Source organism: Falco cherrug, chromosome 6, assembly GCF_023634085.1.
Source record: "Falco cherrug isolate bFalChe1 chromosome 6, bFalChe1.pri, whole genome shotgun sequence".
Classification (NCBI taxonomy): domain Eukaryota; kingdom Metazoa; phylum Chordata; class Aves; order Falconiformes; family Falconidae; genus Falco; species Falco cherrug.
In genome coordinates this window covers 9,599,708-9,722,413 of record NC_073702.1, presented here as the reverse complement: position 1 = coordinate 9,722,413, position 122,706 = coordinate 9,599,708, and the positions used below count along the sequence as shown (strand labels likewise).

General features: G+C 37.9%; 1 protein-coding gene across 1 annotated transcript; it reads left to right on the top strand.

Annotated features, from left to right (window-relative positions):
- Positions 1–18,579: 18,579 nt before the first annotated feature.
- On the top strand, positions 18,580–101,335 carry MEI4 (meiotic double-stranded break formation protein 4). Its single transcript, XM_055714989.1, has 5 exons — positions 18,580–18,740; positions 28,520–28,768; positions 41,679–42,238; positions 54,819–54,950; positions 97,689–101,335. Exons 1-5 carry the CDS (start codon positions 18,698–18,700, stop codon positions 97,938–97,940), a joined length of 1,236 nt encoding a protein of 411 aa, XP_055570964.1. The 5' UTR covers positions 18,580–18,697; the 3' UTR covers positions 97,941–101,335.
- Positions 101,336–122,706: the final 21,371 nt, after the last annotated feature.

Below are 122,706 nucleotides of genomic sequence, written 5' to 3'. Positions count from 1 at the left end.
GCAAAGTCAAATTCATATCTTGCATTTGCAAATAAGAAATAATTTGAAATTTGATTAAATACATATCATCAAATGACATGCCTGGCACCAGGTTGTGATTGTGAAACCCTTCCAGTAGAGTGAATGATTTTTAAGCTCTCTCTTTTTTTTTTTTTTAAGAAAAAAATTACTGGCTTGCTTTCTAGCACTAGCATTTACTTTTAACAATACACTTTCTGAACCTTAATTTTTTTGTGATGGAGCTGTTTTGACTGATCTCACAGTTCTAAAAGTCAGTGAAAATCCTCTGTAACACTGAAGTGAAAGCCTTGATCAGGCATTGCTTTTTCTTTTTAAAGCTGAAACAAATATAGAAGCATGTCTCTTAGTACTTTTACATCAATCTTCTGCTCATGAACAATGAACTCAGGAGTGGAGGGAGAAGATGAGGGCTTTCTCTGGGACAGGAGAGAAAGGCAGGGGAAAAAAAGAATAAAACCTCCTATAGTTTCTACTTAAAAACCTTATAAGAACAGCTCTGCCTCCCCCTTTGTGTTTTGTGGATGGAGGGTTTTGAGCTGATTAGTGACAGAGGTGGGTTAGCATAAGGACCATTTATTAAAATGAGGAAAAATAGCTTTTCAGGTCAAATGCTTCCACATCCTTTGCCTTTTCCAGTGGTTAATCAGTACTGTCTTCTGAGACATGACTATTCTGATTCCTGTTGGAAAGAAGATTATTGCTGCAAAAATGTTCAAAAGACAAAGATTTCAGAGTATATATTATCAATTTGTATGAGTCAAATATTTGTTGGCAAAATCTCACTGGGATTTGCTTGATCCTGCAAAATGTAGTTTCCAGCTCTAGCTCAGCATACTCAGACCAGACATATACAACTCAGTCCCATGTATCAAAGTAAAGGTTTTTAGCGTGTTGCAAAACTCATCCCTAGTTGTTTCTGTTCCAGTAACTTTTCTGTATTTTTATTGTAGAAAGTTCCTGTTAGTTGATACAAAATTCCTTTCTCACACTGCACCCATCCCAGGAGATGTGAAATGTATTGTCTGAGTGTGAATCTGTATAGGCACACACACATAAATCCACACACATGCTCTAAGATGTAGACAGCATCAGTCGGCCTCCTAATGTCTACACCCAAACTTAAAAAGAGGGACTGTTCAACACAAGAACATGTAAGTGCCCATACTGAACTGAAAAGGTGAGGATATTTTTTTACAAAACATTCCTCTTATTGCGACCACCAACATAACTGACATAGCTCTCCTATCTATCATCAATTAATTTTATAATTGCTGTAGGTGAAAACTAGATTTAAGCCAAAGTCTTGGAGTCATGAAAATCCTGTTACCTACCACTTCAGTAAATGGCCAGCTTCATCAGTTCAGGCTTCAATTACACATGAGGAAAATATCAAAGAATCTAAAGATTTTCTTTGATCTGCTTATAAACATCTGGAGATCAGTGGCAAGAATCAAGGTACAGTAATATCACCGGTTGATTCAAACAAATTAAGCATCAGTGAAGAAAGTCATTGAAATGCCTGAAATTCCCAAAGTTCTTAGAAGACTGGATTTCTTCTAAGATATATTTTTATCAACTAACTAACTTGGCAGTGCTCAATAATGCTGAGAAGCTATTAAGCTAAGCGAATAATAAGCTAAGTGAATAAAGTTAGTAACTATCAGAAACTATCTGGTTTTTGTTAGTCAGCTTCTTGACAAGCAGTTGTAACCAGCAGCCCTGGTGTCCAACTGGGAAAACTCTTGGCTCGAGATAGATTCTTAGAGGAGAAATTTCAACATCAAAATAAAAAATGGTTTCCATGTAGCTTTAGAGTTTCATTTTGTTTCCTTAAATTATATAAGGGGGTGGAATTTTATTCTTTCATATACCAACCAGAAGGTAGGAAAATTTAGCAACAGCAGCCTGGATAGATGGTTACACATAACATACAGAGTATTGCAATAGGATGTGACATGCTGTGCGTTGCAAATGACATAAATCATTAAACACTCTAATGTTAAAGGCCCTTAAGTAATTTATGCAATTTACTGGCTAGTCCACAAGTCAGTATTTCAAGATTAATATTACACTATTCTGGGTTGTTGAACAAGGTTGGTGGTTGGCTCCCTTCTTTTTCCACCACCTTATTTTGTGTTTTTCGTTAGCAATATTACTTAATGCTTTATTGAACCTCCATTTGCCTGTTTTCTCACTATGTAGATATATTTCTGTTCCCTGTAGCCATGTACCTGCGGAATAACATGCATAGTATTCTCTTTAAAATGTAGTGTCATTATGAATACTTGTTTAAGCACACAAAAATTGCTTGCATTCAGAGGCCAGTAAATATGGAGTTAAGCCAATCTCAGGTGCTATTGTCAAAGTCTCATTTTTCTACACAGGTTTGTACATTCATCGAGTTATATGATTGCAGCGTTCATAATGTCATTTCTGCTGGTTTTGTAACAGCATACACTCTACGTATCTTAGGAAAAAAAAAAAGGGAAAATAAAGAGAGTTGCATTTTCTACTCATCCTTGTTCAGCACACAAAATGCTACTCTGAGCCACTTGAAGTTCAACCTGAAAATTTTAGCACTAAATGGTTGTTAAAATACACACAGAACACAAAGGAGAATTCTATTAACTCAATTAAAATGGAAAGACAGATGTTAAGCACAAAAATTCCCACAAATTACTGAAAATTCCTTTAACATCCTCCTGTCCTATAAGGTAGCTATGAAAATAGATTGCCTCTTTGTTGGAGGAAATACCAAGCCAAATGCTATTACTGCACCCTCTCATTTTAAAAGAAGTTGCACAATGTCAAAATGTTTTATTCCTATAATTTATCTGACATTTTATTTTCAGCATGCCTCTTTCTGTGTAAAGAGATTTGTTTTCATGAAATGAATGGAAAGAAAGAGGACAGTAAGATTAAAAAATGGAAGTCAGGGCAAAAATAAACCATCTGTAGTCATGCATCTCCCTGTAAAAATGCCAGATATCCTTGACACTGGGATAACTGGCTGCTTTGCGTGACAAAGGGCATAGAGGAGGCATTAGCTCACTCAGAAAAGGCTTTCATTGGTGATACCCAGACTTATGGGGTCCTTGCAGCAGGAAGCCCACCTGGAGACATCTCTGCATCCCCTGACCTGGTCACTCTTGTCGCATCAAATCTCTGAGGATGTGACCAGCATGATGTGCCTTGTCCTGCTTGTTTAGACAGGTAGGACAGGAACAGCATGTCTCACCTGAAGCTGGTGCAAGCAGTGTTTGTCTCTTTTATATCATAATTCCCTTGCATCACCCACTGATTCAAAGAATGCAATTAGACTCACCCTAAATGCGAGATCGCTTTGTATTACCTCCATGAGCGATGCTATTGTAGTGTAAATTACTGTCAGTGAATAGAGCATGGATAAAGAGAGGCATTTTTCTGGTGTGCATTCCTCTTTTAATAGTAATAAGCAAAATCACTTCTCTTCTTAGACAGGCTGGGGAATACAAGCAACTGCAACTGTTCATTAGCTCATTTACACAAGTACGTTTTGCTAAATAGTCACATATTCTTGTATCCTCACTGCAGGAACAAGACAAGATTGCTGAAGCTCAAAAGAAACAAAGACAAGCCCAGGGGGACTGCAGATATTTATTTAATCACAGGACCATTTACCTGATTTTCTTAAGGTATTTGCTTCTTGAATTCAAACCCATCCATAATAAGGACTGAGCAATTCACCAAACTTTGAGAATTAGACATCAAAAGAAGCCCGTTTTATCTGATTAAAATGAAAGAAAAATTTTGCAGTCTCTGGCACATTAAAAGATAAAAATCCTCCCCTCCTTTGCCCTCCTTCACACGCTTACACCTTGTCTCCAGGATCACATCACATGAGAAAGAAACTTGTCAATTATCAAAACTTTTAACACCAAGACCGGGATTAGACAGAACACAGAAACATGTTTCAAAATTAATGCAGTAAAGAAATATGGCAGTAAGAAAGGCAGTCTTATGCTTCATTTTAGTATTTCCTCATTTTCGTTATTGGTTTGCAATATCAGCATCTCATTAGAGTCTAAGCTACAAAGAAAGCTTCAGGATAATAAATCTTGCCTTAGGCACCAACGTTTGACGGGAAAGGGACAATAATATTTTAAAGTCAGTGGAACTGTGTGTGGGCAGTAAGGAAGAGGGGCTTATCTGTAGATTTACTGTGAAACAAGTACGCTCCTTCAAGCTCTAAATCCCTCTCCTACTCACAATTAAAGGCATAGATAACTTCTTAATGTACAGCAGCTGACAGTTCAGATGATGGAAAGCCAATATCTTTCAGTCTCTGTTTACTTCTTACTCTGTACACAAAATTCAGCCGTATGCAGAATCCATTTGGGACAAAAAGAGCTTGACTAGCAGTGTAGAGATCATTTCCAGTATAAAACTGTTTCATCCATCAACTCTCTCCAGCAAGACGCGACTGGCTATTTCACTTGCAGGGCAGAGGAGGAGATACCGAAGGCGGAAGCAATCAGTTCAGTGAAAAAGGGAACACTCCTTTCAGGCAGAATTTCAGGCTTCTAAATGACTTCCTGAAAGCCTCTGCATGGCTTGTTGATGGTTATTTTGTTTGCTTATTTGTCCTCAGAAAGGTAATTGCCAGAAAACATGATTTCAACTTACGAGATTTTGTTCATAGGGAAAGCAGTGCAAAAGATGTGGGATATTAACAGGTACAATGAATGAAGTCTTGAAGACTTTTTTCAGTTTATACAAAACTCTAACCAAACCTGGCAGAAGTTTTAGCACTTCAGAAACCCCGGAATTTGGCCTGCTGTGTTTAGCTGTGAAGCTCTTACCTCCACTTATTAAACAAAGGTACAGTATTTATTTGTACATTTAAATTGAGTTTATTTCACAAGTAAAATTTATCCAACCCACCAACAAAGGTTGCCTTTAATGCTCATTACTGCTTGCTTCTAGCAGAGAAAGCTACGAAACAGATCCTGCTTGATCAAAAGCATCTTATGGCTCTCCTCAGCCTCTCTGGAGGCAGGGAGGCTTGCCCACCACAGGAGCAAGGAGCTACTGCCTGGGGGACTTGCCTGGTATGACACTTGGATTATCAGTTTATGCACTTTTATAACTCTGCTGAACTTTTTTAACTCTGTGTCCTTGTTCTTTCTATTAATCTGTTGTTTTACAGGATGTAACAGGAAGACTGACAAACTAAATTGTGCAAAAAGGAATACAAATGAGAAGTTTGGTGTGCCTCCAAAATATCTATAAAAACATCCCTATTTTTATATTATTTTTCATATTTCTGTATCCTGCCTTCTCCCCTTCTCTATTAATTTTCCAAGAGATTCCTGACTGATCCTTACTTGTCATAAATATTTTGCAAGGAATTTATTTAATTATTTAAAGAAGATGGCTAGTCATATCTCACTCGTGCTAGCTATACAGTGACTAACTGAGGAGACGTACATCTGCCAACATTTGTGGGTCCAAACCCAGGTGCCTGATGCTTGTTACTGGCTCTGCATTCAAAATGGCATGAATCAGTTTGCACTTGCAATGCCCATTTGCCTAGGTTATCTGCTTGCCTGGCCCAGCAACTGCATGGAAGACAGGTAGGTAGATTCCTGCTAAAACCTGAAAAGCAGCAGGTCCTTCTGTTGACCCCAGAAGGAAACGTACCAGTTTCCCAGGCCCTGACCCAACGGCGCACCACTCTAAAGGATATGTGGAAAGACCTGAATGAAACCAATGAGCAATCTTTCTTGAGGAGTCTATTCTGTGCCTATATTGATATTGCAAGCAATTTACCTGAAGAGACACATAATCTACAATCTTCAGAAGATCTGGGTATCTTATATAGTGTTATATCTCAGTGACAGAAATGAAGTCAAAATCACTGTGTTGCTTGTGCTCCTCCAGGATTACATTTCAGTCTCAGTGAGACTGGCAGCTGACTAGGGTAAACAAGAAAAGATGGCAGATACTGATTAACAGTGAAATTGCTTACTTTTTATTCACTGACCCATGATCGAAGTGATTGAAGATCATCCTCCTAGAAAATGGTATCAAAAAAGCAGGTTCAGCTGTTTTTCACCTCACTGATTACTTAGGTGCAGCAGCATTTTTATTTTTGGAAAGAAAGGAGCACTTCTTTGATCTTAAAAATTTATATCAGTACTTTTTTTATCAGTTCAATCATTCCTGTGTAGCATATTTTTGTGCTTAAACATACTGCGCAGAGACTTGCATCAATAAAAGGAATTGTAATAATTCTTAGTTCTTTTTTTTTCCAATTTCTATGCAGAAAGTTTCTACAGTTCCTTCTATCCAGTTTCTGAGTCTTCATGTTAATTTCAACTGCTATTATTATTAGTGACTACTTAAACAAGGAGACACTTCTTTATAAAGCTTTGGGTTTTTTTTCATGGTAGACATCAGAAGATAACCTGTTTGAAATGATTTAAAAACAAACTTTAAAATAAGATGCTACTGTATTGGGTCTGGCTGAGATGGAGTTAACTTTCCCCACATCAGACCTGATAGTGCTGTGGTTTGTACTGGTAGCTAGAAAGCTTTGATAAGTCACCAGTGGTTTGGCTAGTGCTGAGCAGCACTGGCCCAGCATCAAGGCTGTCTCTCCAACATTCCCCCACCTCACCCAGTAGGCTAGAGATGGGCAAGATCTTGGGAGGGGACATAGCCAGGACAGCTGACCCAAACTGACCAAAGGGATATTCCATACTATATGACGTCTGCTCAGCAGTAAAAAAGCTAAGAGAAAGGAGGCAGGGGAGGGGTATTCATCTTCTGGAGCAACCAGAAAGGCAGGTCCTGCTTGAAAAACTTGATCTCCCTCTATGACAAGATGACCCACCTACTAGATGAGGGAAAAGCTGTCATGTTGTCTACCTAGTATTTAGTAAAGCCTTTGACACTGTCTCCCACAGCATTCTCCTGCAGAAACTGGCTGCACATGGCTTGCACAGGTGTGTCCTTCACTGGGTAAAAAGTGGCTGGATGGCCGAGCCCAAAGAGTGGTGGTGAACGGAGTTACCTCCAGCTGGCGGCCAGTCACAAGCGGTGTTCCCCAGGACTCAGCACTGGGGCCAGTCCTGTTCAATGTCCTTATCGATGATCTGGACGAGGGGATCGAGTGCACCCTCAGTGAGTTTGCAGACGACAGCAAGTTGGGGGGGAATGTTGATCTGCTTGAGGGCAGGAAGGCTCTGCAGGGGGGTCTGGACAAGCTGGATTGATGGGCCGAGGCCAGTTCTATGAGGTTCAACAAGGAGAAGAGCCGGGTCCTGCACCTGGGTGACCACAACCCCACACAGCGCTACAGGCTTGGGGAAGGGCGGCTGGAAAGCTGCCTGGTGGGAAAGGACCTGGGGGTGCTGGTCAACAGCCGGCTGAACATGAGCCATCGGTGTGTCCAGGTGGCCAGGAGGGCAACAGCATCCTGGCTTGTATCAGCAACAGTGTGGCCAGCAGGACCAGGGCAGTGACTGTCCCCCTGTACTGGGCACTGGTGGGGCCCCACCTCGAATCCTGGGTTCAGGTTTGGGCCCCTCACTGCAAGACAGACACTGAGGTGCTGGAGCGTGTCCAGAGCAGGGCAACGGAGCTGGGGAAGGGTCTGGAGCACAAGTTCTATGGGGAGCAGCTGAGGGAACTGGGGGTGATTAGCCTGGAGAGGAGGAGCCTCAGGGGGGACCTTATCGCTCTCTACAACTGCCTGAAAGGAGGTTGTAGGCAGGTGGGTGTTGGTCTCCTCCCAGGTAACAAGCGATGGGATGAGAGAAAAGGCTTCAATTTGAGCCAGGGGAGGTTTAGATTGGATATTAGGAAAATTTTCTTCATGGAAAGGGTGGTCAAGCACACGAAGGGGTGGAATCACGGTCTCTGAAGGTGTTTAAAATCAAGACAATGCTGTGCTTAGGGACATGGTTTGGTGATGGACTTGGCAGTTGGACTTGATGATCTCAGAGGTCTTTTCCAACCTAAATGATTCTATGATTCTATCAACCGCTACCTGTACTGGAGCCCTACTTCCCAGGAAGTGGTGGTACATTGCCTGCTGATGGGAAGTAGAGAATAAATCTTTTGGTTTTCCTTTGCTTCCACATGTGGTCTTTGGTTTTGCTTTATTACACTGTCTTTATCTTGACTCACAAGATTATTTTCTCTGTGTCTTCCCCCACTCGAGGAGGGGAGTGATAGAGTAGCTTGGTGAGGACCTGGCCTGCAGCCAAGGTTAACCTACCACAGCTACCAAAAATTTTTAACATCTTCAGACTCAAAGGTGCATTTACCTTCATAATTTTTGTAACAACATAGTTTTTGTAGAGTTTACAACCAGTGTATTGGAGAGTCAGCTACTAAGCAGAAGACTGCTTACTTTTTTTTTCTCTCTCTCTTTGAAACTGTTAAGAGGTCATTCAATATACTGTCACCAAAAAGCAACATCTGATCACTGTGTAAGACACTTCAGTGTCAAGTGGTTCTAGAAATTGAAAATCGATGCTACGTTTATCAGACGTGGAAAAACAATGAAAAAGATAGAAAAATTTCCAATGCACAGGTTTTCCCTTTGTGGAGGCTCAAAATTCTTTTAAGATCTTCTTATTTCATTGTTTTAAATTGAAAATGAAAATCCATGTGCTTATCATTTTTTTTCTTTTTAGGTTGAACTGTTTTAGTCACCTAACAGTCCATTGTTCGTGATTTTGTGATATTAATAACTCAACATTACCTTTCAAGGATTTTCTTTGAAAACTCACTGTCTAAGCCCTTGTAAAAGTCTGATTTGAGTTGCATTTATGATTTTATAGTGATGGACCTGTCAGTTTTTCAATTATAAAGTTTTCTTTTCAAGGACATTACATCATCTTTGAATTCCTTCAGGGACAACTGCATGATCCTTTTAGAGTTTCCTGTATTTGGCAAGATTTTGAAAGCTACTTAGATATTTCACAGGAGCTTTCTTAGCTCTGCATTGGAAGCTTACTACATATAACTCATGAAACTGTAATTTAAACATAGAAAATCAGTATGGAATGACATTTGACACAGTACTCGATAGCAATTTTTTTTCAGTTATGAATTGTGTAGTATCTTTATTTGGGAGTTTTCTTAGAAAAATGTAAATACTCTGTCCTGCAAATGTGCAGAGAATTTAGGACTGTGGAACAGAGGTTTGGACACATGTTCAAACCTACCCTATTTAATTTATAATCAATTTTGTCTAAGCACCCAGTTTTTGACAACTGAATTAACATCTCTGTTGCATCAGTGTCTTTGAAAAATATAAATAGTGATGTTGCATATGGCCACAGGCTGACTTACAGCTGTCATGTCACCAAAGAAGGAGAAAAGAACACCATGTAATTTTAACCCATTGAAAGAAGTCCTCCAGGAAAAGAGAGAAGTAAGGCCCTGTAAAATTTAGACTACAGCTAATAAGCTTTGAAGCCAATATAAATGGAAAGCAGTCACTTTTGAGAGAGAAAGGCACATCAGCGGAAACTGACTTCCCCTTGACGCCTCCAATTTCTCTGCTGCTTCAGGTTCTGTCAGCTTTGCTAAACTCCTCTCCTATGCTTTACTGAAGACAGTTTCTTCATCTTACTACCTAAATCTAAAGGGGTTTGCTATCTTCTCCTATTGACCTATTTCAACTGCTAATGGAATGTCTAATGGCCAACAGGTGACCTATTTCCTATGGAAGATGAGCTTAAGTCACCCTGAATATGATCACTAACACTTGAAACGAACTCTGGCTAAAAGCCATTACCTAGAATAGCAAACACTGTATAATCTGGTTTTTTTGCTTTGAACATAACAGGTAAGAAAACCTAATGGAAGATCTTGGAAACAAATATGCACTGAAAAAGGCTAAACAACACCTATGAAAGCAGCTAGGTTGAACAGGATTGGCAAGAATTCTGTCCAAGTTAGTTGCTAATTAATATCTTTGTTAATCACTTGGGTCAAATGGGATAACTGACTTTATTAGATAGGGTGCTAGTAAAGAAGCTGGAGACAAAAGTATTTTTTCTCACTCTGTGGTTGATTTCCTGTGTCAATCTGTTCAAAAGAAATAGCACTTTCTTACCACGAAGATGCCAAGGAAAATAGAAGGATGCTCAGCCATGGCAGTAATGAAGAGCTCAACAGTGCCTACAACCTGAAACAAGACACAATGGAGAAAACAGATGCCAGCAAGCAATCTCTAAATAATATTCTAACAGCCTTTCCCACTGCTGCTGTAGGAGAGACCAAACTGAACTAGATGGACCATTGGTCTCACTCACTGTGGCATTTCTTATGTTTTCAACTGATACGTGCTTCCATGCTTGGTGTTACTTGCTGCTGGACTTAACAGATAGGGAGACCCAGGTGAAATCATATTGATTGACAGCCTGAGGAATAATCTGTGGGACACTGGGATCATCTCTCTGGCTTGGTATCAACTTTAAACTGAACTAAATTCCCAGAGCATTCAGACAGCCTATCTAACACGTTTTCTAGAAATAAAATAAGTGAGGACAAGCTGGACTTCATGATTATTGGCAGAACAATTTCCAGCCCTGGAAACAGGTTTAGAAGTAATTATTTCTGCGTAAGAGAGGGTTTCTTAGTATATGAAGAAACACCAGTGACAACATAGGTTTCTTTGAACTCTCACAGTACTTCAAAAGCTCTGAGCAGTCATGAGCATTTGAAGTATTATTCCTTGAAGACATTTAATAGCGAGCAACAGTGTTCTGAGGGCTACCTAAATAAACATTTCAACTAGAAAACAAAGAAGAAAACATCTTTTTTTGCTTTTTATAGCATCTCACTTGCAAGTGCCATAGTTATGGTTGAGAAGGTATTTCCATTATGACATTTAGCGGTTAAAGAACATGATCTGTTGTGCTAATATTGTTCATATTTGTTCACTACCCAACTATGAATTATTATGAAAGTATAGTAAAAATCCAGTCGGGCTGGTTCTGAGTTATGGAATATAAGCAAACAGATTTTTGTATCATTTGAAAAATACTTAGGTTGCCCTTTTACACTCCAATTCAGGTAACTTTTAGCTTGACATATACCTGCCTTTGGCATGTTTGAAGAAATCTGTTTTTGAAATAATGAAGTTATGCATCTTAAAACTGCCTACCTCAATCACAACTGTGCCACATTGCATATTTATTAAAGGCCACATTTTCCCTTGAGAGAAATATGTGCATATTCTCCCAATGAAGTCATGCACATATCTGCGTGTAGAATGTGGCGATAAAGCATAAATGAAATAGTAGAGTTGAAGAAGGATTGAAAATTATAAAAGCTATTGGAATATAGCTCCCCTCCAAAGGGAAGGTGCATGGGAATACAAGAGGATTATCTCCATAAATACATTTCTTGGTCCAGTTTCACCTTAGGTTGTCAGATCCATGCAGAGCAAAACTTATGATTAAACTTCGGTTATTTTCTTGACCTTAGGGAAACGGTATGTAAAGCACACACATCAAGTATCACATGCATTCCACAGAACTCAGATTTCTTTATTCTCAGATATGAATTATCCAAGTAACTTACATAAGAATTTCACTCTCCTGGCTTGCTGCCTTTTCTTTCATTGTTTCTCAAATCCTTGAGACCACAAGCTATGCAACCAATCAAGGTTATAGTAAAGAGCAACTGAATATTACAGTTGAAATGAAAAACTGCATTGATTTTATATAACTGAAAAATAAAATAGTGAATTATTTCAACAAAAAGTCTAGAACTTACTTAGAACTAAACCAAACAGAATTTAGTTAGAACTTAATCCAGTTCATTTTATGAACCATACTTATACAGTGGTTTTCATGGATTTAAATGAAGTACATTTCCTTCTAACAAGGGTTTTAGTGATATTTTAAGTCATGACAACTCAGTCTACTTTCAAAGTTACACATATAAAATTTAGGTTCACCATTGCAGCCAATTCCTTCTAAACATTTGTTTTCTTAATAATTACACAGTTGGCAATCTTGTTCATTTTTGTATTATTATTATTTTTTTCTGATGTCTTCTGCTAATTCAGCAGAAACATGATTAAAGACAGGACGCATATTCTAGCAGATGGGCGATTGCCTCTTAAATCCTCCCATGGAATGGATAATTGCAGGCATGGGCACCTGCACTTTTCCTCCCTTAAAATATGGACAGCCCAGCCTTTGTGGTTCTAATCTGTGGCCTGAGGCCCACATACAGGCCTTCAGATTTCTGGATAGCTGCATCAGGATATAGCTTATAGTGATTTGATTTGAATTTAAAATTGTGTCACTTGAGCCATGCTGTGCCAGATTTTAAATGGCATCTTCATTTGTATCTACTGAGGCTCACATTCGTGTATCACCACCATTTTATTTCAGGCATGGGAACCATGGTAATGTGACCCTCTCATGCTGTAAGCAGATGCTCTTCTCCTCTGCAGCCCAGCTGCTGGAAGAAAGGATTTATGTCAGGTCCACTGTTCTTCCCTGATGGGCGCCAGGAGCCCCAGGAAGCACAGGATAAGAGTTTCAAAGCAGATACAGTATTGATTGCAGCTCCCTTGATCTGTTAAAATTATGTTCAACCCTTCAGCTGCAAAGCTCAGTAACCACTGAACTAGGACATGTGGTGGAATTTTTCTGAGGGAGGGGAAGTTACGTGTGGAGGAGACAAAGTGTTTTATCTTTGGAGGCCAGTTGCTATAGTTGAAACATATTAATCAGATGATAACAAAAAATTACTTTCTCTTCCTCTTCACAACAACCTGTTTTACTTTGTCATTGGTATCTAGCTGTATGTCTATCTATCCAGCTGTCTAAATGTGTATATATATATATATGTATTTATGTGTGTATACCTCTATATATGACCTATTCTATTTATACTACATATTGCATTAAAAATTCATTTTACTAATCTAAAATATTCAAGATTTTCTGAGCAGTGTTTTTTATTCTCCAATCTGTTTTCCAGTTTCTACATACAAGGAATTCTGGGTTCCAATAATCTACATTTTTTAATAATTTAACCTGAAGCCTACATTTCACACAGGAAAAAATGAATGACTCAATGGTTTAAGCTTGTTAAACTCAGTGGGCCACATTTACAATTAGAACAAACTGAAAAAACTCCTTTTAAGTTAATGAAAGGGTGACAATTTACATGGCTGAGCAGATGGCCCTCCCTCTCCTCACCTCACCTGTGAGAGCTGTACACTACAGTTCTTTTAAGGGGAGAAGTTACCCTAATTTTGAAGACTAAACCAGACTGCTTAGTCTATAAGAATAGGTCTCTTAATCAATAGTTGCATGCGTGCCTGCATGCAAGTGAGTGTGTGTAAGCACATCAGCTTCCACAAACAATATAAGCTTCCATAAAATGAGGAAATGTCTACGTTGTCCTTTGTGGACTGAAGGAGGAAGGGTACTTTGGTGCCTGGTCAGTCATGGATTTCCTAACACACAGGGCTTCCTTGTGCTTGACACCAGCTGTGTGGCACAGCCAGATTGATACTGCACAATGCATGACCTGGACAGTGCCACAGTATCACACAGATACGCTGTCTGGTCCAGAAAACAACTTCTTTGTTGCTATGTGGTGCAAAAAGATTGTGGATGTTTTTTAGCAGGAGACTTCTCAGCACTACTACTAAGAGACTGGGAAGAATGAGACTGACAAAGGCAGATGCCAAGCAAGGAGCTTCTTGAGGGAATCAAAATTCTTACCCGTGTGTAAGACTGACAGACCACATTCAATTCCCTCCAGTGCAGATCACAACATGTATGTCCACATACATGTCACAGCCTCCAAAACCTCTCCTTATTTTAGGTCTGGAATAGTCAAGTTTTTACAAAATACCATAGTAGCTACTTCAACCAGTTTCTGCCCGATAATTCAGTGGCCAGAGTGTTCAGCTGCAAGGTGGCACACACATACTCCATTCCTGAGTCAGTGTTCAAGCCCACCTCTCCCATCCTGCAGCCCAATTCACCGACTATAGGCTACCTTCAGGTGGTCAGGGTGAAGGTATGGGCAGAGCACTGTTTTGCTTCAGGTTTGGTTTGGTTTGGTTTGAAGGGACTTCTGGAGGTTGTCTAGTCAGCCCTATGCCCCACTTCAAGTAGGACTGTCACCATGACCAACATTGCAATTGCAGCTCTTCCATCAGAGGATGAGACAGCATATTACATAGTATCACATATGACCCCTCACATAAAGGTAGCTTGGTTTCTTACCTGAAAGTAAGGCAAATTCCAGTTCTCACTGCAGAAAAATACACATTACCTGGAGCAGATATCAAAACTGGAGCCTCCCCTTTCTGCCAGGTAATTGCTTTTTCACCTTATTAAAGCTCCCTGTAGCCTGAAGAGTATTTAATTCTACCCAAAGCAGAGCATTTTTGGCAAAAAGAACTGAGACAACCCTCTTTCAGAACACCTCTGTTATTGCTGAGTGCAATGCTCCTGTGGGAGACAAGGTGCAAATTCCCCCCAGAAAAAAGAATTTACTCTGTACCCTTCAAGCTCTGAATAATAAGCTACTGGTTAGACAGGCGAGGCACTAGAAGCACTAGCACAAACCACTGTGTCTTACACCAGCCAGCATCTGGCATTTTTTGTCTGTGAAGTGTGATTGAGTATGTTCCAAGAGGTGGAACTAATTTCATCAAAACTTATGCCAGACCCATTTGAGTCAATAGAAAGAAATGAACATTGAAACCCGTGATTCAGCTGACAACCAACATTTGCACAGAGGAATGTCAATCAGAATGTCAGGATTAAATCAGAAAAATGTAGATATTTTAATGCACTCTATTTTCTATATGATGAGGCATTTAGGGAGGACTTATCAGACAGTCTTTAATTCTAGCCCCGCGTGCAGAAATGTATTCTGAAATTTTTATATTCTAGGATAGCTACTTCATAAAAATTACCTCTTCCTCTCTCTGCTTCTTTATAAACTTCATAAAGAAATCCTTGTGGAATCATAATAAACCCCACTAAATTAAATGAAAACTCTTTTTATATGCCCCTACTTTAATTTTTCTTTGCTCCCAGATGTCTGTTGTCCTATACAGGGAAAAAAGAAAAAAAAAAGATCTCACAATAGTGCTGCGTTAGTCTTAGATCAATGATGAAATGCAAATATAGAAAATTGTCTGCTATATTGTCACATTCATTTTTAAACCTCTCTACACTAAAGTATGACCATCAGTCCGATTACTTGCTAACACGCTTTTACCCTTTTTCTTACCTGGTGGTATAGGAATCTTTTAGTATTGATTTCCAGATGGTGAGATTCTTTGAAGGAAAGTTTTTCTCTTTCTTTAGTATATACTGTATAGAATAGAATGGATTCTGTTGTCATTACTTTGATGTAAGCGGTAACATTTAAATAAAACACTGTAAAGTATCTAATAACAGAGCATACTGTCATAACTGATGGTATGTTGCTCGTAATGGTAGCAAGTTTTGTTTGTTTCCCTTTCCTCCTCATATTATGTCTAGCTTTTTATGTTACTTTTGTAGAATGAGGTTTTCATTGCCTCAGATGAAGTGTTATCTTTTTTATTTTTTTTCCCTGATGGTAAAGCTTAATTTCTGAACAGTAACAAAGAAGTCATTGCATAACTCCCTGAACATCCTAAATCATGATTTGTTTAGAATTGCAGATTGTGATGACTACTTGAGCCATATTTCTGTCATCAGAATTACATACCAGAGCCATCACAAACACATTATAATCTATTTTGAAAAGAGCATGATGCCGAGTAATGAAGAATCATGATGCTAAAATTTTTATTTTTAATTAAATACAGCACTGTAACATAGAAGAATGAAGGCTCAAATGAGAAGACACTGATGTTTCTGCTTATGATTTTCACACACTCCTCTCAAGATGGTTTATCTCTTGCCCAACATCAGCAAAACACAATTGCAAACTACAACAGTTGAGACAGCATAATTCATACGTGTTTTCAGACACTTCCAGCTCTCGGGTAAATGAGATCCATTAAAATATAAAGATGTCTGATGAATTCTGACAGATTGTAGCCCTCCAAACAAAAAGGTTTCTTTCACGTTTGCCCAGATTGTTGATGCTGTAGGCATCCAGTAAGAGCAGGGCCTGCATGTCTGGCAGCAATGTAATCCATTTACCTTTAACAACCAATTGAAGCCTGTGTTTTTGGAGTTTGTTTTCAGCTGACCACTGACTTGTCTGCAATTATTCAGCATGTGGATTGGTTAAATACTGAGAATTCATGACCTCCAATGTGATTAAACACCTGCACTGCTCTTATATTTAATTATTAATAAAAGCAGCTAATTATTTTGTATGACCTTTTGCCACAAATATGTCCTTTGACTTTTCTTGAGATCAAAAGGCATCTTTAGAAAGAGATCAAAAGGATCTGCAACTACTAGAATCAGCTTCCTTTACGATCTACAAACTGCTTATTTCAAATCAAAGCTTGATTTTACAATTGGTTCACTTGAGGTGACATACAGTGCTAATCATCTCACATTTGGTTGTAAAAATAGAAAGCGTATATCTTATTTTTTATTTATTTGACATAACATTAATTTGTGCATGTGCATGAATGCATGTGCACAAAACCACACACAATTCATTTATAAAAATGTCAGATTATGTAATAAGAAGGGAATATTCAGTTATAAAGTTAATACAAATTCTATACGTTATTTTTGAAAACTGTTTTTCAATACAACAGGATCATACATCTCAGTGAATCCGCAGTTGATTATGTCCAAATGTTGCTGCTTTTGGATAAATAAAAAAGTCCTTAGAGATGCTCTGTTAATGGGGACTGGGGGAATCAGGGTTTTTTTTTTCACCTTGAAAATATTGGGATGCTTCAATTTATTTTAAAGGCAAACCTAAAAACTTTAAGAAGGTGTACATTGATTGGTATTCTTAAGGTTGCATACAACGAGTTCTTAAGTTTAAGACGCATTCCTCTTAACCAATGCTAGGTCCAAATCAAAAAAGGGGCTGTGCATCTAAAACTAAATTTATGCAGCTCTTAGATGTTCAAGTACAAAATAATCAAGCTAAAAACATCCCTCCAGGCAGCTGTTTAACAGTCTCAGGGTTGTTAGGTGCCTCTCAGTGAGCCTACAATTGCAGCAGGACTGGTACTCTCACAAATAGTAGAGCCACTTTCTTTTTCAGAACAGTAATAATGCTGCCTCTGCCTAATTCTGCTTTTTAGATTCAGCTCCCTGTATATAAATCCCAGCTTTGCAGGTAAAAGCACTGTTGTCGCTGAATCTTTTATTTCAGATGAAAACATGGGAAAACATGAAAGTTTCGATCTACATAATGACTGTCAACTTTGCAAAGCATCTGCATCGCTTACTTGCACAGAAGACGCACAGAAAATGATAAACAAAATGTAGCTGCTGCTATGTCACTGTCATAAAAGGCTGGAGAATGTTTTGGTTTGTTTGGTTTTTTCGCCCCTGGGCTTCACTGAGAAATAAGTAGCGCTGTCAGAATGAAAATAAACTCTAAATTATTCAATCTAATTTATTTTTATCATTTTAAGTCTAAAACGAAAGTTCCAAGGTGTTAACAGTTTTCTGTAGTTGGGACGGTAAATTTATTTTTCAAATTAAAAGAAAGCCCAAGTACATTAGCTCAGAAGTCTATGTGCACTGGGTTCAAAAGTTAATTTTTTGAACAAAATTTAGCACCTTAAAAATAAAGCTGTTTAGATTATCCAAGAACAAAAAACAGGGACAAGAATTCTTAAAGTATATATTATTTGTCACCTCTGCATACACCTGTACTTAGTAGGATCAGTCCCCCTCTACTCGGGGGCCTGACGCACCGCGGCAGCCTGGCTGCAGCTGACGCGCCTGGCCTCATTACCCATTCCTTATCTCTCCTCCTGCCCTTCCTCTGCTCCTTCCTCAGCTGACCAGGCTCTGTTTCTGGCCAAGAAGTCTTAAAACGGCCTTTTCAGCACAATTTGCGTAAAGAATATGATTTTACATCCAAAAATAATGTCTCAATATAACCGGTGAGCTTTGGTCACAGCGTTTCAGCCGGAAGGCCGCTATGTCCAAAGTATGGTCAGAGAAACACTGTTCCCACGTTTTGAGATCTCACTTGCTCTCAGGATATCCGAACATAAGAAACGTTTAGGGAAACCTGAATGCATCAACAAAATGGTTCGAAAGGCCTCCACGCAATTTATAGCCCCTAAAAATGCTGCGGATTTGAGAGCGTCAGAGCACGTGTGGGGGTCCTCCCGGTGTCTGAGGCGACGGGGGCTCCGCCACCCCCGCGGGGCCACGCCGGCCCACGGCGACGCTCCCCGCCCGCTCCGGCGGCCGCCCCGGGGCCTTCCGAGGCGCCCTGCAGCGGCCACCCCGCTGCCCCCTTCCCCCACCCGCCGGCGGCAGCCCTCGCCCCTTCAGCACGGGGGCGCCCGCCCTCGTCCCAGCCTCTGCTCGTCCCAGCCCTGCAGGCGGGCGCAGGCAGCCCCCGCAGGAAACACCGGCGTTTGGCCGGGACAAGCACGAGTGGGAGCGCAGGGCCTCTGCCCGAGGGCTCCCGCCGAACCGCCGCGCCGCAGGCCCCCTCTGAAGGCGGCTGCCGGCCGCCGCCCCTCGCCATGGAGCCGGGGAGCGGCCCCAGCGGAGGGGCTGCCGCTGCAGGTGGGTTGGGGCCCGAGGCAGCCCCGCGGCCGGGCGGGTGGTAAGGGCGGCGGGCCGCGGCCTGAGGGGAGGTCGGTGGGCTGTCTCCTCCGCCGCGGCGGCGGCCGCCTTCGAGGACACCCTTCGCCTTCGTAAAGCCCGCGCCGCCGGCTGGGCTTCGGGGGTCGCCTGGGGGTGCGGAAGAGGGTCCCGGGGCGGGGCGGGCGGCGGGGCCAGGCGCACCGTGGGGCGGCGTGGGGCAGGCCCCGCCGGGGCGGGCTCGCGTGTGTCGGGACGGGTGTCCTGAAGGGAAGGTCAGTTTCTTTGGAAGGAAATGGCAACCTTCACACGGATGTTGCACCACTCTTCTATTATTAATGAAGAAGATAAGCTGCGAATTACTTCTGTCTGTATTCATCCAGTTCTTAGTTTTCTTTTCTGCTGTTTTACAAACCTGAAGTTGGTTTCCTGCTTATTTCACCCAAGTCACGAGTAAGAGCGCTGGGTTGTTGTTCAGTGGTACTGGACAGGTGCTGGAATTCAGTTGATGTTGTTAGTGCTCTGCTTCTGAAAATAAGGTCGCATTAAACATGCAGATACAACAGAAGAGAGCTATCAAAAAGTTACCAAAGAGCAGTTATCAATATTTTTACCTGAAGCTATTTCCAATGCCAGTGAATTGAAATGGTTGTTTCTGATCACCTTGTCCTTAGGAATTTAGAAATTGGTGACTGATGGAAAAAAGCAATGATTAATTTTCTCTTATTCCCCAGTTGTTCTCTTAATTTGAATAAACTAGTAATTAAGCAGAATTAAAGCGTAAAAAATATTTCTCTATGGACTTGGGTGCAAATGCTCGGCAAGGCGCTTCCACGGTTAACTGCCTTTTACAACTTCCAGTGCTTCACAAACTAATATCCAGGCACTACATATTTAAATGTGATTATAGTTATGTTAGTATCTATAGTATATGTAAGACTTTGTTCTTCATTGCATACTGTATGCCTTTTATAGCACTAGATTCCTAGTGTTCCTACCAGTTTCTCTATTCTTTGTCTTGTGTTTCAAACATTTACTTTCTTTTGAACAACCTCATCTTTCGTTCTGCCAATAGAAAATTTATGTAAGAAACCTAAGAACAAGGTTTTTAAAATACAACTGATGCTTTTTGGTAACTTATGTGAAGGAAACTTGTTCACTGAAAGATACTGATCTTGCAGTTTTAAAAACCTGTGGAAATTGAACTGTTCAGATGCTGAAAGTGTGAAATTGAAAAGGAAATTATAGTGGTATTTTAGTCAATGGATTTTAACACAGGAAGAGGAGAGACGCAAAATAATCCCTGTATAATCCTCCAGACTCTTCATGATTGCCTTTTTTTTGAATTCTGCTTTGAAATTCTACATTCAAGAGCTAATTCAGTCATTGCAATAGTAAAATGTGGGAGATATGGCTGCTTTCTTGTTGTAACTTGGCAGTATATGAAGACTGGGATTATTTTCCACAGTCCAAAATGTGAACTGTAAATTTAGACTTTATGTAATTATTATTAACACATATGAAACTCTGTAAATAAGGGTCTGAACTTCATGCTCTATCTCATAAAGCTGTAATGAAAAGTATATCCTCAATTTCCAAACCAAATGGATTTACAGCCAACGGATTGAGTGATCACAGTGTTGTTTGGTAGGGGAAGAAATCTCTTCCAACATAAGAACAGGTAAATTTGCACCATTGCAAGTGCAGTGACAGCAGGCTTTATAGAATACGTTCCCTTTGGTGCAAATGTATGCATGTCTTTAGTAGTGAGAATAGCAGAGAAACATAGTAATGTGTACCAGATTCATTAGATCTCATTGTAAGTGGCACAGCAAAAAAAGCCAGTTGGAGAAGAGAAACAGAGTGCAAAAGGAAGAACTCTCAGCTTGTAGAGAGAACATATACATAATTTAAAATGACCAGAATTCTCAGGCTTACATTAGTGTTTTTTATTTGGGCTGTACTAACGGGAATAGAGCAGAAGTGAATCCTTTTATCTTTTTGAGGCTCCTATGGTGCATAAGCTGTCCTTGCTGTCAATACTTTGTAATGTTTCTTTAAGAAGACTGACAGAGTTGAACCCTTGAGTGACTTGGGATTCTTGTATGTTAAATCTGATATGGTATGTCTTTTCTAGATGTGTCACTACAATAGCATGATAGAAAAAAGACCGTTAAAAAACCCTGTTAAATAATTCTGTTCAGAAAGCAAAATGCCAGAATAGTCTAAACCTAGAAAGAGTTTATCTAAGCATATAGTATTGGGATTATTGATACACTCGTGGTATCTTTAATTGGGACTTTACACATTTTAAAACGGGTGGAAATAATTGCCTTGTGATCTCACTTTGTTGAGGGCCAAACTGATTGTTTTACACTCATTTAATTCTGGACATACTTACTTCCCGTGTGTTTTACTTTGCACTTGTATGCTGTTTTGTTTCCATGCATGGACAATGTTTAAATGCTTGCAAGGTTATTCTCACAAAAATTTTCCATGATTTTTGGGGGTTTCTTCTAGAAAGCTTCCCCCCTTCCCCCCCCCCCCCCCCGCCCCGAGATATTCAAAAGATCTATGATTACAAACTTTTTTAAAAAGTGCTGATTTTAGCCTTGCAACATTTCTCTTGTTAGTTAGGCATTTAAATGGTTTTTTGAAGGTCTAAGCTTTAGCCGCCTGTGATGCACCACAATACACATATGTAACTCTGATCTAATCATCTTAACCCTCTTTGTAGTGCTGGGAGGAAACAAGTGTTTCTGGGTTGTGACTTAACTTCATCACAAAGTAGATGTACACATCACTTGGCTTATTTTTAACGTTAGAAATCTGTGTTTCTGTCCATTGATAGTGAAGGAAATCTAGACGGTTAGCTCAGCTGTAGTCTTCTAAACTGTAGATTTCTGTAGTTAAGAGAAGATAAATCCTACCTCTAAAATGTTACTGAAATCTTGAGGGATTATGCTTGCTTTTGTTCTTAAGTGCTACAAAATGGTTATAGTTGGGGAATGTTAAAAAGTTCTAAAATATTTTTTCAATTATGTTGCTTGGGTTTGGAGAATTTATATGACTTGATTTTAGAAGCTAAAGTTATGTAAAAGTTAAATTGTTTGAAGAAATAAATCATGGTACATTTTAATCAGGTTTCCTTGTGCTTCTGACATAACATATTTTAAATATTATTTTCAGTATCATTTTAGCATCTTGAGTCCATTTAAAAAAGATGTGCTGGAGGTATTTTTTAGGTTTGTGGTAGTAAAAGCAAGTTCTTCCCTCAGTAAGCATGTCCACGTTACAAATCTTTGTGTATTATGAGTATAGGTTGTTTTAAAATGACACTGTGGAGTAGCCTTGGTTTAATATACATCTTTACAATAAAAGCTCCTTAACTGGAACACAAGGCATACTTTAGTTCATCTTGAATATGCAGCTGTCTCATTATCATTATTTATTATATACACGAAAGCGTTATGTTAGGCACACCAATTAAATGAAGTTTATTTTATTGTTGCTTAATATTATGGCGATATGTGTCTGCAGCTCAGCCCAGTTCCACTAGAGCACTTGCAGCATTTTGTGGTCCATTATACCGAGTCAATATCTTAGTTGCTATTGTATAGTGCAGAATGAGGTCACAAAGATAGGGGTATTTTTTTCACCTTTATCTGCAGTGTAGTTCCAGTAAAAATCATAGCAACAAAACATTTTTCCTGTTGTGTTTGTGCCTTTGAAGACAGGCCATGCACTTCAATTTAGAAGGAAAACCATTTTTTGTATATTTGTTACATACTGTTATTTAGGACTGTGTGAAGAGTTTTAGCTGCATAGTAGTGGTGAATAGCAATTTGTTTCTGTCCCAACAAATCCTTTCTGTATGTCCCATCTATTTCAATCGTGAAGAAAACTGAGCCCTTTAATGGCCTAGAAGTTAAAGTCTATTTGGTGACTTACTCCATTGAAATGTTCAGTCTTAGATGATAATGATCTAAGTAACAAATGAATGTCCTGTTGTAAGCAATAAGGTTTTGTCTGTGGCATTTGCAGAAGTTTCTTCTGTTGTTAGCCATGAATTTCATGGGCAAACATAGAGATCTTGCCTAAGATCATGCCTAATTCAGTGACCTAAATGAGTATTTCTCAAATGTTGAATTACTTCAAACAAGTTTAGGTTTTGCTTTTATTTTGAGGTACCTTATACTTTTAAATCACACTAGAACTTAGCCCCATTTCCCTCATCAGTCTGTGACATCTCTGTTTCCAAGGTCAGTCAGAAATCTGTACGTAGCACTCAGAAAGGTAAATTATCTGCAATTATTCACCTCCCTTTACCCATAAACACCCCCAGAAGACTTCTTAAAGGCTCTAGAGCTGAGGGTTCACCTGTGCAAACTGAGTAGCTCATCCCTTGATGGCTGGGTGTGGCACGCTGCTGGTCCTCGGGGTGGAGGAGCCCAGAGCTGGCTGGGAGAGACCAATGGATGTGGGCCCAGGAGCTGGCGGAGGCTCATCCCACGATCACTGGGTTTTTTCCTCAGGGAGCGATCCATTTTGATCTGACTGCATACCTAACTGTACCCCTTTCTAGGCTAATCCTGTTTGGGAGGCCAATTCCTCTAGCTCACGTGGACTAATGTGCAAAGAATAATGAAGAGATCACCTCGGTGCTTCTGTTAAAGACAGAAAATTGTTAGCCCTGTCAGCCTGTTTTTGACACTAGTGTAATTCTGGCATGAGGTAGAAAAATCCAAATAGCGTTCAGGAGAATTTTGTTTCCTCTTGAGACTTAATTTGGTGTTGCGTGCAGCAGTGAAAGCAACTGCTGCGTGTTCAGGGGCTGGGCTGCTCAGTTGTGTGTAGTTAACTGTGAAGAAAGAAACAATGAAGAAGTAAGAGGCATAAAAGCATCTTCTGACAGCTAAGAGAGTGCTAGGGGAGGAAGGGATGCTTTTGAGCCAGTAGTGGGCTCGGGGAATTGTCTTTGTTTCTTGAAGATGTGATGTGTGTGTTCTCAACTTTCAGACTTTGACAACATGTTATCGGTATGAAAGTGGGGACCACTAACTAGCAAGGTGCAACCTGGTGTTGCGGGTTTTGGAAACAGGAAATTTTATAGCTTATTAAAATTACTTTAGTGTAAATGATTTAAGTTTAGATGTAAGTTTCATGGCCTTAATGGATGTTTTAAGTTTTTTAATAACAATGACTGATTGGAATTGTTTAGGCTTTTAAACCAATAATATGAAACCTTTGACCTTTGGAATGGAGTTAAATATATGAAGTTTCTGACTGAGAAGAAAATGAACTAAAAAGGTGATCATCTGAAGCTAGTGGGGGTTTTTTGGTTGTTTTTTTTCTGATTAGCGGGAATTATTTCCTCTTCACACGTTGCAGGCAGTGTCAAAACCAAGATGAGACTTACCACAAAGATATGTTGCTGTAGTTAATGATCTAATATAAGCTGCTGCATCAAATGCAGTTGCAGAACAGGGGGACTAGCAGGTTAAGTGGAGTAAGGTAGTGCTTACGGATCAGATTTACCCTGTTTCTTTGTTACCCTGGTTTTACTTATATCTAAGGTCCTCAAAGGATTTTACACCACCTTTTAGTTCCCCTTGGTAATCTAACACAGATTTGTACAGGAAAGTTCACAACTTCTTTTGTAGTTATTTCAGCAGCTGCGTATTACTCAGCAGCCTTCCACAGCTAGGACCTCAGTAGGGCTGTGGATCCTCAGTACCCTGTCCCTGCCCGAGAGTCAAAAGGCTAGAGAGAGAGGGAGGTCTCTTTTTTTCTTGTCGGAACTCTGGAGATTCAGTCCTCTTTGACGATGATGTTACCCGATCCTGTCCTCTGAGTATGCTTCCAGTATTTGTTTGTGGATTGAGGGGTTTGCACAGGAAACATGTCATTGGATGGTATCTGTTTTTAGGATGCTGTGCCCTGCTTCAAGCAGAGTTGACAAGGGGTTACTGGTTCCCTCCTTAGCACTGAGTAAGCACACAAATGGAGCTTTGTTAGTAAGTTCTTACTCTCACTGAGTAATTTGGGTACCAGCTGTATTTTGGTAGATGATTCTTGATCCTTTCAGTTCCTGTCAGATGTATTTTGGCATTAGCAACTAGGACTGGTGACTTCCTTCTGCTCTTGGCCTGGTACTGTTTCCAATCAAGGAAAATTTCAAGTTTGGTTCTGACCCTCTTTTCTGTCTAACAGTTGGTGTCGTTTCTGTGCTGATGTGAGTAAAAATATTATTGATAAAACTCTGTAGCTGACAATATGCTTTTAGTGGAATGTATTTTTGGTGGTCTTTGGTGCAGCACTTCCTGAGGGCAAGGGATTGCTGTGCAATTTTTGCTAATGCACAGCTGGCCAGCATCCCTGTATTTCTAACAGCATCATCTGGTGTTAGTTTTCTGGAAGATTTTTACAGTGGTTTCTGAGGGAGCAGCTGTCCCTTTAGGGAGCCGTGGAAAAACTTGAATCAACTTTTACAACTCCTGCTTTTAATTCCACAAACTTATCTTTTCATGCTCGCAAAAGAAGAAAAGAGAAGAGCAATGGTGATGGTGACAGTAATAGAAAGGAGTTGAATTTCTCTATAAAATCTTTATGAAATCCACTGTTTCTGGAAATACATGCAGGTACACTATTTGTCATTAATTTCCTGGTCTTAAGCAAGAGATTTTGAGATTCCCACAGACTTACTTCTCCAAAAACTGCTTTGATTGTATCTTGTTCCTAAGGAGAACCAACTTTGTCATCTGGGCTGCTTTTCTTTTTCTTTTTAACATCTTTACAAGTAATTATCCCAGAAAAGGAGTGATTCTTTTTCTCTAGGGTAAGAGTACCTCATTAAACTCATTTAGTGTAAGGCACTCCTATTGCACAAGTGTGTATAAGATGTTAAAGAGGAAAAGGCCTCCCTCAAAATTCAAATTTCAGTAGTTAATTGTATGTCCTAAGTATTAAGGTGGAATTCTATTTAAGAATTTGATGATTGTGATTTAAAGCAAAATTAGGCAAGATACCATGGCTTATGTGATTTATTAGGGGTACATCTCTTTTGGAAAATAGCATTTTTGCATGTTGAGGGTGAAAGAACCTTTTGCTTGTCTATGTTTTATTATTAGCATGTGCACTAAGATTTTTGCTTTGCTTAAAATTTAGTAGTCTCCTTTAAAACAAAGTAGAAAAGTGACTCTCTTTAGTATGGTAATAAGTGGTGGAAAAGAAGTGAGGTAGCATTTCTGTATTTCCTTGAGATGTAGAAATTCAGTGTCAACTATTGCCATTCCAGTTCCTTGTAATACTTGTCTACTTACTGGACTATTTTTATTGGGGATTTTTTTGAGACTAAATCCAGTGATTTAGAGTTATGGTCTGAGGTGTTGCAAAATGCATAGTGGCAAAGTATCCATGGTCAAACAGCTAACTTTGGATTTTCTTTGTAATAGTATGTCATGTGAGTAGAAATAAACAAAGCATGACAGTAAAGAAGGTATTGATGGTGACTCTAATGATAAAAGTCACCTGAACATTCATGAAGTGCTGAAATTAAATACCATCCCCTGACCCACATTGGAATGTTGGTCCTTCTGCAACTTCCTTGAATGTAGTTAAAGGAAAATGCTAGTACCGACAAAGCATGTTATAAAGCACAAAGCAACTCTTTTATTTGTCCTTTTTTTTGAAAGGAAGGTGAATCGGAAAGCTTTTGCAAAGTAGTCTCTGGAGATATCAAAATGATAAACCAGCAGTGAAAGCCATTTTTTAAGACATCTTTCTGCCTGCCTGATTTTGTGTCTCTGCAAAGGAACTCTTAAGAATGGAGCTTGGCAGACACTGAGTAATATCTGGGTGAAACTTCTGTTAAGAAGATGAGATTATCTGGGGAGTACCTTTCAGGTTCAAAGCTAAAGTTTTTGGATACCTTACTGTCACTACTTACTCTTCTTTCAGTGTGGTTCCACGTATTTCATTTTATTCACAGCTTTGAAGGCAGTTCAATTACTTGCATGGTTCTGTATTTGTAAAACATTTCCTTTGATGTATAACCAAACAAGAGTCTTACATCAGTTTGTTGTTCCACAGAGGTGCTGATCCTTTGAGGCTGAGAGAATTAACTTCAGCTTTTCACTGGAATTTTTAGATATGAATGGAAAAGTTGTGCAAAATAGATTTTTTTTTTTTCTAAGTAAGAAGTTTTGCAAAAAGTCCCATTTATTTAATGCATAACTGCTTTAAGCAATGGGTATAGATAGTATAGTTCCGTTTTGAAGGGCTTAGTCTTTCATTAGCATTAAGAGCGCACTGGTGGCTTAGACTAGGTGGTTTTGCCCTGACACAGGGCAGGAATGCAGGGTTTCAGGTGGAGAACAGTAGCTTAAAGCATAGCTGTAGGTAGATAGATGCCAGGGAATTTTTGCAGTATTATCACTTGTGCTCTGTATATTTCAAAGTGTAACTGACCGGTGTGTCTGAATGGACAGTGTGCAAGGAAGGTACAGGAATTGTTTGTGCGTTTCAGAAGTATTTGAAAGGTGAAAGAAGTATTTAAAAGGCAGCTCTTCCCTGAAGTGTTTCTGATGGATAAATAAATACGTCATGATTTATGACTTACTGTCCAAAGTTGAGGAGAACCAAAGGAAGGAATCAGCTGAGTGATAGGCGATCTGGTGAAAGTATGACATAAAATAGCTTATTCAGATCTGTGGTGTGACTGTTTCAGAGATACTCAACACACCTTATTATAGTTTTCTTGGATAACAAGAAAAAAATAGTATTATGAGCAATATTTAGATGTCAAGGCCAGGATGAAAGCATAGGAAGTATTATTATTATTTTTTTTTAATTATTGTGGAAGTAATATTTTTTTCAGATAAAAAATACAGCAAACTACTGAATGAAAATGGTATGGAATTAAAAAAACCCAACAGTTTAGCTAATTAGGTAGGCTGGATATTATTAGTTATTTTTATTTTAATTTAATTTTTTTCCTAGGTCCTGTGCTGTTCCCCATGACATAATCATCTGGATAAATATTGTCTTTTTCTGACTCCTATTATGCCTTTTGCCCCATCCTCACTGCTTGGAACAAAGCTGATAAAACTCTTCTGCATTTACCTTACTAGCCTTGTGCATCGTTTTCAAGCTGTCTGCATAGACCTTTCTGCAGGCTTGAGGCTTAATGCAGACTTAGAACTGCAAGGGTGGCAATACCAGGTGTCCAAACCCGGAAACTAATAACAACCTCAGAAGTTTTATCTTTTGAGCATTGGGACTTTTTGGCATACTTTCAAGAAATTGCATGTATTGTGTTTAAGCTAAGGTTAAAGAACCCCATATACATTCTTCAGTCATGGGCTTAGTTTTTTTCTTTTTTTTTTTTTAAGGTTAGGTGAGGGGTGGTTTTTTTAGTGTTTTCATCTTTGTTTTAGTGGAGATAACATTTGCATTTAAAATTTGCAAGGATAAGCCTATTTGAAGTGCTTGCTGTTTCCACAGTTATTCTCAAACACTGCCTGAATTTTGCTGTTATAGCTGGAGTGCAGCTCATGTATGTTTTATTCTCACATTGTGCACAGGTGCTTATATTTCTACATGTTTTCTTTTTTTCCTTGATGATTTAGAAGTGCACTAGAAATAAAATAATTGGTCTCACTGTTGAACACTTTTCAAAGCCAAGAAAATACTGTGCATAATTTCCTTAACAAAGTCATAGTGAAGTTACTTTTTTGTTTTCTGTTTTTCTGATGTAATAGAAATAAAAGGCGGAAGAAAAAATCAAGATTGGTATTTGAAAATTTCAAAACTAGCATTGGCTTTTGCAATTATCCACTCAAAACCACCAGGGAAGAGTTGCAAAGAATACACTGAGCACCTTGCCAAAACTCTATCCAAACAAGACTTTGGATGGAAGTCAAAAGTTGAAGTGCTGGAAGCTGAAGTTCTTCGATTACGTCAGGAACTTCTTTTGAACAAGATCTGTCCGAGATTCTGCTTGGAAAATGGTAAGTTTCTCAAATAATTTCTGACTATGATGCAGTAGCAAGGAAACAAACAGGTACCTTTTCTTGTACCTAGATATGAGAGTCTTCAGTGTACAGCTTTCTATTTTTTCCAGAGCTCTGAAGTAGTAGAACACTTAATTCTTGTAATGGAATTGAGCTGAGAATTTGATGCTTACTCAGAACTTACATTTTAAACCTTCAGAATCGATTTCTCATATGGAATAATTCCACACAAAATTGTCAATACAAAATGTTACTTTATAACCTCAGAGATACTGGTTTTATGTAAGAGTATTGATGTACCCTATTTACATTTGGAACATGTCTTAAAGAAACACTGCATATTTTTTTTACCACTTTAAAGATTCCTAGAATTGCAATTTTAAGTCTAATGCACTGAAAGCAGGAATCCCTAATATTTATAATGGGAAGTTTGGGCAGGCGAAGAACAATATATCTGCTATTTCTGTTAATGTACTTAGACTATGGATACTGTGAATGTTTATTCTGACATATGATAAATTATTTTAAGTCTGGTATTGTAGGATTCAGGAAAGCTGTTAATTAAGTAATATGTGAAGAAAAAGAAAAAAGGAGCTCAAAGAGCACTTTCTGTGATGTGTACATGTGGAGTGAGTCATTCTCACTCGGAGATCAATGGCACAGGATGAGCTTGGAAATCAGGCAGTGGAGGATGTCTCCACGCTCTGGGGAGGTATTTCCCCTGGGAAGTGAAGATCAAAACGCTCTGGGATGAAGGAGAGAGACAGTTCATTGTTGATGTGATCTCTAAAATAAAAATGTATAGCTACTTTCTTCATGAACTGAGATTTGTAGATGGTTCCCTGATACAAAATTTGGTGAGGCTTTACTGGAATGCTTTTGTACTGAAACTTTATTGCCTTGTGAAAAGATTTCTAGATTCTAACTTTGATTGAGAAGGGTGATGTATTGGATTTTACCTAGGAGCTCTGATGTTTGGTTTGGTTTTTTGGTTTTTGTTTTTTTTTTTAGTAACAGACCTTTTTCTCTAGAGAAGTGATTTAATGACTATTCATACTTAATTATTTGTACTTCTGTTCTCTGCAACCTGTTCCAAACATTAAATTTATTTGAAAGTAACTTTCAAGCTGCTTTTTGCAGCACATGTCTTAATGTTGTAAAGAACTGATTGCATATGATGCATATGATCAGGAGAGATTTATTGACATCTAATGTCTGGAGAGGATATTCTAATTGTGGATTAAGTAGAATATACTGAACACCAGAAATTAAGTCAATTCATCTGCAGCAACTTCTGTATTACAAGTCCAGCTTTTTAAAGATTCTTTGCCCCCAAGCTATTGAACTAAGCAATACTGATATCTCACTTGCTAAAGGTCTTTTAATTGCAAGGTAGGCAGAGAAGAGCAGGTGTCCCTGGCAAATAACACCTTTTCCAAAGGATGTTGATTTTCATTGCCCTAGTCAGAATAAAGTTTGCTCACAGACCTAAAATATGATAATCTTGTCTAATTTTAGATGTCTACAGTTGCACTAAATTTTCTGTGCTTCATTATCTGTACAGGGAAATAGCACACTTAATCTACAATTTGTGGTTCACCTGACCCATTGCAATATCAACTAATATGGATATGGTGAATTATCCAAAAAAGACATCCCTCTCCATTCTATTAGAAGTAGACAGACTGGCTTAGAGAAAGTCCCATTATTCCCAAATCACTTCAGGAAGCTGCTCTTCATAGATCACTCTCTTTGTTTTCTATGATCTTAGCAGCCTGTTCAAACATACCTTGGGTAGCTGAACTAAGTCTCATTTTCAGTGTATCCAAACTTTAATTTCAATCTGTGTTTAGCTAATGGAATCATAAATAGTAGTGATAAGTACATGGTATCTGTAATCCTTCTATATTTCTTCAGTTTCTCCAGGGTACAAAACCAACACCCTTCTAATTTGAAGGATTAGTGTGTGGCTGCTTTTCTCTTCAAATGTTTGTGATTTATAAATATTTATGATTACAGTGTTGATAAATCTGTTACAGAAATCCTTTTGACATTTGAAATATTTATGGGAGTTCACATCAGCTTCACCTGCGTCACATGCTGTCCAAGAGGAGTAGGGCGTAATTTCTTTCGTCCCATTCAGTTTCTTGTAATCACTTGGGTGTATGAGAGCAAAAATATGTGGAAAATCTGAACTATTATCATAATTTCTATTTCTTCATACAGATTTTCCTTAACATTGAAAGGACACTTTCAAGCTCTTGGAGTCTAACTTTGAGACAGCTATTTTTTTGTGATATTTCTTTCTTTCAACTGTGAGGTGGGTTTTTTTTGTTTGTTTTTTCTTTTGTTTTTTCTCTCTGCTTAAACCTTGGTATGCAGTGTAACTCTTCTGATAATGGGTTTGCAACGTATGTTGTTTTGGAAATATTCTTCATCAGACAGAAGTAACTGCTGAATGAGCATTCGTAGTTACAGTTACATGGGAGACAAATGGTCAGTCTCTTGTTTTTGAGTAAAGAAAGATTGTTACTGATACCTGACAGGATATCTGTTGGTATGATGTGCACTCTTCTGGTGATTGAGTTGATGTGTGTGAATTGCAGAACACCTGTGGCTGACATTTAAAGGGAGATGGTGTTAGAAGCAAACCCTATCTGAAATAGGGGCCTCTCCACCGCTGGCAACATCTGCTCTGGGAAAAAAAAATTCCTCTCTTGTGTGTTGTGCCAGTTTTGAGATTTTTCAAGCCCATGGAGATTAGAAGCTAAAGGGTGGCTACTGCTGAGATAGGAAGGCACAAAGAGTTTGAATCTTAAATTGAGAGGAAAAGCGGTGTAAGTGGTCTTCCATCCTGTTCACCTGAAAGCTACTGTAGATCCATCAAGCCATTGTTAAGGTTTGTTGTTGATGATATATTGCCCAGGTTTACTACCTAATATCACACCAGAGAAATTCTCTTTAGGGCCAAGGCTTGTTCTTAGGACCAGGTAATCTACAGATATCATGGATCCTTTTCTTCCTCCACTCATTTCTCCAGTCTTGTTTTTGGAGTTGATGTTCTGCTTAAAACAATGTAACCTTGTAAAAGAATTCAGATCCTCAGCTTTTCTATGGCCTTCTTGTGTTCTGCTTAACAACTCAACAGATGCAAGAATACCAGGGTTTCACAAAATCCACCACTGGAAAATCTTGTGCAGTAGGGATCAGATATTGCATTTGTGTCTGCTGCTGCCTGTTGAGAGCTGAAGAGTTTTAAGTCCTTCAGGCAAGTTTCATTTTGCAGCTGTATCTTCCCTGCTCTGCTTTCTCACTCCCTGTTTGTAATAATAATAGTAGGTCTCTCAGAGGCTTCAGGAATGATTAGAGACTGCCCATGAAGTTATATTTCCCTGATGTGAGAAATTTGTGAGCTCTTTGAAGCTATGATGCTTGTTTTCCTTCTATATATAAAGTTGCACACAGTATTGGTGCAAGCACATGGAGGAGAAAGACCAAAGTATCCATTTTTAAAGATAATGTTGTCTAAATTATTTTTGTCCCACCTGACTAGTTTTTTGTCCTCAGAGACCCTAAAAAATTTTGGGGTTCCTTGCTTAGTGGGAGGAGCATGCTTTGCTACAGGTAAACTGTTTGATAATATGGGTTGTTACAGTTTAATGTGTTGTTCATAAAACTGCAGTGGTACATACTCACTGACTGTGCTGTGCCTGGAAGTTCCTTTTTTGACTTAATGTGCAGCTGTCTGTCTGAATACAAGGACACTGATATTCCTTTTACATGGTGGTGCTTTTGTCCGTACATTAGCCATCCAAAGAGGAGGAGAAGCAAATCTTTCTGTAATTGTCTGTTCATTATTTTTCACCTTGCCACTATTGTCCTGACAATTATGCCCATGGGTAGAAAAAAAAAAAAAAAAAATTCATACTCATCAAAGTTTCTTGCCTTTCGTTGATTTGGATTAAAATTTCACAGAAAGGAGGAGAGAAGCTCGTTGGTGTTATTCCAAGAATAAGAAAATATTTGAACAGTCTGTTGTCACTTGTCAGTTTGCTTTAGAGCTACATGAAAAGACAAAGGATCTTACAAAGCATTGATGAATTGATAGATTCATGGATTGAAGCACCTGTCCTCTGAGACAAATTCCTGAGCTGTTATCAGCTCATCAAGTCAACAATCGTATTGTTTCTTGGCAACCTTGTTTAAAGAGATCTGAAAAGCCTGCAGCTGTTACTCCATCCTAAGAAGGCATAAATGCAGTACTCTACCCTTTTTTGCCAAGCATGTATTTTAGGAATGACAGTTTAGAGGATAGATATTTATTGCCTTGGTTGCTTTAGGCTGATACTCTTGAAGGGTTCCAAATCAGTTATCCCAGGTATATGTTTAGCAAAACTTGTATCGAGTGTGTATTCTTTCTTCCTTAGCTTCACCTTCAATCTTGGTTCATATTATTCCCTTCTTACGCAGTGGATAGGAATTTACTGAACTGCTTGCTCCTTTAATTTTATTTTTTTTTTAAATCAGATTATTTTCCCTCTTGCTTTTTTAGAATTAGTTTATTCTTCCCTTTATAGGTGATTTACAGCAGAACTTCATCTGTCATGGCCTGAAGTCCCCTCCTGTGTTCTCAGCCTTCACAGTAGCATATGGCTGCCAGCCCACCCTACCATAGTGTGTCTGTGTGTTTTAGAGAAATGCTGAACTCTGAGTCGGAATGTCATTAGTGTGAATGTCTGATTTTTAACTTTGTCCTGAGGCTGTGTTTAACTTTTTGGGATACTGTCCCCTAAATTGCGCTTCCTATGTGAAGACATTTGAAGCAACTTGTATCTCTTTAGGGAATATGAGCCAGAGGCAAAAAGAATTTTGTATCTCCTGCTTCACTCCTTGTGAACTTGGTGGGTTTCTTGAGGCATTTAGTTCTAAATGTGGAAAAAGGGAGAAGTTTCTTTTGTAGATTAGTATGAATAAAGACACTTTAGTCTCTGTCATGGTTTACCCTCAGCCAGTAACTAAGTACCATGCAGCTGCTTGCCCCCCATCCCCCCTGGGTTGAATAAATAAAATAAAGTAACAATAATAATAACAACAATTACAGTAATAACAAGTATAATAATAAAAATCATAATGAAAAGGAGGGAGAAGAGAAGAGGAATAAAATCAAAGGGAGGGGAGAAAAGAAAACAAGTGATGCACAATACCACTGCTTGCCACTCACTGACTGATGCCTGGCCAGCCCCAGCCAACTCCCCCCAGTTTATATGCTTAGCATATTGTTCTACAGTATGGAATATCCCTTTGGTTAGTTCAGGTCAGCTGTCCTGGCTTTATCCCCTCCCAGTTTCTTGTGTCCCTCCAGCCTTCTTGTTGGCAAGGCCTGAGAAACTGAAAAGTCCCTGGCTTAGTATAAACGTTACCTAGAAAGAACTAAAAACATCAGTGTGCTATCAACAGTGTTCTCACACCGAATCCAAACTACAGCACTGCACCAGCTACTAAGAAAATTAACTCTGTCCCAGCTGAAACCAGGACACCCTCCTTTCTTCTTGCTGGAAGCTCCGACTTGCTGCAAAAGCAGAAGCATACAGAATTGGAACCAACTAGCTCATCAGCTGAAGTAAAAATGATTGTAAATGGTACACAACTCCAGTTTACTGGCAGCCTTGTTTTGGGCCGCACAATTCAGCTACCTCTTACCTTTGTACTTCACTGTAAGTCATGGCTTGGGTGTTTCTTGCTCAACAGGGAGAGGTACAAACTCTAGGTTAACTGCCCCAAAACTGGGCAGAAACTGAGCTTAAAGCCCCAGCATTTCCTTGGTAGGCAGAGAAGGGATCAGATAAGTCCTGGTGATGAAAGCAGGAAGAGTAATAGCCAGTCAAAGTCTTTTCGGAATAATTTGATTTCAGACCTCTGAAAGGGCAAAACTCTCCTCCATGATTTCAATAACCTAACTTGTGATGTTTCCTCGGCTGGCTTACATTAAAAGGAGCAGTGGCAGAACATAATTGTAAGCTCATTTTCAAAGAGCAATCTATCAGATGAATTCAGAAAGATCAGACCGAAACATAAACAGATTTCTCAGTGAATGTTTTGTGCAGCCTCATAAAGGATTCTTCCTCGTTAGTGGAGGGAGCAGCAGTCCAAATCAGACTGAATAATTATGATAAAAACATATTAGTCTATTAGGAGAAATTACTTCCCTCCCCAGAAAGAACATGAAATGATGTGAAATGTTTACAGCTCCCCTGAATAGCACTTAGCAAAGATTTTAGTTCCTATGGCACAGTAGCAAGGTAGAAGAATATAGGCTAGAACTTCCAAGTTATCATGGTGTATTTATCTGGAAGCTATTTATTCAGCTCAATGTGTTTGAATGAGCTGCTGTTACAGATTGCTGTGTACAGATTTCCCCCCCCCCCCCCCCCCATCCCTGGTATTTGTCAGGAAGCAAGGAATGCAAAAGAATGACAGTTGCAGTGCAATTGTCAGCCTCTGAGGGGTAGGTATCTTTTTGGCTTCTTTCTTTTTCTAGTTTCCTTTTTCCAAGGTGAGAAGATTCTCCACTGGGCAGCAGTCAACAGTTAGTTTGATGTTGCTGGGAAACAGATCTGATTATTTTTGTCTGGTGCTTAGGGATGTGATGTTTCTGCATAAAGAGATTCTTTTTCCTTCCCTCTGCCCACCTCATCTCCAATTGCGCACACGCACACGCACACACGCACACGCACACACGCACACGCGCGCTTTCTGTCCATACAGATCCATAAGGACAGCCCCATCTAAGTATCATCTCAGCATTTTCTCTAAGGCGTGATGGTGTCAGACAGTACTTCAAAAATGTACTGTCCTTTGACATCTTGAGTATGCTAGTATACTCCATGCTTCTGCCAGTGGTACTAGTGCAGGTAGACAGCATTGCAAGTAACGTCTCACAACCTAAAAAGTATTTTATTTTTCTAGGAGGGAAGTGAGGAATTGAGAACAGATACATGAGATGACAAAAATGGAGTTAAAATGTGTTTAGCACAGATTTATGGGAATATGGCTCTTGGAATATGATGATGAGATAAATCTGTTCTCCGTAATCGTAGCGACACAATGGGGAACTTTATGAAAGCTGAGGCCTTTTCAAGATAATTAAATAAGTTAATTTGCAATCTGGAAAAAGCACCAGCTGGAGTGTAATGATTCACTGAAATCTCACAGTACTGCTCCTTCCATGGATAACAGGTCTGTTTTGGTTGTGGAGACCTTCTCCCTTTGAAAGCAGATGCTGTCTCTCTTATCAGATGGCATTGCTACAGCTGTTCTAAGCACATACTTGGGGCAAAGGGACTTCAGAAGCCTCCTTTTCTTTCCAGGTTTCTGTATAAGGAGCCCATTCAGAGGCAAAACCAACCCAATTGTCCCAGTAAGGGAAAGGTTTTGTTGTTATTTTCTAAATTCCCTGTATAGGTTAAGTTCCTGATAAGACGCATACTGATTTTTAAGAATAAGTTTCATAAAAGCAAGTAGGATTCATGATTTAGTGTAGATTAATTTCCTTTCTTCTGGGTAACAGAACGATAATGTTGGGGAAAACTGAATGTGTATGGGAAAAACAGGTTAAGTGTGGCCATGGCAATTAGTATCCTCTTGCCTATAAGTCTACAGTGGGGAGCTAAGCATCAGTCAAATTTTTCTCTGGAAATACAGAATCACAGAATGGTTAAACTTGGAAGGGACCACTGGATGGCATCTTTTCCAACCCCCTTGTCAAGCAGGGCCACCTAGAGCCAGTTGTGCAGGACCATGTCCAGGCAACTTCTGAGTATCTCTAAGAATGGAGATTCCACCACCTTTTTGGGCAACCTTAACCTAACTCAAACTTATTGAGTTCCTCAAGCAGATTTCTGTTTGTGGGCTTCTGGATATATAAACAAAAAAGCCAAATATTTTTACCATGTTATATTCAAAAAAATAGATGTTTTTAGGAATGCACACCCTAGCTGATTTCTTAGGGAGTCTTCCTCATTTCAACCTTCAGCTCATAACAGTTGCACCCGGATCATTGCTGTCTGCATTGGCTGATACTTGTCTCTTAGCAAAGCTCAGTTTGTTGGACAATGTAAAGTGTTTTTAATAAAAATAGTACTTCTAGTTCAGTACTACCACTTTGGACAGGTAGTCTTCATAGGTAACATTAATTCACTTAATATTGTGAAATATGCCGTATCTAGCTTAGGACTCAAGTTTCAGTCATCTCATTGAGGTGGTCAATACTGTAAAGCATGTGTTAGGTCTTTGGTCGTGAAAGCTGTTTGATGAGCATTAACTGATCCAAATCTGTGTGTTTGTCACCTGATAATTCATCCTTCCATATCTGTACTGCAAGTATTCTTTAGTTGACTGGAACAACAAAAGAATTGTCCTGTCTACAGAAATCCCCTAAAAATGAATGTGTATATCTCCCAAATCTTTCTCAGTTTTTACTGATTTCTAAACATTTAGATGCTTTATGTAAGCAAATTCCCTAATAAATTGAAGTATATGCTTCTAAGCCTTCCGAGAAGCATTTAAATCCTGGCATTGAACAATTAATTTGATAATTTTAGATACTCAGTCCTGTGTTCATTTCTGTGAAGTTATTCCTAAATGTGACAAAATATGTCAGCATGAAATACCTTAGCTTTAAACAGAAGAGCTTTCTCTTCCAAGCTGGTTATAAAAAAAACATGGAAATGCAGAAGCAAAGAGTGGGATATGCAGCTTCTAAAATTTCTCCATTTTGAGAATCCTGGAAGCTTTTTATTTTCTTTTCATTATTTCAAAACGTTCAAATTTATGAACATTGTGCTTTGACATATAGAGAAGTTTGGCTTCGTTCCAGATCAGGACAACAATGGTGTGCTAAACACGTAGGAGTTCATGAGGGAGGAGAGCGCTGTTTTTTCTCAACCAGCCAGCTTGGTTAGTAGTGAAAACAGTAGAACAGAGATATGCTTGATGCAGAAAGGGTAAAGAAAACAGTTAGTGTGTGTAAGGAGGTTTTTTTAAAGAAGGAATAAACTTAATTCATCATTCATGGAAAGTGCACTTGCAACAAACTAATCAATGAAGATTAAATGAAGAATAACTGAGTCCTAAAAAATTCAGAAGTGGAGAAGTGAACACAACAGGAAAAATATGAATTATTTCACATATGTTTTTATTTCCTTTTAGAATTTATTGACTGAACACCTACTTGGAAAGCAGAATGCAGTATTAGTGAAGAGGTTTCTAATGTTGTCTCCTTTGTAATTGTCTTTCTTTTAGAAGTGGAACTGAGCCTATCCATTGTAACTGAGTTTTAAGAGAACTTTAAATGTCTGTCATCGTTGGTGTTGATTTTCAAGTGATAATCCATGCATGTGGTCACAAAATGAGAAAATATAAACAATACCTAATGCTTGAAATGGAAATAATATTTTCTTTGCAGAATTCAAATCTTCATTTTGTTTCTTATATCTGCCACCTTCAAGCCCATTTTCTGTTCTGCAATCCCTGTTGATGGTGTAACTGCAGCTATATTAAGTTTTTCAAAAGTCATGAAGGCCATCTTATGATTCCACAGCAATTTCATCATTGAACTGGGACCCCTTCCTCAGGTTTGAACTACATAGAACATATGGGCCTCCTCGTTCAAACATTGTCCGATCTGTGGCAGCCAGTAGTGCAGGTGTCTGAGAAAGTATCTTCCACCACCCCTGGATGCTGCCACATGGGTATTGCAGATGCTGCCTCTCTTACTCTGCATTGGGTAGAGAACCCCTGTCTCTTCACAGCCCCAGGAATCCTTGTGACCATACTGCTGGCAGCAGGCACTTGGGAGGCAAAACGTGTTTTCCTGTCCTGATGAAGCAACCGGCTCTTCCTCCTCCCTTTGTTGTCCCTGAACTGAGTCTTGGTGTATTAAGGTGACTATTCAGAAGTGACAGAATTCATTTGGGACACGGGGTGGACTTTGGTGTTTGTGAGACCTCTGCTTCCTTAGGACTAGCTGAGAACTCCACACTCTAATCATAAGACTGATTGGCATCTTGCTCCGCCGATAAAAGCCTCTGTGTTCTGTGGTCCCACAGTTATATGTGCATTTGAGTTCTTACGCTTCATGGAAGTGCCTACAAACTTTGCTCACATACTGTCACCGTGTGCAAATCACTCCTCCCTTGAACCACTGCTGGTTTTCAGGCCAGACGCTTTCTGCAGTGGTGGGTATGTGTAGGGGGATGTCGGTTCTCAGCCTTTGCACTCCAAGGCTCTTCTTGTGACCATATCTTGCTTTGTCTGGGGACCATTCAGTTCTGATTTTCAGCTTAGTATCTTAATGTAGTAAGGAGCTACAGTCCTAAATAGGAATTAAGAGTTTAAATATTTTCTAAATCTGATGTGACATATTTAAGGAGGCTTTAAAATTGCTTATAACCAAATATTTCATTACCTACATAAAGGCATTGTAAAATTTTGTGGTTAATGTATCATGCACACTAAATTTTCCTATTTCTTGTTCCAGTGTATTTGTAGTCAAATGTTCTTGAAATTACTGTTTGAAAATTATTGTTAGTGTGAGGCAGGCATAATGCTGTTCCCTTTCTTTTTTTTTTTGTACTTGATAACCACATGGTGTGAACATCAAGACTGCTTTCTCATTTAAATAGTAGGTAAGTACAAAGTGATTAGTTTACCTTCTTTAAAAAAATAAATGATAAGCACTTTCTAGACATTTTGAGGGAAATAATGAGTATTTCCTGGTGGGTCATTTATTTCTTCTTTTAAAAAGACAACTTCCACCTCCCCCCAGATAACTAGAACATACAATTGAGTGAACATTTTTAAAGCATCTTGTATTATTCATTGAACTGGAAATGTGCTGCTAGTAGAGACTTACAGGGTTTTCTGGAAGCTCATCATGGGACAGGAGGTGGGGTCTCAATGAGTAGGAACCTAAGCATAAATGAAACATTGTCTCCTGCTGGTAGGAGTGTTTCATTGAATATGCTACTTGTATTTGGGGATGGTTAAGTTTGGCTCCTACAGATGTTTCTGTATTATTCTTCCCTTCCCTTCCCTTTTTCTTGTCTTTCCTTCTCCTTTCTTCCAGCTCTGCTTTTTTTTATTTTTTTTATTTTTTTATTCTCCCCTTCAACAAGATGATTGGAAAACATACATGTTTTCTGGCATTCGTTCTTGCTTTGCTTCTTTGACTCCTGGCATTAGACCCTCATGAGCAATTCTCATGTTGCCCCATGGATTTAAGAACAGGAACAAAATACCCACATAGTGAAACTCACAGTAGATGGATTCCCTAGAAGGGCTTATCTTCCTTAAACAGCACCAACACCAGCATTCAGGTTATTTTTTCTTTTGGAATTTCTTGCTCAAAAGCCTAGGGAGAGAAGACATGAAAGATTGATGCCTTTTTTTGTTAGTCAGACCACGGGAAGTGCATTTTGCCTCTTTGCTTGCTTTCCAAGTTTAGGTATGCAGGGCATTTGGGTACAGTGTTAATATAAAAAAAATCCTAGGCTGGCCTTAAAAGCTCTGCTTTCCGTACCTCCTGGAAATGTCGGTTGATTTCCCTACAGTTAGCCTTTCATTTTGAGTCAGCTGTTACCAGTCCTGTTCAATTTTGAGTATGTCTGAATGTTAAAGGTACAGAACTCAACAATAACAAACATGTTACTAGTTTTAATGTCAGTAGTAGTACCTTCATTGGATGATCTTGTATGTTCTCAGAGACTGAAGTAACAGGATTCAGTTTGAAACTATATTTAATGACATCTGTATAAACTTTTTTGAGTAATGTTTTGTTAGTGTACAGAATACTGTAGATTGCTGCCTAGTGATGTTTTCTGTGTTAAAAAGGCCTTTTTTTTAAAAAAAAAAAACAACTTGCCGTGAAATATAACATTTATTTCCATCAGGCCAAATCATCTATAAAAACTTCCAAAACATTAATTTAAGAATACAGACACAGAGGGCTATGGTATTGCTTTGGATCCTTGTGGAAAATATGAACAGTATGTGCAAATCTCTTAAGAGTGAGAGGAGAGGCAGTTTGTGGCGGTGCCCCAGTAAGCAGGGCACAGCCAGGAGTTGGTCAGATGGGGTTCTAGCCTTGCCTCATGGCACCAAGATGTTTACATGTGTTGATCTTGCATTTCACTGCTCTAATGTCTCTTGCTTAATTGTAATCTTTTGGCATAAGTAGCATGTAGCACAGAGGGAGTCTGTCACCTAGGACTGAATTTATGCTCAGAGGCACTGGTTTAAATGTATCTAATCTGTAAGATAGGATGAAGGAGATTCTACAATGGTGTATGACAATAATCTAATACTGTGAATGCAGTGCATACTTTGTATAATGTAGTTTGTGTGTCATTGAAGAAGATGGTGTGAGCTAAGTGGTGGCTGGAGACGTTTTTTATTCTGAATGTTATTCTTTGTTAAATAATAAAAAGCTTAAGTGTAATGTTCTGTTCAACTTTGACTCTGTTAGGATTCCTTACCTGACCTGTGAAGAAAGTGTAAGGAGTAAAGATGAGCTTAATAGATACAATTATAGTAGCAGAGCTTCACTGTCAAATCAGTCTGAGTTCTTGAGAATAAAAGTAGTGAAAACGTTTGGGGGACTAGAAATTTACATTCATTTCCATGCATGAAACACCTTGTTCACAAATATACCTCCTGAAAGTTTTTACTTTAATTTAAAAATGTCATTTTCTACAGCTAAATTCTAGTCATGGGAAGTTCTTGGGGAGCAAATATATGTATGTATTACATACATTTTCCATGGAAGCAAAAGGAGAAAGGATATATGATGCTTTGCATAAGAATGTCTTTAAATATTAGACAAATATTAACTTTCACATTTGTGTTTCAGGAAAACCAAACACCTCTGCTGAAACTCTTCTGGATCAGGAATATATAAACTCTATGAGTTACCCAAGCCAGCTAGAAGACTCTGGATGTGATGTCTGTAATGACTATGCATTTGATTCTTTAGGTATAGCTTCTGATTTTCACCAATCTGAGCATAATGTCAACACTTCTAAACATTGGTTGGAAGGAGTTCCCCCCGTGGGTCTTTGCTGTATTAGCACGGAGGAATCTCTGACTGCTCCAGTGCAGTTTTTGCAACATCTGCTTGAAATAAGAAAGCTGTCAGAAGGAAGAATTCTTCAAGCAGACTTCAAAGAGCTTGAGAATGATTCTTTCACCGTATGTGATTCAGTGTCTCGGTTGCTTGATGGACTGATTGTTTTTTATAACAGTCCTAAACTTCCAGTTTCAAATTTTATTACTGAAGCAGTTAGTGTTTTGATCAGTTTAATAACTGATACTAAATTATCTAATCATGTTTTGAAGAAGTGTTTCAAGAAGCTGGAAGAATTTAAGAAAAATCTAATTCAGATTATTTTAAGAAACAGCAGTGTCAATAGGGTAAGTTTAAAATATCTTCCATCTTTGTCACCCTATTTCAGTGTACTGTAATATTCTTCTGGTTTTATGCACTTTTAAATATTAGTTTGTCTTACTATATTTTGAGGAGTACTTCTCAGAGGTCTTTGTGATTGTTCCTTTTTGTGATATGAACAATAAATGCTCTAAAGCATTTGAAAAAGTTATTGCTTATGCATGCAAAATCTTCTAGTCTGTTCCTGAGTATTTAACAGTAAACAGTTAAAAAGGCAGATATGCCTCTGTTTTGGTTAGAGAGCATTCAGAAGGAAGTCTTCATACACTGAAGCTTTTCCAGGACTAAAGCTTTGTGTCCTTAATACCAGGGTGCTTTGTAGTTGTGTCACCATGGTGTGATACTTAGCTTTTAATTAGAGGTGTCCCTGGCCAGTGTTTTGAAAGAATGTGAACATCCATACCATTTGTGTGGTGTCAGGAATAGTCATGCAGGTGTGACTCCTTTTATTTTTTTGTGTGATTACAGGATACAGAACAAAGAAAACTTGAGCAGGCATTCATTAAGTATTTCTTCATAGTTGATGATGTTCAGTGTTTCCACCTATACCCCTCCTCTACCCGAATGGGAAATTAATAAATAATTAAAATAATGATAATTGAAGGAGAGCAACCAAGAGGTTATCCACAGAGGGATTACTTGTTGATTGGAAGAATCTGGTGAAGCTTAAGTGAGAGGTGTCACATATTTTTAAATGAGAAGTAATATCCTCATAGATCAAGGGTGTTTCAGTCTGCAAAGTGTTTTTATAAATCATTCAGGAAGGGTGGAGTATGTCCACATAATTTGTAAGTAGCATCTTTTCTCTGAATAACTTCTCTGGAACAGATGGCTTTTTATAAGATGTTTTATATCTTGTTCCACCAAAATATTGCCTTAACAGTCGTTCCTACCAGCAGCCATTACTTCAATCAAACAGATTCAAAGAGTTTAAAAATTGTATAAACCAATTATTAAGGGATAATCGTGGTAATTTCCAGATTTCTAGGGGAAAAAGGGAACATGTGTGTAGTTGCAATGTTTATAAAGATTTATTGAAAAATCCTTTTTAGAGGTTTGGTTTTCTTTAAACTGAATTGAATATGGAAATAAATATATAGTATTAATAATTGGTAGTGGAAATTGTGTAATGAATTCTTCATGTGCTGCATACCAGATATCTCCCGGGGACACTTTATGCTTCAGTTTTAATCATCACTGTTTAGTCAAGTGGTGATTGAAATATCAAGGTTATAGGTTTAAAATAAAATTGCCATTAATTACAAGGCTGTCATGTGGAAAGAGTGGCAAACTGTATGAATTTTGGTTCGAGGAGGATGCTTAAATGCCTCCAGTATAAAAACATTCAGAATGTTGTTGTATCTAACCTAACTAACCATCAAAAAGCACATGTACAGACAGCCACCAATGCGGCTGTATAATTTGACACAACTTTTCCTTTTGCCGTCCTCACTATAAAACTGTCAGGAGCTGTCCAGGAGGACAAAGTGCTGAGAGAAACACCTTCAAAAAGTGAACAAAGAGAGAAATGGCTGTGGATTACACTTAATGCCTCATCTTCAAAACCAATTCCAGCATTTTGCAGAGCAAATTAAATAACTTAAAAATCCTTTGAGAACTGGAAAAGAGGTAATTATCTCTATGTTAGACTTAAAGGAAGAAAAACAGCAACAGAATTTCTTGCTGTAACTGTTGAGTCCTATTGTTTCAGATGTTTATAATTATGAAGCCCTGGAAGCTGTAAGAACCAGCAGGCACTTCTCAGAGCTTTTCTGCCTGGATTCTGTTGCCTGAAGCTGTGCATTTTGGATAGAATGTTTGGCCTGAAACTCCAAATTGACATTAGTATTGAAAGGGGGAAAAAATAACTATCATTTAAGATATGAGAGGTAAAATAAAAGGAAATATTACTTAAAATGTAAAAACTTTTAAATTGAAGAACTACAAATAAAAGTAGCCTCTTGAATTTCCTTTTTTAATTCTTCTCCTGTCCTTCCATATTTGGAGAACAGCTCAGAAGTCTGCACAGCTGTCAGACTTCTGGAAGTATCTAGAAGGATCCTCAAGTCATGGCTGCTAAGGGTGAAGCATGAATGCTCTGAAGATAAATCATCTGATCAAAGGCCTACTTCTGCACCTTCTACTGGCATGGTCATGCATCCCTGTATGGCCGCCACAGAAAAGCTTGTGAAGATCCTGTGTCTAATGCCAGTACAGATGAGTTGTTGCTCTTGTGCTGCAAAATCTTTGATAGTAACTGCTATCATGGAGCAAGCACTTTGTTACCAGTTTTTGAGCCCTCAGCACTGAGACTCTTGGAGGTTTGTATGGGGGTGTTGCTGTTGGTGCACTGCCTTTCAACGTGCAAATTGTTCATTCACGTTGAGTCACTCCACTGTCAGCAGAACCACTGTCCTATTTATGCAGGTTCTTTGCAAATCCTGCTTTCAAGCAGACAGAAGCATATAATGAGAAAACTCAGTGAGCATTTGTGTATTCAGTTTGTGGAGCAACTGGCCCTATTTTTCAAATGGACGGTTCTCTGCTACCTCACAAAATGTGGGAAAACATTTCCCATAGAAAACTTCTGTACGAGCTATGGTATGCAATTACAACTCCAGTGGAGTAGAAACTTTGTCTCTTCTTTAGAAAGGAAGCACAGGACCATTTTTTTCCCCTTAATCTACCCATTTGGGATTTGACAACAGCTATCTCCATCCACATCCACAGGGACATAATGAACGTGCATCTGTCCTGCTCCTAGATGATTCACTTACTCACTGGCATGGAGACGTGCCTGTTCTGTTGAGGTTTGTTTCTGTTGTCCAGAGTGTGTTGGAACAAGGGTTCATTTATCCTGTATCAGAAAAATGTAACAGTCAAGAGGCACTGGGGATTCCCAGCTCCCAGTATTGTTCAGAATAGCATGTGTGTTTTATGTTTCGGGTGAAGGTTTTGCACAGCTCATTGCAGTATGTCTAATTCGTCAATGATGTGCCAGAAGATTGTGGCCTTCACCCTGGGTTCTGTGCAAAGATCTGTGTCTGTTTCTTGGGCATCTTGTTTTAAGGAGTTAAAACACTAAAATAGAAGACAATGGTACATTGCCTTCAAGGTTCTGGAGTAAAGTTGAGCGGTCTAAGGCTCTCAGAAGAGGCTGCTTTCTGGTGCCTTGTTGCTGTTCAGCAAATACCTCATCCATCTGCCTCACCTGATGACAGTCTCTTTCAAAAAAGACCCAGAAGGAAATGGGATGTGTTTCATTGAACTGTAGTGGCTTGGTTCTTCTCATGTTATGTTTAAAGCATACAGTTTAAAACTGACTTCTGTCAGGAGTCATGAATTACCCGCTCCATTCAAACAAAGCAAAAAAAAAATTATAAAAATTTTGTGCTATTTCCTTCCTTTTTTTTGACCCTTGTCCCCTTTGGAAATTGGCTACCCTACCTTTAAGAGTATTTGATTTGAAGTTATTTTGCATTAGCTGTATCTGAATTGATACTGAGACATGAACATATTCTCTAGGAACTTTTCTTATCCTGTTCAGGACTTACTGCCTATTCTCATTTTTCTCTCTCTTATCTTCCATCTAAAAGTTTTTATGTAGAATTTTGCAGATGCTCATATATTGGTGTGTTTAGCAGAAAAGCAAATGCAAGAATTCTGGGTAGTGGTTTAATGCCTTTACTGGATGTTTGCCTGAGAAAGGTTTCACAATTTTTCATGAAAATAACAAGTTGAAATGTAGGGTAGTGAAAAGCAGAAAGATAGAAGTGTTTTAATCCCATTGGCAGTTACATAATGAAATGTATGGAAGTGTGCTTGTGCAGTTGAAAAAAGTACACATCAATCAGAACCACGGTTTTGAATCTTTTCTTATCTAGAATACAATTTGTATGATTCATTAATGACTGAAATTGCCTTGAAGAGAGTAATCATAAATTTACTCTGATGGTTTTAATACATGCAACAGTATGTATTTAATACATGCTCTAACTAGTTGTGAGCAACAATAGATTCCCCTGGCTGTGTATATTTTGCAGTATCTTTTGTCAGCAACTGCCAGAACAGCACTTAACTCATCAGTTTACAAGAATCTTTTCTGCTCAGGCACAAATGAGATTTAAAAATAGTTATTCATGTCTCCAGTGGTGGGCTTCAGTTTTCCTAAATTAATTGAGTCCCAAGGGCAATATCATGGCTCCTGAGACATGGTACATTTTCATTGGCCAAAGAATTTTGCTTATGTAGTGGAAGAGCAGTTTGTTAGTATGAATGTTAAAATGTGTTACCAGGGTTTTATGGTCTAGTAAGAGTCAATGTTTGAATCTTCTGATTGTTGAATTAAATTTTCTCAGCAATCTGTTGTCCTATCTAGAGAGCTGTTTAATTCAAATGGTAATCAAAATCCATTGTCCTGTAGAACATTACAGTCTAAAGCGATCACCAAACTGAGTGACTCTCATTTACTTCTGTAAAGTGTATCATAGGAGTAACTAGACAGGAATGAATGAAAGAAAATTTTGTCTGCTTCAGACTTTTGTCCACCTTCCCTCCTCAGCTGATATACATCATGCACTAAAATGACAATTATTGAAGAGTTACAGGATTGTTAGTGGGATATTTTTTTTACCATTATGGCAAAAAAGTTTTATTCATGGTTTTCAACCTGCCTGTATTGCTGTTGTCAGGGCCTTTTCTTTTCCTAAGATGAAATACTGTCATTGCCTGTTTTTATCCAATTAACTAGTATTCCAGGTATTACAGATTTTTTCCACTAGGAGGAGAAAAAAAATGGATGGAATAGGCCGTTGCTCTTCTCTTGATTTACAAATTAAATATATGGGGGCCCTTAATGCAAGAATATAGGAAGTTCTCGTTTTTGATGAATATGGTAGGAAATATATATCAAAAGCTGTTCCTCTGCCCCCAGTCTATCTCCAGTGAATGCCTTCTGTCAAAGGTCTCTTGACTTTCTGTAGCACTGCATTAGTGATGTTGTTTTGCTGCTTTGGCATCTCTGTGATATTTGCAGCTGAGACCATGTGAAGCAGCAACATCAGAGCCCATCTCTCAGTCCTTCACTTATGCCTGTGTAAAAACGTTTTAGTTCTATCTAGGCCTTGTTTTCTGTTGTTCCAGATCTGTTATTGAACCAGAGGACCTAGAATTGTTCTGCTTCTTTGGTGTCTGGGTACCATAGTAGCTGGTTATTCAAAAGGATGATGCGACCACCTTCGTTCTATCACATTGTTACTTATCCCAGCATTTTAATACCATACTTATCCCAGCGTTTTAATACCATTCTGGTCACTTCCAGGTGGGTCTAGGTCTAGGGCCATTCCTGCTGGAAGGATTGTCTTTTACTTCATGGAAGAGTTCAGTTTGTTGCTTTTAACTGAATGGTGCTTTTTAATATATATTTTTTATTTATTTTTTTGTCCTTGGGGGAAAATTATCTCCTACATCCTCTAGTTTGCCTAAATAGGATGTGTTTGTGTTACGGTGGTAGGATAGCAACGATAAGTAAGCTCTGTAGAGCCAGTTAGCTACAGCTGGTTGCAAAGACAGCTGAGTATTCCTTGCCTAACTTTTTAGTGCTCAGCTGCTGCAGTGAAATCTCTACAACCCCAAACAAGGTACCTCTGTTCTTCCCAAGTATGTATTCCAGTTATATGGCACCTTTAAGTGGCATTCCAAGTAGCTCATACATTGTGGGTAGAGGGAAGAAGAGTGAAGGACTGGGAAATAATTGAAATCCATTTTCATTTACAGGTACTGTAAGTCTTAAAGCCTTACATAAGACATTGATTTACATTGCTGAATTTCTTTAAGGATGACCAGCTTATTCTTTAATTTAAAAACTTAAAAGCTAAAGAATACCTGTTTTCTGTAATTTATCCAGTGACTTTTTCTAAGCAGTCTTCAGATTAAAAATTTGAATCCATAACTCTTCTGCTCTGAGTGAGCTCACACTTGTTGCTTAGTGTCTTCTGCATCCATTAACATGGATTGCAACTCAGCATCAGCAGGCAGATAGGCATTTCTTCACTCCTCTGGGCTTCTGATGAGGACTATTTGAGAAGGAGAAATCAAGAGTAATATAAATTTTAATCTCTCCAGCAGGGGAGACTTTCTATCTAGAGCTGCTTCTTCATAATCAATGGAATATTTACAGTAGGTATTAAAAAGGGCAGCAGTAATATCTGAGTTGTCTTCAGTGGCAGCTGTTGTGAATGCTGTTTGTTTGACTTGGATTGATACTGTCTTCCTGTTGGCAAAATTTACTGGATCCAGCCTCTTGGGTGAATTAGGTATTTAAATGCCTAATTCATGAATCTCAAGAAGATGCAGACATTCTTGATCTCTGCCATGGTAGCATTCTTTAAAGTAGAGTTACTGGTGAAAACTCTGATGCCAGCAGGATCCCAAGTGTCTTCAGTAGTTAGATGAATTTCTTTATACGTTAGTTTCTTGTGCTTAGTCTTCAAATGAACTGATGACTTGGGTGTTTGCATGCCCTCATGAAAGTGTTGCCTTTTCTGTAAAGGTGATTGGGGTGAGGTGACACGAGCAAAGTATTGGGTTTTAGTGTATGGAAATGGATATTACCATTAGAGGTAACTTAAACATGACAGTGATTTGCAGCCCTGAATTCCTCTAAGGGCATCCAGGTTGTGTTTTAGCTTTGGATTGGGGGTTTTTGGTTGGTGGGTTTGCCTATTGTTGTTGTTTTTTTAAAAAAACACTGAAACTCACAACGGGGTCTGTTATATGTATTTTGTCCCATCAATTAGATGTCACTGTTTGAATGAAAGGTGCTCAAAAAGGGAAAGACAAGTCTTTACCCTATGAAACTGAAAGAAAAAAGTGAAATAAGTTTAGAATCAAAGACTTAGAGATTATATTATTGTAACCATGGAATTTCTAATATAGCATGCTCTATGTTTGAAAGTGAAGGTTAAGAGGAAGTTACCTTAGTAGCAGTTTATCTCACTAATGTACAAAGCTTTATAACAATGTATAAAGAAAGGAAAAATGAAAGATTTAGAGATAAATTATATGAAGTTCATCATGACTTTACCAGAGGTAAATCATGGCAGAGCAACATAAGATCATTCTTTGTAAAATAAACCATATTTGCGGATGGGAGATTTGGTAGCTTTTATCTATCTGGTGTTCAATAAAGCATTAGTTATGGAACTTATACTAGAAAAATATTAATGAAACAGAAAAATATGTTCTTTAATGCTTTAATGTTTTGTAATTGCATAGGAAAACAGGTGGAGAAGCAGCAGCAAGTTGTGCTTTGTGCTTAGTGTTTATACTTCACAAGAAAAGGAGGTGAAAGGTTTGCATATGTCAGTCAATCAGAGGATGTACTACTTAAGGGTAGTCCAGTCTCTGCTGGTGTGCTGGATCTGATCTGAGTCTGTTCTCCTTACTTCAGCAGTAACAGCCTTCCCTTGTGCAGAGAAGGAGAGAGTAAACACCTAGGAAATAGTCCTGGAAATTTGCTTCTGCCAGAGGGCTTAGTGGTGTGGAGAAGCAGTAAGGGACAGGGGGAGTAGGAAGGTGGCTGTAAGTGCATATCTCTTTCACAGCAGTTTCTGTGGTATCTCATCTCTCCTCCTTGTTGCTGTGGCAGCAGCAGCTGATTTGGCTTGGTTTAGCCTGTGGACAGGAGCAAGCAGATTCACTGATCATTGCATGTGTCACTAGGGAGCTGGTATTGAGTTGGATAAAAGCATATATGGAGCCAGAGGGACCCCGCTGATCAGTGAATGAAGGAGTGACTTTTAGGCAGCCATGAAGAAATAAACCTAAGAAAGATATTTTCAATCCATTAGCAGAAAAAAATTGCACCTTCACACTCCCTGACGCTCTGACATACAAGTTTCATGGTTAGCAAATATGACTGAGAAGACTTCATGTAGTACACTTCCTTGGAGGTCTTCCCTCCTCACTCAACAAATTCAACAAAGCTGTACTTAAGCCAGTACAGGTTGCATGTTTCTTTCAGTAAGTACTATAATATCTACTGCTAGCATTTCCGGCTTTTACAGCATCATTCACCAAAGTGTTCTGGTTTTCAGAATATTTAGTAGGCTGACTGCGTGTGATTTCTTTCTCCATCTCCATTCTCTGCATGGCTTGCAGGTGTCATATTACAATAATTCTTTCCCAGATACTACAATATCTTCATTTAATTTTCATTGGTTTTTTGGCTTTTGTCTTTTCTTAAAGAAACCAACCCAAAATTAAAAAAATGTTCATCTCTTTTGCATTTTAGCTTGTTTTTTGTAAACACTTTTGGTGCATGCAGTCAAGCATGTTGCAAACAGACCTGCCTCTATTGTATGTCACACAGTTTGTCAGAATGTTTTTCAGTTAAAGCTCTACAAAAAGTTCTGAAAAGGCAGCCTGCAGCAGTGAAGCTAACTGATGGTCCTAGCAGAGACCATCAGGTTTAGAAGAGTGGAGAGAAGCATGAACAAGGTTATGAAGGCATAATGGCAGAATAAGGGCTTGAGATGAGGCTTGCAGAGCAAAGATTTGGGATACTATGTATGAAATTCCAAGATTTGAAGACAGGCGAAATAGTGCAGCGTAAACAGGAGGAGAGATAAATGACAGCCATCAAATTAACAAAGGAAGCAACATGAGCGAACAGGGGTATTAATGCTCTCTGTATAAAACTGAAACTTTTCAAGTGACATTGATTGGAAGTCAGGTTGGACTAAATGGGCAAAGGGCAAGGGTGATGTGAATTCAAAGGCAAAAATACTGTTTTGTTTTTAACACCTCATGATTTGAGGGTGCCTGTAATAATTTTTTGCTTTAGTCCTGTATTCCCAAATATGCCAGTCACTTGGGGAGGAGAGCTGTTGCTTGGCATGAAGCTGTAAACTAGTGAAACAGAAACTAAAGTGCAGTTTTCATAGTTGCAGGGTGTAGTGAATTGTGCAACTCCTGAAGGAGTTAATCTCACAAGTTTTGGATAACTGTTATTAAGGAAAAGTCTAACATATTCTGATAAATGAATTCAAAACAAATAATTTGTGAGTAAGGATTTTTATCCTAGTTTCCTGGGAAAATAAGAGTCACAGGAATGTGCTGGTTATTTTGCTTGTCAGTCTTTTCCTCTACTAGTAACTTTTGAAATGGATAGCCAGTTTGAAATCATTTGCAAAGAAGTGGAAAGTCAAAAATACCTTCCAATAGGCTTCAAAATCAGTGGCTGGATGGAGGAAAGGCCATATTAGTATGTGTGAGGCAATAGAACATTTCAACAATCCACGCATCCTTCCCAGCTACTGGCACAGCATTGCTCTGTCTTATGCTGCATCCCAAGGAACATGGGATGAGAGCAAGAAACTGGGCTGTGGGAGGAGGGTTAGGGACAGATGATGCAGCTCCTGAACAGTGAACCAGTGAACCAGGCTGCATTATTTTCTTGTTTCTGACTGTCTGATTTTTGCAATCTAATTTTCTGACTGCTTTTACCTGAGAATCCCTGAGGAGTATAGATTTTATTTCATCTGTACCCTTAAGGTAGCCCAAGGGATTAAAAGATTTCTGTTCCTTTTTTAATGCTTGATAGATCTGTGAGATGAACATATGCTTTTATCTTTAGGGAAACTGCACACTATTTGACCTATTATCAGTTTGAATGTTTCCAGAGTTTAATTAGCAATACATGAGCATTGCTCTGAAACAATTCTGTGTGCAATTTATGGATTTATTGCTTATATGCTAGAAATTTGTTCTGTACACATTTAATGCGTACAGTCTGTGAGTGTTATTTTAACCGTAGTTCTTCGTTGTCTCCTTGTTTTCTTAAAATATACTGAGGTCCACCAAAATACAATATTAAATCCATACTCTTTAATAAACCAGTTAACAGATGGGATTTTTCAGTGGCATCCACACCCATATCTCAAGTAACCTAAGTACCGTCATTAAAAAATCCCTATTTACTTTCCTTAGTAGAGGGAATTTAAAGATCAGGCTTTAAATTTGAAAATCCATGTTATCTAGTCCTATGAAATTCCAGCTAGAAAATGGTAACTCATGCCAAACCAGGAAGGATTCAGAAATTTTGTGACAGATCCTATTTTGATTAAATCTCAGCTGCTAGCATTAATAATACTAATAAAAAAATTCATTGTTTCGCTATCTAAGAATCTTGTAAGCAAATTGAACAGACTTTAAAAAAGAACAACCATAATTATGTTTGTGTATAAATATACACATTTAGTGTGTTCTTTGGAAGAGATAGCATTGAAAAACTACTCAGGGTTGTCTCGTTTGCTTGCTTGCCAAGGGCAAATTAGCAAGTATACTCAATGTCGCTTTCTGAAAATATAGAACTATAAAATATGTATCTATCCTTAATTTATAAAAAGAAGTAAAAATGAATGGGGACTTCAATGAAAAATGTGCTATTTTTTAGCATTGATTAAAACCTGAGTAATGATTTGAAGCAGTTGTACCCTTTTGGAACATGGGTGCTGTCAAGGAAGCACTATCCAGGTGTTGCAAACTTTGTTTCTGTCATAGTTTTAATAGATACTGTGGAAGATCTTTCAAAACTGTAAATGTCTAGATTATTTTTAGGAAGAGGAGTCATTATTTTCTTTGGAAGGGTGTACATTTCTATTTTATGGAAGTCTGATTTTAATTCATAGACCCTCAAAGCACATATAGTTTCATTCATTGCATTATCCTTTCCTGTGATTTTAAAGGTTCAGAAACCTATTTTTATCTCATCTTCATTCGTGTTTTATCTTCATAGACTCTTTAGTATATACATTTATGAATTATTTCAATCTCACAGATTTTCAAAGCTAAATATGTACAATTTTTGAGTTCTTTCTAAATGAGGAGTTTACTTTTTATCTCTTCAGGTTTGATTCTGAACATAAGACTTTTTTTGTCTTTTATAGTTTTCTTTTTATATTAATTTTGGGATTATGTGCTGAAATGAGATGACGAACGGCAAAGGTTTATTAAAGTTTGATTATTATGACTGTGAGTAAGAGATTGTCTCATACTGGCCAGATGATAACCAGCCTGATCAAACTCCTGAGTGTAAGAGGCTGGTAAATAGGCGTTACATCAACTGGCAAAGCAGTTTGACCATCTGATCAGGCAGAGAAGCAGTAACTGTAAATAGGAAGCTATGTAATTAATGGTTTTTACAGCAAAAGTTTTCAGTCCACCTCATTGTCTGTTTACCAAGCCCAAAATTTTGTCAGTAACAATTTTACAGGAGACAGTGTTGAAAACCATGGTAAAGTCAAGGTAAATGACACTCTCTGCTTTCCCCTCATCCACTCAGATGGTCATTTCACTGTAGAAGGCCATCACATTGGTTAGGTATGGTTTACCCTAAATAAATCCATGCTGACCACTACTGGATCGCCTTCCTGCTTTTTGTGTGTTCAGAAATGATTTCCAGGAGGATTCGTCCAAACTTGTAAATTTTTTTTTTATTCATATACGTGTATGTGTGTGTGTGTGTATGCATGTGAGCTGGCTAGAGGAATAAACTAGTTTGTTCTTAGGCTGTGGTGGTCTGGTTTTGAGTGGTTAAGGCACCTTAGTTATTCTTAGATATACAAATTTGGGTCAGGAGTATTATTCTGTCAGTGAAAAATACTCATTTTCAAAGAGTTACTGAATATTAATGTTGTAGACATAAATTTATATAAAATCATAAATTATAGTCGTATTTAATGTGTATTTTTCTATTGAAATAACTTCAATATATTTATATATAGAAATGAAAATTTCTTCAGGTAGTATTTAATGAAATAATGTCTTTAATTTGTAGAGGAGTATGTTTCATTACATAATAGTTATACATTTCCATTTCAGGGAACAAAGAAAACAGGTGGGTTTTTTTTAATAGGAAAGACTGTGGAAAAAAATTACTAATATAATTCTCATGTAAGTTTACATGACTTCTCCCATGGTTCAAGAGAAATTCCTTGGTTACAGCTTGTTAAACAATGATATGGAAGTGAATCGTTTGAATTTGAAAGTATAGCATATCTTCTATCAGTTAGCATTTAATCAAGTTTATTCCAGATAACTCTATTGACAGAAAACTCCAGTATAGCTCTTAGCTTGCTCGTGTTTGTGTTTCAAAGAATTTATTTGTTCATTTGTCTACCCGTGACAAACAATTACTGTATGTACAGGGCAGTCACCACTTTCTGTGACAGCAGGTGGGCATGATGACAGCTAACACTGACAAGCTGCCTCCAGGGGAATTCACACTTTTGAAGGAGTTTGTTCATGTCAGTTTCCTGTAGTGTTAATCTTTTGAGAAAGGAATGTTCCTAGGTAATGGACATGGGTTTCTCATAGATCTGTAATGTATGTAATTAAAAGAGTTTTAAACTCCAGAATTTAGAATTTTACTTTTTTCTTGAAGATTTTAATATGTCTATCCCGTTTCTATTTAAGGTAATTGTTTGGAGTAAAAAAGATGGAGACTTATTTTGAGAGATTGAATTTACTGTTATTTCTCTTTAGTTTCAGGCACTGCATGCTGTATCACACACACTGGTTTTGCTAGGAAGGAACAACATACTAAGAAGTGCTTTAATATCCCTTCTACTAGCAGAAGTACATCAGTTTGCTGAGCAGCTGTTGCAAGCTCACCAGGTACTGTCATCTTCTCTTTTGGAGAAGGGCCGAAGAGTGGTGCTGGGGAGTGTTTTGTTTGTATCTGTTTCATAAAAGGTAGTAAATGGATCTTATTGCTTATTTTTAGCATTATTAAATCTCATCTGTTTAACAGAATTAGTCATGCCTCCTTTCAGCAGAGTTTTTGCCAGTGGCAACGCAGAACTCTACAGTGCTCAACACTGATGAAAAGCTTACATTGAGTATTGCACTTTGCCGAGTTACTGCAGGACTACTTAACCTTGCCATACTGTAATTATTTTAAGTATTGCTTTTGTATTCAGTGCATAAAATTTATTTCTAAAAATTTCTAGTTTGAACTCCTCTTTGGCTTTACTGTATGTTGGAAAGAATCATGTATTTGATTTTACGGTCATAATAAGTGTGATTACAAAGCTGTATAACTTGCAGTTGAGAAAATGGAACTAAATTAGTATCCTGTGATTTTTAACCATAAAAGAATCTCTTTAAATACAGAATTGATTTTGATTTTTTTCTAATGGCAAATAATTTAATACTGGCAGTATAGTTTATTTATAGAAAGATAGTAGAGGATTTGATTCATATATAAATATAGAGAAGTTAGTAATTTAATCCCTGAACAATTCTTATACCATGGATAGTATAATAAATTGCTTAAATGGCAGTCTCACTAGCTTGGCTTGATACACCTAGTTGATGGTACAGCAGTTTTTCTTCTTTTTTTTCCTCTGGGAGCTATCACTCTACTTGATTTCCCCCGCCCCTTAAAGAAATTGAAACCTTCAATTATACTTCCTTGAGCAATTGAAGAAATTTGTACCTAGCACTGAAGGGAAGGCCCCTGAGTGGGACACAATTTCTGGGGGGACAGAAATTTGTACTCATTTATTGAAAAGAAAAAAAAAAAAAAGAGAGATGTTTTCGATCTTGTACATCTATTCTGTTTCTTCATACTTGGTATATATGGACTGACATTTGGGACAGTAAAATGCATTTGTTACTTGAGCTTTTCAGCTTCAGGACCAAATCCCTTTTCAGGTTAAGTCTTTGCTCCCTGCAGCCCTCCAACTCATTTTAATCACCTTGCATTTGTGCTTACTGCAAATCTTAGCCATTATCAGTCCACAGTACTGATTTTCAGATTTTCTACTACCAAGAGACACTTAATAAGGTTCCCTTTCACCTTTTTTTTTTTTTTTGAAACAGCCCCTTTTCTTCACTCAGAGAAATAATTTAATTCTCTTATATTCAATAATTTAGACCTATCTTTATGGAACAAGAGTTCCCTGCTCTGTTTCTGCTTTCTCCAGCTAAGTTATCCACGTGCCTTCTGCTACTGAGATGTAGTAGATCTTCCCTTTTTCTTTTTTGTAACTGATACAGTTATTTATTAATTTATATCTTCCTCATCCAACCTTATAAGCGTTTGTTGGAAGATTAATGCATCTTGAGCAACCAACCACAAACTGTGGTCTGGAATAAGACTTTGATACAATCTTACTAAAGCTTATGGGGCTTTCTTCTGAGTCCTTTTAAAACACTTTGCATTTAAGTGACCACCAGAAGAATAAATGAGCTTCAGACACTTAGGAGGATACTCCAGTGATTAATTTTACAGTAACAAAGTAGTCCTGAAAGGTTCACCACCCAAGACAGTGTTGGACTTTTTCTGGTTATAGCGGACAGTTCAAGTGGCTGAATTTGAAGCTGCAGGATCTGTGGGTCTATCGTGTAGCTGACACTTTGTAGAACTATAAGATTTTGAAAAGCTGTAGTTCATGTGGGAAAAGTAACTGAATTTCTGTTTTGCTTAGCTTGCTGTGAAGTCAGTGTTTTTAAAGTTTGTGCATTCTTCCATTTGGTCCAAATAGGTGTCTTGCGTTCATTCACAAACCCTTATACATTCTGTATGTGATAATTATTTCTGGAAATACTGCTTATCAAAAACCTTATTGCAACAGGACACTAAACAATACAATATCAGTTTGAAATATACCAAATGACAGCTTTAAAAATAATTCTTCATAAATACTTAAATTAGAATTTGCAGAACGATAATACTTTATATAATCAAACTTCATTAGCTGACAAGTATCCTAATTGTGTTTTGTTACTTAAGCAAAACTGCTGTTAATTATAAAGTGTTTCATGCCTTCTGCCTAAGACAATCAAATTAGGGACTCTGGAATGTAGTTATGATGAGAGGTGTGCAAATACCTATTTTCATTCTGTTTTGTTGTTTGTTTCTTGTTGTGGGCAGATAGGAGAAATAAAGATCATCTAGGCATGTATTCAGGTTAGCTTGCAATTAACTTTTGAGCATTTGGTGAAAAATAGAAATTGAAAATTTAGCTTATTCATCCAAGCAAATTTCTATGTTTTATTTTTGTATAATATTTTTTTTTACATTGAAGGTGTTTTCCCACATTGACTTGACTGAAAACAAAACTGTGTTGAATTTTTCTAAATTAATTATCTAGATATCCCAACATTTTTAATTTCCTCATTAAGACTTGAGCTAAGCTACAGATAGTTTATAAAATGTTTTCATTCTAGATTATGCAATTTTATATTCAGTCTTTTCTTCAACAGGAAGTATGCTCAGGTAAGGTTACATATTGTGGATATGTCCTTTGATAAATATTGAACTTTTTTTACTTTAAAATTCTGACTTATTTTAGTGAGTTTGTATCTGTGTCCTCTTGAAACAAGCTTATCTCTTTAAGACCCACAGGTTTGAAGAGCTATATATGCCCCTAGCTTTACAAATTAAGAAAATAGGTTGATTGTAGGAGAGTGTATCTCATGAACTACACCAGAAAAGTACAGATTACTTTGCATATTTTGATATCGTTCCCCAGTTGGCTAAATACCTTTACTATTGGAATATGATAAATTATTGTGAAATATATGAATAATAGATTTTTTTCAATATTTTGGACTAATATTCCCACATGTTAATACAGAAAATAAAAGTAACTAAGGTGCCTGTAAAATAGTATAGTTATCCTGATTTTTTCACCCAGTTAAGATTAATTTTATGGTAGTAAACTCTCAAGCACGTTATTAGTTTGCTTTAATTCATTTAAGTACTTCATCATGTGCTTAAGGTGAAGCTCATACTTCAGCGCGTTGCTGACACCAGGACACTGACTTCCAGGGAAAAGTATAATAATGTAAACTCAGTTGGATCCCTTAATTTTTACTGATGTTGGATGTGTACTTTTAATTTTTATGAGGAACCTTTCATGCTTCATAAATACATTTTATAAGAATACAGTAACTGAAACTTATCTTACTATGGAGTAGAAATCTTCTGATCCCCAATCGGATTCCTATTGCAAAGGAGATACAATTTTAAATACTAAGATTTCAGAATGGTACTGGGGTTGTTGGATTATTTTTCAAATATTGAGCCCCTTACCATGATAGCAGATCTTCCTTTATGATAATTGTTTCAAAGACAGATGACCAGAAATGGAAAGCGCATATTGGTTCAGTGCCCATTTCTAACCCCCAGGTGTTAATTCCAAGAACTCTGAAAGATTAAAAACCAGAAAATAGATTTGAAAAAAGAAGAGGGAAGACAGACCGCGAAGTTTTGGAAAGCACTATTATTCAGTAATTGCTGATACATAGCTTGTCTAGCATTGTATTTTTATAACACACTATTTTCTGCACACTATTTTTCCGTTTTTAAAACTTTAAAACATTTCTGTGACAAAAGCTGTACACTGGATAATTGGTGGGTTTTTTTTTAAATCAAAACGCCAAGTTATATGTAATTCTTAATGTTATATGTAAGCATTAAGTCCAAATCCACATGTGTGTCCTAACTCTTCTCCTGAAATGAATGGTGCAGTTAGACTTAGACACAGGATAAGGTGGGATTCATCCTATTTAATTTAGATGTATATAGTAGACACTGCTGTCTGCTTCTCATAGAAGTCCACCAAGCAGCTAAGGTTAACTAAAAAATTCGCCAATGTGAAGACAGTCACACGAGGCTCTGTTGAATGTTACATAGGTTCTGGAGATTTGGGCTCATTACAACAGAATAGCTTTGATTCAAACAAGCCAAAGGAGTTAGACATATGGTGGGATTTGTCTCACTTCAGATTTCTGTGGTGTTTCCATCAGATTTGCTTATTTTAATTTTTCTTTATAGCCAAGGGAGGAAAAGAGGCATTTCTTTTCTAGCCTATTTTGAATGTACATAATTATAGTAATTGGCCGTTGTTTGCTTCTCTCTTCTGACTATGAGGAAGGAAACTTAGGTTGATCAGTTGAAATGTAAATATTTATGTTGTAGACATCTAAAGTTAAGGGAGGAAAGTTCTATCATATCTCTCTGAAGATCTCTTTTGGATGATCTGGACGAGAGCTGTTAAGCCAGGAAAGGCCTGATCCTACAGAACGGTTGTAACAGTTGTGCAAAGCTTACTTCTGTCTGAACACAGACAGACTTATGTAAGTAACCTTATTAGATGTTTGTAATAAGTTATATTTGTTAAGATAATTAATAAGTTAACTTAATTCCCAGGTATTCAAATTTAAGCGTACACGTTACTGGAAGAGTTTGGTGGTGAACTAGGATGCAGGATACGTGTGTTGGAGCTTCTTGTGACATGCTTTCAGCTATGGTGTGTCTGACGCATATGCCTTTAAACAGGCAGCTCTGTTAAACTAACAGTCTATGCAGGCAATGTAATTAGGAAGAAGAAGATCAAGGAGGAGCATGGATGTGGTATGATTTTGACCATTTTCTGAGATTTTTGTTGCCATTCAGCACTGTGTAGCGAACAGTCATGTCACTGAAATGTCAAACTACATGGCAACACTTCTATGTGGAAGCAAATGAAGGGCTGAAATATTCCTGGGGCTGGAGAGCTGTTTTTTTTCTAGCAGGCCTGCAAGTTAGAGACATTGCAAATTTCAAGATGGACTAGCTTAGCTGGTAATCAGTCCATCAGGGAAAACGGAGTTTGCCTGGAGCTGTGTTCAGATAGATAACAGAAAGATTTAAAGTGCTAAGAACTGAGCTATTGATGTCAAGGCTTGTCTTCATGAGTCTTCCTCCATGCAGCCATTCTGTATCCAGTGGATGCTCTGGGCAGGTATGGCAGCCACAACATACTTTATTCCAAATGCAAGTGTGTCCAATGTGATGTAGAGAATTCTTCAGATAAGCTGCTTTCCAAGAAGTCTACTTCATTTATGCAGTATGTCTAATCTCCTCAGCCATAAGTTTGAATATGTTGTAATAGAGCTTTTTCATGCATTAGAAAGAAAAAAAGCTACAGTATTTTTCCCAAATGTGGTAGGAAATGGATAAAATCATTAATTAGAAAAAAATAGCTGAAAATATTATGCAACTAGGTAAGATAAATGCACAACAGTCCATTGTTGTTCAAAGTACTAAAATGGCTATCCGGCATATTTGGGTTTTTGTAGTTTCTACTGCTGACTTTTACAAACGCATCAGATTACTAATACTTCACCCAGGTAAAAGAAAAGAGATTGATGCTATGTAGACCTTGTGAAAATAATTAAATGTGCATTTGGACATGCATTCATCATTTTAAAGATGTAATTTCTTTCCTTATTATACTGATAAGCAGAGATTGTAACATATTTCAAATTGTGAATGGGTAGAGATGCTGCAAAATAGTGCTCTGGGTAAACGTAGGATTTTTTTTTATTCCATGTGACTGCTGATGCTACTGGTAGCAAACGAAGTAATGGCTGGATAGAATAATCAGTGGATCTGCATTTTGTCTCATAGATAATGTACTTGGTTTGGAGATGCAGACTTGTGAAAACATAAATCTCTGCCCTGAAAGACAGGAGTGAAAGAATCAGTTGAGACTCGGTATATGTTGGAAGGATGCTGTGCACCTTTGAAGTGTATACCTGCTTTTGCTGCATGTGTCATCCCCTATTACAGATTAGAATTAAAAAAGCGTATGTGTCAGTCAGAACTGGAAAATGACAAACGGTTCATGCAGTTTCTCCCTTCCCTCTCATACTGTCATAAAATGGTAGCGCTAAAGGTGAAAGGAGTTTAGAAGTGTTCTTACAGAGCTAAATGGTAGCAGGGCTTTGATGTACTTAGGTGCTTGGCAAAATTGAGAATGACATGTAATCAGAAAACCTCAGGTGTGTTTGGGAACAGAAGCAGCAAATATTGATTGCACGAGGAGAACCCTGTATTACTGTCAGCTAGAGAATTATTACTCTTAATATTGATGAATCATCTTGTTCATGGAAACGTAATACTGGAAAAGGAAAAATGCTTAATTAAAGAAATCAGAATATATCACACCTCAACAAACAAATAAGTAATATTCCTGGAAATCTTCTTGTTTCAAACTGTGCACAAAATCCAGGCTTTAAGAAAGCTCCCAAAATAACACAATTAATAATTAAAATTACCTATGTGAATTCTTGATACACTAAAAAAGAAAGGGCAACGAAAGCTTCTCTCGGTTGATGCTGTTCTTACTTCCTTATTCTCAGTGTCAGTTCTGAGAATTGGAAAGAAAGAATTGCTTTCTTTACACCTTGGTTAATCCTTTTGCATGCATGAAGGCAGAATGTGTATAAGGAAGAAGCATCTGATTTTTGTGGCATATGTGGTATACCAGCTAATCTGGAAGACCATTTGATTATTACTTAATCTGTGTCTCCAGATAGGTAGTTTTAATGTGCCTGTTAACCTTTCTTCAGGGAGTTTTCTGGCTTACTGACAGTGATTTGCAAAATGGAATGATGTTACAGAAAATTAAGCACAGCTTCCTTAATGCTTTTGGATATTGGAGTTGTCTATGTGAATTAGCCTATATCCTGTATGTGCTCTTAAAAGTTCAATTTACAGGCAAGGTAACATTTTGTTAGATTTGCCTTTTGATTTTCTTTTTTTCTTTTTGAAGAATTGCTTAAAGTCTTCATTACAATGTACTTTTAACACAGCTTCACTAAATGCTTTCTGGGTTACAGTTTAAACACACAGTTCCCGTGTCAATGGCATTGCAATTTATTTGCTGCTTTAGTATTTCATATCTTAGTAAAAATGAAAAGGGAAGAGTTGTAGCCATAGAATTTCTAACTAGAAATTACTGATATAATGGATTTTTGTTTGCAAGAGTATTTACAGGTGATAATTAAAACCGTCTTTAAATAAAAGCCTGGTTAAATATAGTAAAATATAAATGGCAACTGTGACATGGTAATGCATACTAGTGAAATCATCACTTCATCTTTCTTTCAAAACATTGTTTTCATTTTGGAGGACACATCAATATCTTTGGATTTCCTAGCTTCACACACACTTGCCTCTCTCTAAACATGTGGGACAGTCCTGTACCTAATGACTTAGAATATCGGCTTGCCCCATTGGGACCTCATTTATTGCTTGGGGGTTTTCTGGTAAAAATACCAGTGAAGCTGTATTTGTCTACTTACAGAGCTTATGCACAGCCGTCGCTACTTTATATCACAGAACCAGAAAGATCAACTGGTGTTTGTTCAGTGCTTTCTAAAATGTTAAACTGCTTTTCCAAAACTCATTATATAGCTCACTGTGAAACATTAGAACCACTAAGCACATGCACAGTGGCATTTCTGCATCATGCTGTGGTATGCCATCAGATACGGAAAAACTGCTTCTGTTCTTTTTTTGGTAAGCAATGGTTTTGTTTTGCATTCTGTGCTGGGGCTGAACTCTGGATTTTCAAGGGAGCATGTGGCTTAGCTTAGGTTTTAAGCTGGGGAGGATGGCTATAGTGTGTTTAGTGTTAGGTTTAAGATTAGACAAGGATTTAGATTTAGGATGGCAAAATAAGATACTCACCACAGAGGGAAATGCTTGAAAGGCTGTGCTTAGGAGTGTTTGTCATGACAAACCAGACTACACTTGCTCTGCTAGCTGACTATTAATTACTTTAGAGTTGGTGTTAGATCAAACTCCCTGGTTAAGTCCTCAACTGAAACTATCACAGGCTATAGTTAATGGTGGTAGTTTGGATTTGAGTGAACATGCATATGAGCTGCATTGAATGCCACCACATCCAGAAGGAGCTGCTGTCCCACATTTGGCTCTGAACCAAGCAGGATTTGTCTTGCTAGGATTTAGCTGATGTACAAGTCATTAATAAAGTAGGTTTATGTCTGGGATGAAAGAGACTGGCTATGGAGTTCATTTTGTAGCTGAGGTTGGAATTATGGTTTGCATGGCTGAGGCATGCAGGAGCTTATCTTAAACTTAGTCTAGGTTTTGGGTGACGGCACTTGACGTGACTGGTTAAGGCTTGATCTGCCAGGGCAGGAAACTACTATTAACGTTGCTCCCAGAGGTCGAAGTTGGTTTCAGTATGTGTCAGCAGCAACTCCTATTTATTGTTAGATTGACAGGACTTCTGCTATAGATTTAATGTAGGTAGACAGGATGTGATGAGCTAAAGCTGAACACGTTTACGAAAGGTATCACAGAACTAGATATAGGGTTGGTGTGGTGAAGGCTCAGGAGTCTGGGGTTTCAGTTTTAGGTAGGCACTGATGATGTAGCCTTCTCAATTCACAACTAATCTGGTGGAAGTAATGTATTGGTGGGCTTGGGTGAGTGTAAGAATGAGAAATGAGCTTATTCATTCCTTTGGGATTCATAGGGGATTTAGAGATACAGGAATGGGATGCTGGGATAGGTTTGTGGTGAGGAAGAAAGGCAGCAGTGGCGGAGCGTGTTTAGATCTGAATGTTTGTGACGTGAGTTGCTGGATTGGTGTTAAGGCAGTAAGCAAGGCTTGGATGTCTAGGATTTGTGCAGCAGAAAATGCTTTGCTGAAGTTGGAGGTATTCCAGAAAGACAAGCTGAAGTATGCTTGGACAGGATATGTTTTATATGGCTTGATTAGAATTAGGATTAAGGCATTGCTGGTTGCAGTCATGGACTTGAATGAAATACAGGCAACCAGGTACCTGTGCTAGGCTGAACCACATCTGTAGTACTGATGCACACACACAGAGTCACAGAATATTTTATGGCAGCACAATCTGTATTGCATATCTTCTAGAATTATTTCTTTCGTGCAGAAGTATACACTTGAAATGCACGTAGCACTAACATTACAGAATTAAAACTAGTTTTAGGAAATAACATTCTTGAATGCACTGCAGTTTGAATTCCTGTTATGTAAGAATGGATTATTTTCACTTGATTCCAATAACAGTTCACATAGGGAGAAATGAATTGAGACAAATGCATAGAGAAAGAAAACATGGAAAATAGAAGAAAAAATGTGTTTGTATTTCTCCTTCAGTGTAAATGATGGCATCCCAGGTTGCATGATTACAGTGCAGCCTTTGAAGACTTGCACGTTTTGCATTTCCTGGCATCTGTCAATCCTTGAATTGAGCTGGCAAAGCGCAATTAAACCTCTGCATGTATTGTCTTGAAACAAGATAGTTTCGCATCTTATGTAATCCTTATAATTAATTCTTTCATAAAAGTGGCTCCTAGTCTCTCTGACTTTTCAGAATATTAAACTTCTAGCTGAAGTTGTTTTAAAGAACTTTTGTATAACCTTATTTTTTAATCAAAGCTTTTTTACTAACCCTGGCTACTGTATTTAATATGGAATACTATAGGGAATTGTGTATGATAAATATGAGAGTGTGGTAATAGAGGTAAAAATCTGAGTAGTAGTTCTGCCTATAGGAATAAATTATAAGCAGAACTTAGTTTAGGTTAGCTTATTCAGTTACTCATTGTGGGTTCTTCCTACACAATTTGATTATGTGAACTAGAATTCAGTCCTGTTGATTAATTTAGGGTGAATTCATCGAATGATCATAGAATTACAGAATGGAGAAGGTTGGAAACAACCTCTGGAGATGATCTATTACAACCTTCCTGCTCAAAGTAGGCTCAGCTAGAGCAGGTTGCTCAAGGCTCTGTCTAACCAAGTTTCAAAATTTTCCAAAGATGGAGACTGCACAGACCCTCTGAGCAGCCTATTCCAGTGCTGATAACCTTTTTCATGGAAAAAATATTTCTTATGTTTAAATGGAATTTCCTGCATTTCAGTTTTTACCCATTGACTTCTGTCCTGTCACTGGATACCACTGTGAAGAGTCTGGCTTTGTCTTCCATACCCCTGCCCCATCAGGTATTTATATACGTTGATGAGATCCCCCCACAAGCCACCTTCTCTCCAGATGGAACAGTACCAGCTCTCTCAGCCTCTCCTTGTACATTCTTGTCCCTTCATCACTTTTGTGCCTTTTCACTGGTCCCATTCCAGTATATCCAGGTCTTCTTTGTGCTAAGGAGCCCAGAACTGCACCCAGCACTCCAGGTGTGTCTCACCAGTACTGAGCAGATGGGAGGGATCACTTCCCTCAACTTGCTGGCAATACTTCCTCTCGTGCAGTGCTGGCCACAGCTGGCCACAAGGACTCAGCACCGGGTCATGTTCAGCTTGTCTGCTGGGGCCTTCAGGTTCTTCTCTGCCAAGCTGCTTGCAGCTGTCAACCACCAAACTATATGGTGCGTGGGGGTTATTCCTCCCCAGGGATAAGATTTTGCACTTACCATTGTGACAAATCAAGATTTCTCTTGGCCAGTTTCTCCAGCCTGTCAAGGTCCCTCTGAATGGTAGCATAACCCTCTGGCATGACCGTCACTTGTCCTGCTTTTGTATTACTCTCAACTTGAAACTTTCTGAGTTTGGAGATGATACAGAAGTCCCATTGTCCAGGTCATACATGAAGATGTTGAACACTACTGGTGCCAGTGTCAGCCCCTGGGGTGCACCACTAGTGAGTGGCCACCAGCTGGATTTTATGCCTCTGATCACAGCCCTCTGAGAATGGCAGTTTGGGCAGATTTCAGTCCCCCTCACTGTCTACTTACCAAGCCTGTAAATCTATGTTGACTACTCTCAATAATCATTTTGTCCATCATATGCCTGGAAATGGTTTCAAGGATTATTTGCTCCATCACCTGGCCAGGAGTCAAGCTGACGCTGACTGGCCTGTATTTTTTGTGTGCTCCTTCTTGAAGACAGAAGTAACATTTGCTTTCTTCCAGTCCTCAGGAACTTCCCATGATTGCCATGACTGTCCAAAGATAAATGAGTGGCCTGTGACAGTCACAGGTGCCTGCTGCTGAGGCCCATGGACTTACGTATGTCCAGTTTCTTTAAATGGTCCCTAACTTGATTTTTTTCCACTGCAGGCAAGTGTTCCTTGCTCCAGACTTTTCCACTGGTCCTGCAGACATGAGAGTCCTCAAGGCTGGTTTTACCAGTAAAGATTATGGCAAAGAGAGCACTGTGTCCTTTGTCACCAGTTTCCTTGCCACATATTTCCTCATAATTTTGCTTCTGATGTGCCTGTAGAAATCTCTTGATTCACTTCACCTTCCTTGCCAGATTCAACTTGAGAAGGGCTCCTAACCATCTCCCTGCACACTCAAGAGTGTTTTTGCATTCCTCTCAGTTCACCTGACCCCTGTTGTGTGCTTCCTTTTTGTTTTTGTCAGGAGGTCCTTGTTCTTCCATGCAGTCCTCCTGTCACCTTTGTTTTCCTGTACATCAGGTAAACCGTTCTTGAGCCTGAAGGAGGTGATCCTTGAAAATCAACTAACTCTTCTAGATCCCTCTTCTCCCCAGGGTTGTAACATATTGGATTTTCTCAAATAGATTCATGAAGCAGCCAAAGTCTGCTCTGCTGATGGTCAGGGTGGCAATCCGGCTTTTTTATTCTGATAAATTTTCAAGCAATAGGTAAGATTATAGTTGCAAATTAGTTGAGTTCCCTAGAGAAGTGTTAAGTCATATAGAGGCAAGTCACTTTTCTACCTAACAAGGAGTAATCCTCCTCAGGAAAGCTTATAGGAGCTTTAGTAACACTTTCAGAGTTATGAACCAGGGAAGATAATGATTATCATTATATGAAACTAATTCATAACGAAGCCCACTAAGTTTGTGGGAACATAAGGTGAGTATTGAGACATGCTCTGAATGCCGCCTGTTTCTCAAACACTCTATGGAAAACCTTTGCCTATACCTAAGAAGGTGAAACAGAGGCTGGGATCTTCTCTGGGGGATAACACATGACCCACTAAGCTAGCCTTTAGTCTTCGGAGCCTAAAATATATTTCAGAGAGACCTTAAATAATAGCTAGAATAAAGTATATTCAAGTATTTTTAATACCTTTACTGTAGTATTATTATAATTATTGTTATTATTAAGGAAACTAATGTGTTGCTTTCCTAAAAACTATTAGTTACAATTTACAACTTGTCTGATTTTAAGAATGGTCTTGAATAGCTTGAGGAAGCAGGAAAGCAAAATTATTTCTCTAGAAACCTTAATACTTGGGTCTTTTATGAGCTGTTTTGCTTTTCCATCACGATGTGTAGATTAGTTAGGAAGTTTGGTGCTTAAACTGTAAACTTGACAAACCTTTGTATCCGCTCATGTAAAAAAGCATACATTCTTACACGCATGCTCCTGGGGGAGGTATAGTACTGTTGTTTTAGCAATGCACAGGGAATGGGGAAACCACCAAGGATTAAATCTAGAGCAGTGCTTGCCCCTAGCAAGAGTGTCGTCAACATGATGGTTCCTTGACTGGGATTAATTTGGATTCTCATTGCCTAGTCATTTCTGTCTGGTACCATTATATTAATGCTAGATCTTTCATGTTACCACACCTTCCTTCCAGTCACCTAAACCCCATCACAGTTCTCTTCCTTTTACTTCTGTCAGCCCTGGTTTCGTACCAATCCTTGACGGTCTTTCACAGATTCTTGCCTCCAGAGTATCCAGGAGGAGGTAGCACCAGAAGTCTGGGGATAAAAAGGACAAGGAGCTTTTAGGCTTGAAAACTCTTTCTCATTCAAAATAAGAAGTAATTCTAAATATTCACTAAGTTTTTTTCTCTAAAGCAAATGGTGTATGATTCCATTTGGTATTTCCAAAATGGATAGCATTGGAGTTGTGATTCTGTCAGGTAATGCTGTATGGTTGGAAGATCTTACTGTACCATATGCTGAAAACAGAATAAAAATTTCAGGTATAACATGTGAAAAGAATGCTTTCTCATTAACAAGATAAAAGAAACAATGCTCACACAATGCAATTCATCCACACTGTAGATCAGGTAAATAATAGTGTTTTCTATCATAAGAGCTTGTTTTCATCTTGTAAATTTCGGCAAATGTTAACCATTCAGGCTGCATTTTTTTTCTATAGATGTCTGCCTCAGGCTATTTTTGTATGTGCTTTTTACTTTATTTTTGTTTCTGTGAGTGCATGTGTACAAATTTAAAGAGGAAGGCATAAATGTCCACAACTTTCACGAAGCCAGTAGGAACTTTGCTTTGAATTCATACAGTTCTGTGTAATGGCAGGCATTATAAAATCATGTCCTAGTCAGCCAAGATTGGCTTGAGTGGCTACTTTAGATATTTTAAAAAATCTTTCATAAAAAGGTGAAAGCATTACCTCTTTCTCTAAAAGCAGTTGTGAAGTTGTAATATTTGTGGTATCCGTGGAATTATAGCAATGTTATATTTTTTTATATTGATATAAAAAAAAAGTATTGATTCTGTATTCAGCAGACTGAAGGCTACACATTTTATGCCCATTCATATAACAATAATGAAAAAAGTACTGAATAGGATTTCTTCTAATTGAGCGTCATCCATCCTCTATTGTTACAGAGGGAAGTACCCTTGCAAAAAAAGAAAAAAAAAAATCACAAAAAACCCAAATAGTAAGTGGTCACATAGTTAAAACCTGTAGGTGTGAGAGTCAAATCAGGCTTGCAATGTCATTGTACTGATTTAAAATTGTCATTCCTAATAAAAATTAGGTAGCTAGTACTACATAAAGAATCTATATAAAATAAATATTTAATTTGCAGTATTAAAGAACATAATTTGAATCATAAACCTTAATTTCCTCAATATTTCATGATTCTGCTAATGAATCCTTTGACCAACCTTTTCAATATGTCCTGCTACATGGTGGCTGCTCAGGAATTACTCAGCTGTACTTAGCTTAGAGGAAGGTATGCTTTGATTGGTGTCTTGAGTGTAATGAATAGGTTGTACCTATATTTTCTGTCTGTAACATAGGAGCTGATTCCAGTTTGTGGTTTTTTTTTTTAAGATGCAGTTTTCCACGGTCACAGATTCTTAAAATTAATTAGTTATCATATGAAAGACAGCTCCTTCTAAACTATGCCTGTCTCTTTCTCTGAGTGTAGATACCACTTTAGAAAAAGCAGAGGAAGTTAACTTTCAGGGAAAGTATAAAGCTGCTGAGTCTTTCCTTATGCATGATTTAAAGCTAATGAAAATGAAGAGGATTTTTACTCCCATAGTGGTTTTGGAAGAAGCATGTGGAGATTAAAATGCTTACAGAAGTCTCTTTTCCGTGTAATTCTATTTTGTTATGTGCTATGCAGCATTACTACTCACCTTTAAAATGTAACTTTAGAAATTATGGAAGACTTACTAATATTTTGCTCAAAATTAATCTGTTTTCCATAGATAGTGTTGCTAAATAGGCAAACTGTAAAAGGTGCTTTGGCTTTGTGATGAGCCCAACATTCATTACAATTTTGCTAGTATGTAACTAGGAAAGCTGTGATATAAAGAACCAGTTGACCAAAATATCAAGAATATATTATATTTAATAAAAAAAGAATGATTGTTGGTAATTTGTGTTTTGAATTTATTTTTAACATTTTTGATGTTAAAAATTTTGATTACTTAAAAATAGAGTAAATCATAGAATAGTGCATTTTCAGTTTTATAGGTAATTTGCATGGGATTCTTTGTGTCCATTTTTAGCGTATTTTAAGATATTGTTGAAAAAATGTGAGTTTCCATAAAATAATCTAGAAAAGAAAGGACTGAAGGGGAAGAACGGTTGTAGTAGTCTTCCAGAGTGTGAAAAGTGGCTATAAAAGGAGTAGTCCTTCCAGAGTGAACAAGAAGTGTATTGTATTTGGTGATTAATGCTAGATATCAGACATTTTTCACTGAAGATCTTCAAGTACGTTCATGATGAGCACCTTTTGGGGGTGACCTAAGTATACTTGAACCTGCCTCAGGGTGAGGGTTGGGACTAGAACACTTGAGGACCCTTTCAGCTATAAATCTGAACTCTGCATGCCTATTTATATCTTAAATTAGCACTGATAATTATAGTCAAAATTTGAGTCAGTTGCAAGGGAGGGAGAAGGAGGCAAAACTCCACTGCAGATTTCCTCTGCTCCTGCGTTTTTTTGCAAGAAATTGAAGTACTATTGGAATTAAATATGTGGATGCTAATTTTTGGGAGATTGGTATAATGAGGATTTAATAATTAATGCTAGTAGGTCAGGAAAGAGGTTTTACAGAAAATACACAAAACTTGATTCATTTTAGAAAATTACTAACATGTCCCACAATCAGGATTTCAAAGTGCAGTAGGTTAAAACTCTTCTTCAGGCAGTAATAAAACTTAAGCAGGGATTTTAAACAGGTTATTTTTGCGCAGAAGTGACTGGTTTGTGTCAGAGGGAGACTTGGGGTTTTCATATTTGGAGTCCTGTGAATTCTGTATTTCCCAGGTACATTACTTTTGATGTCCCCACATATTCAGTATTTACTGTAACACCTGTGTATAATGTATCTTATCTATAAAGATAGAGAAAACAGTAATTTTAGGAGAGGTCGTAGAAACTGGGAGAAAAAAGTAGATGGAGACTGGACTGCAGCATTGATTGAAACATTATAGAGTTGTGCTCAGTTACAGTGGTGCTATACATACATATAAGGATCTGAATAATGAGTAGCTTACAACTGTGTTCACTTGAATTGCATTTCAAATGATACGTACTGTTCTGGGTTGTTTTATGCTAATGACAAAACTAATAATATTCAAGAGCCTTTTTGCTCATTTTTAAATATTTCTATTTATCATAAGAGCTGTTCTTCAAAACGTATTTTAGCATACTTTTCACTTTCAGAACACACTTCTTAACTTCCTTGCAAACAATTTTAAATGCATTTGAAAGTTACATTATATTATTGATTCATGTATTCTGAGGTCAGAGGGAGTCATTTAGTCCAAATTCCTTTTTATATAGGCAATAGATTTTTCCTGAATCTGAATTTAAGAATGTGTTATTAATACATCTCATCCGAAAGCTGTTCATTGTTTCCAATTATTCTTCTCCTCATTCTTTAATAACACCTTGTGAGTTTTTGCTTTCTGTATCTGAATTTTATGCCTAGAATTAAGTAACAGTTTGAAAAACACAAAAAAAGAAAAAGGAAAAAAAGCCCTGTTCAAGACTGATAGAATATGCTGAAATAGTGTTACAGCTGCATAAAGTTATATAGTGTAATATATAAAGTTATATAGTAAACTAGATAAATTATGAATGAAGCATAAGCAGTTGTCCAAAGAATTAGGTTTATGTTGAATCAACTTGAATCAATGGCATTAATGAGATATTGATCTGGTTTATTATTATGTATTTGGTAAAATATTTATTGGAGGAAGAAATCCAGCTGGTAGAAACAAAATTTTATTAGAACTCATTTGGAAGAACCATTACAAATGCTTAGAATACTGCAACATTTTCAGTGTCAGTTAAAGTAGTTGGGAATGATCCAGTCCTGGCTATGCTGTGATCTAATCACATTCGGTATGCTCCTAGTCCTGTTAATTCAAAAGTTAAAGACCAGATCCAGAGCCTGTTGAAATTGCTAGAGGACTCCATCTTTCAGTCAAATTACATTAAATGTTTGGATGTATAATATCATAGCATTATACAGTTGCTGAGTTCAGGCACTTTTAAAAATAAGAGGTAATTAAAACAAAATTGAGAATTTGTTAATGTAAGCATAATTGAGTTTCCTTTTATTTAGGGATTTATAGTTTTTTCTTCTACTTCACATAACACTTTGTATCAGTAATTTTTATTATAACCCTGTGTAAGGCATGATTTCTTCATTTTTTGTTGTTTATGAAACAGAAACTCTTACATAATGCTACCTGCACTTGTCAGTGATGTCTGACTTGGTTGTCTCTCCTACCTGATGCTCTGAAACAGAATTCTCTGTATCTGTCTCTTTAGTCACAGTGTAGCACGTTTAGCAAACCTGAAGTACTCTATTTGCATTTTCAAACTTCCTAACAACCACTTCTGTTATGATCCCTGTAAGAAAGCAACACTTGCAGTTATACATATTCAGTTACAAATGCAAATGTATGGTTTAAAGAGGGAAGAACAAACGTTAATAGTGTAAGTTGTCTGTACCATTTTCTGATTGTTTTCATGTCATCCATATTTTCTTTCTTATATTCCTTTGAATAGTTTTAAATCACAGCATAAGATATTAAAAGTAATTGAGTGGAGATTTTGAGGGGTTATCAGGATACAAAAAATGAGATATATGATTGCTCCAGCAATTCTGTCATATTCCTTCTTAACAGTGTTGGAACGGGGATGAAATTTTACGTTTTTAATGCAAACCCTCAGAAGATGTAGCCAAAATAAGCTGTTCTAAACATAGCAAAGATGAAAAATACATAGCATAGTTGCCATGGCAAAGCTTTTCTTCTTTCTAGTGGCAGGTAAAGCAACTGGGAGGGCTCTTGCTTTTCTATATGACCTTGGTACCCCATCAGTCTCCGGTCCTGTGGGACAGCACCCCAAACAACTTGCGCACAGGCCTGCAAGCAGCAGTTCTCCCTTTAGAGCCAAAGGACCATTTGCTAACTCTGCACCTTGCACATCTTTTATCATCCTGAGGTGCTTCCTGACTCATTCTCCTGCCTGAAAAGTGAAGGCTGAATGAACAAAGCGGACATTTTAAATATGCTTGCTGGCAGCCTTAAAAGACACTTTACTGTCACTGTTTCAGGTGTGAGAAATCTGTTCGGAATAGCAGGTAGCATACAACATTGCTTTTAACTCTACACACACCACCACCACCACTCCTCCACCCAAAAGATACCAATTTTTCATTTGTTGCATTGTCTTTAAAGATGCATTCCTCATGCCCACTTCTTTCTTCTAATAAGCAGTGCAGTATTAGGAAAGAAGACAACTTTTTTTTTTCTCCTCAATCTGTATCTGTATACAAGTCTGAATGCGCTGTGAGCAACTGAGGGTGGTGTATCTGTTCACCAGTGTGATGGCTCCCAATGAATTCCCACATGTGCAGGTACTGGTATAGCATAACCATGGCAAATTTTATTGTAATCTCTGCACAAGGCACTGATTATTTTTTTAAAAATTGCATTTGGCTCAGCAGGAGGCAGATTTCTAGAATTTCACTCACAAAGATGAGGTGCCTGTAGCCATTCGATCATTAATATCTTATTTGTAAAATACCAGCCTGTGCTAAGTTCCAAATTCCAAAAAAAGACTTAAAAAAATTAAAAATCTAAAGCTAAGAGTCTAGAAGACCAGCTTATTTCTAAGGAACATATTCCCATGTTCCTTTCAGTAGGAACTGTAAGGAGAGTCAGAATTTGCAGTCAAATGCATCATGTGAAATAGCAAGATTTTCAGGAAGTTTTAGCTATCAGTGTAGTTATAAAACTAGGTTGACAGTGCAGTCTGTGGAATTTTTATTATAATTGTGTTGAAATTGAGGTGTATTGATTTAATTGCCCTTGCTAATTTTATTAAGGATCTGCAGGAGTAGCATGAGCAGTTCTTTTATCAGATTCTACTTGTTTCTATAATTGGAAAATTAATTTATTTTTTTTTCCAAGACACCTGAATAGTTATGTGTAAAGGCATTACATCTGAAAAACAAACTCAGATATAGGCATCCAGTTGCAGTTGACATATTTCTAACAAGACCTTCAGGGCTTCGTTGCTGTAGGGAGATACTAACAATTAATACAAAATCTAGTAAGTGCATGTCTGTCTGCTAAGTTAATAAATAAAACATAGATGGGGTTTATTAGTTGCCAATTGTATCCAGGAACACAAGCAGTGAACTGCGATGCTTTAAATAAACTGGCATCTTACAAATACTATTTGAGAAATAATTACAGTCCCTGAAATGATTAGCCATAATAATAGATTTTACTTTTCCACTTCTTTATGCTATTTTAAAATTAATTGTGTAAGAGTAAACTATGATTTTGTGATTTAATCAAATATCTGTTAGGTGCCAAGATATTTCTGGGGTAGAAGAAAGGTCTGCTTTCTTTGATACTCCTTATTTGCAGTCCAAACCTTGAAATATTATGTTTGCATTTAAAAAAACACTTTTTACACAGGAAACGTCATAATTTTTTCATATTCAGCGTGAACATAGGGGACAGTACTGTGCTGCAGTTAGTTCATAACTGTACTAGCATAAAAGAAGTTCCTTAGCAGACAGGCCCCACCACCTTTTGGCAAATGCATTATCCTGTTGAAATAGATCTTCCAAGCAGTGATCTAGGGCTTAATATGTATATATGTTTGATGTTTTAGTGTGGGTCTTGACATAAATTCATAGTGAGAAATGCTAAAAAGGTTCTGGAACGAACTTGAGAGCATCTTTTAATAAAGTGTTAGGCTGTTGCAGATGATGTTTCACATTTTCAGTTCTGTCCACAATATCATATGGAATAGAAATATTCTTTTCCTCTTCCACTTCAGAACTGGAGGAGAAACCACTTGTCTATTTTTGATATTTTTTTTTCATGACTACTTAAAATCTTCCTAATTACATTTAGTAGGGTATCTGGGTTTTATCTGTTTTACTTTTGTTCCTAACATGCTTCAGAGTTCTTACTTTTGTTTTGTTTTGGTTTTTTTTTTCATACTCTGCTAGTTACTGATATTCTATGATCCCTTTAGCTTCTCTCATCAGATACTTGCATTATAAATTTTTACCTTACCTTCAGTGCTATTAATTGCCTCCTCTTCTATTCCTTACCTATAGATTATTTAGTGTTTTACCTTTGCTTTCACGTTTTCTTTTAATAGGTTCACTTTTACATCAGCATACTTTTCCATTTGTAATGTTGATACTTGGAAAATTCAGCTGACATGCTGGCAGTTTACAAGGAAAAATAATGACTTCCGTAGTTTATCATCTTTAAGATACAGCTCTGTATCTTTCAGAAAAGATGATAAATTCATTTTCTGGGGAAAAAAGTCATGATTTTTACCTTGAACTTTCAGATCAAGCAGTGTGGTCTTTGTGGGCCCTTATAGATTTAAAATGGAAGACTATGTAAAAACATAATACATTATTTAATACTTTCAGATACATGATCGCTAAGGACTTGGAGTTATTTTTAAAAAGAGAATTTCTACTCTATGTTTCTTTGCTGTAAGAACTTTTAATTCAAAATATTTTTTCTGAAAAATATGAGCTTGTTTGTTTAGTTTGGGTTTACAAGCTCTTTTCTTCCCTTCAAGGCCCATTGTGCTGTAGAAATGCCACTGAATGGATACAAATTTGGAATTAGGAAGGGTAAAGTAACTGTACCATAAGATGTGAAACAGCAGCAGCAAAAAGAAAAACCTTTGAGAGCTGATTTCTAGGTAAGCAAAGCAGCAACAGAGAACTGGGTTGTTGTGGTTTCACGGACTGTGTAGAATATCAGCCTTCTGCAATCTGATGTACACACACAAAGTAGAGTAATAATACCTGTCACACGCTTAAGGAAATGCTGCAGATAATATACAAACAAGGACGGTCTAGTTGTAAATTCTAAAATAACTGATTTCTTGCCATCTTACTGTTTCTGGTTCTTAATTTGTGTGCCTGCTTGTAGCTAATATTTGAGCAGTAGATGTGATTTCCTAGTTAGGGTATACTTCTCAAAGCGGGCTAGTGAGTCACTGTCTGACCTCTTGCTGTCAGCCAGTTTTTGCTACCCTTCTCACATCTTTTTGCAACTCTGTCAACTTTGCATTTTTAATAATTGTTCCCTGTCATCTCACAATGTGGTTTGCTCTAAGGCTGTTGATATTCCTCCTTTCTGAACTTCTTAGTTTTGGCAGACTCTGTTTAGAAGCTAAACTGATATTAATCTTATTTTTAGTAAATATTCATATTTTTGTCTTGTGTGTTTCTTGATTAAAAAAAAACCAACCAGACATTCTTGGTACTGGAAGACTGAGTGTTAGATCACAGAGGGACATAACTGAAAAAATATCACAGTGCTTCCACTTCTATGCCTAGTTCCCAGTGTGAGATCTTTCAGTAAGCTCCTGGTACCATGCTGGGAAAAAGATGAATATTCCAGAATAGCCTTGACAGCAGTAGACGTGAGTGGGAGACAGCTTATTCTAAGAAGTAGGAAAATTTAAGAAATGGGTGTTTCTTAATTTTTTTTTTCTGTGCAGCTCACCTGTAGTATTGCAGTTTATAAACCCTAGGTGGTTTGCCTTAGTTGAAGCACCTGAATCGTTTATTTCAAGTTGGAAATGGGAAGGAGATTTGCATATGTCCTTTGAAATGAAGTCAGTACATAACAGTGCTTCCAACGTCCCATTTTTGTACAGAGAATTACTTTCTTAGGAAGAGTTTCATTTGTACATCCTAATCAGTGGCTTACAGTAACAGATTGCGCTGTTCTTCACAGCATACTAAATTCTCTACCATACCACTTGAAATACCACTTATATAATTTTCACATTTGATTAACAAGCACAGCAAAACAAGTCTGGGACTAAACAAGGAAGGTAATTCGTAGAGAACAGTTGTGTCACTTTCTACACCACTTGGACAACATAGAAGGGTTAGCAGCACAGGATAACTTTTGTCAAACACATTACATTTTTCCAGTCTTGCTGTCTCATGGTTTCACATTAAAACTATTGCGTTATGCTAATTTTCTTATCGGTCATTCATATTTGTGTTGCATTTAGTCCTCTTTCCGTTTATTTACCTACTCACCCCATTAGCATCCAGAGTTTGTTCTTAAAAGAGATTGCCAAATTTGCATTAGTCTTCTAAGCATCTGTGTCAATATGCTCTAATGGTGTTTCTGTTGTGCTGTATCCTTCTAAAGCAATTCAGAACTTGATTGTCTCTAGTGAATACTGCAGCTACTGGAGTAATCTCTGTACTTGGATTAGTTAACTTTTTTGAAAACAAAGACCAAAGAAATACTTTCAGACTTCCACAAAGTCAAAATAAACCTGAAAAATGTATCTATGTTCCTGCAAAATTATTCCCACCAGTCGGTGACTGTCTTCTCAAAGCCTTTTAATATAAATGCAAGGGGAGCATTCCAAAAGAACAAGTCATTGACTGCTATTCAAAACTGCTTACAAACATGAATATTATAAAGCCAGCAGAATGGCAATTACAGTCTGTGTAGAATATTAATGTGCTACTTTGCATGAAGTAGGCCTTTGTTGCGAGTTCATTTTATAGGTGAGCTAGTGTAGATTGTTTTCAATATGAAGGATGACAGGCAGTGGCATTAATGGAATCTTGTTGCACATATTGCCATCTCTTAATATGCAATTAAGCACAGTTTTAAATCCTAAGATAAATCATGCTGCGTGCAAAAGCAGCAAATTAAAAAACGTTCCCGAGTATTTTGTCATTATTCTTTCATCAGTTAGTATAGCAAGGTGATGCTAGCTATTGTAGATTTAAATTTTGAAGACTGAGGTTAGTGTAATTTTTACTCATAACTGTAATTAATTATTATTTTGTTTAACCCTTAAGAGTGAGTTATTTAAATTTAGCGTAATTTACCAAGTACAGAAAATAGGTTCTTAGCCATTACTCCCATGCAGAACAACTGTTCTAAAATATTATTAGGATTGTGAGATAAACTGATACATATATAGATGATGAGTTTTAGCAATCTTGGTCATGTGATAATGTTTTTCCAGAAAATTTGTAACAGACTAGAATGGGTTTGGATAAAGCCAATAGCTTTAGACTTGTGAAGTCATTTATTCTGAGAGAACAAAAGACTGTGATTTAAAGAGGAAACAAATGAGGGTTACAACAGAAATATATAAACCAGTATGTGATGTAAAGAAGATAAACTGAATATTTTACTGCCCTTTTCTTTATGGAAGAACTAGGTGGCATTGAAATTTGAAGGTGAAAAAAACTTGCATCTGAGAAAGAGATACCTTTGTTGAAAGGTAATATCTAGTGTATTTTCTTTCCTGATCTCCAGATCTTGTGCAAGAACTTCCTAGCTACTTTCTCTTTGTGGATGTTCCATGAAAATTCTTGTCATATGTGCAAATTCTCTGTAATCTTTTTATTCCCTGCTTTACCTTTTCACTTTGGACTATTGGTATCACTACAGATGTGTTTCTTTCTAAGGCAGTGATTTTCAGCCAATACTTTGTGCTTCTCTGAGGATCCACATACAATGGATCCTAAAGGGTGAGTAAGAAGAGTAGATTCAGGAAGTGCTGTGATCGTTAGAAGAGGCTGCAGTTTATACAGAGAGTCCTAAATGTGCTGAAGAATTCAAAAGCTGCAAATTTCCCTTGAAAACCCTCATTCAGTGTTTCTGAATGTTTCCAAAGTGGTTTCATTTTTTCAGAAAGACAATGGGGCACCTGGTGGCAAGGATGGGAAGACCAGATATGAGTGGAATAATTATTTCCTTGTCACAGTAGTACAGTAGTTTCCCACCCTCAAATGGTCATTGCTTTTAGGAACAATGCATGTGGACTACTTCCATAAAAATATTGTGTTACCCACCTGATCTCTTCAGACTTTTTTTTTCCCCCCCCCCCCCCCAAAAAAATGAGGTGAGAAAGAGCATTGGTTCAGGAAGAATGTTCTCTTGGCTATCTGACTCTTCCTATTGTTACAGTCCTGCTAATAGTCAAATATATTTCTCCTTTTTTGCTGTTGTGCACTTTTGTTTGGCAATAAGGCTGTGTCTTACGTGAGGCAGTATGAACTTAGTGTTCAAATAGAGCTGTGAAATGAAAGATGTTTGTCCCAATGACAGTTTCCAATTGATGACTAAGAAGGCAAGAAGCTGACTTCAGGTTCTACCACCTTCTTTCTCCATTAAGGAGAAATTCAGAAAGCTTTGTACAATTGCTGATGTTAACAACTGTGTCAGTTAACTCTAATAAAGCCAAAGAAAAGCAGTAAAAGCCATTGACTTTATCAAGGTAGAAGTCTTTGGTTTCATGTTTCAGCGCTAGCAGAAGATGCATATACTGTGTCTAGCATCACTTCCATTCTTGCTATTGAAAGATCATGGTATATCAAAAGACTTACCCTTGGAATTGCTTGAATTTTATCTTCCCAGATGAGGAGCAGCTCCTAGTTTGAGTCTGTGTGCTTACCTAGAGAAATGCCTTTCTCTGTGGTCATCTATCTCTTGGTAACTTCATTCTTTCTAATGATAGAGTGGATGAATCTTTCTTTTCATTGAAGATTTTCAAACTGTATTAAGATGGTTAATGGCAATCACTTTTCAGAGGAAGCCAGTTCCATGGATCGTACTTGGAGAGGCTGCGCTTTTTGGCTGTTCCACAAGTACAGCCAGAGTTGGATCCACTGAAATAAGGGCATTAGCGTCACACAGATGAGGTCTAGTTTGAGAAGAGTTTGACAAGATGCCTACCCTCACACTGTAGACATATCCAAGAGGTCTGATACATTCTTCTTATGTATTACTTTTTCCAGTTTTCACTATAATCCCTTAAGAAGTGTATTTATACTAGATCTGTGTACATACATTTGTGTTACCACAGCCAGCTGATCCATTTAGTTTTCCTTACTGTCATCTTGAACCACTGTTATCTCTGTGCCTTTCAAGGATGATGTTCATGAAGATCTTTCACAACAGGTTAAATTTTCTTCTGACCCTGAAAACAAGAGTTTCCTGTAAAAGGAAAGAATGCTTCGCAGTTCATAGCTTCTTGCTTTTTTAATTATTTTTCCTTCTTTTTATTTTTTTCAAAAAGGAGTGGAATTAAAATCAGTGTAGAACCCAGACAATAAGTTCCCTCATCTGCACACAACCGTTTGAGTTGGTAACTCTGATGTAATCTCAGACATTCAAGAGCTGGGGTGAAAAAAGAAATATATAACTGATTTCCTGCTTGTTGCTAAATCCATGTGTCACCTGGGGACAAAAGGATTTGGAACAAATCACAGGGCATATTTTTTTCTGGAAAGAGATTAATTAGTGATCAAGGAAGTTTTATAGGAAGGTGAAGCGCCCAGGGCTGACATCATACAGTTCCGAACACTAGACTGAGATCCCACTGAGGGAGCACTAGGTGGAAGAAGTCTAAGTAACCCTTTAGGATTAAGGAAGTCAAAGTTATTCGATTCCTATTGGCCAGAGGATTGAGAACTGAAAAGAATGTTAAATGAACCATAGTTCTACATGGTGATAATCCCATCTCCTCCATTTCCAGAAGGGAATATAAAATATACAGTATTAAGGAAGAGAGATAGGCCTGTGACAAAAATAAATAAGAAATTTTTAAGAGTTCGTGGACTGGAGAGCTTAAAATCTTTTTTAAATCAATGGCTGTATGCCAATATAGTATAGGAGAACGTGAATTCGATTTAAATGAGTTCAGTTCAGGAGCAGAAACAGTTGGGAATTAATTCCTTATTGGCTAATTTGCTTTCATCAGGGAAACTCGAATGAATGCATTGCATGGCTTCCTTAAGGCTGTTAAAATGTAGCAGTTGTCTCTTTCTTATTTGCTCACAGTCTGTAAATTGCTCTATTATCCCGGAATTTTTCCCTCTATTATAGCATACATATTCTCTAAAAGATCATTGAATGTATAAAAGGTCAGATTCAGGATAGTGACTTTTGTCTAATAAATTAAGTTTGAGTGTTGAAATAGGTTTTCTTTATGTTGCTGCTGTCTTTCACTCATTAGTAATGTTATGATTACTATGCTAGGTAGGCTAGGCCTTCTAATAATTAGAAATTTGCTAGGCGTCAGTTACAGCATAATAAAGATGATCTGTGCACCTTAATTTTGATAGGATTTGATTTTGTTTCATCTCTCCTCTTTTAATGAGTCAATCTGTAATGATTTTTCTGTCATACTTGTATTAATGTATTTCCTGCATTCATCTGAAATAATTTTGAAGAGCTAGGTGGCCTGTGTATTTAGTTTGATTTGTTAATATGTTATTTTAATATATTTCACACTGGTTTTAATCCTGCCTAATAAATTAAGCAATTATGTTAAACTGCATTAAATTCGCAGCGTTATATCTGTTTTAAAGTAGAAAAGAGGAATGCTGTTGTATTACTAAAGGCACTTCAAGAAGCATTGCTACGCTCTTGTTTATATTGCCTACTGGTAATTATTAAATAGAATTAGATTATTTTAAATAGCTTTGTGCATAAAATGAAATAGCAGGTATTTTGAATTATTACATCTGGTCCACAGTTAGGAAGATGCTTTATTTCTTGTTCCAGACTATTTAAATAATCTAAAAAAATAAAAAAATCTGTCTCAAACTGAAGCTTAGCTATCCTTTTGAAAGGCTAGTCATCCTCTGAAATTTTGGAATTTTTCTGATCTTTTCAGGACAAATTTTTAATAACTATTATGCTATATCTAACACTGCATTCTGTTTGTACAGTAAATCTGTCAATAGCATTGCTTTTTGCCTACTGTGTGCTCATTTGGTAGTTGGCAAGTACTCTGGCACCTTCAGAAAGAGTAGAATCATCTCTGAGAATCTGTTCTGAATGTCAGTTACCTTAACTCTGTTGGCATGATACGATTTGTTGTTTACACAGAAGGTCATGCGCTCTCTTAATGGTGGTGAGGATTAGGGACTGTTTTCTGTAACCTCTGTAAACTGTACTAAGCTCTGAAATTCTTTAGCTAAGTACCATATTCTAATTGCATTTTTAAACTCTGCTTTCTGTGGAAGCAGCATGCTGTGTTTTAGACACTGCTAATTATTCTGCTACTTCGATCCCCTTCAAAACATCCATAGTTTTGAAGTGAAAATGAAGAGATTTATCATAGAATCATGGAATGGTTTGGGTTGGAAGGGACCTTAAAGATCATCTAGTTCCATCCCCACTGCCATGGGCAGGGACACCTCCCACCAGACCAGGTTGCTCCAAGCCCCATCCAGCCTGGCCTTGAGTGCTCCCAGGGATGGGGCATCCACAGCTTCTCTGGGCAACCTGATCCAGTGCCTCACCACCCTCACAGGGAAGACTTTCTTCCTTATACCCAACCTAAATCTACCCTCTTTCAGTTTAAAGCCATTCCCCCTTGTCCTATCACTACATGCCCCTGTAAAAAGTCCCTCTCCAGCTTCCTTGCAGGCCCTCTTTGGGTACTGGAAGGCGGCTATGAGGTCTCCCCAGAGCATTCTCTTTTCCAGGCTGAACAACGCCAATTGTCTCGGCTTGTCTTCACAAGAGAGGCGCTCCAGCCCTCTGAGCATCTTCTTTTTCTTCGGTTTGCAGATTTGCTTATTTTCCACTCTGATTCTGCCCGCCCCCCCCCCCCCCCCCCCCCCAAGACCATGTTCTTATGGGAAGTTCAGATCAAATAAAAAAAATTATTTTTACCAGGTTCAGAATTCAGAGACATTAAGAGCAAAACAGTTTGTGGTAATTGATGAAATACAACCTCCTGTGTATTTCAGATTCGTGTGGTTCCACTCCTGGCCCAGAACATGGTCTGGCCAATGGGACACTTTACCTTACCTTTTGTTATCTTGAGGTGGGAGAGGGGAAAAAATAGAGGAGAGCCTAAAGGATGGAGATGGGAGCACAGCAGGGAAAGGAATGGCAGGGCAAGTTGTAACTGCTAAGGAAGACAGGAGAGGTTTTCTGATCTAATTCACCTAGTAGTATGGCTGGTTCAGGCCATAAGAGGACGTCGCAACCTTAGCTGAAAGCTAATTTGAAATCTTTTTTTTTTTTTTTTCTTTTTTTCTACAAAATTCAGTTCCACCAAGTGCAAGTATGTTCTTGACTTCCAGTGCTGTCACAGACTGACAACACTATTCTATTGCTGCAGTTGTTTATGGCTGGGTTTTTTGATACCTTGACATTTCTTTTATGCAGCTCTCATACCATGTTCACATGAATGACAGTGTGTTTCTTTAGCTTGCTAACTCTTATCAGGATCCCATATGGACCCCTACAGGTATGTTGATATCAGCATTCTATAACAGGTCCACCAGCAACTCAGTCATTTGCCTGAAACACTGTCTTTTAGGTTTCTCAATGCAGATGCTGTTTCATTTGGCTTTGTTCAGATCTTTTTTCGCTTTGAACATAACTTTCAGCTCCAACTGGCCTGTTGTTTCTAATTATTTATTGAAATGCTGCTTCTGCTTCAAACTCAATTGCTTTAAGCTTCTATGATATCCCTGTAGTTTGGGTGCAATAGTCTCCTTTCGGAGAGTGCAACAGAGTGCACTTCTGGTCATTTTGAGCTTTATTGGGTCTTAAGTCTTTGGCTTAGCACAGCCTTTTGATAAAACCGTCTGTACTTTTGCTAGGGTGCTCAGCTGTTAGATATCCAATTCAACTGCAGAACATTATACTTCAAACAGATTCTATGAAGTACAAATAAGCCTGTACCTCTTCACTACTTGTCAATTCTAGGTAGTCTTACTGAGCTGTGTCGAAGATTTGGCATAAGAAATGATACCAAAGAGTGAAAAAGCACGTGCTTCTCTTACCATATGTAAATCTTCCTTGATTTTCTTCAGCTTTCTTCCAGGTCATTTCAAATCTTGGCATTCTCAGGTTCAGCATTTCTCAATGGCATCCTGCTAGCACAAGAAATAAGGCTCGCTGTAAATGACTGTGCTTGCTGAAAATGCTGGTGTTATTCATCCAAATTTTGGCTTAACTTTGCACTCTCTAGCATCTTTTCCTTTAGTTAAGGCCAGTTGGGCCATTCCCAGCTGACATATTTGAGAGTGACAGAACAATCCAGAGGGCAGGTCCGATCATACGCATTTGGCCAAACTGACTTGCATAGCAGAGAACTTGCCCCAAACTACCTTGAATGGGAGTCATGCTATTCCAGATTTAGGCGTATCGTTGGACTCTCGTCTTGGTACAACCTAGTATGTTTCACCTAATAATAATGCTCAGACCACAGATCTTTCTTCAGTAATTCTTCCATGATTTTTTTCAGTTGGTATCATAACTTTTAGAATTAAAAGCACTTTCCTGTACGTAATCCTGCCCGTGTATTTTTTACATTCTTTTCTGCTTCAAAAATTGAAAGAAAAAGTAGCTGGCCTTTGATGATCAATTTATAGTTTAATCCCTTTTAAGTTTACCTTGCTTTTTTGTGTTCTGTCAGGATGTTACAATTTTCACACAAGCTGTGGAAGATTTTTGGTTTCAAAAGGATCTTTCTAAATGTGTCTTTAGAGTTATTTCTGCCATGATGAATTTTAGAGGGCCAGTCTTGAACTGCCTATCACTGCTTTTCAGCACTGGTTTTACTGTGACACCAGTTCTAAACTGCTGGTCTGAAGCCCTTAAAACCCTATTTACACTACTGTGCTGCTGTGGCATTTGAAAAAAAATCAAACAAACAAATCAAAAATATGAAGAGGTCTGGAATAGTACTGGTTTAAGTTTTTCCAGGAAAGTGTAATGGAAAACTAATGGAGAAGTAAAATTTGAAAGAGAAACCATATTTGCTCAGTCATACCCATTTAGTTTCTGTAAAGCCAAGCCTAAAAAGACTGTAGGAAGCAACCTGATCAATTTTTTGTTTTGTAATGTTTTCTGTCAGAGTAATTGCTTCTAAAATTAAGCTTTACAGCATGTATATAAACTTCTAGATACACTGTGGTGTACTCATGATTTCATGGTATTTTTTATTTCATATGATTTTCAATTAAATATTTTGCTTCTGTAATTTCTCACACATTTAAGCTGAATAAGCAACATCATTTTCATATAGTTAAATTCTGTTAATCTATTCTACATACGTAATCCACATAGTTTTAAATACATTAAATAAGAAAGTAGCACTGCTTTTCTATCCTGGCCAGTTTCTGTTATATTATGATATCCTACCATGCCTCTTGAGTCTTCCAGGTAAAATTTGGAAGACATTGGTGGTGGTCTCTGAAAATTGGGAGGAGGTTTAGGGGTCTGGTGACATAATTGTAGTGGAAAGCTGATGTTGTAGGCAGATGCTAGAATCATGGAAACACCATATTTTATTGTCTTGTTTCATAATCATCTCTAAGGGAAATATTCATACATTTTAGGCAACTGGTTTGTGAAAACATTATATTTATATGAAATATAAATATTTTCCTAAAGATTTTTTCTGTACAATAAAATGTAAGATTTTTTTTCCAAAACTAGAGGAAGCATAAATATGTAAATAAAACACTTCTTCCTAAACCAAAGACAAAAGTTGGTTTAGTTGAACATTGCCTTGAACAATTATGCAATATTCAGCACCTGACTTACAGAAAAGGAAAAATAACCGCATAATTAGAAGGAAACCTGTCTTCAACGTTATCCTTTTATATTTATGAAAAGTATACAGAGAGTTTGATTCATTGGATTAAAGTGATTCAGAAAGCAGATGTCAGGTTTTTTTCTTAACATATGAGGCTTGTGATCCAACCAGCTTTGTCCTTTTCCTCACACAGGGCAGTGCCTAGAATCAGTCCTCTTGCTCTGTTAGGTGTTACCTTTTGTCTTTTCATGGCTTTTCTGTTTTCTTTTGCAGATAAATACAAGCTTTGAGTAGGTATTGCGTTTTCAGTGAGTCCAAAAGCCCCTAAGTTTGCTTCTGTTGAGGCTTTTTTTCCTCTGCGGTTCTGATCCTGGCATGATGGATTCTGCCTAAGGCTTTGGAGGAAGGGCTGAACTCACTGAAACTGAAGTTTGTGGTGCATATAGAGGCATTGGTTGCAAACTTCCAGAGCTGAAACAAAGCTCTACTTTGCCTGGAGAAGGGAAGAGGATTTTCTTCTCTAAAGTAACTTGTTGGCAGTGGGTAGGGCAGCAAAGTAGATTGGAAGGTAGGAGAACACAAGAATGGCCGTGCTGTCAAACCAGAGGTCAAACATTCTGCTTCAGACAGCAGTTGTAGTAGACATGCAGGGAAGAGTTTGGAGATGTTTCCAGAAACATTCCCCCAGTATCCAGCAATTTTGGCTATCTAAGGTGGAGAGCGGCTGTTCTACATGTTTATCAGTGGATTTCACTATCATATGGCTGTTTCCTTTCTCCTTGTGCAAGCTTTCAGCTTTCACAATATCCTGTGGCAAGCAATAAAAATGCATGTTGTGTGATAACCTACTACTCTGATTTGTTTTCAGACCAGCCATCTGCCACTTGCTTAGATTCATTTGATACTTACCAACCCTAGTATTGGTAGAGATGATTTTAGTAAGTGAAGCTGAATGTGGGGTGAGGTTATCATGCTTTTAGAAGAACAAACAAACAAAAAAAAGCCTTATGAGATGAAAAGCATTTTCAAAACCTTCTTTTAAAAAATGAATGAATTATGGTTAAGTACTAATGAACATGAATCTTGCATTACTCTGAGTTGTGTTTGTTAAAGATACTAAAACAGAGTGATTGCTGTTTATTTTTTGTGCGTTTTCTAAAGATACGTAAACTTCTGTCAAATCTTTTGAAACCAATACAGCTGTATTTTTCAGCAATCCATTGTTTTCTGATACGGTTTTAATTAATAGAGAACTTGCTGCTGCTTTTGTTGTTTTTCAGAACTATTTTATTACCTTATTGTCATTCTTTACCTATAAAAATGTTCTATGTATGATGTTTACTTTCAACATACTAGCATTGCTGTGGACTTTATGACATTTCCTGTAGGATGAGAATATTATTTCTTATGACAACAAACAACATCTTTTATTTTAACAATAGGTTATTGCATATGGTACTCCTACACTTCCTTATGGTAAATTAAAGAAATGCACATCAGAGAATGAAGTGATGTTATGAATGTGTTATCTCTCCCCTTTCTGCTGAAAAGAAGCTTGATATGTGTAAGGCTGACCCAGGGAATTGAGTGGAAATCTTGAAGGACAGACAGGGCTGCCCATGAACAGAACACAGTCTGTCTGGGAAGGCCTATTCAGACATCAGCTGCCATCAAAGGACCATAGCATTTCTGGTCAGGAGAAGCTTCCTTACCACTTTTAAGGACACTTGAAAAGAAGAAAGAATATGAGAACTCTTTGGTGTCCTGCTCATTACTTTTCATATGGGCAGTAACTATTAAATGGGGAAACTGATGGGTTGACAGCTTACATTTTTTCTGCTTTTTTACGTTGTTTTTCTGATATTTTTCTGATATGTTAAAATAACTTTGATATGATACTTGAAGATCTAGTTATAAAATCTGGATTTTATTTTATGTGCTAAGGCCTCAGTCTTTGTCATTGTTTTGTTTTCCACTAGTTATTAGCAGCTTATTCATAACCACAATTAAATCATCATCCATCTATCCTTTGACTCCCTGAAAGCTAAGCAAAACATGGATAGAGAAACAGAAGTCCCAATAGAACTTGGAAGATGGGGTGAAAGGTGATACATAACAAAGTACGTGGTATAGTCTGTTGTCAGTTTTTTATGACTCATTGGAGTTGAAAGTCAATGTGAGTTGTTTTCAGGTTCCTTTTGGAGGGAAGCATACATCTGAGGGAGATAAAACCAGGGTTTTTTTTACTTTATTGTTAAATTGACAAGCCTCTTTGCTTTTCCACAGTTTTCTTTTTCCTATGAGTTTACAGGAATGGAGGCAATTCTTCCTCCTCAACCAGGAATGAAAACACACAACACAAACCTTTCTTTAGTACTGAAGTGTTCATAACTGAGAAATTGCGTTAAATTATTTTTGTTGGTTTCTTTCTCCTTTTCCCCTAATAGTGACTTTGTGTGTGACTGTCTGGTCTAGAACTTTACTTTTTTAAAAAAGTTAGAAATATGCTTAAGTAGCCCGTTTGATTTGGAAAGACCCATACTATGATAGATACTTTTACAAGCTTTATTTCAGATTAGTTTCTGAAAAAACTAATAAACCCCCAACATATTTCATGCTTCAGCTTGTGAAGAACTGAATGTTTTTATTCTAGAATAGACTTAAAAAAAACCCATGTAAGACAGAAATGACAGTTTAAGTTTATGCCTTGTAGATTGGAGTAAAGTAGGTTTATAAATTCAAATTATCCCAAGAAGTTTCTGTATTCATTTTTTTGGTGGTTTTCTCTTAAGTGAGATTTCTTAGTGGCTCTTATTTTAGCTTGCTTTAACAGGATAGCAGGAATTATAATTTACTTTTTAAAACTTTGTGTCTTTCTTATGTAACTTGTAAGGCAATTATTATGATTCTTACTCCAAAATGGAAGCTTGAATGCTCTACTGCTGGTATGTTTAATTTCTTTCAGTATGTTTTAGAAATCATACTACTAGATAAGAATAATATTGCTTAAGATGGCTTGGGAATTTCTTGTAATTTTCTGTGTCATATGAAGGGCTATTAGCACATGACCATGCTAAATTGTATGTGGAAGAAGCATGATGCATAAATGTCTCAGGGCTAAGTGTCTTCCCCTGGGGTCATAGAATTTAAAGTGTTTGTTCTGTTTCCTGTCAAAAGTATTTTCCAGAGTATCCCAAATTATCATGTCTGGGCAGAAACCATTTTCACAAGATTCTTGTTGCTTTGGAAACCTCTCTAGCGTGAGGCTAGCTGGGCCATCTAAAATGTTGTTGACATGTTGCTCAGAACTGTACTCATTGCACATGGTGTAGAATCATTTGTTCCAAGAGTTTAGCTGATGTTCTCTCCTTTGTAATTTAACTTTCACAGAGGTTAGCAATTCCTTGACCATTTCTGCATATGGTTTGCTCTTGATCTCTAAGCAGAATTGTTGAATCTTAGGGAGCTACTTGAGTAGAAAGTGATAATATAAATAAAGGTGACACAACTAGAATTTCAGATCATAGACTCATAGAATCATTTAGGTTGGAAAAGACCTTTTTGATTATCAAGTCCAACTGTTAACCCAGGACTGCCTTGGTCCATCAGTCCAGCCTGTCCAGACCCCCCTGCAGAGCCTTCCTGCCCTCAAGCAGATCAACATGCCTCCCCAGCTTGGTCATCTGCAAATTTACTGAGGTTGCACTCGATCCCCTCATCCAAATCATCAATAACAATATTAAACAGGCCACCAACTGGATTTAACTCCATTCACCACCACTCTTTGGGCTTGACCGTCCAGCCAGCGTTTTATCCAGTGTAGAGTACACCTGTGCAAGCCACGAGCAGCCAGTTTCTCCAGGAGAATGCTGTGGGAGACAGTGGCAAAGTCTTTACTAAGGTCTAATTAGACAACATCCACAGCTTTTCCCTCATCCAGTAGGCAGGTCACCTTATCATAGAAGGAGATCAGGTCAGTCAAGTAGGACCTGCCTTTCATAAACCCCTGGTGGCTGGGCCTGATCCCCGAGGTGTCCTGCACGTGCTGTGTGATCACACTCAGGATGATCTGGTCCATAACCTTCCCGGGCACTGAGGTCAGCTTGACAGGCCTGTAGTTCCCCAGATCCTCCTTTCTGTCCTTCTTGTAGATGGGTATCACATTGGATAACCTCCAGTCTTCTGGGACCTTCCCAGTTAGCCAGGACTGCTGATAAATGATGGAGGGTGGCTTGATAAGCTCTTCCACCAGCTCCCTCAGTACCCTTGGGTGGATGCCATTCTGCTCCATAGAAATGGGCACATCTAAGTGGAGCAGCAGGTCACAAACTGTTTCCTCCTGGATATGTGGACTTCGTTCTTCTCCTCATCCCTGTCATCCAGCTCAGGGGGCTGAGTACCCTTGAGGATAACTGCTCTGACTTAAAGACTGAGACAAAGAAGGCATTAAGTTCCTCAGCCTTTTCCTCAGGTTTGGTGGCAATGTTCCCCACACACATCCAATAAAGGATGCAGTTATCCTTGGCCCTCCTTTTGTTTCTTATGTATTTGTAAAAACGTTTTTTGTTATCTTTTACGGCAGTGGCCAGCCTGAGTTCTAGCTGGGCTTCCACCTTTCCAATCTTTGCCCTGCACAACCTCACGACATACTTATAGTCCTCCTGAATTGCCTGCCCCTTCTTCCAAAGGTGGTACATTTTCTGGTTTTTTTTCACCCTGAGTTCCAGCAAAAGCTCTGTCTAGCCAGGCAGGTCTTCTTCCCTGACAGCTCATCTTTCAGCACATGGGGACAGCCTGTTCCTCTGCCTTTAAGATTTCCTTCTGGGAGAATGTCCAGCCTTCCTGAACTCCTTGGCCCTTCAGAACTATCTCCCAAGGGTCTCTCTTGACCAGGCTCCTAAAGAGGCCAAAGTCTGCCCTCTTGAAGTCCATGGCAGCGGTTTTGCTGACCCCCTTCCTTACTTTTCAAAGAACTGAAAACTCTGTCATTTTGTGATCACTATGCTGAGGATGTCCTCTGATCATCACATCACCTACCAGTCCTCTGTTCATAAACAGCAGGTCCAGCAGGACATTTCCCCTAGCTGGCTCCCCTCACCAGCTCTGTCAGGAAGTTATCTTCTGCTGTGCTGTATTTCCAGCAGACATCTGGTAAGTGGAAGTCCCTCAGAAGAACAAGGGCTAGTGATTGTGAGACTTCTCCCAGATGCTTATAGAATATTCCATCTGCCTCTTCGTCCTGGTGTGGTGGTCTGTAATAGATTCCCACCATTGGCCTTCCATGTGATTCTTACCCATAAATATTCAACCTTGTTGCCACCACAAATCTCTAGACAACCAAAACACTCCCTACCACACAGGGCTTCCCCACCACCTCTCCTCCCTTGCCCATCCCTTCTGAAGAGTTTACAGCCCTCCATGGCAGCACTCCAGCTGTCAGTCATCCCACCATGTTTCCATGATGACAGCTATATCATATTTTTCCAGCTCCGCAATGGCTTGCAACTCCTTCCAGTTTGTTGCCCATGCTTCAGTTATTAATCACATTGAATAAAAGACAATAAAAGACAAAAATACTTTGAAAGTTTGGGGAAGGGGGGGGCAGGTTTGTATAAATTTAAATAAGGAATTGTAGGTGATGTGAATTTTGCTTTAGAAACTGAAAGAGGGTGTAAATTAGTTTGAACTTTCTTGGCAGGTGAATATTGGTGTGCTTAATGAGTATTATGATTACTGGGAGGGATGTTAGGGAAACATGCATTTCAAATAACAAAACAAGAAGCTATTAAAGAGAAATGCTAATCAGCTAAAAACTGAATCCTGAGTCATGGCAATTTGTAAGGTAATTACCTTTTAACCAAATACAATAGTGTAAAAATCAGAACAAAAAGATTTCTAGTAAAGTCTTTCATGCATGCCTGCCGTAAATATTTTAGAGATGCTTATCAGCATGCTATTTAAACACTAAACAGCAGTTAGAGGTAACCTCTTTTATCCTACTGTGTTCTTTCTTGTCCCATGTATATTGTTGGTTTTGTAAATCTCAATGATGCACATAGAGATTATTTTCACACTTGTGGAACATCCACTTAAAAGGCTTCCCATGTTGTTTTGAAGTAAAATGCATATTATGCAAACATACAAGCCACACTGAAAAATGTTTGCCTTGTGTTTAGAACTTGGAATGCAGCAATGAGTAGCCTGGATAGGGAGAACGTTCAAGAACAGAATTCCTTGCGATATTTCATCTTTGTTCATAAAATGAGAATATATTGCCACTTGAGGAAACAATTCAGTCATTCTTGAAATACATTTCTGTTAACCTCTGAGTCAGACTGGGTAGGTAGAGTAAAACAGTGTTGATTTTACTGAAAACTTAGGTTTGTGAGCGTTACCTTAGACAACACAAAATTTGCTAAATGATGATCACTTGTTGATAGGTTTCCAGCTAGTTGCTTCTTCCTTATTTTTCGTTATGATGATTTAGGAACTTTTTTACCTAAAAAGTGATGCTTCCAAATATCTTTCCATTTAGAGACTTAATTTGATAATGATATACTTGTTAGGACAACTGTCATGTTAAAACACAGAAAATGTTTTCAGAGAAGCATCCCTCCTATATGCAGGCATAGTGAGCACAGATGTTTTCTTTTCTGTGGGTATCAGTGGCTGTATTTAGTTTGTCACTGCTTTATTTAGTCTCATATCCACCTTTGTTATAGTTCTGGAAGGAGCAATCCCTCCTACTTCCAGAAAGCCAAGACAGCAAATAAAATAAATCTAGAAAAAGAGTTGGGGTAGTTGACCACGAAACAGCATATACTGGATTGTGTATATCTAAAAGCGTGTAAATCAAGCTTAGTCATTTTCTAACAGGCGTGCTCCACTTCAAACACTTCGAATTAATTTGACTAAATTGACTGTTCTGTGTTACACGGGACATCAGCTTGCACTCACTTTGTGGTCCCCTAGGCCATGAATTTGAATTTTCTTGCCAAGAATTCAGTCTGCACATGTACCTGCCTGTACCAGCAGCTTTCAGTAAGGAAACAAGGGGTGCTGGAACTATTTGCTGCGATGATGTCTTGGCTGGTGATAGACTATTTCAAGGAAGATGCATGCTCTTTGCCTGTTTCCACGTGCTCTAAAGAATTTTCTAAAGAAAAAATGGCTCCATTTGCTTCACTGAGAAGGGGATGGGCCATGGGGGATTTTTGCTGGAAATGGCTAGATGGCAGATTTGGTTCTGTTCTGCCCTCTGTCCTCCTTAAGTGATCACAGGCGAGCAGCTGGTGGTGCAGCCCACTGCCTCTGCTTCTCTTGAGGGCAATATTAGCCACGCTTTAGCAGTTCCCGTTGTTTATTTTGGTCTACCCTTTATGCTTCTCTGAATAATTTGCATGTAAAAGAAGAGAAATGCCAACTTCTAGCATGATATTTCAGTGAAATTTGAAACAGAATTTCTTGGGACATAGAAAAGACACTTTGCTAGCATAAAAGTTACATCCTTGCTGAATAGTAAAAGTTTGCAAAGAAATGGAAGTGGCAAAAGTTGCAAGAAAAAATTTACAAGAAGCAAAACTGTTAGAGTATGATGGATTGAGGAGATTTGGGCAGAACATTCTCTGCTAAAATAGCCATCTTCTAGAACTGTCAGTTTTATCACTTTCTAAACACCAGAGGTATATAAACACTTAACTATCCAGTTTGATTAAAATTTGTATCAGTATGTCAGTATTTTATATAGCATGATGTTGTGTATAGTTATTTGTTGCAATATACTTTTAAACTTGGTATCTTTGTGGGACTGAAAAAGCCTGAACAGATGTTAAATAAATTATAAGGATAGAAAAGGAAGAAAACTTTTTGTAAGTAATCAAACATAATGGTGCCTCTAAATTAATTTTAATTGTTTTAATTTTGGCAGAAATTTCAGCATTTCAATGTTCCATTCTAAACCAAAAAGAATTTTTCTCGAGTTAGAGCTGTTTCTGGCTTATTCCAGAAAGCATACAGATGTTGCTGATACTTTGTCCATAGTCTACATATGTATCTGAGTTACGTGGAAGCAAATTCTAGTTGCCATGGACATACTGTCTTTCTTTCCATCTAATTCTTATTTGTACTGGTTGAGTGTTCTCCCCATTCTGTAGGTCTTTTGAGATATAAAAGAAATAAAACTTACATAGCTATACTAGAAGTTAACATCCATCTTCTGCATGTGAAAATTCCGGCCTCAGCAGATTACTTCACTAGAAGTAATGAGTTGTGGCTGGTGAATGGCTTAAGAATAGTAGAGAATTTCTTCAAAGCTAATATTTATTCTCTTGTTCTTGTTTAAAATTGCTGTTATTGAGGCCATTTCAATAAATTATGCAAATGTGCATGATACTGTAAAACAAGAAAACAAAAATATTCTAAGTGCAAAACTTGCATTTAGAATATCACTTGGGATTTTTTCTGAATCTGGTTGAATAACCTTCAAAAATTACATCCACTGTTCTGTGAAGGTTACTTTGGTTAATTCTTTGCTTTCAGATCCCTATTGTCCAAAATTTTGCTGAAGACCCCAACTCCAAATCTGTCCAATAAGAGAGCTGTGGCTTGGAATTTGGTACAGGGCCATCTGACCTGTTGCTTTGCAAAGAGGAAGTGCAATAAAGGTCCAGGGACCTGCAACACAGATGGCTTTTTAGCTTTCTGACTGTCATCGCTGCCTACGGTTTTGAGCAGTTTCCTTTAACGTATTAGTACTGGGGTTTATGAATTCATTATAAAGAAGACAGGTTAGAGATCTTTTTCCCTGCTTTCAGATTATGTAGTCAATATGTGTGCTATTCCAGGTGGCCACCCTGTGATGTAGGAGAAGCTTGAAGAATTAATTTCAGCCAAAAGCTTTGGCACTTGCTGCATTCTGAACTCGGTGATGTAAATATATGAATTCTGATTAGCAAATTGTCAAATCCAGCCAGGAGATCCTTGTACCCCTTGTTCCCATCTTATACAGAGCTCAATCTTATTTTATTAATAATTCTAAAAAAAATAATATTAACTTTGAGGAGTTTTTTTGGTTTGACATATCATAATAAGCAAATAATTTCAAAAGTTAATTTCCAAACTCAGGTGCATGCAAAATGCATCTTACTGTGAAGAAACACATTTCCAAATACTAGGTGAGGAAAAATCAGCAAGGACTAGTGTCACCAAAAAACCCAGTGTCCAAATCCCATATTGCCTACCCATCTAATCTGATCTGTAAAAAGATTCATTATATTAAAGAACTTTCTGAAAAACAGAATTAGTGTTATTTAAAGTTGGTATTAAGATGTTCTGGAATTGTAGCGTATATTTATAAGGTTTGCTTTACAGACAAACCTTCTGAACTTTCTGGATGGACTAGCTGTGTGCGCGCGCGTGTGTGTGTACACTTAAGAGGTCTTTTATGTGACTGTGCACCATTAGGTAACAGTAAAGGTATTCCTCTACAAATTCTGTGGCATAAATTTGCATTGGTAGTTTCTGCATCAATTAGCGCTACAGAAGACATCTAACAAAAGAAATGGAGACGCATTTTGTTCAGATTATTAAATGGGTCGGAAAGGTTAATAAGTCTTGAGCAAGAAAGTGTTCTAGTCCAATTCCCCCTCCCCACCCCTGGTTTTATAAAACAATATTTTAAAGTGCGTTTGTCCCCTGAAAAGCAATTACCTCAAAAAAATACTTCCTCCTTGCCATCAGACTTACCCTTTCTGTTCAAAGTCAGTTCGGTGAAGCTAAAATAATTTTCCTTTAGTGCAGTAGTATTTGCAGAGGAAAAAGAATTAGTTAGCTCGTGGTTTCTTTTATCCATAATCAATTAGATAGTTTACTAAGCTGCAATCAGTTGCACTTTTCAAGACCCACTGAAAGTAACACAATTGCTTAACGGCTTGGAAGAGCCTGAGGTTATGGGGATAAGTGAAATGACATAATTTGCCTTTCTAAAACATTTTCCATTGATTCCTCATGTGAAAGAAAGATCTGAGTGAATTTACAAGGCCAACACCTGAATCAAACAGGTTTTTGCTTATAACATTGTACTTCTATACTTTGGATATTAGAAGTACAATGTTACAAGCAAAAACGTAAAGCATAGAACTGTAATTTATGTTTACAATCATACTTTATGTACTTTTATCACTGTAAAGAGTTTCAGGACATGGTACATCTGTGGATCTGGTTTAGAGTGGGATGAATTACATTCTGAAAGACCCTGGGAACTACTCAGCTGCCAAAACTCAGCCATCTAATACCACATTGGATGCCCTAAGGTGGTACTTTGGGTTTACGGCTGTTAACTCTTACGTAAAGCTCTGCTCATGCATGTGCCTCGGATACCCTTGGACATCCAAAATGGCAACAGATACCTACATTCAGGCAACTTGAGTCCCACCCCATGCTTGCCTCTGTTGGCTAAAACAGGAACCAAGGATAACTGTCTCAGCTTGTTGATGCCTGTGTTTGGTCAGATGACTCCTACACTAAAGTCTAAAAAGCAGAATTTGTAGGCCTTCAGAATCATCTGTTCTGTAGAGATTCAGGAAATCATTAATACCAGTTATTTTCTCAACTTAGAAAGTAGTAATTTAGTCTAATAAGCAAAATAAATACAATTATCTCACCAGTATTAGTTAATAGTCAAAACAATCGGTGTATAGGCATAATTGTCCTAGAGTCAGCTGCTTGGTATTTGAAGAAACAGACTGTCTTGTTACCTCTGTTTTCCCTAATTACACAATTGGATTTAATTGGACTTTAAAAGTATGCAAATACTTACTATTGTCCTTTTATATTTTTTTGCCGTCTGTTGTGATGAGAATGACAATACCAAATTCTTGGCAGCAGCTTTTGAACTGCGGATTTTTCTTGCCAGGTTCCAGAGAGACAGAACTGGAGCATGCAAGGCTAGGGATAATATTTTTTCAGTAATTAACCTAATTTTCAAGATGTTTAGAAAAAGCAAAATGACTTTGCTACATTGAGGCTTTGGCTGTGGTATCTCTAGTGTCATCCCTGAGGTGGCACGCTACCTGAAAGATATTAGTCTAGGGAGCTTCAACACAGATTTTAGGTTCAAGAGCTACTAGCTCAGAAGGACAGTGAGCAGCCCCTGAGCCACCATCTACCGCAGAGGCAGACAGCAGCAACCTTACCTGAGGAAGGTAAAGTGCTGTGTTTTTGATAGATTCTACTGGAATCCAAAATAACTTACGTTGTTTGTAAAAAAACACCATTATATAATAAATTTCACACTTTGGAAATCTAGCAGTATGCTAGTAGGTTCAGGGTGGGTAAAATGATTTGATGCTGATTCATAGACCCATGTCAAAACCTAAGCCCATCTGGCTTTGTCCCACAGACCCAAACAGTTGTTTAGGCTTGTTAGACCTATCGGTCCATTTTCTAAAGTGCATAATTTTCTAGCAGCTATGATTTTACCTTCAGTTCTGATCATCTATCTATTGTAATTGCAGCGCTTTTCAGAACGAGGTCATCTTATATTATTGGTAGATTTTGCTGTAAAGGGCACAGAATTTCAATTCACAGGGACAGCTGCCCAAGGTTTAAGTTTTTATCTTACCAGTTATTCCCTATGTACAGCAGAGATTCTGAAAACTTCAGTTTGGAACTGCAGTTTCCAAATACAGAACAGGTAAATTTATATTAGATAAAGCTGTAAGGCTTTTGATAAATTTGTTGTTTGGTCAGTGAGCGTATTTGACAAACTGACCCTTCCACTTTGTAACCGAGTCAGATATGTAGTACTGGCTTGTGTATCTTCTATTTGGATTAATAATTTGAACTTTTAATTTGCTTTCTAGAGGTGTTATTTGAATAGATGATTGTCTATATTTAAAAATTTCTTTTTTGACTTGTTATTTCGTTTGTCAGAAAACAGAAATCCACTAATTTTAATGATATGCCTAAACCAAACAAAGCTACTGTTGTTATTGTTGTTGTTTGTAATCATTATTATATGTCATCTCTGTGGATAATTAGGTAGCGAAACCCTCTGACTCATGAACAGGAGGTTATGTTGACTTTCCATTTGGGAGTGTGATGGAGAGTTAGGTTTTTGGCTGTTATCACAAAAAGGAAAATATTTCTTAGAAGTAATCATACTGAGAGTGTAGCTGTTCTGATTATATAAATACTACTGTAAATGTTAACATTATTCCTTAAACTGTCTTCTGAGATGGTAGGCTGCACAAACATTTTCACACTGTGCTTATGTATTGATTTTTCTTTATTCCCAGATCCAGGCAATGTATAACATTACCCAGTATGAGAATATTTTTCTTTTGTGCATGATTCTGGAACAACTTCTTCAAAATGAGACAGAAGAAAGTAACGTTTCAAGCTCAGACTACGATGGAGAGGAAAAAATCAAATTTCTGAAGAACCTTGATCAAATTATTCTTCATCTCTCAGATGAATTCCCTTTGTTTTCTTTGTATTTATGGAGAGTAAGTGTTCTTTTGAACTCAGCTCAAATACAAGTTGATTAAAACAAGCAGACTGCTTTTTAATAGTGCATTTATTGTGGGATTGCATTGGAAAATTCTCAAGCCAGACAGGAGAATTGTTGTAATTGGAAAATATTTACATTAAACTACTATGCTATACAGCAGTTTCAGAGATAATGCGATTTTTTTCCCAATTTTAAATACAGAAAAATATTTAATAATCCAGGTGCTGTTTTCAATAAATGCTTTTTCTCATAATGGAAAACGGTAAGTTGATGTTTGTGTACACAGTGAAAATGGCAACAAAGAAAGTGTTTCAGGTGATGATTAAAATAATAGCTATGCATTTTAAAGTCAAGACACAACGTGTGTTTAAAGCTTCCAAATTAGGAAAGTATTGCCTTTCTTTTAAGAGTTGTATAGCTTCTGTGTGCTTTAGAGACAATGGCTGGTTGGCAGAAACAAGAATATTTTAAAACTTGGTAACTTACTGCTGCAAATTCTTACAGGAAAGTCTTGGTTTCTGATTTATTCAAAAGAGTCATTAACCTGAGCAAACTAAATCTGCTGCTCAGTTTTACAACTCCTACATTTATTGTATACTGCTTGGCTTTACCCGCGTAGGCACAGTAGGCCTAATTTGGTCCAAATTGACTAATGATTTCAAGGATCTAATCTAAATAAATTTAATTCATTTCATGATTACTTTAAAACTTTCTGTTCAAAATTAATGAATGTTGATAAAATCCCCTTTGAATATTTGTGTTATCTGATTTTTAAATTTTTATTTCTGTGTGATGGAATTACATTCATAGTAATAATCAAAGCAACATATTGTAACAGAAATAATCTTAAACATAAAAGGCCTTTAAAATATGACTTCAGCAATACCTTAACTAATCCAGAGTCTTTGATAAACTTAGAGGGTAATTATTATGCTGAATGGCATTTTTTTCTAACAGATAAACAACATTGTAGTTTTATGTCTCCTAATAGTGCATATTCACTGTAAATATGAAAATATTTTTAGCATTAGTCCTTATCCTTCCCCTTGCACTTCTTTCATCGGATTGATTTTTATGTCATAAAAATTATCTGAAACACCACTTTTTTAAAAATGTAAGTGATTTATCTTGTTAATTTGAATGCATTTATTTCAGATAATAAAACTTTGGTTTCTATATATGTAAAATGCACTAGTATTTACAAAAGTTTACAAAACAAGGTACTTTGATTGAATTGGCTCCCTAAAGAATGATTCTTATACTTCTTTATACACTGGCCACTGCTTTGTTTCTTAAACTTCGTATTTGGTATGTCAAGTGTTAACATTTGTTTAATGCTTTCTTTTAGCAAAATTTCTTTCAACAGAAATGTTTGATTTGCAAAACAAGTATTCCTTAATAGTCACATTAGAAAATCAGATAAGTTTAGCCAAATTAAAGAAAATAAAATTAAATCAATATGTAAGTTTGGTAGCTGCTCAGGAGCTACTGTTCCACATCCCTTCACAGCATGGAAAGCGTGATTACAAAAAGAGCAAGGAAAGGAATAAACAAAAGGGAACTGGTATCTAATTAATAGAACAGTTTTCATTTTCATTTCTTAACAAAGCTTCATTCAAAAGTATTTTGTAAAGAAAACACACAGAACACAGGAGGATACTGCAGTCTGTATATAGCAAAATATCTATTGTTTCAAGACTCCTGTTATAAAGAACAGTTTCAACACTAGATTGCATACCACAGCATATTTGCTGATCTATTGGCAAAAAATATTTTTCTTATTAGTAAGGCAACTCAAGCACAAATGGACACATATTTTCTTCTTTGCAAATTGTAGCATTCTCACCAACAAGCTCTCTAGGCCACTGGAAGAACAATGGATATTTTGGAAATACATGCCTCCTTGATAAGTTTTGAAGTAACTGCTGACTTGCAACATGGTTTTTGAAATCTTTTTCACAACATACAGAGAGAAGGGATTTTGTGTCCAGAGATGGAATTAACTATGTCACTTATGCTTTGACAAGGATTTGAAACTGTTCGTTATGCAGCTTTGAAAGTGTTAGTGCAGAGTGAGAGTTCCCCATGTTATGATATTGCAGCAATTAGATACACACTAGCCTGTCTGCAAAAGTGCTATTAACTGATTACCTGGGCTCTCCATGTCTGTTTCAGTGCAAAATTAAATAGTGCTGCTGAACCACATTAATGAGCATACCTCAACTTTGGTAGGAGCAATAACCTCTGCAAACAGAATAGTTATTACACAGATTGTTATCTTGTGTTTCTTCAAGAGGTATTTCACCAAGGTGGGACTCGTCTCAAGATGAAGGTGCACAAAGGTAGACATGTGCATTCAGATGTCTGCATGTTTGGGATGTCTAAGCTATGAAGCACTTACAAAGTATAGTGTTTTGGGCTGGGTCTGCAGCTGCACCCCAAAAGGACTGTGCTGCAGATTTTTTGAGAGTCCTATGTCACATTTCCTCTCTTCATCTATATGTCTCTGATACCCTGGAGCATCTTCAGTGACGCTGTCACTAAATATGTCTGCATAGGCAACTGAATCCAGCAGTCATGATAGCATTAGCTTAGATATGTAGCTCACTGACACGAACGTGCATTTTGGTGTCTTAATGTGAGAACTAAATCCCACATGTGTGGTATCTTACCTGTTTTTAGGAGTAGGAAATCCTAGATTTAAGTCCATGCTCTTCAGACAATTTCTGCGCTTGTCCTATGACTGATAGGTGTGATTTGAGTAAACATCACTGTCTTCAGTTTTAAAATAAAACAGGATGACTGAGCCAGTCCCTGGAGTTAACTGTTACAGGTGAGGATTTGTGCCCTGGTTGGAAGAAACCTTCCTGCAGCTTGGACTTTTAAGTCTTAAAGTACTAAATAGGTATGTCAACATCCAACTTTTACCTATCTGGCCTCCAGAGAGGAATCCCAAATCCAGAGAAAGTACCTGTGGTCTTTGCTGAGTGGAGAGTCAAAAGAACAATCTCAAACTCCCATGTGCTGAGCATAACATGTCATAGACCTAAAGAATAGGAAACACTAAAAATAGAACTTGGTCTGACCTGTCATCGCTCCCTGGAGTGTTTCATCTGAGTTACCCGTACAATTTTAGAATTAACAGTTTAAGGATATTTATTTTGTCTTGGTGATTTTGTTCTTGTAAATATATGTACTTTAGAATTTGGCAAAATGCTAATGTTCTGAAAATGCAAATTGTTCAAGCTTTGATTTTATATGTGTATATATATATATACAAACAGAGACATACATATGGATGAATTATATATTTATATGGTTGAATTAGCAGTGCTTATTAATTAGTAGCATAATAGAAGTTTATGATTTTGTAATTTCTTTACTCTGCCACATTCTCACTTTCTTATGTGACTGTGTTTGTACCTGTCTCCATCTGTTTTAAAAAGGATTTTATGGTACAGTGTCTCTTTTCGTGAAAGTAGAAAAATTATAAGATAAGGAAAATAAATTTTTATTCTAGTGCTGCTCCATTGACTATTCTATTTGCTAAAGAATTTTACATACCGGCTAATGACAGCAGTGGGTGGGATTTTGAAGTGAACTGTCTCAGGATACTTTTGTAAACCTAATTTTGAATCTTTTTGATTGTGACATACTGATTTTTTAAGGTAATTATTGCTCGTATGTGTTGGTAATAGTGGAAATGAAACTGCCTTGTTTTAATCCTGTAATAATATTTTTTTCCAGTTACCTGTGCATTACTAGCTCATACAGAGTAACACTATAGTTTACTGTGGTGCAACATTCAGCTGGCATTCCTCTGAACACAGAATTCGTATTGGACAGCACCTCACGGTCTCCAGTCCAACCTCCTGCTTGAAGCAAGGTTAGCTGTGGGGTCGAACCAAGTTGTCTGTTGCTGGTTCAGTGTTCAGTCAGGTATTAAAACCCTTCAAGGATAGAAACTGCACAACTTCTGTAGATAACATGCCCTTCTGCTAGACTGTCTTCACAGTGAATTTTTTTTTTTTCCTTAAATACAGTCTGAACCTCTGTTGTTTCATTTTATGCTTGGTGTTTTAGTCTTCCCACCAGCCAGAGCCTGGATCTGCCCCCTTGCTTCCTTCCCCACAGGCACTGGAGGCTGCTGTTAGGTCCCCCTGAAACCATCTCTTTCCCAGGCTGAACAAGCCCAGCTCCCTTAACCCACCTCACAGCACAGATGCTCCAACCCCAGCCATCTCGGTGGCCCTCCACTGAACATTCTTCACTGAACATTTTTACCGGGGGCCAAAATGGGCAGTAGTAGTCCAGATGCAGAATAACAAGCGCTGAGTAGAGGGGTGTGATCCCTTCCCTTGTTCTGTGCTGCTGGCACAGCCCAGGATGCTGTTGGCCCTCATTGCTGCCAGGGCCCCTGCAGACTCACGGTCAGCTCGCTGCCTGCTGGGGTCCTGAGGGGCTTTGCCCGCTGAGTTGCTCCCTAGCCAGGCACTCCCAGCCTGTACCGCTGCAAGGGGCTCTTCCTTCCCGGGTTGGACACTTCACACTTGTCCTTCCTGAATTTCATAGCCTCTGTCAGCTGACTTTCCAGCCAGCATCAGTCCCTCTAAGCCCTGCCCTCAAGCATATCAACTGGGACTCCCAATTCAATGACATCTGCAAATTTGATAAGGGTGCACTCCATGACCCACTTCCAGGTCATCGATAAAGATGTGAAAGAGGATATATTGCAGGATAGCTTTCTGTGACAGGCGTCCAGGTAAAGTACAACCCATTAAATTGATAATCAAAATGTTACCCACCTAGTTTTTAACGTATCCAAACATATCCTACCCTTGCTTTGTCAGGACACTGACAAATTCTGTCAGCAGCCATGAATGTAGACCACCTGCTCCTATGAACATATATGGGCTGAAATCTCACAAAGAAAAAACGTAACTTCATCTTCAGGTCCTCCTAATAGTTCCTCTCCTTGAGCACTTCCACTAAGCAGAAAGGCCTAGGAGACCTTGATTTGGAGACTGAGGCAAAGGCAGCAGACAAGTTCCTCAGCTTTATCTGTGTCTGCTGTCACTACACGTTTCATGCTTTGTAAATCCTTAATCTGACTGAAAACCATCTATGAAATACTATGATGTAAATCACTTGGAAAGTCATCAGTATTTAAGTTTATCTTTGCATTTACAAGAGATCTGGCTTTGAAATTTTAGAATTAATATCAGATTTGTGTAAAATTATTCAATCTGAAATTCGGTTTAGCTTAGCCTGCTTTAAAAAGCTATTGGTTTGGGAGTGGTTAATATATGTTCATATTTTATTGATCTAGACAAGGGAATTTAGTCTTTAGATCTCTTGCTGGTATGGAAACAGAGGACTCAGAATGACTGTTTCGTCAAATCAAAAAAATCTTACAGCTTCTGCTTTTTTATTTAAAAATTCCACAACCCGTGAGCATGTCTGGCCTGCAGGGACAGTGAAGTGGACCAGAACAATGTTGACTTCTCAAAGGTGGAAAGCGCTACTCATAACTTCTTTCACACTGCAGAAGTGCAGGGCATTCTCAAAACCTCCTCACTGCAAGGGCACACTGTCTTGTCTGTGAGGTAAAATAGCGGTGACTTCTGAGTAAGGGTATTAAAACCACCATATTTACATGCAGAAACTCTTGTAGCTCTTGCACCATAGTAATTCCTTTAGCTATCCTCAGCATCCTGCAACAAGGGGAGAAGCAGCTCAACCCAAAAAATAAACTGAAGAGAAGATGAAGAAGGAGGTACAGATGAGCAGGAACCTTTGACTCTGCTGGAGGTGCTAGGTGAGATGAGTACAGGAATATCATATGGCTGGGTGACAAAACGAGACACAATGTGCAGAAAGATCAGTACTGTAAAAATCCTCATTTAAGCTTTTTATAGAGATGAGGGAAAAGACAAGGGCAAAATTAGATTGTTTTCATCTGACATAAATGAGCTCCATTGATTTAGTGAAGTATTTATGTTTCTGCTGAATGCAAGTAAAAACTATGTCAGCCTAATTTTCTGTTATCTTTTTGACATACAGAATTAACAAGAAGGGTTTAGCTCCACAGAAGGCTTTGAACACATGTATATACTACTCCTTTTGTTATCTGAAGAAGATGCTGGGGCATCTCTGACCTTCACAGCCCTTCGCTGTGTCTTTGTCTGGAAAGTTGTTACTTTTGGCCATTGGGTATTCTGGGCTCTGTCTTTTATACCAGAGACGAGGAAATATGCCTTGAGCCAGAAAAAGAACAAAAGATTGATATTGTAGCTTACTATTTTTCTTAGTGACTGACTCCTTTGAACTATTATTTTCTTTTTTTTTCTTTTTTTTGGGGGGGTGGGGGGGGAGGGGGAGGGGAGTTGGGGAAGTAGGGTGGAGGGAAGAGGGCTAACTCTGCACAGGGGAACTCACTACCTGTGTTCAGGACTCTGAATTTTATAGGATATCGGGATGCCTCACTAGTACCTCACTGATCCTCATTACTCGTGGTAATGAGTCCTATCAAGATCAAGAACCTTCAAGCCTTAGAGATAACAGAGTGTCTTTCAGCTGGTCTTTCCATTTATTTTAATAGCCATCCGTAAAAACGGTCCTAAGGGCTGAGATAATTCCGCATTGACCTTGCTCTGAGGCTGTCTTGTGCTCACAATACAGGGGAAAAAAAGACAGGTGAGAAAAACAAAGAAACAAAAAGGCAAACTGTAATGAGACCTCCCAGAAAGTGAGAACTTGCAGTGAAATTATCTACAAGCCTTCAGCAATGTGTCATCCTTTTAAGGGTCTAAGCAGCATGACCAAGCCATGCCTTGCAGGTTCCTTGCCGTTAGGCTGGAGCAGTAGGAAGACTGTTCACACAACCTAGTGCAGTGTCCCCAGCACCTCTGGGATCTGCAGGACTAACAGGTTTGGATCACCAATGCAGGCACCCAGAGACAGAGTAGGACAGTTCTTAATAAAACAAGTATACTCTGCTTCCTAAACACTAAGCCAGTTGCATTTTTCATGTTTCTGTAAAAACAAGTTAAAGGAACCCCTCATAACTGGGTGATGAAGATTGCTAAAATCCTTTGGTATTGATTTTTCCTGTTAATTATCACTTTTTAAGGCAAACACTTAATTTCAAAGAAAATATTTTTATTATCTTTATCTTTTTGTTTTTGTATAAAAGGCTCTTTGAGTGGAAAGAATTCATAAGAAATTATGCCAGACTTTTAGTCTTCCACCATTAGAATATGACAGAATAGTCTTTTGTAGGTTTTTGGTGCAGCAATTTGTTTTACTCTTCAGAAAACAGATTGTACTATTTCATCCTTTGAAAGTCTATTCTTATTTTAGAAGCTAATGGATGCACAAAGGCAGCCTGTTCCACATGGATACCACTTGACTCCAGATTTCTTGCTGCACTAAGGTATTGTTGCAAGCATTTCTGTGTAATATTAATGTATGCTCTTGAGCAGCATACTCTACTTCACTTTTTTTCTCCTAATGATTATGTAAACCAGAATCGACATCCAAAACTTTAAGTAAACTGACTATGAATTTTAGGGTTCTGTTTGTCATTTGTAGTTCTTTGCTCCAAGTGAGAAAGAAAATCTGCTTATAATGAAAATAATTTAAGGCAATAATTGAAACAAATAAGTTAAAGAAATACATGCCAGTCATGTATATCACTGGAATTATTTTGACACTTTCTGTTTTTTCACTCATTAGTTTCTAGTAAAGTTGGAAAGGGTACTAGAGGCAGGTTACACTCGAGGCATTTCACTGCTGAGTTAATGATTCTGTTCCACACAAAGTGCCCTTATGGTTATTTTTAAATAAACTAAGGGGTTTCCTTTTTAACTGGGGAAGATGCTGACAGCTGAAAAGCTTTGTTGCTTTCTGTGACTAGACTACACACAGGTATCACATCTACCCTTACTGTTAATGCTTTCCCTTGTCTTCAGCTTTAGCTAGGCAGACCATACAGTAAGAGTTTATCTGCACCTTTTTGGCAATTAACAAGAAGGGTGAAGTACTGAAATTGTGTGATCACCTTTAAAATGAAACATTCCCAGGGTGTCCTTACCTATTTTATTTTTGCAAGATATGTCACCTTTATTTTGGTTGCTGCAAGCACACAGACATAACTAAGGGTTAGATTTGCATTCCTTACTCAGGGTAACTTAGGGTGGGGGGTTTTGTTCCTGGTTCTGGTTTATTAATTTAACTTCAGGATGCACACATGATGCAGGAATTAACAGAAAAGCAGAGGCATGAGACCTAAGCTCCCATAGCACTCCGGCACCAAAAAGTGTAAAAGACAAAAACCTTATAGATGACACTGATGAAGAAGCCTGTGTAGTTTTCATTTTTTATTCTATATTTCTTCTGGATGGATTATTTTCAAAAGCATTTTGAAGAAAATTGCTTACCATAACCAAACTGTCAAATCCACTTCTAGGCTCGGTAACAGAATTTGTGTCAGCAGCACTTTAAAGGAAGATTAGAAATTACAAGTGAACAAGTGTCTTACTAATTTCCAGACTGATGAACACCAGATCATTTTACATGTTGTCTTGGTAATGTGCTACCTAGTGTTGATAAAGAGGAATACATCCATTTGAAATTCCATGTCTGTGTTCAGACCTTATATTCTTCACTTGCTTTCATTTAACTCTCTTGACTGTCCCCTGTAATTCAGTCTTTCCAGGCAGCATCATTGGTGTTGATACCCTGTGAGATGATTTGATAATGACTTTCTGATATCATTATCATGCCTGGAGAGTAGTAATTCTAGCTATGACTGTACCTGTTCTGCCTTATATGATTGCAGCCTTCCTTGTGCATGTACAAAAACATCATACATTGTGCTGGATACATTAGGCATGTAAGTCCACTGACACCGCTGGGGGGTTAAGATTCAGGCGTTCATCCTTTTCACTGAAAGAAGTGGCTAAACCCTTCAAACCAGCCTCTAATATCACTGAAATAGGTGTTTCAGCTAAAATGGGTCAGTTTAGCACAGATGTGTTCTTGTGGTAGCTCATTTCAGCTGAGATGGGTTTTGGGTGTGAAGAGGAGCAGTTCAGTAGGCCGTCATGATCCCAGGCAACTGCAGTCGTGAGCAGCTGGAAGTAATTTTGAGAAGTGACCTTTTCAGTCAGTTCAGCTACAGTCGGGGAAAAAAGTGTGTCTGCCACCTCACTAAACTCCTTTCTCTCTCCCTCTGCCCTTCCCCGTCCGAATTTTCTCCTTGTGGTAGATACCTGTATTTGCTGTAGTAACCACATAGGTTCAAAGAGTTATCATAAGCCAACGTGATCTGCAGGACTTTCACAAGAAGGGTACCTCGCATTTTCAGGTACCGTATTTCAAAGGGTGGCCCCAGAAGGCAGTAGTAAGGTCACTTTTCTTACACAGTATTCAGGTGGGTCACTCACCCAAGTGTGGAAAATCAGTGATACCTGCTCAGTCTTTCAAAGAAAGGCTTCTAGACAAATATTTTTAGAAAAGAGATAATTTGTGGCTCCCAAGCACTTTCCTATTGTTTTGCATAAAGGGTTACATTGAAGACACAGCCTTCTCCTTACTCTTGCAGTGACTAACCCTGAGCAGGACCTTGCTAGTTGTCTTGGTTTCAGATAGCTCCCTGCCTGCTGTGCTGCCTGCTGCAGTTCCCGTTCTGAGGAGTGCAACATGTGCTACCCTGGTGACACGCAGGACTCAAAGGCCGTATCTATACTAGCCACACCATCAGTGCCAGGGCTTTCCTCTGGCCATCAAGCCAGCTTCAATTCTCATAGTCTTCTGATCAGGGTTGTCATGTCCACAGCAGCTTTTGAATGTTGGTCCTTGCCTGTGCCAGCACGTGGGCTGAGCGGGAGGGAGAAGTGCTAGATGACCAGTGCCAAAAGGGTACCAGGGATCGTTCTGGCATTTTGATTTAACTTCTCTGCCCTGGCTCTCTAATTCACTGGTGCAGACAAAGGTTTCTAAGGTCATGCAGAGATTGAAATAGTTTATTGCCCAGATGCGCCTGTTGCCAGAAATATGCGTGTATGTTTCAGGTCTTGCCTAACATCTAGTTGCGTGTGTGTTTACAAATCCCATTGCAAGATTTGTGCCCTTTGCTTTAAATGTCATCCTAACCAGAAGGAATTGTCACCAGAGGTTCTCAGAAGGTCTGGAGAAGGTGTCAGGGCGAGTCCTAGAAGAAGCAAGGGAGCAGAGCTTTAGACGTGTGACAAACCACAAGGCCTGAACTCCCAGGAGGGAGAATGAAGGGAACCCGGAGTGAAAGGATGCTGAGAAGCAGGGCTACTGCCTGTGCTTCCAAAGCATGTGGCGTGTGAGAGCTAGACCACAAATCAGCAGCTCGAGGCAGGAGATCATCCTGGGCTGAAACCTCAAGCATATTCAAAGTTATTTTCTTCCTGGATGCATTAATTTTATTTTTTCTGTTAACTGCAACAGTCTATGTTTTATTTATTCCTCTGATTAATACTTCTTGTTGAATTCTTTACCTTGATTGTGATTTATGAGTCCCTTCCTTATGCCCTGCATATGTTTGAGAGTGTCACTAGTAAAATCTTTACTCCCTCTTGCAGGTCACTTGTGGCAGCATCAGACATTGTCAATCTTAACACCATCTTCTGCAATACACACCAGGACAGCTGCCTGCGGTCAATTCACTAACGCTTACCATTACTTTTTGCTAATGCTGCTTTCATCTGTATTTAATTTACTCAACTTGTAGCAGGTATGAGCCCAGGGGAAACTTCCAAAGAGAAATGTAAATGATGATCAACATAAGGTCCCCAAGGCAGAGAGAATGAGCCAGGCTTGGAGGGGGGATCATCAAAGATAAGGGTCCTGTTATATATTCAGATTCTAGCTCCAACACCTGTTTAAATCTTTGGTAGCACCACTGATCTTATCCTTGTATCAGCTCTGCTGTTTATTATCCTGAAGGAATTAGTAACTGTAAGTGGGAGCAGCTGACGGTAAATGAATTAAGACTCAAGGGATGGGAAATTGCTCAGAAAAAGAAGATAATTTTGTTTTGACCTTCAAAAGGACAGCTTTAGTAGGAATACTATGGAAAAAAGAAACTTCTATAAAAGTCTGTGATTATTAAAAAAGTTACAATAGGAGATAGCTGTTTTTCCATAAAGACTCTCTTGAAATCACTGCAGCTGAAATACTAAAGAAGGGAAAAGCTGAAAACGAAGATGGATTTGCTCAGTAGCATGCAAGAAATCCAGAAGGTAAATAAACACAATAAAAAAGAAAGAAATAGTAGAAGTAATCTTAATTTATTCAGTTTTAATAAGCTGAGTAACAATTATTTTTAAGCTGTGACTACTGTGAATTGTACATTATTGGACATTTCTGTTCACAGCACTTTAATAATGAACCTTTACAGTGCTGATATCTTAGCATGAAATCAGGAGAGGGAAATTCTCATTTACCGATGTTGAGAGGTTGGTACATTAGAGTTAGTAGTATATATTTCTTGTAATGAAGCTATTGTATCCTGTACTTTCATTAGAACTTAATTATCAGTCATTCAGTTTCTGTGTTTATCTTTTATAAGATTTTCTTTTTGTCAAAACGCAGTAACTTTGTAAGATTTTTAATACTTAGAAGCAAGCAGATTTTGAAACATACATTTTAATTCCTAAAGATCAAGGCCAGCTGTACCTAGTACCAACTTCTATGCATTGAAGGCTTCAGATTGCCTAGAATTTTAGGGACAATCCTTTAGCACAGACACTGTATAAGTTATAAAGGCAAAAAGTATGAACACGCTAATTTGTGAAAAATTTCAAAGGAAATATGCAAAGAGTAAGATGAATATGGAGTGATTTCAAAGTGCTGACATATCAAAATTTTCTTTAATTCAGAGTTGTAATGAAATTCTTGTAGTACTTATTTTGCATGAAATACAATCTCTGCAATTTTGCAGTTTCTCTTACCTCAGAATTTCACTTCTATTTTATACATGCCCTTTATTTCTATTTTGAAATATATATATACTTATATGTATACTTTGTATTTTTAGTTTCTATCTTACTTGTATATTTACTTTTATTTTAGCCTTATTTCTTTTACATGCCATAGTCATTACAGAAATTATACAAAACATACTTTGCTAATTATGTGCCATAGCAACTTAAACTTCTGTTACTTGAATTGCTACTTTATCTTTGTTTTCTTTATCTATCTTATAAACAGCCGTTGTTCATTTCTGCTTGAAATGTGTTGTCATTTTGTCTTTGGTGCATCCAGTTTGAAACTGTTTAGGGTTTCTAAAGTCACTGTCTGTTAAACGAGGTCTGTGGCGCAAAACAGCAAAAAAGTATCTGTCTCTACATTTGATTTTTTGAGTAGTTCTTATTACTGATCTGATGTCCGTAAATCTTTATTCTTACATATAGTTTATACTCACAAGGCTTGCATATTACCTCTCAGATCTGTTTTGTTTTAGCATTTGTGTATACTTCCAACTTGGACTCTAGGTGTCTTTTACATCCCAGTCAACTTGTCTCATTCTGAAAATAATTATATCCAACTTAAATAGAGAGCAAGATTGTTTCAGCACTTCATATTCAAAAGAGCTACAAGTGGCTCAATAAAGTACTAATGATTGAGGATTTCATTCAGCAGATCAGATTCCATTAAGTACAGCTCAAAGTTGTTTAGACATGTCAACAATGAATTCTATAGAAACAAGCGTTATTCATTAATGAGTTAGAACCCACAGATATATAACTCTTTGAATAAATAAGCTGCAATTATATCAGAATATATTCGTCTGATGGTACAGCTACAAAGTTAGTCTCTTTCTAAAAGCTTTTCCTAATGGCTCACTGATTTCTGTTTCCTACTTGATAAATTATGGCCTAATTAGTGTAGAGCCTTGTTGTAGAGAAACAGCTTTCACTTTCTGAAATGTTAGTCTTTTCATATTTCTACTTCCAGCAGTAGTCTGTCTAAAAATGATGCTGCTCTGCATCAAAGTTACCACTTCATTTACTGTTATAAAATTCTGAGGTGAAGGGGGATGTGGAAATTGCTGTAATTATGGAAGGATATGTGTTTGTTTATTGTCTCACAGCTGCCTAAATATTATTTAAAGACAAGGCTCATCAGCAAACGAAAATTTCATTTGATGCTTTGGGGTTTTTTTGTTGGTCTTTTACATTAAAGTCCTTCCAGTACAATAGAAAAGACAAAGCTTCAACCAAGATAGTTCTTTCACCTAGACCCGAGTTCAAGCTTTTTGGTCTTCTGCTATTTAGATGAGGCAAGATCTTGAATCTGTTTCTGTCACCTTGTCTGCTTTAGCTTACAAATTGACTGTCTTTCAACTTGGGTATTCTTGCTGTAATTAAGAAACTAATTAACATGGTATTATAAATCTGATTAAAACTTCTACTAAAAGTTAAGAAACTTTTCCCAGCAAAATTTATTTTTTTAATTAAAATGTCCCTGAAATAAAGGCTTGCCTTTCAGGTGGGTATTTTTCTACCAAAAAAAAAAAAAAAAAAGAAGGTAGATTTCTTGAAAGTTCCCAGCCAGCTCTATTTAGCTGCTGGAGGGGGGAGCTTTTTGCTACTATAAATCATGCACAGCACTTTAAGATAAATTGTGGAGCAATTAAAGTAGCTACTAAGATTTTATGGTATGCAATTATGTTTCTTCTGTCAGAACATCGTTAGGAGAGAACTTGTTTGCCCTTGCAAGTAGAGCTTGTTAAATGTAAAGAAAAATGCAACTGGCAAGTAATAAAGGACAGATTAAGGGACAAATCAGATTTTCAAGGAGTTTTTTATGAGCAGGACTTTTTCGTGTGCTCAGCTTTTGTTTTTCTAGCCTGCCTTGGAATAGGAGCTCAAAACCCCTACTGAAGCCCCTATAGTGGCTGACAATTTTAAATGCAACTTCACGCAGAAGTAGTAAATATACTAGGTTATAGTTAAGTAAAAAAGTAGTACATGCTGAACTTGTGTATTCAATTTGAAGTTGTGATATCCCCCGTCTTTTCAGAGTTTTAGTCAGTTTCCAGAAGGTGTCAGCATGGTTTTAGAACTGTAGGAAAATTCAGGTTGGAAAGGACCTCAAAAGGTCTAGTCCACTAGTTCAAAGCAGTGTCAACTAGAAGGACAAACCAGGTTTCTCAGTGATCTATCTAGTTGAGTTTTGACAACTTCTGAAGACTGAGACCACATGACCACTCTGGGTAGCATACTCTGCTGTTTGGTTGGCTTCATGGGGAAGGCTTTTCTCCTTACCCAGTCTTAATCTCTTTTGTTTCCACTTACCCTTGTTATCTTTCTTCTTTCCACTGTGAAGAGCCTGGCTCTAGGCCCCTGATTGTCTCCCTGTAGGCCCTGGGGGATGCTCTTAGGTGAGTCCTAAGCCATCTGATCTCCAGGCTGAACGACTTCCCCCATCATGTGGCAGGTGCTCCAGCCCTGACTGTCCTGATGGCCTCCACAACTCATTCCAGTTTATCAACGTTTTTCTTGCAATGTGGGACTTGTTATGGGCTGCAGTGGCTTTGGTGCAGTCTAATGAGTACACAGCAGAGGAGAATAATCCCTTCCCTCGATCAGCTATCCGTGCTCCTGCTGACAGAGCCCAGGATGCTGTTGGTGCTTCTTGCTGCCAGGGCCCCTGGAGGCTCACGCTCAGCTCATCCTCCAGGCACCCCTAGCCTGTACTGTTGCAAGGGGTGCTTCCTTCCCAGGTGGGCACCTCGCCTTTCCCCTTGCTGAACTTCGTGAAGTCTCTGTTAGCTTACTGTTCTAGTCTGTCTAGGTTTCATTCACGTGATCAACTGTCATAAGAGAATGACGTTTCTTGTACATTTTATTTCTTAAGTGAAATTATGTTTTGGCGGGTGCATCAGGGAACTGCCTGAATCAAGCATACAAATGCATGCATGATATTAAGCATAGATGCCTGAGTAATTCTGCCCCAATTCAACACTAATCCTTGTTTAAAAAATGTTTAGAAAGTTTAAGTATATTCCAAGTAACATATCTGCTAAACAAAAACTGAATTTATTGGCAGCTTCAGCACTTTTTTTCAGAAAAATAGGCTGAATGTAATACTACACTGTTGCAACGTTGATAAACATCAGGCTGGAATGCATATGAGGAGTGAGCTTTCAAAACATGAAATTCTTCTTCTCTACATCCTGATACTGACAGAAGAGTAATGACCAATAGGAGAGAAATGGTGCTGTTGGTGTTTGGTTTTGAAACTACATGATTAGACATGTAACCACGACTTTTGGGGGAACACTTCAAAGTTAGAAATGCTTAGGCTAATGAAAAGAAGACTTAGGGGAGCCACTGATGGCAGCTTTCAAGTACATAGAAGGTATATTTAAATATTGTACCTGATTCTGAATTTCTGGTTTATATGTAACACCTTGAAGTTTACAAGTTTACTTGCATGAATCAGCATGGCAGAACAGAGTTATCAGATGGAGCATCCTCCAGCTGAAGCACTGATCAAAAAGGTTTAATGTAAAATACAGACAGAATTAAGTCATGCTTTGCTCTCTGTCAGAAACTTGAGCTTTCAGCTGAAATAAAAAAGAAAGTACAAATTAGTTTGAAGTATTCATTCTGTTTAAGCTGTTAGTGTAAGAACAGATGAAAAGTTGAATAAGGTCTGTGTAGCAAAGAGAAAATGTCTAAACCACTTATTTGTATAAGGCATCCTCAAGTTTTAGGGAGAAAGTGAAGAAAGGAAGAGGAGGCCTCTCTGTTTACTTGACAGGCTGTTCCAAAGTGGTATAGCATTTGCGTCATTTTTTTCTTCCTAGCACTCCTGGAGAGAAACAGACGTATTTCATTTCTGCAGCAGTGTACTTGTTTCCCAGGTGCCCACACTGAAGGTGTACCTAATTTCTCATTTCAGGCTTCAGCTGCATAGTCTACTGTTTTGCCTGGTGCTGTTTTCTTTTTGGGGTGAAACAGACCAATTCCTGTTTTCACCTCTGCAGATGCAGAGAAGCAGAATAGGAAAAAATAAGTCAGCAGATACTTAATACCTTGAGTAATAGATTTCTACACAACTTTACTCAGGATGCCGGTTCATTCCCTGCAATTGTATCGTCATCTCTTACTAGCCTGCGTTACAGATGAACATGGAATTTACAGAATAATGAAAAGATAAGTTTCTGCCCTAAATAATTGTGAATTTAAATTAAATTTAACACAGCAGTAAGCCAGAGTTAGAGCATTTAAAACAGCAGCTGTCAGAATAATAGTTTATTTTTGCAGATTTTTAATTTTTAAATGCTTTGATTTAAAGAGTTAATGCACAGAGGGCAAATATGATGGATTAATCCATGTTCAGAATCAAAAAATCCAGAAGTTTGTTCATACTAAAATAATATAAAATGTCATTTTAAGTTCTGTGGGGTGGAGCTTCCATTTTTTTCATTGAATTTCTGGATATGTGTATGCCAAACTGTGCCAGACTGAAGGCTTATTTGCATTTGTGGTGGTGTAGGTTATTTCTCAAATATTCCTGTCTAATGCTCTGTGGAAGACAATCATGTGAAACTGTGTGGTGATTCTCATTTCCTTTTGTCAGCAGTGGCTCAAGATAGATGGAACATTTTATATCTAGCACTTCTGTTCTTGTCAGTAAAGCTTCCCTTTCATCACTTACTGGTTTGCTTTGGGCATGAAAGTTTCACTGGTGTCCTGGTTTCAGCTGGGATAGAGTTAGTTTGCTTCTTAGTAGCTGGTGCAGTGCCATGTTTTGGCTCTGATGTGAGACCAGTGCTGACAGCACACGGGTGGGTTTGGTTGTTGCAGGGTCATGTTTATACTAAGTCAAGGGCTTTTCAGTTTCTCAGGCCCTGCCAGTGAGAGGGCTGGAGGGGCAGGGGGAACTGGGAGGGGACACAGCCAGGACAGGTGACCCGAACTAGCCCAAGGGATATTCCATACCGTGGGACGTCATGCTTAGTATGTAAAAATGGGGGAAGAAGAAGGGGGAGGACATTCGACATTACAGCATTTGTCTTCCTAAGTAACTGTTACGTGTGACAGAGCCCTGCTGTCCTGGGGATGGACGAACACCCGCCTGCCCATGGGAAGTGGTGAATGAATTCCTTGCTTTGTTTTGCTTGCATGCGCGGCTTTTGCTTTACCTACTAAATTGTTCTTATCTCAACCCTTGAGCTTTACATTCCTTTCCAATTCTCCTCCCCATCCCTCCGGGTGAGGGGGAGCAAGCAAGCGGCTGTGGTGCTTGGTTGCCGGCCAGGGTTAAACCACAACCATCAGTTATCTTCCTTTTCTGTGTGTCACGTTGTGATCAACCACCAATCTCTATCTATAGTGGCTGAACATAGTCACCATGTTACGTGTCTGTTTTGCCAAAGAACAGCTCAGGAAAATCAGGTTAAACTCAAAAAATTGCTGCACAAGCAGATCCTGGAGTTGCCCTCTGACTGAAAAGTGCTAGAGACTGGGAGTCTTCATCTCCTTGTCCGGAATGTGTTATACCTTTGGGCACCAGCAAAGTTCCAAGCTGTGAAAGCCACTGAGAGATCATTCCCTTAATGATCTTGCACCAGGAGCTCCCAGCACCTTCAGTTTCTCTCAGTGGCCCAGTAGCGCGACGGCTTTTTCTACATGCTCCCATCAATTCATGAATCCTGTAGACTGAGGCTGTATTATGTGTGTTTTACTTTTGCTGTCTCACAGCCTTCCTCTTTCTGGGGATATTTTTTAAGACATAAGAGAGTGTGAAAGTCCATATTTCAAGCTCTTGGCAATATCAACATTGCATCTGGTTTTTAAGTGTCTTTCTACTTTTGATAGCATCACCAGGAAAGGAGAAAAGATTGAGTTCTATCATTCGTGCTTTGTCTGGAAAGACAGAGTATATATGGATTCCCTGAAGTTTCTGAGACTTATCTAATTCAGAGGACTATTCTACCTGTGTTATACCAAGATATTCATATCCCGAAAGTGGACTCATTCACTGCTTCCTTTGTCAAAAGAGGTTTGCTTTTTAACCACAGGAAACAATCCCCAAGGTTGTTTCCACTGGTAATTGGTAAAGATAAATGTATGATTGTCTTCTGCTAGAGACGCTTAAACTGGATAAATGAATTGTGTCAAGGTCCAGTATGAGATTACCAGGATGGAGACTATCCTCAGCACTCCCTGGGATTCAATAAAAACTCTGTCTCCATCAAGAGATAGCCCTAAGTGCTACGCTACGTATACGATACGGGAGGTGTCAGTAATGTTTCCGTTACTGACACATACCAAGCTGCTGCTTCCACCCAAGAGCAATTTATCAGGCATTACTGTTATCAATTTGTTAATAAGTTAAGATTGATTGACTTTATTTGATTTTATTAAATGATTTTATAAAATCAATTAATCAATTAAAATATAGAAGGATAAGAAAAATTTTTAAATGAAACTTATAGCTGCACAGTAAAAGCTGCTATGAGATCTTCTGTACATCCTGTACCAAGGCTAGAAGAAGGGGCTAGAACCATTGTTAAAACTTAGGTAATAACTTTAGGGTTTGAAAGGTTCCTTTGTATTTAACCAGTCTTCTGTATGTAGAGGTGTGTTGAAATGTCAGAATATGAGATTAATGGAAACTGGGGAGAGTCGACTGGAATAGCTTGTAGTTGCCTGCCAAGAAATCGTGAACTTTAGTAAAAGGTAATTCCGGCAGGGGGAGAGCGCATATACATATCCGACTCGTATACCACCTACCCAAATCGTACGCTAGACCCATTTCTAGACCTTTCTAAGCTTTACTGCGCAGAATCGGACATAGGAGGAGAGTATGTTAATGATTTACGGGAAATATTATGATTATGCATGAATATTTAATGAATATGTATGAATAAGTTCTATATATGGAATCTGATTTTGGGACCTGGTGTGCGTTGATCGTGAGAGGACTCGCTCACGCACCCGGCCGTTAATAAAGAAGTGTCTGCTTATCTACATCACATTGGTGTCGATAAGTTCTTCATTCCGAGATTTCGGTAACATTACAATCTTTCAGTGCCTTGGATAACCAACAAGCACTGGCTAGTTTCTGCCTGTACTTTCTGGGGTTCTTTTGGCTGGACTCTGAGCCCTCTATGTCAGGGACAAGTTCCGAGTCATCCACAGTGTGTGTTTACCTACAGGCAACGACTCCAAGGTATCACAAAAAGGTTATTCAGCATATTCATGCTCATATGCACTTCTGTGCTTTTCCTTACAGGCACTTTAAAAACTGAATTGCACTTGAGTGAGTGTTAGTGCAGTCACGGTGGGGCTGCAGGCACTTGCACCTTTTGTTTGGGTCTGATTTAAGGGAGCAACAGTTTTGATAGACTAAAAAAAGACAGTCTGAGTGAAATTATATTTTCCAGTGCCAATCTCTCCGCAATAATCATAGTAAATTGCTTGGGAAATCTACTACTCACATCTGTGAAGCTGTCTGATTCCGTTTTGGACAGTGTATCCTTGGGTCCTGTTCTAGCACTCATCTATTTTTTGGCCCAACCTCTTTCCCAGTAGCATATAGACTGGTAGCATGTTGGCCAATCTTCATCTCAGCCTCTGAACACTCTCTTGTATTAGTCTTTAAGCTAGTGACTTTTCTCACCTACTTGGTCTCGGCTTGTGATTGACCATGCAGGTCCTGTGTTTTCTGGCTCCGCTCCTGTCTTGGCCTCAAAGTCTTCCTCCCATTTGTGCCTAGCAACCCCCATCAAGAACAACACTGTTCAAGCAGGATCTCAGACCTTAAACATCTGCTTTTCCTGAACTACACCTCCAATATTTTTTCATTATTATTTTATTTAGACTATTATCTAAATAATTTTCATTAAGATTAAATAAATGCTGCTGCACTTGTTAATTTTTCAATGGCTATCTCTAATTTTAAGTCATCTGTTAGTTTCTGTGAGTGAAGCAGGAGGAAAACCTCAATTTGGCCATGGTGAGATTCTAGGATTTGAATGAAGGGAAACTACTTTAATCTCATTATTTCTCTGCAATTAGCAAAAGTTATCTCACTGCCCATTTGGGTGAACTCCCTGAGTCAAAGAGCTACATTAGGAACAGACCTTCCAATTTGTCAGACGGGGCATTGGGTAGGAAGGAGGTGGATGGACAGGTTTTTAGCTTTTGTTTTTTTCTGAAGTAATGGATGTAATACATCTTCCTGCAGTGTCTCTATGCATGACTTTTGTTATAGTTTGGTGGGGTTTTTTAGTGTCCTAGTTTTGGCTGGGATAGAGTTCATTTTCTTCCTAGTAGCTGCTAGAGTGCTGTGGTTTGGATTTAGTATGAGAATAATGTTGACAACACACGATGTTTTAGTTGTTGCCAAGTAGTGCTTGCTCTAAATCAAAGACTTTTCAAGTTTCCTGTGCTCTGCCAGCAAGGAGGTGCGCAAGAAGCTGGGAGGGAGCTGACCTGAACTAGCCAAAGGGATATTCCATACCATAGAACATCATGCTCCCTATATGAACTGGGGGGAGTTGGCCAGGAGGCGCTGACAGCTGCTCGGGAATTGGCTGGCATCTGTCAGCAGGTGGTGAGCAATTGTATAGTTCATCATTTGGATGTTAGGGTTTTATTTCTTCCTCTTTTTGTTGTCTCCTTTTTTCATTATGATTGTTATTATTTTATTTTATTTAATTTCAATTATGAAACTGTTCTTATCTCAATCCACGGGTTTTACCTTTTTTCTGATTCTCCTCCCCATCCCACCAAGGGGGAGGAGGGCAGTGAGTAAGCAGCTGTGGGGTACTTGGTTGAGGCTGCAGTTAAACCACAACAAAAAAAACTTTTTTTTTCTTATGTTAGTCTCGTGCTTTAGTCTCTGTATTAATTCAGTGACTTGATAATTTCAAAATTCAGGAGCAAATTATTGTTGATTCATTGGTTGATTCACTCAGTCTTTGTTTTGATATATTCATTGTTTATTTTTAATTAGCTGAACAATTTACAGTAATTTAGCCCCATCACTGTAGTTATTATTACTTCTTCCTTTAATCATAATCCTGAGACAGAGAATTGATCTTTCAAGTTACATCGTTAACTCCAAGACTGTCAATAACTTAGCAGATAATTTCAGTTATTTAAGCCATTTTTCTAAATTACTACTCTTCCCCCCCCCCCCCCAAATGAACTATAAAGTCAATAATGAAAAGCAAATATGTCATGTGTTTTGAGGGGAAGATATACTGTGGTTAAATACAAAGCAGAGAGCATGGCTCTGTGTCGGTCAGGGTCTTGCAGTGCCCTCTGAGTTTCGTGAGATAATGTGTGGCATGTCTTGAGGAAGTGGGTGGAAGTAAGATATTCAGCATTTGGACTTTTCTCCAAATTTAGTCTGAAGGCCATCATCTATGAATGTCCTCAGCTTGACCTATCTAAACATCATCCTGAGCATCTGAACAACCCTGTGGCTTGGGTTGGGCAGCAAGGAGCTCTTTGTGAGCCAGAAACAGGGGTTTCTCAGAGGTTAATTCAAGATCAATTCATTCAGCAGAGCTAGGGATTATTGGAAAATGTCACTACCCTTTTGATCAAGTGCAAAATTTGCCTTTTTTTATATACCTTTAGGATACGCCTAGAATAGCACAGATAGCTCTTGCAGGAAAGCTCTCTTCCCTCCTGTCACCCTAACAGCCTTTATTTTCACTGGACCTCATCTTTCTTGAGCATATGTGGTCCTACATGTGCACGGGACTGCAAATATGGTTTCACCAAGGTCATGTTGGAAATTTATACTGCTATATTCTATTAGAAATACTTCCCCTGATACATTTGCTGTTTCACCACAGTGTCCCGTTGGTGGTTTATTTATCCTATGATGGATGCAAATTCCCGTAACATACCTCCTCCTCTGTGGTTTTCAGCTAATTTTTAAGACATTATTCCCAAGTGTATAGCGTCTTCTGTTCTACTCATTTTGGTACATTCTTTTGTTTTGACAATGCTTTCCAACTTTGTCTGTTGTCCATTCATTTCATTATCATATTCCATTAGCTATGGAAAATACTTACAATCATAGAATAGTTTGGGTTGGAAGGGACCATTAAAGGTCCTCCAGTCCAATCCCCAAATAAGATTGGTCCAGGAAGCAAGCTTCAGTGTAGAGTATCCTCTGTCCTTTTAGTCCAGGCTGCTATAATTTTCTTCTACCCAGCTGTTCATGGCTTATTTGGATTACACATAACTATGCTGCTTTTACTATCTGTGACTCAAAAAAAAAAAACCCCAAAAAAACCTACTCCATCCTTAATTACCATTTTGCAACAGTGTTAATTTGGAAAGTACAACTATCAATAGATGTGTCTTTACTTTAAAGAAATGTCATGGGAGGCCAAATTGATTAATACACTAGGTACATTTTTCTTACTATTGTGCAAGCACGTTTGCTTGTTTATGCTTTTTGAGAAACCTGGCCTGACACAAAATTGAACATTGAAACAGTTCTGTGGTGTACTCTAGGCATATTATTCCTGACTTTATAACATTATATGACAAGTTTATTGGAAACATTTAGGTGAAATGTTCTGATTTATTGCCTTCCCATGGTAGATTCACTGAATGCATCAAAATGCGGTGAAATTAAATAGGATTTTCATGAAATTATGCATGCAGTAGCATTTTGGTATGAGTGAGATATCACAGCTTAATTTTATTTTAATGTGTTCTTTGATCCTTTACTCTTGTATCAATTGTATGGCCTTTTTCAGCCCTGGTATTTTCTTGTTAGTATTTCAACCATGCTCCAATGTATTTATGAAAAATATTGGGGGGTTTAAAGTACTGGGACTTTTTGTAGGTGTTACATTTAGTGGGTTGTAGACCTTTCATAGGAGGGCATGCAATTAAAAATGTATTAACAACATATTTCATGTTCTGTGTGAAATAAGAACTAAGAAGTACATCTTGTCTCCTCTTAACTTATTTTAAGCAGAGCCCTGATCATTAATGTTAAGAAGGGGCAGCCCTGCCTTTCTCACTACCAGTCAGTGGGACGTGCATACACAAGAAACGCAATACTGCAACTCCTCAAGGGCCTCAGGAAAAAAAAAAAAAAAAAAAAAAGTAAAGACCACAAATGCCATCTGATTGAAGGCAAAGATCTCCAGCAGGCTGGGACCAAAAATCACGCTCTGGGAAAGGAAGGAGTGTTCTGGTACAGGGTGTTCTGTAAGGATAAGGGTGGTTATTTACTTGGAGGGAATAATTAGGTGTTCCCTGGAGACACTGTATGGCATTAAGTTTCTCTAATAGTGTGATAGTTGAGGGATTTGGAATAATTTTTACATAAACACACAACATTGGTTCAAAAGCTTGCAATCGATTATATGATTTAAACTGTATTTTAATTGCATGAATTTGTTCCTACTAGACTGGGTTCAAAATAACTTTATGTGCTTAAACCCACAAAACAAAGATAACTTAAATTTTTCCCTTTGGGTCCCAAAACTAACATCTGAATTTGAAATTAAGATCTAAATGTAAGCTTTAAAGACTATTGATGTAGCGGTGGTAATCTGTTCATTTAAAATTCTACGTCTCTCCTCTCATCCTTGCTGGAGAACAGAACCTGCGCTAGTTAAGCAGTGGGCTTTTTTTTTCTTCTTGATAATATTGAAATAGATTCAGAAAATCCAGTCTGAAGTAAGAAAAAATTCTTTCTTTCAAACTTTTTTCTTCCTAGTCTTAGAAAAATCCACCTGTCAATGTCATTTATGCAGTAAACCTAGGGAAAACAGTAATATTCAAAAGGTTTGGATAATTTTTGGTTCTGAACATTTCCAGCATGTGCCACTTGAGTTGTGATTATTGGAGCAAAACTCATTTGCATTGAAAGACCAACATATTTTATTTAGCAGACTTTGATAGGAGCAAGTTTAATGGCAGAAATCACAAAAGCTTAAGCAATTTGCCGCCTTTCTGCAGTAAAAAGGTTTTGTAGTAGAACAAATAGGCTTTTCTAATTGTTCTATACAATGTTACGCATGAAGTTCTAAAGAACATTTGCCAAACTCGTGTTAGCATTTTACAGGGAAATTATTCTGTTGGTGAATGCATTGAAATAAGAGTCAAAAAGCACAAAACCCCTGAAATCAAACTTCATGTAACTGCGAACATTAGGAAACATGGCAAAACAAAAATACTGATAAAGCTTTATTTCATGTCCCCTGCAAGAGCCATATGGATTTTGTGACTGATGTCATAAACTGCAGTAACCCAAGAGTTCAGAACTGGACAGACTCACCTCTGATAACTGGCTTGTTTTATTACTTCAGAAATGAATTCACAACTAATGACAATATCATCTGCACTCTTGTAGCAAGTGTGTACCTAGTATGCTTGTCACCTGGGAAACTGTCTTGCTGTTGAGGAAGTAGGTTGAATACCATGGGAATAGGGGGAAGTTTTAAAAACAAACAAAAGGCAACAAAAAACCTCAAACTTTTCCATACAATGCAGGATCTCAGCATTTACCACTGTATATCCCTGCCTTTGTTACATTCCAACAGTGTGCTATAATTGAATAAAATCCATGTACTTCATTCTTTCCATTAAGTAAATTATGGGGTTTTCAGTAGGGAAGCTCATTTACTCATTTAATTTCATTTACCCTTTACGGCTCATCACAGAAAACTGTATCATTTTGCCTTTTTGATGTAAGATGTCTAATATAGCAAAGGAAAAGTATGATCAGCCTTACAAAGGAAAACATATAAGGATTATGTC

What these genes read in the sequence shown, in the direction of transcription:
- MEI4 (XM_055714989.1), top strand. Translation starts at nt 18,698, where the DNA reads ATGGAGCCGGGGAGCGGCCCCAGCGGAGGGGCTGCCGCTGCAG. An exon ending in CGGAGGGGCTGCCGCTGCAG is followed by an intron (nt 18,741 to 28,519) that starts GTGGGTTGGGGC and finishes CTGATGTAATAG; the next exon opens with AAATAAAAGGCGGAAGAAAA. An exon ending in GAGATTCTGCTTGGAAAATG is followed by an intron (nt 28,769 to 41,678) that starts GTAAGTTTCTCA and finishes TTTGTGTTTCAG; the next exon opens with GAAAACCAAACACCTCTGCT.